This window comes from Oncorhynchus masou, chromosome 23 (genome assembly GCF_036934945.1).
Source record: "Oncorhynchus masou masou isolate Uvic2021 chromosome 23, UVic_Omas_1.1, whole genome shotgun sequence".
NCBI classification, from domain to species: Eukaryota; Metazoa; Chordata; class Actinopteri; order Salmoniformes; family Salmonidae; genus Oncorhynchus; species Oncorhynchus masou.
This window is the reverse complement of record NC_088234.1, coordinates 27764594-27893299: the sequence shown is the minus strand read 5'-3', so window position 1 is coordinate 27893299 and position 128706 is coordinate 27764594. Positions and strand designations below refer to the sequence as shown.

The window sequence follows — 128706 nt, the reverse complement described above, 5'->3', positions numbered from 1 at the left end:
CCGGAAAAGGTACTATGGCAGAATTGACATCTAAGGCACACTTACTCTTCTGCCTCCAGAGAGGATAGGGGTTAAAGTAATTTAGTAAAGTAGGAGGTTACTGAGGTAGAATAGCTACTTTTCAATTACTGCTGGAAGACTAATTGGGATTTTGCTGCCTCGGAGGAAGCTATGGCACGTCATCAGAACGCGTGCTCCGTTTGTTGTTTTGAGCGTTTTTGAAAAAGTCTTCCCTCGACAAATTGCAAGCTTACTAATTACAAGTGCTTATTTGAAAACAAATCTCAAATCATTTGATGGCTGCCAAATATTTGATGAAGAAAGAAAAACTATAAAACAGTTAGTTGAATTAGTCTAAATAAACAGTATGATCATAAGCACATCATTTGTTAGATATGAATCTTAGAATAGCCTATAGCCTAAAATGAAATACACGAGGGCCAAAGCGAAAAATGAAAAACTGTTTTTTAGAAATGTTTTGCAAATTTATAAAAAATAAAAAACAGAAATACTTTATTTACGTCAGTATTTAGACCCTTAGCTTTGAATCGAAATTGAGCTCAGGTGCATCCTGTTTCCATTGATCATCCTTGAGATGTTTCTACAACTTGATTGGAGTCCACCTATGGGAAATTCAATTGATTGGACATGATTTGAAAAGGCACACAAGTGTCTATATAAGGTCCCACAGGTGACAGTGCATGTCAGAGCAAAAACCAAGCCATGAGTTCAAAGGAACTGTCTGTAGAGCTCCAAGACAGGATTGTGTAGAGGCATAGATCTGGGGAAGGGTACCAAAACATTTCTGCAGCATTGAAGGTCCCTAAGACTGGCCTCCATCATTCTTAAATATAAGAAGTTTGAAACCACCAAGACTCTTCATAGACCTGGTCGCCAGCTCAAACTGAGGGGGAGAAAGGCCTTTGTCAGGGAGGTGACCAATGGTCACTCTAACAGAGCTCCATAGTTCCTCTGTGGAGATGGGAGAACTTTCCAGAAGGACAACCATCTCTGCAGCACTCCACCAATCAGGCCTATATGGTAGAGTGGCCAGACGGAAACCACTCCTCAGTAAAAGGCACATGACAGCCCGCTTGAAGTTTGCCAAAAGGCACTTAAAGACTCTCAGACCATGAGAAACAAGATTCTCTGGTCTGATGAAACAAATATTGAACTCTTTGTCCTGAATGTCAAGCGTTGCGTCTGGAGGAAACCTGGCACCATCCCAACGGTGAAGCATGGTGGTGGCAGCATCATGCTCTGGGGATGTTTTTCCGAGCAGGGACTGGGAGACTCGTCAGGATCGAGGCAAAGATGAACGGAGCAAAGTACAGTGAGATCCTTGATGAAAACCTGCTTCAGAGCACTCAGGACCTCAGACTGACGCGAAGGTTCATCTTCCAACAGGACAATGACCCTAAGCACACAGCCCAGACAACGCAGGAATGGCATCGGGACAAGTCTATGAATGTCCTTAAGTGGCCCAGCCAGAGCCCAGACTTGAACCCAATCGAGACCTGAAAATAGCTATGCAGGAATGCTCCCATCCAACCTGACAGAGGTTGAGAAGATCTGCAAAGAGGAATGGGAGAAACTCCCAAAAATACAGTTGTGCCAAGCTTGTAGCATCCTACCCAAGAAGACTCGAGGCCGTAATCGCTGCCAAAGGTGCTTCAACAAAGTACTGAGTAAACGGTCTGAATACTTATGTAAAGGTCATATTTCAGTTTTTGCTACAGTTGCAAAAAAAAAACATTTTTTAATACTTTCCGAATGCACTGTATGTGTAGTAACTTTGTGATTATTACAATAGCAACATTGCTGCTACATAGGACTTCTATAATTTCATAATAATGAAGTTATTACATAAGTGGAATAAGGAAGTCACTATTCAGTGGTTACAAAAGTAGTTACAAAAACTCTGCTCATTGCTAGGCAATTAAAATGAAATTGCCAACGTATTATGTACCATGTGCTAATAAAATGTTGCTCCAAAAGTAATTGCAGTTTTATTACACAGGCAAAAGAACAGTACTGTTAATGTTACTGAGAATACTAACAATAACAAATATAGCTATTTAGTGTTGAAAGGAAATTAAATATCCCAAAAGTGCCTTCTTGAATCAACGACAGCCAAGGGAAGTGGAAAATCATGTTAGTTTTGTATTCTGAGTAAACTATCCCTTTAAATACGCTATTGTGTTTGTTTGAAACAAGAACACTTACCCTCAGATGGACAAAGAGGTTTGAAGTTGTTTTAAGCACCCAACTTGCTGTTTGCAATGTCTGCAAACGGCTTTGAAATACTCTGCAGTATTTTCAGGTATCATACAATTAATTGCAGCTTTCAACCTTTTCAGTGGCACGTTGACAGGGTAATTCAGTAGTTGAGCGTCACAACTTATGTATACTTATCTGTAGAAAATATCATTCGTTAATTGGTTTGACCTGAGTATGTACACATGGGGCAATGGACATTCAGGAGAATGGACATTTACAAAATGTTCAGATAGTCATATTTGACCTGCACAATGCATTTCTGTCAGATTGATTGAAATAGTATCGGAGATTGTGTGTGCTCTATTCATTCAATTGTATTCGTCAATATGCTGTTTCAGATGCAGCCCTGCCGTTACTTGAAGGCAGTCAATCCAATAGTTTCTGAAAAGCAGTTGCTTTCTCAGATCCGTATTTACATTTTTTTTTAAAGAATAGTTGTAGTCATCTCGAAAAGTAACTATTTGTTCCCTCTGGAAAATAGTTACTTTTCACAAATCATAGTTAAAACTATAGTTACCCCAGTGCTGGTACTGAACTTTACTATACTGTTCTGTACTCTACTGAGCTCTACTGTGCTGTACTTTGATGTCCCAATATCTGAAACATAGACGTCTATGATTGGCTCAAATTCAGTCCTGTCGAACAAAATGTTGTCTTGTATGGTGGAGGAGCTCATTAAAATAATAGCCAGCGTGTTGAATAATACCCAAATATGCAGCGGAGGATATTGCATGTTACTACATTTGTGCACCTATTTAGGATATATCACCATTAAGAAAATGATATTCATATCCATAATTATGCATGTCTGTGTAGTACAGATCAGGGACCCATGATGGAATTCTGTTATCGGGTGTAAATCCACTTCCCTTACTGTGGTTCAATAACCAGAACCGTTTTTTTCAAACTCAAGGTGCCATGTCATTCCTTCTGCAGACATCTTTGAATCTTCATTCGAAGCAGATATTTTAGAGTTTTTGTAAAACGCTGTTGTAACGAGTGCACTGAGAGTCAGGAAGCAAGTTCAGGAAGTGAGTGTTTTAATAAATAAACGCAACTAAATACAAAACAAGAAACACAAACAACGCACCGACATGACACTGGAACAGAAACAATAACGCCTGAGGAAGGAACCAAAGGGAGTGACATATATAGGGAAGGTAATCAGGGAAGTGATGAAGTCCAGGTGAGTCTGAAGATGAGTGTAACGATGGTGACAGGTGTGCGCCATAACGAGCAGCCTGGTGACCTGAAGGCCGGCGAGGGAGCACACATGACAGTGAACGAAGGGAGATTTTACTGAAATGTTGTTAACAAACTTTGCATCTGTACAGTTCTTCCAGTAAATGTGTTTTTGAAAAATGTTCAGTGGAAATTGTTAAGAGTAGTCCTTGTGTACAGAGCTGTAATGGTTTGTTCAACTTTTAAAATCAGTCGTTTTTGTTTGGCATACATTTTAAGTGAAGAATCGCAGTTTCGGAGCAATTCCGTTATTGTGGAATTGCCCCACAGTGAAACAGCATGGTGACAGAGGAAGGAGCCAGTCTGTACTTAGTGAGTGTTTGGGGAGAGTGTTTTTGGTGAGTGTTTGGGGAGAGCGTGTATCAAGATAATGTATTGGGTGTGTGTGTGTGCGCATTCACATGTGTATGTACGTGCACGCCCGTGTGTACATACATGTGGGTGTGTATCTGTGTGTATAGCGGACTCACTGTTGTCGTAGATGGGCTGGGACACCACGGGCTCCAGAGGTCAGAGTTCCCCGGTAGGCAGAGTGATCGAGGCCTGGAAACACAGCCTCACTGCATTTAGGTCAAACTCCTCCCACACGTTCGCCTCAGGAACTGCAGCCAAAACACAACACAGTCAGACAAAGCCAATGGGTGTGGCATCTGAAATTGGCTATATGGCACTGGCTGTATCCTTTAAGTTACGGTCAATGGAGGACAAAACATGATAAGCAAACAGGTAAACAAAGCATGAAAATGAGATTGGAGGAGTCAATTACTTTATGTAACTGGCATAATGTTATGACAGTGGACTGCCACGTACGGAGTGTGTGTGTGCGTTTGCATGTATTCAATGTTGAAGGGGTTGTTTTTGGGTCTGCAGCCTACAGGAAACTGCCTCGTCCACATCCTTTTTCTTCACACACTGAATGCCCAGGTTCTGAAAACTGAGAGCAGACAGTAAGACAAGGGGTCAGAGTGAACGTGTGTGAAAGTGAGACACTATAGATAGACACACAAGAGGGTGCTTATTCAACCATCCTCTGCTTCTGGCCTTTACAAACCAAGACTACACGCACGTCCTCACACACATCCACGCCTTCCCACAGATGTCGTCTATGTCCTCTATCAAGATGTTGGCAGGTGCACACTGCATCAAATAAACATTTTGTTACTTTGTATGTCATCACACATCCATACACACACACACACACACACACACCTCCCCTCACATGCAGACACACACACGCGCACCCAACACCCACAGAGTGATAGACATCTCCTTACCTTGGTTCAAAAGGGGCTGTTCCCATCCATATATTTCTATGGAGACATAGAAATGTATGAATGAATCGAAAATAGGTCAGTAAGGAGGATCAACCGAAATCTTGAAAGTTTTTGCTCAACCATAAACAAATACACTAAATGGCCAAAAGTGTGTGGACATCTGCTCATCGTCAAACATCAGGTGGACTCCAATCAAGTAGAAACATCTCAAGGATGATCAATGGAAACAGGATGCACCTGAGCTCAATAACGAGTCTCATAGCAAAGAGTCTAAATACTTATGTAAATAAGGTATTTCTGTTATGTACTTTTAATACATTTGCAAAAATGCCTAAAAACCTGTTTTTGTTATGTCATTATGGGGTATTGTGTGTAGATCGATAAGTAAAAAATATAATTTAATACATTTTAGAATAAGGCTGTCACGTAGCAAAATGTGGGGAAACAGAAGGGGTCTGAATACTTTCCGAATGCACTGTATGTACATGTTGGGGGTGTTGGGTTGCGACAACTCTGGGCGGACTGTACCTCCGACTACATCGAGTCGACATTTGTAAAAGTGTACATTCTTATAACCCTTATTGTGCCTATGTTTGTCCCGTGTAGCCGAGGAAACAGTCGGTGGTTGTATTTTACAAAAGTTTAATTAAAATGTATGTATTTCAGCAAACAAAGAAAGGTACACAGCTACACGGGACAAACACAGACACAATAAGGGTTTAAGAATGTACATTTTTGCAAATGTCGACTGACAGTGACTCGATGAGGTCGGAGGTTCAGTCAACTCCATTGATGTGAGTTTAGAAAAACGTGGCTAATCTACAGTAAAACCATTGTCCTGGTTCATGGAAAAAGATTGGAAAGTTGTTTTGTTTTGATTGTTCATGGTCCCATGCCCCTCTCTTTCAAATTTGGAGTGGATCCCTTTTGTTTTAAATGGCCCATCTCTAAGGGAAAGGGATGCCTTCCATGTTTTAACACGCCCAGCTTAGGCCAAACACCAGACAGGAAACTATGCTCCTTCCTTGATAGTCTATGGTCAATTCCGCTTCAACTGTAGATCAGAGCACTTAAAGGACACCACTGGGTGAAAAAGATTCAATATGCATGGTGTTTGAGCATCGACTTGAATGTTATTACATGACATTAAATATTTTATAAAGCTTTCATGATTGAAAGTCACCTTTGATGATTGCAGTCACCTTTGTCAATGATGTTCAACACCTAATAAAAGTGTATAATAGTTACATTTTAGACTCCCATTATTTCCTGCGTAAGCCAATGTAAAGAGTGCAGGAACCAATTGGCAATACATTTACAATTAGGATATATTGACAAGAGGTTCAAATGTGAAAGTGGGTACTCATGCCAACTGTTACCAAAAAAGTCTCTTCAAAGCGAAAGCAATGTAGATTCAGCAAAATGACAATGCCACGAGCAGCACTGCAGATATTGAGATGAGTGATATGCACGCCTTTGATTTGACAGTCACACGTAGTATCTGCGCATGTGCACGGGTTTGCCTCCCTGCTGTTTGAGCCAGGGTCGGGTTTAATGCAGGAACTTACAGGGGCCCAAGCCCATACAGGGCCCAAGCCCGTACGGGACCCAAGAGGCAAAAAAACAAAAACAAGACAGGAGCCTGCAATATGTTCAAAATACATCAGAGAGGATCATTTAGCCCACATAGGATCAATAGATTCAACAACAACAAAAAACGGTGGATTGGAAAACAGTCACTGGATGGTTTGTCAATACCATTGAAACTATTTCTTTAAAGTTTTTTTTATACATTTGAATATTTGTAGCTCCTTTTTACGTTAACACCTGCAGTCAACTTGTGCAATACAGCGTTCTTCATTTCCCATTATGAAGTTTACCGGTAGTCCCCAGTTTACATGGTGTTTGTTTACAAGCACACAACAACGAGAGACAGGAACCTTGTGAGTTACTCACTGTTGTGAAGCACACGCCAGGTGATCTAGTTACAGTATGGAATTCACAGCTAAATGTTTGCCAGGTAGATAATGTGTAACTATTATGTCAACTTTCTAAAATGTGCTAAATGCTCTGAAGTTGTGCCTTCGGTTTGCTAATTTAGTAGCTAGTCAGCTCTCTAGCTAAGTGGTTAGCTTCTTCCAAAATAAAGCTTCACTTGGTAACAGCAGAGAATCCCCTCCTGGATCAAGAGCTTTGCTGTCTAATATTTGTTTTGTGCATGCAGCAAACGGTAAGTAGCATTTTTTTTATTTACTTGTATACATTTATGAGCTGGGATGTCTGTAATGTAAATAGTTTAGGCCAGATCATTAGCATTTAGATCATTAGCATTTGGTTAGCATTCTCTATGGGATTTTACATGTACTTGTTTGCAATGCTAACCTTCGGGTTACAGAGGCTCAGTGGGCCTATAATTTCTTAATCCGGCCCTGGTTACAGCGTGGTAGCCAGGGCACATCTCTGCATCTACATCACATTGCTGAGTGTACCGCTACAAACTTTTGTAGCTGAGGAGCACATTATTGTGCGACGCACCTCGCGCATGTGTGTCGCACCAATTTGGCTACAAAGTGTCCAGCTGGTCGACGGTCGACTTTCAATGATACAATTGTAACTTTTGAAGTCACACTGTTGCGTATCTGTATGTTGCGTAGCTGTACTAACATGTTATTAACCTAGGTCATAAGCAAGCACAAAACCCATGTCGTCGTAGAATGATTTTTAAATGAGTCATGACATAAATTGTAAATATTTAGGCATGGTACATACAGCTACATCTATATCAAATATGCATTGATTTGCATGACTTAAAGATGAAATATCTAACTTTTTGGGCGACCCGACCAAATTCACAGTGAAATATGAGTTATAGGTCCGAGTTATAGGTATATCATTCTCATGAAAAGCAAGTCTAAGAAGTGGTAGATCTGTTCTATGCGCACAATTTCAATGCTTCCTTTTCTTAAATTTAGTTTTTGCATATTTTACTTTCGGTTTTGTACACCAGCTTCAAACAGCTCAAAATGCAATGTATTTGGTTATGGAAAATATATTTCACAGCAGTTTATATGGTACATTGATTATGTACACTATACTAGCTTGTTTTGTCACAAAAACTGAAATTAGAATTTTTGCGAGCAGGAAATAGTGGAGCGATTTCTGCATAGTGCACTTTTAATTTGGGGGACAAGTTCTCAGCTGTTTTAGTGCCCTGGCGACCATGCTATAACCAGGGCCAGATTAAGAAACCATAGGCCCGGGGCGTTGTTTTTTTTATATAGAATATATTTGGTTGTGATTTTTGCAAAATAACTATTTTGGATGCAGCTAGAATGCTAACGCTCATTGATATAGGCTGTAGCAAAAGCTAGCCATTTTACTGGTTGGCGTTTAAGTGTTTTTTTTAAGTATAATGCAGTTGATTTGCGATGATGACACATATTAAGCAGGACATTCATACGAGTTTAAAATCCAAATGTAATGTGAAACGCGCTCATAAACATAAGAACGCCCCCTTGTTCTGCCGCCAATTTGCGCGCATCGCCCTCATGCGGCAATGTTTGCAATAACAGAAAAGGGTCGATGTTATCACGACAACAGTTTACTACTACCATCCCTCTGGTTTACTTTCGGGGTATGGGAAGTCGCCTTCAGCGACGGGAGGCTAGTTTTGCCCCTTGTGCACAAACACGTTGCTTCACATGGGACTCCAAAATGCATTACCTCTGAGGATCAGTGTAAACAAACCTACCATCCATTTCCGAAACCATCTTCGGCCACGGTGATTATTCAAATAGTCTTTTCTCTATAGGTTCTTGGACCTTGAACACAGCAAGGTTGACATATTGCTCTTTTTACGTCCCTCGCACAACTTCTGCTGCGTCTCCAATGCAATTTGACACCACCCCCTCAAATAGTGCGGAAATGCCCAAAGAACGAACAGAAATGTATTGGTTTGGTAGCAGCCAGGTATTCAAAGTTAAAACACAGTCACTGCATGGGAAAGCATCAACTGAGTTGTAAGTGCAATTTAAATGCGTCTTTGTTGCCGATATTGCGCATAAAATGTACAGGGTAGGATATCTACAGTAAGCCTATTTCTATTCAATTATAGGCCCAATCGATTATATTCTGTTGATATGCTCACACTGAGTAGATGGAGAATAGATCAAGAAAAGTAGAACTCAATGGCTTGGTAACCTACACAACTCGGCCAGTGGGCCCACAGGCATGTCGTATTATAATTATGTTCTTAAAACAATTTGCCCCATAAAAAGGGTACATTCCTTATGTAGTTTGTTGTACACGTATGCTATATATAGAACATATATTGGTACTTTTTTAAAGAGAGGTAAAGGGTAAAAGCCACCAGTGTGCACATTTCCTACAGTGTGCGCTTGGACCATCCAGCACACAAAATGGCCAGAGGGGAGCACCAAAAACCAAGTTTAGTAGCAGGAGCTGACCCTCTCAACTCCAAGATGAATAAAATGTTTCAATCCAGAATGAGTAAAAACTAGCCTCTGTAAGATGTCCAGTAATTTCAATAAATTACAATTTAAGTGCTTGTTTTATGGACAGTTGGACACATGCTATGAGTTAGGCCATTGTACACGAGTGTACTTCTGACTTGGGGTCATTCATTAATTCCCCAAAGTACACTACATGACCAAAAGTACTGCTCGTCGAACATCTCATTCCAAAATCATGGGCATTAATATGGAGTTGGTCTCACCTTTGCTGCTATAACAGCCTCTACTCTTCTGGGAAGATTTCCACTAGATGTTGAAACGTTGCTGTGGGGACTTGCTTCCATTCAGCTACAAGAGCATTAGTGAGGTCGAGCACTGCTGTTGGGCGATTAGGCCTGGCTTGCAGGCTGTGTTCCAATTCATCCCAAAGGTGTTCGATGAAGTTAAGGTCAGGGCTCTGTGCAGGCCAGTCAAGTTCTTCCACGCCAATCTCAACAAACCATTTCTGTATGGGGCCTCCAGAGTGGCGCAGTGGTCTAAGGCACTACAGTGCTTGAGACGTCACTACAGCGACTTCTGTGGAGGGCTGGGCGCGTGCACACTGACACGGTCGCCAGTTGTACGGCGTTTCCTCCGACACATTGGTGCGGCTGGGTTCTGGGTTAAGCGAGCAGTGTGTCAAGAAGCAGTGCGGCTTGGCAGGGTCGTGTTTCGGAGGACGCATGGCTCTCGACTTTCGCCTCTCCCAAGTCCATATGGGAGTTGCAGCGATGGGACAGAACTGTAACTACCAATTGGATGTCCCGAAATTGGGGAGAAAAATACATAAAAAATGTAATACTTTCTGTATTTTCTCGCTTTATGCATGGAGCATTGGGATGCTGAAACAGGAAAGGGACTTCCCCAAACTGTTGCCACAAAGTTGGGAGCACAGAATCATCTTGAATGTCATTGTATGTTGTAGCGTAGAGCTGTCCCCGACTAAAAAAAATCTTGGCCAACAGTTGTCCTGCTCTCTCGACCAATTGATTGGGCGAAATGTTTAAACATATTTTTCTATATATAGACAATCTATGTGTTTGAATTAAATCAACTACATATGCACTGAGCTTGTCTGATGATTTAGCATACTGTTTAATGAAATAATTAAGACACAAAAATTACTCAAGAAAGAGCCCAATAATCACACTGTGTTAAAGAAAATGACAGCGAAACGTTGTTTCGCTCTCCTCCCTACTGGAGCGAAAAGCGAACACAGCACAGTAAGTGTTAATTGTGCTGTTCATGCTGAAGCTTCAACATCATTTCAGCCATTTTGTTTCTTACTTGTTTGTGACTGAAAAGTTCTGTTACCGAACTCCCTAATTTGTCTCAGGAAAACATTCTCTATTACCTCAATCTTGGCTCTCTTTACGCGAAACATGTAAGCATCACATGCATGTGACCAATAGGGCCTGAACTATAGCCTATCATAATCACATCAATAAATGTGTTATAACAAACTCTGAATAGAGTAAAACATAACAGCAAAATGTATGTGGAGGACGTGAAGAAGAAACTCGAAATGGGCAAATGTTTACTGGTTGCTCAGGAGGAAAAGGGGAAGTCAGATCTGTGGCATTTGACTTAGTTGTGGACTACTTGAGATCAAGAAAACGGAGGGTATAGGAGCAAGCATTATGTGTGCCAAACAGTTGCTATTAGATTACATTATTATTATTATTATTATCTTCTGACCATTTGGAACAGTGTACATGTAAATAACACTAAATAAATAAGTGTGAAAAAAAATATATACACTACCGTTCAAAAGTTTGGGGTCACTTAGAAATGTCCTTGTTTTCTGAAATAAAAGCTATTTTTTGTCCATTAAAATAACATAAAATTTATCAGAAATACAGTGTAGACATTGTTAATGTTGTAAATTACTATTGTAGCTCGAAACGGCTTATTTTTAATGGAATAATGGCAATGCAAATAGTCTATGTAGCCATTTGATTAGCTGTTCAGGAGTCTTATGACTTGGGGGTAGAAGTTATTTAGGAATCTCTTGGACCCAGACTTGGCACTCCGGTACCGCTTGCCGTGCGGTAGCAGAGAGAACAGCCTATGACGAGCGTGGCTGGAATCTTTTGCAATTTTTAGGGCCTTCCTCTGACACCGCCTGGGATAGAGGTCCTGGATGGCAGGAAGCTTGGCTCCAGTGATGTCCTGGGCCGTACGCACTACCCTCTGTAGTGCCTTGCGGTCGGAGGCAGAGCAGTTGCCATACCAGGCAGTGATGCAACCCTTCAGGATGCTCTCGATGGTGCAGCTGTAAAACCTTTTGAGGATCTGATGACCCAAGCTAAATCTTTTCAGTCTCCTGAGGGAGATGTTTTGTCATACCCTCTTCACGACTGTCTTGGTGTGCTTGGACCATGTTGGTTTGTTGGTAATGTGAACGCCAAGGAACTTGAAGCTCTCAACCTGCTCCACTACAGCCCCGTGGATGAGAATGGGGGCGTGCTCTGTCCTCCTTTTCCTGTAGTTCACAATCATCTTCTTTGTCTTGATCACGTTGAGGGATGGGTTGCTGTCCTTGCACCACACACCTCCTCCCTATAGTCTCGTCATTGATAAGGCCTACCACTGTTGTGTCATCAGCAAACTTAATGATGGTGTTGGAGTCGTGCCTGGCTGTGCAGTCATGAGTGAACAGGGAGTATAGGAGGGGGCTGAGCATGCACCCTTGAGGGGCCCCTATGTTGAGGATCAGCGTGGAGGATATGTTGTTACCTACCCTTACCACCTGGTGGTGGCCCATCAGGAAGTCCAGGATCCAATTGCAGAGGGAGGTGATTAGTCCCAGGGTCCTTAGCTTAGTGATGAGCTTTGAGGGCACTATGGTGTTGAACACTGAGCTGTAGTCAATGAATATCATTCTGTGTTCCTTTTGTCCAGGTGTGAAAGGGCAGTGTGGAGTGCAATAGAGATTGCATCATCTGTGGATCTGTTGGGGCAGTATAGAAATTGGAGTGGGTCTAGGGTTTCTGGGATAATGGTGTTGATGTGAGCCATGACCAGCCTTTCAAAGCATTTCATGGCTACAGACATGAGTGCTACGGGTCGTTAATCATTTAGGCAGGTTAACTTAGTGTTCTTGGACACAGGGACTATGGTGGATTGCTTAGAACATGTTGGTATTACAGACTCGGACTGGGAGACGTTGAAAATGTCAGTGAAGACACTTGCCAGTTGGTCAGCGCATGCTCGCAGTACAGGTCCTGGTATTCCGTCTGGCCCTGTGGCCTTGTGAATGTTGACCTGTTTAAAGGTCTGACTCACATCGGATGCAGAGAGCGGGATCACTGTCTTCCGGAACAGCTGATGCTCTCATGCATGTTTAAGTGTTATTTGCCTCGAAGAAAGTATAGAAGTAGTTTAGCTCGTCTGGTAGGCACGTGTCACTGTGCAGCTCTCGGCTGTGCTTCCCTTTGTAGTCTGTAATGGTTTGCAAGCCCTGCCACATACGACGAGCGTCAGAGCCGGTGTAGTACAATTAAATCTCAGTCCTGTATTGACGCTTTGCCTGTTTGATGGTTCGTCAGAATACATAGCGGGATTTCTTATAAGCTTCAGGGTTAGAGTCTCGCTCCTTGAAATCGGCAACTCTAGCCTTTAGTTCTGTGCGGATGTTGCCTGTAATCCATGGCTTCTGGTTGGGGTATGTATGTATGGTCACTGTGAGGACGACATCATTGATGCACTTATTGGTGAAGCCAATGACTGATGTGGTGTACTCCTCAATGCCATCGGAGGAATCCCGGAACATATTCCAGTCTGTGCTAGCGAAACAGTCTTGTGGTTTAGCATCTGCTTCATCTGACCACTTTTTTATTGATCGAGTCACTGGTGCTTCGAGCTTTAATTTTTGCTTGTAAGCAGGAATCAGGAGGATAGAATTATGGTCAGATTTACCAAATGGAGGGCGAGGGAGAGCTTTGTATGCATCTCTGTGTGTGAAGTAAAGGTGGTCCAGAGTTTTTTCCCCTCTGGTTGGACATTTAACCTGCTGATAGAAATTTGCTAAAACTGATTTAAGTTTCCCCGCATTAAAAAGTCTCCAGCCACCAGGAGTGACACCTCTGGGTGTGCGTTTTTCTCTTTGCTTAAGGCGGAACACAGCTCATTGAATGCGGTCTTAGTGCCAGCATCAGTCTGAGGTGGTATGTAGACAGCTACAAAAAAATACAGATGAAAACTCTCTAGGTAGATAGTGTGGTCTAGAGTTTATCATGAGATAATCTACGTCAGATGAGCAAAACCTTGAGACTTCCTTAGATATCATGCACCAGATGTTATATACAAAAATACAGTCTGCCGCCCCTCGTCTTACCAGATGCCGCTGTACTATCTTGCTACGTCATCACCTTGATGATGCTTCTACACCTGCATTGCTTGCTGTTTGGGGTTTTAGTCTGAATTTCTGTACAGCACTTTGAAATATCAGCTGATGTAAGAAGGGCTTTATAAATAGTTTTGATTACCTTCCCCTTATTTAGCCCTCAGTAGCCTCCGTCATCAGGCAGTATTTGTTTGTTTTGATTCCTGTTCTGTATGCTTATGTTTATCTGCATTTATCATTATTAAAGTCACCTTCTGCACCTACATCCTGACTCCCGGCCTATATGTGAAATTGTCTTTCCTTTTTTAATGTTTGTCGTCAACATATTTTGCACTCAGTTAATTACAACAGTTGCCAAATAGCTTAAAATAAGTGTATCATCAAGGCAAACGGTGGCTACTTTGAAATCTCACTTTTTTTTATATTCTGATTTGTTTAAACAATATTTTGGTTACTACATGATTCCATATCTGTTATTTCATGCTTTTGATGTCTCCACTACTATTCTACAATGTAGAAAATAGTTTTTAAAAATAAAGTAAAACCCTGGATTGGGTAGTTGTGTCCAAACTTTTGACTGGTACTTTATACTTGTACAAAATATGACATTTTTCATTAAAGCAGCACTGAATAAGTACAAGGTTATGGTTTAAACGTGCTAATTGACCATGTAAAATAAACTGCCACTGATGTTCATATACCATACAGCAAAATGTAATAATGAAAACTGCACTGAGAATAAGCATAATTGACATAGTGATGGACAGAAATATATTGAGATACTGACTCAAAACTATTAACATGATATGGAATGAGTCTTATTTTTAACTGATATATTAACAATGAATCTAATACATTCTAGCATATTGTACATTTATAAACAGCAATATCCTTCCTGTTCCAAAGATGTATTGAACATTTTAACCTAAAATGACAAGTTATACTTGCAGATGTTGACATGATAAAGCTGTACATAACGTTAAGATATCCCGTCATCAAGGTGAGTACTATAGGTCACGTACACAGAGTATACAAAACATTAAGAACACTGGCTCTTTCCATGACATAAGACAAATCAGGTGAAAGCTATGATCCCATATTGATGCCACCTGTTAAATCCACTTCAAAAATCGGTGTAGATGAAAGGTAGGAGACAGGGTAAAGAAGGATTTTTAAGCCTTGAGACATGGATTGTGTAGGTGTGCCATTCGGAGGGTGAATGGGCAAGACAAAATGTAAGCGCCTTTGAATGTGGTATGGTGCCAGGCACACCATTTTGTCAAGAAATGCCATGCTGCAGGTTTTTCCACGCTCAACACTTTCCAGTGTGTATCAAGAATGGTCCACCACCCAAAGGCCAACTTGACACAACTGTGGGAAGCATTGGAATCAACATGGGCCAGCATCCCTGTGGAACACTTGACACCTTGTGGAGTCCATGCCCTGACGAATTGAGGCTGTTTCCGAGCGTAAAAGGGGGGGGGCAACTCAATATTAGGAAGGTGTTCCCAATGTTTTGTATACTCCGTGTATATCATCACCTAGGGCTTATGTACATTGAAATTGCAATCTTGCTTTATGGTGATATTCCACTACGTTAGTATACCCACTCAACTGTAAGTGGGGAAAATGCTAAACTCACCCTACTCCCCATAATAGAACAACGGTCACATTTTGTGATCAATTGATTGGTTGGCAGGTTCAACTCCTGGTCTGTTGGCTCAGCAATTTCTCCTCACCTCGAATATTTAGCCAATACCCACAGGGCACAAACTGGTTGAATCAAATTTCAACATATACAAACCTTGTATAAAATGTTGAAGTTAAAACAATGTCAGATCTTTAACGTATAAGTAAAAACAACAGGCTGGGCAGCACCTCCTAGAGAATTGATCCATCAACGCTACCCTTTGGTCTCCCAGCCAGGGTTTTAACCAAGCCCAGCCCTGATTAGCTATGTTTGACAATGACTATTACCAATGTGCTGTTCGTGAGAATGATTGTTGAGAGATCTCCACTTTAAAACTAAATAAATTCACTGTTGCTATACGTCATTCCAAAGAGTAGCTTTAACAGAGCAAATTAAATGTGACCATACTTTATCGCTTTTGTCATCAGTGATGCTATTTAGGCCTGTATAGCATCTGCAAAGTCATCAACAGCCATGGTTGGAATTCAACACATAATTCAACTAAAAGTAGACCGTACAAAAGGCCTAGGCTTTCAAGCTCTGGTTTGATTTCAAATGTAATGATATTTAGAGGACGAACAGGACTAAATCAAATTAAACTTTTAACGTTTGATTTCGTCCTATTCTCTAACTGAATGATTGAAGTGGACTCATTTAGAAACCCTGAAGCTCGTTTGGGACCAGAAGGAAATACCACTGCCTTTGGAGATAAGAAACAAGCCTGGGCTTATACAGAACCCAGTGGTGGTGTATCTTTAGGGGTGACAAAAAGGGACGATTCAGCTCACCCTCGGGCGTTGCAATTGCTCACATACTGGCAGATACAAACGGGCTACTTCCCTGTAGCTCTCCCTTCCCTCTGTTAATTGTGTACAGGCAGGGTTCTGCAGCTCTCCTAATAAGCATGTCCACAATCCACATAGGGAAGAGAGCAGAAAGCACCACTTTCGGACACTTCTATTTGCCAGCCTTCAAATGACTGTCCTTTGAAGCCCTTTAGAATAGCACAAAAAGTACAAAGGGAAGTTGGGTTGGAAGGGAGCTGGGCCAGTTGCATAAATCTTAAGTGTTTCCCGTAAGGGTTTTCCTTTTGGACTAATTTCCCCTTACCCAAGGGAATTGTTTAAGGGCGTTGCATAGAGCCCCTCAAATATTTCCTTAGGTTAGGGCATACTTAAGGGGTTTTAGGGTAGCTTGAAGGCACGTATAGCGGAAGGATTATCTGGTTACCATGGAGATGGCCTGTTTCACTGACTAAACATCTCCTCAAGAGATCGCTTTCATTTTGTGAGATGGCAAAATAGAACTTCTACAATCAAGACAGGATAACCAAATTGCTTCAGATAATAAACCACTTCCTTGTAGTTACTTTGTTTCTCAACTTGTTTATATTATTTTCTTGTGCGTCAAGCTAGCTTACAGAGTACAGTGGGGCAAAAAAGTATTTAGTCAGCCACCAATTGTGCAAGTTCTCCCACTTAAAAAGATGAGAGAGGCCTGTAATTTTCATCATGGGTACACTTCAACTATGACAGACAAAATGTGAGAAAAAAATCCAGGAAATCACATTGTAGGATTTTTAATGAATTGATTTGCAAATTATGGTGGAAAATAAGTATTTGGTCACCTACAAACAAGCAAGATTTCTGGCTCTCACAGACCTGTAACCTCTTCTTTAAGAGGCTCCTCTGTCCTCCACTCGTTACCTGTATTAATGGCACCTGTTTGAACTTGTTATCAGTGTAAAAGACACCTGTCCACAACTTCAAACAGGCACACTCCAAACTCCACTATGGCCAAGACCAAAGAGATGTCAAAGGACACCAGAAACACAATTGTAGACCTGCACCAGGCTAGGAAGACTGAATCTGCAATAGGTAAGCAGCTTGGTTTGAAGAAATCAACTGTGGGAGCAATTATTAGGAAATGGAAGACCACTGATAATCTCCCTCGATCTGGGGCGCCACGCAAGACTCACCCCGTGGGGTCAAAATTATCACAATTATCACAGCAAAAATCCCAGAACCACACAGGGGAAACCTCGTGAATGACCTGCAGAGAGCTGGGACCAAAGTAACAAAGCCTACCATCAGTAACACCCTACGCCGCCAGGGACTCAAATCCTGCAGTGCAGGACGTGTCCCCCTGCTTAAGCCAGTACATGTCAAGGCCCTTCTGGAGTTTGCTAGAGAGCATTTGGATGATCCAGAAGAAGATTGGGAGAATGTCACTTTTTGGTAAAAACTCAACTCGTTGTGTTTGGAGGACAAAGAATGCTGAGTTGCATCCAAACACCACCATACCTACTGTGAATCATGTGGGTGGAAACTTCATGCTTTGGGGCTGTTTTTCTGCAAAGGGACAAGGACGACTGATCTGTGTAAAGGAAAGAATGAATGGGGCCATGTATCGTGAGATTTTGAGTGAAAACCTCCTTCCATCAGCAAGGGCATTGAAGATGAAACATGGCTGGGTCTTTCAGCATGACAATGATCCCAAACACACCGCCCCGACAACAAAGGAGTGGCTTCATAAGAAGCATTTCAAGGTCCTGGAGTGGCCTGGCCAGTCTCCAGATCTCAACCCATAGAAAATCTTTGGAGGGAGTTGAAAGTCCGTGTTGCCCAGCAACAGCCCCAAAACATCACTGCTCTAGAGGAGATCTGCATGAAGGAATGGGCCAAAATACCAGCAACAGTGTGTGAAAACCTTGTGAAGACTTACAGAAAACGTTTGACCACTGTCATTGCCAACAAAGGGTATATAACAAAGTATTGAGATAAACTTTTGTTATTGACCAAATACTTATTTTTCCACCATAATTTGCAAATAAATTCATTAAAAATCTTACAATGTGATTTTCTGGATTTTTCTCTCATTTTGTCTGACATAGTTCAAGTGTACCTATGACGAAAATACAGGCCTCTCATCTTTAAGTAGGAGAACTTGCACAATTGGTTTCTGACTAAATACTTTTTTGCCCCACTGTAGCTGTAGCTAACTAGCCAGCTAGCTTTGTAGCCATGGATCGTGCACCTTCCATTGTTTAGCTAAGTAGCTAGCTGGTTGATGTTTTCCTTTTGTAGCCATGGATCGTGCACCTTCCATTGTTTAGCTAAGTAGCTAGCTGGGTGACATTTTCCTTTTGTAACCAGAGCAGATGAAAATCAACATTCACCTCTATATATGCTGTTTCCATTGACAACCATACATAATGAGGCAGTTAAGGGACCTCGTGGACACCCTTAACTTTTGTACTTAATTTAAAACAGGGAAAATTCACACATCTTGTGCAACTGACTTAAAGTTACAAGAAAATACAAGGGGGAAATTAACTTAAGTTGTTTTATGCAACCGGGCCCAGGGTCTCAAAGGCACAGATAAAAGTAGTCTACCAGGGGGATTATGTCAGTAAACATGTCAGTCAAATCACACGGTTGTCTCTTAGGTCTGATGTCCAGGCACAAAACTGTATTGGTTGCCACTGTTCAGGATGGACATGAGACGGTCTTCGTCCATGGAGCTTAAGACGTCCAGGTCGTCAAGGGCGGCCGGCTGGCTGGCGTTGCCGGGGGAACTGTCCATCATGCCCTCGTTCTGGAGCAGGCTGACAATGCTGTTGGGGTAGTTCATCCAGGTGCTGCCGCCACAGCCGGTGTGGTGGTTGGCTGGGTCTGCTTGGTTCTGGGCCGCGTTGTTGGCCACAGTGTTGGTGGAGGGTGAGTGGCAGGGTGCCTGAGGGGCTGACGCCTCACTGCTCTTTGGCCCTTCTCCAGCCAGACAACTCTGGCCCAGCATAGCCTGGAATTCTTCAATGTTTATACTATCTAGAGTCCCTGGCACTTGTGCCTCAGAAAAGCTGGGGAATTCGGGTAGCTCCTCATCCACCTTGAACTGGGAGCCTTGGACCCCAAAGGTAGAGGTGGGCTCTGGTGTAGGGGCTGCACTCACCGGCTCCTGGGGACAAGCAAAGTTGTGGAAAGCGAATCCGTTGAAGTCCAACAGGTTTACGGTGGGAAAGGCCTGGGAGGAGGCGGCTGTGGCTGCAGAGGCCGGGGGGTTGGTGGTGAAGCTGGCCACAGGGGTGGCTTTGGGCTGGGAGTCCAGAGTCAGGCTGTTGAGGAACTTCCAGGTCTCGGCTGCGGTGGAGGAGGCTTCTGCTTTGGGCTGGGTTTGAAACAACTTGCCTGGCTGGGGGCCGTTGTAGTAGGGCTGGGGCTTCACAGAGAAGGCACTAGGGGGCGCCACTGGGTTCATCACTGCAAGAGAAACAGTCAATGCCACTGTCCCTTACCCAATTCTGTATACTGCCAAATGTACAAATAAACGTAGGGTCCCTTAACAGTAGTATCTATGTTAACTTTTAATAACATATACAATGTCACATATAGAACAACACCCTTTACCGTATTAACGCACCCATTAATAATGAACAGCTAAATAAATAGTAGGGTTTACCAGGCTGGCTAGCTGCTGGCTTGGCGGTGACTGTTCTCCTGGCAATGTTGAATGGCCTCGTCTCTGCTGGCATGGTCCCTGGAATTCAAACATACACCATCACACACCAAAACCATCAAAGGACACAGCTGTCTAGTTCAGCGACATGGATCATTTTAGACACTTACCCGACATCAGGGACCCCAGCTTCAGATTCTGTAACATTCCCTCTGTCCGTTTTCTCTTCTCCATCAGTCTATATTCATCTGTACAGTGAAAGATTCTAGAGTTATCCTGGGTAAAACGTTTTGCATGACAACCACACAGGCCACAGGAGTTATGCCAAGAAAACAAAGTGGATCGCCATCGCAACGGAAAGGGAAGTGACCTGGGTCGGAGGGCAGGAACTGGAAGTCCATTGGCTCGCTGACCTCACGATCCGAGGGCCTGCGGAGCTGCATCTTCACTCGGATTGGCTCGGTCAGGTTGGTGTCGCAGTAGGGCGGGGTGCAGAACACAATGGCCACCTGCCTGTGTACGTCCGCCTGGGAGAAGGTGCCCTTCCCCTCCCACGAGCCCTGGAAGAACCGCACCTCGATGTCCTCTGTGGAGGGGAGAAAGAATGGGGTGGGAGAGGGGATGGGAAGGAGGAGGGGTGGGACAGTGAGATGTGAGAAACCGGCTTAGAATCAATTCTCCCAGCCAGTCTAACTGACTTGGTAACATTCTGTAACAACATTCTTTCATTGGCCCCCTTTTTATGTCATACAGGAAGGATATAGAACCAATGAACTAGGTTAAGTTTGACCAATTAAACAAGTGGTTACCAGTAGGCTTATTTACACAATACTTTCAAATCTGTGTCTGGCAAAGAGGAACTACAACCACAGAAAAGGCATACATGAACAAAGCCGTTGGCGTAAGGTTAAAGAAACTAAAAGGCTCAACTCATTAATACCAACAAAAATAGAAGCGTGTGCGTGTGACAGAAACCTTTTTGCACTTTGTCACAAAGTAAGAAGATCTCATCCCCCCCTATGCAGCTTCCAGAGTTTCTGTTCACTCGACAGATCTTCAGTTCTGCTGTGTTGGGTGCTCCTGTGAGACAGAAACGATAGAGATGAAGTGTGAAGGGGCTTCATAAATGAGTGAAAATGACACTGAGTCAAATGTGAAACATATGTTTTGGCACTGTTTAACTGTTGGAAGTTCTTTGGAAATATGTTGTTGAGTTCTTAGGAAAATGATGTCCCGCTCTCATGCTCTTTGGTTATAACCCAAATGTCCACATTTATTTTCAAGAAATGTAATTTGAGCAGTTTCAACAGCTGTGAAGAAGGGGGGGGAAACACTCTCAAAAGCTGGTTTGAACTTAACGTTGTACTGTGCAGGCTTTGGGTTTTAATGTACAACAACATTTGTATATTTAGTAAGATCACCTGCCAAAATTGTGTGGGGTGTATGATTGTGTGTGTGTGTGTCAGAGAGGATGTGTGTGTGTCAGAGAGGATGTGTGTGAGAGTGGGAGTAAGTGAGAGAGGGTGTGGGAGGAAGGGAAGAACACATAGGCCTATGTGTGTACAGTTACCTGAACAGTAGATGGTTAGTGTTTTCATAACATTGTCAGACAAGTTTAAAAGCTCTTTGTATCCATAAAGCCAGGTATTTTTTTCCCTATAGTCACACCCCATTTAGAATGCCTGAAGCTTTAACAGTATTTAAAAGGTGTGTGTGAGGAAAGGAAAGTGTGTGTGTGCAAGTGTTAAACAACAAGGGCATTGATGAGAGGAAGCAGGCCGCCTTAAACATTGGGAGCATCAATAGCTGAATGTTCCAGTGACTTCTTAATGGGGAAAATGTTAAAACGTTCCAATGTAGATCCTTCTGTGTTTCTGACACTTACAATCAACGCATCGTTTGCCTGCTATTTAATGCACTGATGATCAAATAGAAGAAAAAAAAAACGTATTTGGCGCCAAATTTGAGCAAATTCAAAAACTGTGATCCATCGCAATTTACTCATGCCATTAACTCACTTATTTGAAACGTTTGACAGCCCAAATGTGAATATATATGTACGCAATTTGTTTTGCGTTTACCGTGATTCTTGAATTCATTATTTTCGTTTTTCTCTCCTCTTTTTGTGTGATTTTGCTCCCTCTGGGTTACTGCTTGTACGTACACAATAAAACAGGAACACCCAGGACAGAACAGTGACAGACGAGGGAGTCAGTGTGTACTTGGTGATTGTTTGGTGTGTGTAACAGACTCACTGTTGTCATAGATGGGCTGGGACACCACGGGCTCCAGAGGGCAGAGTTCCCCGGTAGGCAGAGTGATCGAGGCCTGGAAACACAGCCTCACTGCATTTAGGTCAAACTCCTCCCACATGTTCGCCTCAGGAACTGCAGACAAAACAGCACATCAGACACAAAGCAAATTGGTGTGGCATCGGAGATAGGATAGGATACAGTCGGTATCAGATAGCCAGTAAGTCACAGTCAGAGGAAAAATAAATTCCTACTCACATGATATTATTGGAATTAACCAAGGTAAACAAACATGAAAATTAGATTGGAGGAGTGAATTATATAACTGGTATAATGTTATGACAGTGGATTGTCACGTACGGTGTGTGTGTGTTTACCTATCCTTATGGGGACCAGAAGTACTCACAAGGACAGTAAAATACGGACAATTCGGACAGGTGGGGACATTTCGCCAGTCCCCACAAGGAAAAAGGCTATTTTAAGCGTAGGGGTCAGGAGTTAGAGAAAATATCATTTTGAAAGGGAATCAATTGTTCGGTCCCCACAAGGATAGTAAAACAAATGTGTGTGTGTACACTCACTGTTGAAGGGGTTGTTTTGGGTCTGCAGCCTACAGGAAACTGCCTCAGCCACATCCTTTTTCTTCACACACTGAATGCCCAGGTTCTGAAAACTGAGAGCAGACAGTAAGACAAGGGGTCAGAGTGAACGTGTGTGAAAGTGAGACACTGTAGATATCGACACACAAGAGGGTGCTTATTCAACCATCCTCTGCTTCTGGCCTTTACAAATCAAGACTATGTGAAACAACTTATCCTGAATGGTTATATAAATCATTAACTGGTACCCTTTTGTCATCCAAGTATATGTCCTCTATCAAGATGTTGGCAGGTACACTCTGCACAAAACAAACATTATGTTTCTTTGTATTTCATCACACCCTCACCCACTAACAAATCTGCCCACACACACACACACGCCCACACAGGTACACACATATCCACACCTGTCTAGTAATTTTCACAGACCTGCCCTCACACCCACCCTCAAGCCCCGAACACACACACAGGGACCGTCCGTCTAACCTGTGTACTCGTCTCTCCTGCAGGTCTGCCTCATAGTAACCATGTTTGCAGTCTTTCCCCACCAGTTCGTGGGGGTGGGGCTTGTGAGGTGGGTTCTTGGTCACCAAGGAGACGCGGACACGCAGGGGGCCATTGTAGTTGTGCACCTGCATGGGACCAGCCAGGTTAGCAGGATGAGTATCATCACTCACCTTAGAATCTCCACCACTTCCTTATCACCTTAAAATCTCTATAAATAAAGTGTCGTAAAGCATAATGTAGTACTGATTAGACTGCTATACCATGGTTATAACTAGACAAAACGGCTTGTTTGTATAACAAATCTTACTTTGATTAATAGTTGAGCCATCGACCATCTCAGAATATATAGTGACTTAGCTACAATTATTAAAGGGATACATCGAGATTTTGGCAATGATGCCCTTCATCTACTTCCTAGAGTCAGATGAACTTGTGGATAGCATTTTTATGTCTCTGCGTACAGTTTGAAGGAAGTTGCTAGCTAGTGCTAGCACAATTGCTACCTAGCGCTAGCGCAATGACTGGAAGTCTATGGGTATCCACTACCGATAGACTTCGTCATTGCACTAACACTAGTTAGCATTGGCTCGAGAAATCGACCTCTAACTTCCTTCATACTGGATACAGAGACATACAAATGGTACCCACGAGGTAAAAGGATAGATAAAGGGGCTCATTGCCAAAATTCCGAAGTATCCCTTTAAGGTCTCGGAATGAATTCATTAAGCTACAGAGTAAACAATGGCATGGAATCATTAGAAAATGACAGGTTGATTATCTGTGTGATTAAAGGGCGCCCTCACCTTAATGGCGGGGTGTGTCTTGGTGGTGTCATTGCTCTTCTCTCCCGGGGTGCTTCCCGCAGAGCGCCCCTCACACTTGTACCTGAACCTCATGCCCCTCTGCTTGGGCTGTTCAATGATCTCAATGAAGGGATTACCTACAGAGACAGAGAGACAGAGAGAGAGACAGAGAGAGAGACAGACAGAGAGAGAGACAGACAGAGAGACAGAGAGAGAGACACAGAGAGAGAGAGACAGAGAGAGAGAGACAGAGAGAGACAGAGAGAGAGAGACAGAGAGAGACAGAGAGAGAGAGACAGAGAGAGAGAGGGGGGGAGCCCAATGTAATGAAGGTCCTAACTATCACAATGTAATGTACCTAAAGCAGTGTTGAGCTTTCACAACAGCTGTGATTCATCATGTTTGTATGTGTTTTAAAGCAAAGCTGAAGATCCAAGTCAACACATTCATGAGGGAGAAGCCAAAAAGTTGACTCACTGATTGTCACCCATCAACATGAACAGGAAACAGTTACACAGAGTGATAGAAATATCCTTACCTTGGTTCAAAGAGGGCTGTTCCCATCCATAAATTCCTAAGGAGATGGGAGGAATTGACAAACATTTACTATAAGAAAGAAATCATTAAGAAAGGATGATCAATCAAAATCCACAACCTATAATTTCCCTCAACTACTCTCTGGTAAGTAAAGGCCCACAAGAACTGGTGCCATTGAAGATCACAACAGTTCAGCACAGATCTGCGATAGAGATTAATCTCCTCCATATGCAGAATGGTGTTAACTAACAGTAGAAGTCAATAAGTTTGCATTGAAAACACTGGATGTTGATCTTAAACACATTAGCAGACAAGGCATGATCGCTCATAATGTTTGACCTGCCAGGATTGTCCTGAAAGTGTACGGTGAATGAATAAAGACACGTATTTAGACAAAGACAATAAAAGGTCTCAGATTACATTGCTCCTATTGTGTCTGTGAGCAGTCGTAGTCCAATTTAACACATCTTCACTAAAGGCACTGCCCTGGTTCATGGAAAAAGACTGTCCTGGTTCATAGAAAAAGACTGTCCTGGTACACAGAAAAAGACTGTCCTGGTACACAGAAAAAGACTGTCCTGGTACACAGAAAAAGACTGTCCTGGTACACAGAAAAAGACTGTCCTGGTACACAGAAAAAGACTGTCCTGGTACACAGAAAAAGACTGTCCTGGTACACAGAAAAAGACTGTCCTGGTACACAGAAAAAGACTGTCCTTCTTTGAAAAAGACTGTCCTGGTTCATAGAAAAAGACTGGAAACTTGATTTGTGGCGCTTGTTCATAGCCCCACCCACCACTGTTTCGTGGATGACTTTTCTTTGAAATGGCCACTCTAAGAGAAAGGGATGCCTTCCATGTTTGTTGATTGTCGACCTTCAAGTCTACAACGTAACTTTTCGTAATGTCATATTGTTGCGTGGCTTTATTAACAAGCTATTAACCTATATATGTATAAGCACACAACATTGATGACGTAGGATCATTTCATAACGTTAGATTGCAAACGTTTACCCACAGCTAGCATACGTTCATCATTTATTTTACGACGTAATCTCGGGTACAACGGCGTCCCCTGATCAATTAAGTGTCAAAATTTTATATATTTTCATAGGCCTACGAGTTAAATATTACCTTGCGGCTAAAGTAAAAAATCTTGGAGAATCACATAGGCGCTTGACTGCCGTTCTACTCTAATGTTTGGATAATAAAAATTTTTAAAGCATCCATAATGAACATAGTTCTACTAGATATGATGTGCAATTCTAGAGCTATAGCCTAATAGACGTAGGCCTACCTACTTCCTAGTACAGTGCTGGCAAGTCAGCGCCAATTATCTCCATTATTTTGTATTGACTCTACAAAACCAATAGTATGCGGGCTTCACCCTTGTGCGCAAAACAAATTGCTAAGTTTCCCACGACACTCCAACATGCATTTACCTTGCGGATCAGTTTGTAAACAAACTTACCATCCATTTCCAAAGTCGGCCACCGTGATTAATCGAATAGCCTTTTCCCTATAGGTTGTTTGTCCCTTAAACACGGTGTCACCTTCTCTTGACAGCTTGTTATTTCGCCTCTCTCTCGCCACCCCCAACTTCGAGACTCTAATGCAATTTACCACCTCCCCCTCAAATAGTGCGGAAATACCCAAATGACGTCGGGCCTATGTTAAAGGGGCAATCTGTAGTTGCTCCATCCATTTTTGGATTTCTAATTCATTTATATGTACCCATCGATTCTTGAAAATATAACTTAGAAATTGCCTCATGAGCTGAGTTCAACTCTCCAAACCCCATCGTAACCCCAAATATAAGCTTGTTTTCCTTGTAAACACAGTCAACTTAAACACTATAGCCACAAAACATGGATGAAACAAAATGTTGACGTCATGGATGGTCAGTTACATCCATCGCTCTGTCTATGAATTTGAAAATGCTCTAATTTCTTCAGCCCCATCGCCACAGCTTTCTACCGTAACAGAGGAAGGGAAGCGCTTTCATTTGTTTTACTGCTTATTGCTGCTTTAAAACTATATAGTACAATGGCAAACAAGTAGCCTACACAAATAATCATATTCTGTTTTTTTTTATTAAACATGAAATCTTGAATGAATCCAATTAATCGAAAAGTACCCAATTGTCATACTTGAGGAAAGGTAAAGATACCTTTAATATAAAATGTAAAAGTCACTCAGTAAAATACTGCTTGAGTAAAAGTCTAAAAGTATTTGATTTTAAATATACTTAAATATCAAAAGTAAATAGAATTGCTAAAATATACTTAAGTATCGAAAGTAAAAGTACAAATATTTAAAAAATCCTTATATTAAGCAAACCAGACAGCACAATTTCTTTATTTTTTAATGTATGAACAGCCAGAGGCACACTCCAACACTCAGACATAATTTATAAACAAAGCATTTGTGTTTAGTGATTCCTCCAGATCAGAGTCAGCAGGGGTGACCAGGGATGTTCTAATGATAAGTGTATGAATTGGACCATTTTCTGTCCTGCTTAGCATTTAAAATGTAACGAGTACTTTTGGGTGTCAGGGAAAATGTATGGAGTAAAAATAACATTATTTTCTTTAGAGATGTAAGTGAAGTAAAAGTTGTCAAAAAATATAAATAGTTAACAGGTGTGCCTTGTTAAAAGTTCATTTGTGGAATTTCTTTCCTTCTTAATGTGTTTGAGCCAATCGGTTGTGTTGTGACAAGGTAGGGGTGGTATACAGAAGATATACCTATTTGGTAAAATACCAAGTCCATATTATGGCAAGAACAGCTCAAATAAGCAAAAAGAAACGACAGTCCATCATTACTTTAAGACATGAAGGTCAGTCCATCCTGGAAACTATCAAGAACTTTCAAAGTTTCTTCAAGTGCAGTCTCAAAAACCATGAAGTGCTATGATTATACTGGCTCTCATGAGGACCGCCACAGGAAAGACTGAGTTACCTCTGCTGCAGATGATAAGTTCAATAGAGTTAACTGCACCTCAGAAATTGCAGCCCAAATTAATGTTTCACAGAGTTCAAGTAACAGACACATCTCAACATCAACTGTTCAGAGGAGACTGCGTGAATCAGACCTTCATGGACATCAATAAGAAGAGAAGAAGAGACTTGCTTGGGCAAACAAATACGAGCGCTGAACATTAGACTGGAGGATATCTGTCCTTTGGTCTGATGAGTCCAAATTTGAGATTTTGGGTTCTAACCGCCGCGTCTTTGTGAGACGCAGAGTAAGTGAACGGATGATCTCCGCATGTGTGGTTCCCACCGGGAAACATGGAGGAGGAGGTGTGATGGTGTGGGATGCTTTGCTGGTGACACTGTCTGTGATTTATTTAGAATTCAAGGCACACTTAACCAGCATGACTTCGACAGCATTCTGTAGCAATACGCCATCCCATCTGATTTGTGCTTAGTGGGAATATCATTTGTTTTTAAACAGGACAATGACCCAACACAGCTCCAGTCTGTGTAAGGGCTATTTGACCAAGAAGGACAGTGATGGAGTGCTGCATCAGATGACCTGGCCCCCACAATCAAACAACCTCAACCCAATTGAGATGGTTTGGGATGAGTTGGAGCGGCGAATGAAGGAAAAGCAACCATCAACTGCTCAGCATATGTGGGAACTCCTCCAAGACTGTTGGAAAAGCAGTCCAGGCGAAGCTGGTTGAGAGAATGCCAAGAGTGTGCAAAGCTGTCATCAAGGCAAAGGGTGGCTACTTTGAAGAATCTCAAGTATATTTCGATTTGTTTAACACCTTTTTTGGTTACTCTATGAATCCATATGTGTTATTTCATAGTTTGGATGTCTTCCCTATTATTCTACAATATAGAAAGTAGTAAAAATAAAGAAAAACCCTTGAAAGAGTAGGTGTGTCCAAGCTTTGGACTGGTACTGTATATGCTCCGAATCTATTTACAGAAGATATAGGCCTACTGAGAATTGATATGTACAGCAGAAGATATATAGGAGTAAGCTATGTGATGAATCCAGTGGGCCCTGTATTAATAAATACGCAGTGTGTATATACAGTGTAACTAAAAAAAATCGTATTTTGTTGCATTACAATGTTGCATTACAACCTGTAATTTAAATGGATATTTCTTTGGATTTCATGTAATGGACATACACAAAATTGTCACGTCTAATCAAGGTGGGTGGAATCAGGCGCAGAGAGCAGATAGCGATATGAAAGTTTTATTCTCCGGTGAACAAGAAACACGGTCAACCCAAAACACACAGGGTGAATAATCCAACATAGGATAAAAGACGAACCGGAGAATAAGTACACAAACACACAGGTGAAACCAATCAGACAAAACCAACAGATACACGAATAGGGAACGGTAGTGGCTAGTAGGACGGTGACGACGACCGCCGAGCACCGCCTGAACGGGCAGGAGAGCCAACCTCGGCGGAAGTCGTGACAGTACCCCCCCCCCCCCCCCGACGCGCGGCTCGCAGTGCGCGGCTCCCGCAGTGCGCCGCCAACGTCCTCGAGGACGACCCGAAGGACGAGGTGCTGGGCAATCCGGGTGGAGGCGGTGGAATTCTATCAGGAGAGAAGGGTCCAAAATGTCCCTCACCGGAACCCAGCATCTCTCCTCCGGGCCGTACTCCTCCCAGTTCACGAGGTACTGTAGGCCCCCCACCCGGCGTCTCGAATCCAGAATGCCTCGAACTGTATACGCCGGGGACCCCTCGATGTCCAGAGGGGGCGGAGGGACCTCAGGCACCTCACCTTCTTGCAGGGGACCAGCCACCACCGGCCTGAGGAGAGACACATGAAACGAGGGGTTAATACGGTAATATCTAGGAAGTTGTAACCTATAACACACCTTGTTTATTCTCCTCAGGACTTTGAACGGCCCCACACACTGCGGCCCCAGCTTCCGACAGGGCAGGCGGAGGGACAGGTTTCGGGTCGAGAGCCAGACCCTGTCCCCCGGTGCAAACACGGGGGTCTCACTGCGGTGCTGGTCAGCGCTCCTCTTCTGCCGTTCTCCCGCTAACCGTAATGAGTCCTGAACGGCTTTCCAGGTGTCCTTGGAGCGCTGTACCCATTCCTCCACCGCAGGAGCCTCGGTCTGACTCTGATGCCATGGAGCCAGGACCGGCTGGTAACCTAACACATACTCAAAAGGAGACAAGTTAGTAGAGGAGTGGCGTAAGGAGTTCTGGGCTAGTTCGGCCCATGGAACATACCTTGCCCACTCACCAGGCCGGTCCAAAAATAGGACCGCAGAAACCTGCCCACATCCTGGTTTACGCGCTCCACCTGCCCATTACTCTCGGGGTGAAAACCTGAGGTTAAGCTAACCGAGACCCCCAGTCTCTCCATCAACGCCCTCCACACTCTGGACGTGAATTGGGGACACTGATCAGAGACGATGTCCTCAGGCACCCCATAGTGCCGGAAGACATGGGTAAACAAAGCCTCAGCAGTCTGCAGGGCCGTAGGGAGACCGGGCAACGGAATGAGACGACAGGACTCATACCGATCCACAACGACCAGGATCGTAGTACTTCCCTGGGACGGGGGAAGGTCGGTAAGAAAGTCCACTGATAAGTGTGTCCACGGCCGTTGTGGAACGGGGAGGGGTTGTAATTTCCCTCTAGGCAGGTGCCGAGGAGCCTTGCTCTGAGCACACACTGAGCAGGAGGATACATAAAATCTCACGTCTTTAGCCAGTGTGGGCCACCAGTATCTCCCTCTCAGACTCTGCACTGTCCTCTTGATACCAGGATGACCCGAGGAGGGAAGGGTATGAGCCCACCGAATCAGCTTGTCCCGGACCACCCTCGGCACGTACTTGGTCCCTACTGGACAGTTAGGAGGAGCCGGCTCTGACCGTGAGGCCCTCTATCTCAGCGTCAACCTCCCATACCACCGGTGCCACGAGACATGACGGTGGAATGATGGGAGTTGGCTCAACTGACCGTTCCTCGGTATCATAGAGGCGAGACAGTGCGTCAGCTTTGGTGTTTTGGGAGCCTGGCCGATATGTGAGGGTAAACTGGAACCTGGTAAAAAACATGGCCCATCTAGCCTGACGTGGATTTAGTCTCTTAGCTGCCCGGATGTACTCAAGGTTACGATGGTCAGTCCAGATGAGAAAAGGGTATTTAGCCCCCTCAAGCCAATGTCTCCACACCTTCAGAGCCTTGACTACAGCTAACAACTCCCGGTCCCCCACATCATAGTTTCGCTCCGCTGGGCTGAGCTTGCTCGAAAAGAAAGCACACGGGCGGAGCTTGGATGGCACGCCCGAGCATTGGGACAGCACGGCTCCAACCCCAGCCTCGGACGCATCCACCTCCACTATGAACGCTAAAGAGGGGTCCGGATGCACCAACACGGGCGCATTAGTGAACAGCTCCTTCAGACGACTGAAAGCTCTGCCCGCCTCTGCTGACCAGCGCAAGCGCACCGGTCCTCCCTTCAGCAGTGAGGTGATGGGAGCAGCCACCTGACCAAAACCCTGGATAAACCTCCGGTAGTAATTGGCAAACCCTAAAAACCGCTGCACTTCTTTCACCGTGGTCGGAGTCGGCCAATTACGCATGGCTGTAACACGATCATCCTCCATCACCACCCCGGAGGTGGAAATACGATACCCCAGGAAGGAAACGGACTGTTTGAAGAACTCACATTTCTCCGCCTTGCAATACAGGTCATGCTCCAGTAGTCGCCCAAGTACCTTGCGCACCAGAGACACATGCTCCGCGCATGTGGCAGAATAGATCAAGATGTCATCAATGTACACTACCACTCCCTGCCCGAGCAGGTCTCGGAGAATCTCATCTACGAAGGATTGGAAAACGTCTGGAGCATTCTTCAATCCGTATGGCATGACGCAGTACTCATAATGACCAGAAGTAGTACTAAATGCAGTTTTCCACTCATCTCCTCCCCGGTTACGTACCAGATTATACGCGCTCCTCAGGTCCAGTTTTGTGAAGAAGCGCGCCCCGTGAAATGATTCCATTGCCGTAGCGATGAGAGGTAGTGGGTAACTAAACCCCACTGTGATGGAATTTAGACCTCTATAATCAATACACGGACGCAGACCTCATCCTTCTTCTTCACAAAAAAGAAGCTCGAGGAGACGGGTGATATGCAGGGCTGAATGTACCCCTGTCCCAGCGATTCAGAAACATATGTTTCCATCGCAACTGTCTCCTCCTGGGATAATGGATACACGTGACTCCTAGGAAGTGCAGCATTTTCCAGAAGGTTTATCGCGTAGTCCTCTCGACGATGAGGTGGTAATTGGGTTGCCCTCCCTTTACTGAAGGCGATAGCCAAATCGGCATATTCAGAGGGAATGCGCACGGTGGAAACTTGGTCTGGACTCTCCACCGTAGTCGCACCAACGGCAACTCCTATACACCTACCTGAACACTCCTCTGACCACCCCTTAAGAGCCCCCTGTCGCCAGGAAATCACCGGGTTGTGTTGAGCTAACCAGGGAACCCCCAACACCACTGGAAACGCAGGTGAATCTATAAGGAACAGGCTAATCTGCTCCTTATGATCACCCCGCGTTACCATGTCCAGCGGCACCGTAGCCTCCCTAATTACTCCTGACCCTAATGGTCGGCTATCTAAGGAGTGCACGGGGAAAGGTCGATCTAATGACACCAGGGGAATCCCTAGCCTTAACGCAAGCCCACGATCCATAAAATTCCCAGCTGCGCCTGAATCGACTAGCGTCTTATGCTGTAGAGAGGAGGAAAACCCAGGGAAAGAAATCAATACAAACACATGACCGACAGGAAGCTCTGAATGAGTTTGGTGCTTACTCACCTGGGGTGATCGAGCAGTGTTCCGCCTGTCCTCCCGACTCCTAGACGAGTTCCTCCAGCACCGGTCGGACGTGTGCCCTCGTCGACCACAACTGGTGCAGGAGGACACTCCTCCTCCGGTCCCCCTCGAAGCTGTACCTCCTAATTCCATAGGTATAGGAACAGGGGGGCTGTGGATTGGAAACGACAGGACCTGATCCGAACGCCCGCGAGCAGCCAGCAGGTTGTCGAGACGGATAGCCAGATCGATAAGTCCATCCAGTGTGAATGTGGTGTCCCAACATGCCAGCTCCCTGCGGACGTCCTCCCTGAGACTACATCTAAAATGATCAATCAAGGCCCTGTCGTTCCATCCTGCTCCTGCTGCCAAAGTCCTAAACTCAAGGGCAAAATCCTGTATGCTCCTCGTCTCCTGACGCAGGTGGAACAGCCGTTCACCCGTCGCCCGACCCTCGGGTCGGGCGGCGGGTGAACAGCTCGGAATCGGCGGGTGAACTCTGGGTAATTATCCTTAGCCGAGTCCGGACCATTCCACACTGCGTTGGCCCACTCGAGGGCTCGCCCAGTCAAGCAGGAGACGAGGGCGCACACGCTCTCCTCTCCAGAGGGAGCAGGACGCACGGTAGCCAGGTATAGTTCCAGTTGAAGGAGGAAACCCTGGCACCCAGCCGCCGATCCGTCAAACTCCCGTGGGAGTGTCAGCCGAAGAGCCCCGGAGCCAGATGTGGTCGCAGAAACAGGAGGTGATGGAGAAGGGGTTGCTAGAGATGAGGTGGGGAGGCCACTCCTCTCCCATCGATCCATTCTCTCCATCATTTGGTCCATAGCAGAACCAATCCGGTGAAGCACGCTGGTATGATGGAGGACCCTCTCTTCCATCGATGGGAGAGGAGACGCTGCTGCTCCTGCTGATTCCATGGTGGTGCGGGATTCTGTCACGTCTAATCAAGGTGGGTGGAATCAGGCGCAGAGAGCAGATAGCGATATGAAAGTTTTATTCTCCGGTGAACAAGAAACACGGTCAACCCAATACACACAGGGTGAATAATCCAACATAGGATAAAAGACGAACCGGAGAATAAGTACACAAGAAACACCGACAGACATAGATGACAAATAAACAATCCCGCACAAAACAAGGGCGGGACAACCTACATTATATACAGACACTAATTAACTAAACAACACACAGGTGAAACCAATCAGACAAAACCAACAGATACACGAAAAGGGATCGGTAGTGGCTAGTAGGACGGTGACGACGACCGCCGAGCACCGCCTGAACGGGCAGGAGAGCCAACCTCAGCGGAAGTCGTGACACAAAATAGTCCAAATTGGTGAAGTGAAATGAAAAAAAGTACTTGTTTAAAAAAATTCTAAAAAGAAAAAAACAGAAAAGTGGTGTGTGCATATGCATTCACCCCCTTCGCTATGAAGCCCCTAAATAAGATCTGGTTCAACCAATTACCTTCAGAAGTCACACAATTAGTTCAATAAAGTCCACCTGTGTGCAATCTAAGAGTCACATGATCTGTCACATGATCTCAGTATGTATACACCTGTTCTGAAAGGCCCCAGAGTCTGTAACAAAACTGAGCAAGGGGCGCCACCAAATGTTACCATGAAGACCAACGAGCTCTCCAAACAGGTCAGGGACAAAGTTGTGGAGAAGTACAGATCAGGGTTGGGTTATAATAAAATATCAGAAACTTTGAACATCCCACGGAGCACCATTAAATCCATAATAAAAAAATGGAAAGAATATGGCACCACAACAAACCTGCCAAGAGAGGGCCGCATACCAAAACCCACTGATCAGGCAAGGAGGGTATTAATCACAGAGGCAACAAAGAGACCAAAGATAACCCTGAAGGAGCTGCAAAGCTCCACAGTGGAGATTGGAGTATCTGTCCATAGGACCACTAAGCCGTACACTCCACAGGGCTGGGCTTTACAGAAGAGTGGCCAGAAATAAGAAAAGAAAAAAGCAAACCCGTTTGGTGTTCGCCAAAAGGCAGGTGGAACGAATTGCAAAAATTGCTGAAGTTGGAGACATATCTCCCTCACTAACTTTAAGCATCAGCTATCTGAGCAGCTTACCGATCGCTGCAGCTGTACATAGCCCATCTGTCAATAGTCCATCCAACTACCTACCTCATCCCCATATTGTTTTTATTTACCCCTTTCATTTTTCCACATTTTGTTACTTGACAGCCTTATTCTAAAATGTATTAAATCGTTTTCTTCCCCCCAGAGATGTTCTATCTGGTTCAAGTCCGGGCTCTGGCTCTGAATGTCCTCTGGCAAGGACATTCAGAGACTCGTCCCGAAGCCAATCTTGCGTTGTCTTGGCTGTGTGTTTAGGGTCGTTGTCCTGTTGGAAGGTGAACCTTCGCCCGAGTCTGAGGTTCTGAGCACTTCAGAGCAGGTTTTCATCAAGGATCTCTGTACTTTGCTCCGTTTATCTTTCCCTCAATCCTGACTAGTCTTCCAGTCCCTGCCACTGAAAAACATCCCCACAGCATGATGCTGCCACCACCATGTTTCACCGTAGGGATGGTGGCAGGTTTCCTCCAAACGTGATGCTTGGCATTCAGGCTAGAGAGTTCAATCTTGGTTTCATCAGACTAGAGAATCTTGTTTATCATGATCTGAGAGTCCTTTAGGTGCCTTTTGGCAAACTATAAGTGGGCTGTCATGTGCCTTTTACTGAAGAGTGGCTTCTGTTTGGCCACTGTACCATAAAGGCCTGATTGGTGGAGTGCTGCAGAGATAGTTGTCCTTCTGAAAGTTTCATCTCCACAGAGGATCTCTGGAGGTCTTTCAGAGTGACCATCGGGTTCTTGGTCACCTCCCTGACCAAGGCCCTTCTCCCCCGATTGCTCTGTTTGGGCGGGCGGCCAGCTCTAAACGTCTTCCATTTAAGAATGATGAAGGCCACTGTGTTCTTGGGGACCTTCAATGATGCAGAAATGTTTTGGTACCCTAACCCAGATCTGTGCCTCGACACAATCTTGCCTCTGGGCTCTACAGACAATTCCTTTGACCTCATGGCTTGGTTTTTGCTCTGACTGGAACTGTCAACTGTAGGACCGTATATAAACAGGTGTGAGTCTTTTCAAATCATGTCCAATCAATTGAATTTTCCACAGGTGGACTCCAATTAAGTTGTAGAAACATCTCAAGGATGATCAATGGAAACAGGATGCGCCTGAGCTCAATTTTGAGTCTCATAGCAAAGGGTCTGAATACTTATGTAAATAAGGTATTTCTGTTTTTCATGGGGTATGTTTTTCATGGGGTATGGTGTGTAGATTGATGAGTACAATTTTTTATTTAATCCATTTTAGAATAAGGCTGTAACGTAACAAAATGTGGGAAAAGGGAAGGGGTCTGAATACTTCCCGAATGCAGTCTCAAAGGTGCAGGGTAGAGTACCAAGTGGTAATCGGCTAGTGACAGTGTCTAAAGTTCAGGACAGGCCGGAGGTTAGCTGGTGATGACTGTTTGACAGTCTGACTGCCTGGAGATTGAATCTGTTTATCAGACTCCAGGTCCCAGCCTTGATGGACCTGTACCGTCTCCTTCTCCTGGATGTTAGCGGAGTGAATATGCCGTGGCTCAGGTGGCTGAAGTCCTTATTCAACAAGTTTTAGTGCAATTTACAGCCGTATTAGTTGTATGTTACATTCTATTCTATTCATAAACCCATATATTCTATTCTATTTGATTATTTTTGCCTATATTAAAGGCCTGTTAATATGTTGAAGCTGAGTAGAGACGTCAGAGACTAGGTAAGCAATGCAGAATATACTGGTTTGGTATATACAACTGGGCCAGTAGACCTACAGGCATGTGCTATCACTATACTATACAAAAAAAAGGTAAAGTCCTTATTGTACCTACATGTAGTGTGGGTCGTGCTAAAGTACAAGTACCTGTATATGTTCTTTATAGAACATACATTGGTACTGTCTTCAAGCGAGTCTAAAGGGGAAAGTCACCAGTGTGCGCATTTATCCTCGTGCGCACTTGGATCATGCGCCAAAAGGCCAAGAGAGAGCGCCAAAAGCCAAGTTAAGAAGCGCGAGCTGACCCATCACACTCTCTCCAGTCTCTACTAGCTCACTCAAAAAGTCAACTCAACTCCAGGAGGAATAAAAACCGGCCAGTCTATAAGATTGACAATATTTATATCAATGGAATTCACCATTGATTTTGAAGTGATTTACAAATCTAGGCTACCCTGTGAGATGTATTTAATTGTTACTGAATTATTTACTCATTTGTTTAGGTTTCTGCTTTAATCAAGAATAACATAAGAGTGCATTTATTATTATTATTATTTATTATGCCTTGATCAAGGGCATATCGTTACTTTTTCATTAATAGGCTACATGGAGACGCCATCAATTATTGGACATGGAAATGTTAAAAGTCATGGAGAAGTCATGACATTCCATCTGTCAAAATGTGTATGAACCCTTAACAGTGAATAATCAGAGCTCTTTATAGCGTAATGTAATTTGTGAATTTCAGTTAACACATGCTAGTCTAATGGACCGACCACTTCCATCCGTAATCAAGTACTGACACAAGCAAACCATGAATGAAGAAATCGCTTATGGCAATTTCCTACAGCCTACCTTACTGAATATTGCGCATGGGCTTTAGGCATTTCGGACTTCATTCCATACTATTATTAGGATATGACTGCATTGTTATTGATCTATAAAACATACACTAGACAAGCTATTATGATGAGCCTACGTGTTCATATTGGAACGGTGTTATTATCATGAACATGTTCTATAGTATAAGCTTATACCATACATTTGATTCCCTCCCAGTACAAATAAAAATTCGGGCGGAGAGACCCGGGAGCATGCATTCCGCGGCTGTGAGTCGGCGCCGGTGTTCAGGCGGTGCCTGCCAGGGTCTGTGGCAGCAGTTTGCAGTGGAGAGAGCCCTGTCTGTCAGCAGCACCCACTGTAGAAATGGCGGAGGGGGAGTTGGACGTCGACTCGCTGATCGCCCGGCTATTAGAGGGTGAGTTTATCAAAGCCTTTACCTTCTTTATTTTACATTTCAAATCAAGGCGCTGGCCATTGCGTTGCGGTCTGAAACCCTGTCCTTGTAGTGGTTAGTTTACAACAGGAGGCCCTGGTTCGAGGGAAGGAGAGCCCGGAGTTGAATAGGACTATCCGGCACTTATCAGAAACACAGGCACACCTATACGTTTAACACCCCCTCTTTCTGCAGTTGTGCAAAGTACTTAAGAAAAAAAAATTGAAAGTACTACTTGAGTAGTTTTGGGGGGTATCTGTACTTTACTATTTATATTTTGGACTACTTTTACTTTTCTACATTCCTCAAGAAAATATACTTTTTACTCCTTACATTTTCCTTGACACCCAAAAGCACTCCTACATTTTTTTATGCTTATCAGGACAGATAAATGGTCCAATTCACGCACTTATCAAGATAAAGTCCCTGGCCACCTGTAAATGTAAAAAATATATATGTAATAGAAAATGGGGCAGTCTGGTTTGCATAATATAAGGAATTTGAAATTATTTATACTTTTACTTTCAATACTTAAGTATATTTAGCAATTACATTTACTTTCAATACTTATGTATATTTTAAACAAAATACTTTAAAACTTTTTACTGGATGACTTTTACTTGAGTCATTTTCTATTTCACTCTTGGCATTCTCTCAACCAGCTTCACCTGGAATGCTTTTCCAACAGTCTTGAAGGAGTTCCCACTAATTCTGAGCAGTTGGCTGCTTTTCCTTCACTCTGCGGTCCAACTCATCCCAAACCATCTCAATTGGTTTGAGGTTGTTTGATTGTGGAGGCCAGGTCATCTGTTGCAGCACTCCATCACTCTCCTTCTTGGTCAAATAGCCATTACACAGCCATGGGGGGTGTGTTGGGACATTGTCCTGTTTAAAAATAAATTAAACTCCATTAAGCGCAAACCAGATGGGAAGGCGTATTGCTGCCGAATGCTGTGGTAGCCATGTAGGTTAAGTGTGCCTTGAATTCTAAATCACTGACAGTGTCACCAGCAAAGCATCATCACACCTCCTCTTCCATGCTTCATGGTGGGAACCACACATGCAGAGATCATCCGTTCACCTGCTCTGCGTCTCACAAAGACATTTGGACACATCAGACCAAAGGACATATTTCCACCGGTCTAAAGTCCATTGCTCGTGTTTCTTGGCCCAAGCAAGTCCCTTCTTCTTATTGGTATCCTTTAGTAGTGGTTTCATTGCAGCATTTCGACCATGAAAGCCTGATGCATGCAGTCTCCTCTGAACAGTTGATGTTGAGATATGTCTGTTACTTGAACTCTGTGAAGAATTTATTTGAGGTGCATTTATTTGAGGTGCAGTTAACTCTACTGAACTTATCCTCTGCAGCAGAGGGAACTCTGGATCTCCCTTTCCTGTGACAATAATCATGAGAGCCAGTTTCATCATAGCACTTGATGGTTTTTGTGACTGCACTTGAAGAAACTTTAAAAGTTCTTGAAATTTTCCGGATTTACTGACCCTCATGTCTTAAAGTAATGATGGACTGTCGTTTTCTCTTTGCTTATTTGAGCTTTTCTTCCCATAATATGGACTTGGTCTTTTACCAAATAGGCCAATCATCTGTTTACCAACCCTACCTTGTCACAACACGACTGATTGGCTCAAATACATTAAGAAGGAAAGAAATTCCACAAATGTACTTTTAACAAGGCACACCTGTTAATTGAAATCATTCCAGGTGACTACCTCATGAAGTTGGCTGAGAGAATATCAAGAGTGTGCAAAGCTGTCATCTAGGCAAAGGGTGGCTACTTTGAAGAATAAAATCTACAATATATTTGTTTAACACTTTTTTTGGTTACTACATGATTCCATATGTGTTAGTTCCTAGTTTTGATGACTTCACTATTATAGAAAATAGTATAAAATCAAGAAAAACCCTTGAATGAATAGGTGTATCCAAACTTTTGACTTGTACTGTATATGTTGAATGAAAGGATATACTCTATTTTAGGAAAACTGAGTATTGAGTCAACAATCCTATCTCTCTCTCTCTCTCTATATATATATATATATATATATATATATATATTACACAGACAGACAGAGAGAGTAGGTGGTGGAAAAAGTACCCAATTGTCATACTTAAGTAAAAGTAAAGCTACGTTTTATAGAAAATGACTCATGTAAAAGTCACCCAGTAAAATACTACTTGAGTAAAAGTATTGGGTTTTAAACATACTTAAGTATCAAAAGTATAAATCATTTTCTTTGATTTTTTTTTTTACGGATAGCCAGGTGCATGCTCCAACACAGGACGTGTTTATTGAGTCTTCCATATCAGAGGCAGCAGGGATGTTCTCTTGATAAGTGTGTGAATTGGGCAATTTTCCTGTCCGCTAAACATTCAAAATGTAACGGGTACTTTTCGGTGTCAGGGAAAACGTATTAAGTAAGAAGTACATCATTTTCTTTTGGAATGTAGTAAAGTAAAAGTTGTCAAAAATATGAATTGTAAAGTACAGATACCTCCCCCCCCAAAAATACTTAAGTAGTATTTTCAAGTATTTCTGCTTAAGTACTTTATACAACTGCTACTCACATATTGTAAGAGGTAGAACAGCAGTCAATCGATCTCGATATACAGTTGAAGTTGGACGTTTACACGCACCTTAGCCAAATACATTTAAACTCAGTTTTTCACCATTCCTGACATTTAATCCTAGTAAAAATGCCATGTCCCAGGTCAGTTAGGATCACCACTTTTTTTTAAGAATGTGAAATGGCAGAATAATAGTAGAGAGAATGATTTATTTCAGCTTTTATTTCTTTCATCACATTCCCACTGGGTCAGAAGTTTACATACACTCAATTGGTATTTGGTAGCATTGACTTTAAATTGTTTAACTTGGGTCAAACATTTTGGTTAGCCTTCCACAAGCTTTCCACAATAAGTTGGGTGAATTTTGGCCCATTCCTCCTGACAGTAACTGAGTCAGATTTGTGGGCCTCCTTGCTCACACTTTTTTTCAATTCTGCCCACAAATGTTCTATAGGATTGAGGTCAGGGCTTTGTGCTGGCCACTCCAATACCTTGACTTTGTTGTCCTTAAGCCATTTTTCTACAACTTTGGAAGTATGCTGGGTGTCATTGTCCTTTTGGAAGACCCATTTGCGACCAAGCATTAACTTCCTGACTGATGTCTTGAGATGTTGCTTCAATATATCCACATCATTTTCTTTCATCATGATGCCATCTAGTTTGAAGTGCACCAGTCCCTCCTGCAGCAAAGCACCCCCACAACATGATGCTGCCACCCCCGTGCTTCACGGTTGGGATGGTGTTCTTTGGCTTGCGAGCCTCCCCCTTTTTCCACTGAACATAACGATGGTCATTATGGCCAAACAGTTTTATTTTTGTTTCAACAGACCAGAGGACATTTCTCCAAAACGTATGATCCTTATCCCCATGTGCAGTTGCAAACCGTAGTCTGGCTTTTTTATGACAGTTTTGGAGCAGTGACTTCTTCCTTGCTGAGTGGCTTTTCAGGTTATGTTGATATAGGAATCGTTTTACTGTGGATATAGATACTTTTGTACCTCTTTCCTCCAGCATCTTCACAAGGTCCTTTGCTGTTGTTCTGGTATTGATTTGCACTTTTTGCACCAAGTATGTTCATTACTAGGAGACAGAACGCGTCTCCTTCCTGAGCGATATGACGGCTGCGTGGTCCCATGGTGTTTATACTTGCGTACTGTTGTTTGTACAGATGAACGTGGTACCTTCGGGCGTTTGGAAATTGCTCCCAAAGATGAAGCAGACTTGTGGAGGTCTACAATTTTTTTTCTGGGGTCTTAGCTGATTTCTTTTGATTTTCCCATGATGTCAAGCACTGAGTTTGAAGGTAGGCTTTGAAATATATCTTCAGGTACACCTCCAATTGACTCAAATGATGTCAATTAGCCTATCAGAAGCTTCTAAAGCCATTACATAATTTTCTGGAATTTTCCAAGCTATTTAAAGGCACAGTCAACTTAGTGTATGTACGTTTCTGACCCACTGGATTTGTGATTAAATGAAATAATCTGTCTGTAAACAATTGTTGGAAAAATTACTTGTGTCATGCACAAGGTAGATGTCCTGACCGACTTGCCAAAACTCTAGTTTGTTAACAAGAAATTTGCAGAGTGGTTCAAAACCTAAGTGTATGTAAACGTCCAACTTCAACTGTGTCCGATGCCTAGTATTATGTCACTAAGGAAGCTGGGAAATGACCTTATGTATAGTCATCATAAAGAATTTAAGGAGGGCTGTGCTCCCCTTCTTGCATGCCAATTATTTTGTACAAGCCACAGAGCAATGGACAGACTTCTCTGTTCACGAGTAGGCACTTTTCACACTGTTAGGTACACCGTAACTCGACAGAATTTAGGTCTCAGCCATTTGGAAAGTCCCTGCTTGTGCAGAAGGCTACATTTTGGCAGTTCTTTCCTAAAGTTAAGAAGCTGATCTGGTAAACATGGCAAAAGAAAATATGTTGTGTTATTAATGCAACTCAGCATTCGAGTTTTAACCTTAAATCTACTGCATCAATAAGAATACTCTTAAGTGGTCCTGACCCAGTAGGTAACCTTTTTATCTTTCAAAGAAAGCCTTTTGTACCCATAGCCAGTGTTATGAGCAGATTTAGTTGGGGATGACGCCTCACTGAAGCAAGGCCAAATAAGATATTTCCAGATAGGTGTGGCTATGTGCTCTTTGGAACGGCCGTCAAAGTTACTGTTCTTCCTGTGTGTTTTGTAAACCTGTATATGGCCCGAAGTACTGATGTACAAACGTTGAATACACACACACACAGACCAGCAGACGGACACACACACACACACACACACACACACACTTAGTGGAATGTAGTCTCTGGACAAACAGAGAGAGAGCCAGTAGTGGAGAGGATGGATGTCTTCAGAACAGAGCCAGTTGTGCCCAGAGACTGAGCCAGAGGCAGGCTGCATTTTTGGCCAAGCGCTCCGTAGCACTGTGGAAATTCAGATGGGGCATTTTGCCTGATCTGTTCCTGAAGGCTTCTAGGTGTATGTGTGTGTATGTGTCCTACCAGAGACCTAGCAGGAGGAGAATTAGGCAAGCTAGCTTCATGCACTACTGCTAGCCCACTTTTTATCCTGTTGGCAGGAAAAACACTGAATGTCAACCCTTAAAGGTGCAATCTGGAGTTAAAGTGTCAAAACCGAACACCCTACCACTGTTTTGGTAAACAGATGAAGGATGTGTCTGGAGAAATGTAACCACTCTTAAATTTATAGACAGAGCTATGGATCCAAGGACTGACCATACTGTACATCACATATGTAATTTCAACCACGGTTTTTGTTGTTGTTGTTTTTTTTGTTTGAATTTTACCACATCCCCCAATGTCGTAGCATCCAAGTGTTTAGTAGCTACTACCTTTTCATCACCACAACTCCCCCTGGGATGATCTTGATTTATCCTCCGATTAGAACCGGCTTCCACAGCGCGCATCCAACCCGGAAGCAGCAAGCCGGCAGCCCTGGCAGATCTTGGTTACCGTGCACAGGCCAACCCAATGAGATGAGACAAGGATTTCCCACCGGCCAAACCCTCCCTAACCCGGTGACGCTAGGCCAATTGAGAGTCCAGTAGGCTGGCCTTCATTTCAACCAATTTAGGCTATACAGTGTTTGTTTACAGTTCATTGTTTTCAGTTCATCTTTGGGTTATGATAGTAAAATTTTTAACATTTTCAGATATTCTTCAAGAATCAATGGGTATTTATCAAAAATGTCTTAAAATGGTACCAATAGCAGTGGACACTGAGAACCGGGGGATTTCAAACACCAATGAACACATCCCAGGGGGAGGTCGGAGTATATGTTCACGGAGGTAGCTGGAAAACCATTAAATGTGTGTCTTCTGTGTGACACAAACACACGGCAGAGAAAGTGTGGCGGTACTGTCTCTCTCTCTCACATATACACATCTGTCTCTCTCTCTCACATATACACACTTCTATCTCTCTCTCACATATACACATATATATACTCTCTCTCTCACATATACCCACTTCTATATATCTATCTCTCTCACACACATACCCACTTCTATCTCTCTCTCTTGCTCACATATACCCACTTCTCTTTCTTCTTACCCACTTCTATCACATATACACTTCTATCTCTCTCTCACATATACCCACTTCTCATATACCCACTTCTCAGAGTATAATCTCTCACATATACCCACTCTATAGACGACATTATGAAACGAAACACGCGGACAAAAACAAGAATATGGACATGGAACAAAGGCTACAAAAGGCAGAGGACTTCTATTATAAACTTCTAGGCCTCATATACCCAATCTCGACAGGCTCTGTTCACAAAACTTCTAGCCAAATCACAAGGCCAGGCTGCTGTCAATACCCAGTTTTATTTTGGCAGAAGAGATCGCTAAATCAGCCCGGCCATTTACGGAGGGGATTTCATCTATATAAAAACTGCATGATTAAAGTTTATACCCACTTCTATATATATATCTCTCTCTCTTTACCCACTTCTAAAAATCTCTCTCTCTCACATATACCCACTTCTTTTTAAATGTGAGTCTGAGCAGAAACACCATTACCCACTTCGAGAGAGTAGACCAGTTGTCCATCAATCTAAAAGAGCAGCTTGTGAAAAAGGGAAAAGATTTCATTGCTGATGGTGCCTTGAATACCGGTTTCTTTCATTTAATGTTCATGTTATACCCACTTTTTATATAAACCCACTTCTATAATTTGTCTTTTGTGTCTGTATATAAAATTAAAGATTACTCACACATAGAGCCATAAGAAAATGTCTCACATATACCCACTTCTATATCTCCATTACCCACATATACCCACTTACTCTCTTTATTTATCTGATCATATTGGAATATATTTGTTAGGTTTTCACATATACCCACTTCTATATATATAGGTTCACATATACCCACTATATCTCTCTCTCTCACATATACCCATTTAAAATATTTTTCAATGAACATTATAACATATACCCACTTCGGCCACATATACCCACTTCTTGTAGCTCACATATACCCACTTTTTTATTTCTCTCCTCCATATCCATTTGACTTTACCCACACCCCTCACTGTACATGATGTCAAAATGATCATTTCATATAACCACTCTCTTTTTTTGTTGTTGTTGTTTGTTTACCCACTTCTTTTTTAATTTTACCCCCTTTTCTCCCCAATTTCGTAGCATCCAATTGTTTACCCAGTAGCTACTACCCACTTCCTTGTCTCATATCACTACAACTCCCTTCTACTCTCACATATACCCACGGGATAGGCGTATGTTGAAATATCATATATCCTCCGATACATATACCCACCATATCTCTCTCTCACATATACCCACTATATATATATGGTTCTCACATATACCCACTTCATCTCTCTCTCACATATACCCACTTCTATATATATATCTCTCTCTCACATATACCCACCTATATATATAGCATATACCCACTTCAATGTGTCGGACTTCTATATATATACACCGTGCACCATATGGCATACCTCACATTGGTTATCCGTGCACATATGCACTTCATATCTCTCTCTCATATACCCCATACTATATATATATCTCTCTCTCTCACATATACCCACTTCTATATATATATCTCTCTCTCACATATACCCACATCTCTCTCTCACATATACCCACTTCTGGTCTCTCACATATACCCACTTCAATATATATCCCTCACATATACCCACCTATAATATCTCCTCCCATAACCCCCGGACGACGCTAGGCCACATATGAGCATCCACGGACCTCCCAGTCGTCTCTCACATATACGACAGTTTCAACCACGTTTTGAGGCTATACAGTGTTTGTTTACAGTTACATTGTTTTCATAAACCAGTTCATACTTTGGGTTATGATAGAATATAATATTTTGAACTAAGCTCACATATACCCACTTCATTTATAAGTACTATTCTTCATAGAATCAATGGGTATTTATCATTCATTTAAATGTCTTATAAATGTATGTACCAATAGCAGAATACCCCATATTTTAATAGGCGCACAATCATATATCTCTCTCTCACATATCCCACTTCATCTCTCTCTCTCAGATATACCCCTCACACATATACCCACTTCTATATCTCTCTCTCACATATACCCACTATACACATATACCCACTTCTATACACACATATACACATATACCCACTTCTATATATATATCTCTCTCTCACATATACACACACATATACCCACCTATATATAACACATCCCAGGGTTGGAGGTTACCCACCGGGTTACTCCCTCATAATCGTTGCCTCACCTCTTTAACGGTGAGCCACTTCTATATATATATCTCTCTCTCTCACATATACCCACTTCCTCTCTCTCTCACATATACCCACTTCTATATATATATCTCTCTCTCTCACATATACCCACTTCTATATATATATCTCTCCTCTCACATATACCCACTTCTATATATATATCTCTCTCTCTCACATATACCCACCATTAAATGTCATATACCCACTTCTATATATATATATCTCTCTCTCACATATACCCACTGTCACTCTTCTCTATATATTACCCATATACCCACTTCTATATATATATACATATCCTTCTGGTGACACAAACACTTCTATATATATACGGCATATACCCACTTCATACTCACACCCAGTTGTATAAATGGCTCTCTCACATATACCCACTGGTTCACATCTGTTGCTCTCTTTCTTCTTTATCTCCATGTCTCTCTCTCACATATACACACTTCTGTCTATCTGTCTCTCACATATACCCACACTTATATCTCTCTCTCTCATATACCCACATATACATATACCCACTTCTATCTCTCTCTCACATATACCCACTTCTCTCTCTCTCACATATACCCACTTCATCTCTCTCTCACATATACCCACTTCTTTCTCTCTCACATATACCCACACTTCTCACATATCTTCTATATATCTCTCTCACATATACCCACTTCTATATATCTCTCTCTCTCACATATACCCACTTCTCTCTCTCTCACATATACCCATATACCCACTTCTATATCTCTCTCTCACATATACCCACTTCTATATCTCTCTCTCACATATACCCACTTCTATATCTCTCTCTCACATATACCCACTTCTATATCACATATACCCACTTCTATCTCTCTCTCACATATACCCACTTCTATATATATATCTCTCTCACATATACCCACTTCTATATATATCTCTCTCTCACATATACCCACTTCTATATATATATCTCTCTCTCACATATACCCACTTCTATATATATCTCTCTCTCACATATACCCACCTACTTATATATCTCTCTCTCACATATCTCTCTCTCACATATACTCACTTCTATATATATACCCACATTACCCACTTCTATATATATATCTCTCTCTCTCACATATACCCACTTCTATATATATCTCTCTCTCTCACATATACCCATCTCTCTCTCACATATACCCACTTCTCACATATACCCACTTCTATATATATATCTCTCTCTCACATATACCCACTTCTATATATATATATCTCTCTCTCACATATATCTCTCTCTCTCACATATACCCACTTCTATATATATATATATCTCTCTCACATATACCCACTTCTATATATATATATATCTCTCTCACATATACCCACTTCTATATATATATATATATATCTCTCTCACATATACCCACTTCTATATATACTCTCCATCTCTCTCTCACATATACCCACTTCTATATATATATATATATATCTCTCTCACATATACCCACTTCTATATATATATATATATCTCTCTCTCACATATACCCACTTCTATATATATATATATCTCTCTCTCACATATACCCACTTCTATATATATCTCTCTCTCTCACATATACCCACTTCTATATATATATCACATATACCCACTTCTATATATATATCTCTCTCACATATACCCACTTCTATATATATATATATATATATATACCCACTTCTATATATATCTCTCTCTCACATATACCCACTTCATCTCTTCTCACATATACTTCTCACATATATATATATCTCTCATATACCCACTTCACATATACCCATCTATATATCTCTCTCACATATACCCATATATCTCTCTCTCACATATCCCACTTATATATCTCTCTCTCACATATACCCACTTCTATATATATATATATACCCACTTCTCACATATACCCACTTCTATATATATATCTCTCTCTCACATATACCCACTTCTATATATATCTCTCTCTCTCACATATACCCACTTCTATATATATATCTCTCTCTCACATATACCCACTTCTATATATATATCTCACATATACCCACTTCTATATATATCTCTCTCATATACCCACTTCACATATACCCACTTCTATATATATCTCTCTCTCACATATACCCACTTCTATATATATATATATATATATCTCTCTCTCACATATACCCACTTCTATATATATATCTCTCTCTCTCACATATACCCACTTCTATATATATATATCTCTCTCTATATCTTCTCTCTCTCACATAACCCACTTCTATATATATATCTCTCTCTCACATATACCCACTTCACTCTATATATCTCTCTCTCTCACATATACCCACTTCTCACATATACCCACTTCTATATATATTCTCTCTCTCACATATACACCTATATATATATATCTCTCTCTCTCACATATACCCACTTCTATATATCTCTGTCTCACATATACCCACTTCTATATATATCTCTCTCTCTCTCACATATACCCACTTCTATATATCTCTCTCTCTCTCTCTCACATATATACCCACATATACCCACTTCTATATATATCTCTCTCTCTCACATATACCCACTTCTATATATATCTCTCTCTCACATATACCCACTTCTATATATACTCTCTCACATATACCCACTTCTATATATATCTCTCTCTCTCACATATACCCACTTCTATATATATCTCTCTCTCTCACATATACCCACTTCTATATATATATATCTCTCTCTCACATATACCCACTTCATCTCTCTCTCTCTCTCACATATACCCCCACTCTCATCTCTATCTCTCTCTCTCACATATCTTTTTCACACACGCACACGCACACGCACACACACCCACTTCTCTCTCTTTTTTTCAATTTATTTCACCTTTATTTAACCAGGTAGGCCAGTTCTCATTTAACCCTGCGACCTGACCAAGATAAAGCAAAGCAGTGCGACACAAACAACAACACAGAGTTACACATGGAATAAAGAAACGTACAGTCAATAACACAATAGAAAAAGTATATTCACTGTGTGTGCAAATGGTGTGAGGAGGTAAGGCAATAAATAGGCCATAATAGCGAAGTAATTACAATTTAGCAAATTAACACTGGAGTGATAGATGTGCAGATGATGATGTGCAAGTAGAAATACTGGTGTGCAAAAGAGCAAAAAATTAAATCTAAACTATATGGGTACGAGGTAGGTAGATTGGATGGGCTATTTACAGATGGGCTGTGTGCAGCTGCAGCGATCGGTAAGCTGCTCAGATAGCTGATGCTTAAAGTTAGTGAGGGAGATATAAATTTCCAACTTCAGCGATTTTTGTATTTCGTTCCAGTCATTGGCAGCAGAGAACTGGAAGGAAAGGCGGCCAAAGGTGTTGGCTTTATACCTGCTGGAGCGCGTGCCACGTGTGGGTACTATGGTGACCAGTGAGCTGAGATAAGGCGGAGCTTTACCGAGAAAAGACTTATAGATGACCTGGAGCCAGTGGGTCTGGCGACAAATATGTAGCGAGGGCCAGCCAACGAGATCATACAGGTTGCTGTGGTGGGTAGAGTATGGGGCTTTGGTGACAAAACGGATGACACTGTGATAGACTTCATCTAATTTGCTGAGTAGAGTGTTGGAAGCTATTTTATAAATGACATCACCGAAGTCGAGGATTGGTAGGATGGTCAGTTTCACGAGGTTATGTTTGGCAGCGTGAGTGAAAGAGACTTTGTTGTGAAATAGGAAGCCGACTCTAGATTTAATTTTGGAGATGCTTAATGTTGAGTCTGGAATGAGAGTTTACAGTCTAGCCAGACACCTAGAATATGTGGACAACTACAAATACCTAAGTCAGAACTGTCCAGAGTAGTGATGTTAACACAGTGTCCAAAGAAGGGCCAGATGTCTACAGAATGGTGTCTTCTGCGTAGAGGTGGATCAGGGAATCACCCGCAGCAAGAGCGACATCGTTGATATCTACAGAGAAAAGAGTTGGCCCAAGAATTGAACCCTGTGGTACCCCCATAGAGACTGCCAGAGGTCCGAACAGGCCCTTCGATTTGACACACTGAACTCTATCTGAGAAGTAGTTGGTGAACCAGGCGAGGCAGTTATTTAAGACACCAAGGCTGTTGAGTCTGCCGATAAGAATGTGAGTCGAAAGCCTTGGCCAGGTCGATGAAGACGGCTGCACAGTACTGTCTTTTATCGATGGCGGTTATGATATTGTAGTACCTTGTGCGTGGCTGAGGTGCACCCGTGACCAGCTTGGAAATGGTCAGTGATCTGCTTGTTAACTTGGCTTTCGAAGACTCTCTCTCTCACACACATAGACCCACTTCTATCTATCTCTCTCTCACATGTACCCACTTCTACCTATCTCAGTGTCTCTCTCACACACAGACACCCAGACAGACAGACAGACAGACAGAGAACACGTTGTGGTTTATTGATGGTGATGTGCAATAGGCAGGAACAGGGGGAGCCTGTGTTTCTACTGCATAGCTGGCTAACAGATCTAGTGATAAGAGTATAGTCTGCCCTCCCTCCTGTTGTATGACTAGAGAAAGCCTTCTGGCCGTATCATGTGGAAGGAGTAATGTAACGATACTTTAAAATAAGCTACTGTGTGTGTGTGTGTGTGTGTGTGTGTGTGTGTGTGTGTGTGTGTGTGTGTGTGTGTGTGTGTGTGTGTGTGTGTGTGTGTGTGTGATGAACTGTTTACATCAGTCCCATGCCTGTGGTCTTTGATGTCACGGCCACACACCCAAGAACCGAGGTTGTTTGACAGTTGTTCCGTCTGCTTTACTGTCTGTCTGTCCCTAAGCCACTGGCCTCTGGCTATATAGTACGGTCTCCTGATAGGTGGACTCTCTATCTCTCAGGGGGTCTCTCTCATTCTCCATACCGTACATATACAATACGTTTTCTTGTCATACTCTATCTGTGTTATTTAGTGCCTAGCTTTTGTCATTTTAATTTGCAAATAAATTCATTAAAAATCCTACAATGTGATTTTCTGGATTTTTTTTCTCCATTTTGTCTGTCATAGTTGAAGTGTACCTATGATGAAAATTATAGGCCTTTCTCATCTTTTTAAGTGGGAGAACTTGCACAATTGGTGACTGACTAAATACTTTTTTGCCCCACTGTACTATCAGTTGTCTATACTATCAGTTGTCTATACTATCAGTTTCCTATACCAGTTGTCTATACTATCAGTTGTCTATACTATCAGTTTCCCATATCACCATTCATTTTCATCTAGTGTGTTTTTATGTTTGTTTCAGTTTTGCATCCCCCCTCCCTTCTTCTCGTTAGCTTTATTAGTATGTGTGTAATATGCAAGGGAGCCAGCACTAACTATTCCACTGCATCTCTCTCTCTCTCTCTCTCTCTCTGTATGCCCACATGCCCTAGCTTACCAACAACATCCCAACAACAGCCTCTCTGTCTCGTTGCCATCACAGGTGGCCCGTGGCCCTTTTATAGGGCACAAACAACACCATTCGGCCGTACATGAGCATGGCGACCTGCAGTTAGAGCTGGAGTCATGTTCTGTTATTCTTGTTTACGGGGCATCAGGTGGGCTTTTTGTCTTCCTATTCATGAAGTGAACTGAGTTGAGTTGATAGAGCCTTCACTGTGGGGGCGCAGTGCAGCCATGGGGGATGTGTCCAAAATGACACCCTATTCCCTAGATAGTGCAGTACTTTTGACCAGGGCCCATAGGGTGCCGTTTGAGACACAAGCCATGCTGTTTGTGTCACTCTGGACCGAAACCTACTTGAGATCTTTACTTACTTGTAATCTTGAGTTGATGTCAACGGAAGATTTTCACGAAAATGTACGCGCATAAATGATGCTCATGGACCACATATTGGGATGTGTCCAAGTCCGTTCCTGAACTGAGCACAGTACAGTATACGTTGTATAGCTATGGTATCTAAGGTGTTGTTGTTGTTGTTGATGGTTATGATGGTGCTCTCTGTGAAGGGGTAGAGGATGGATGGATGTCCAGCAATGACAGTGAGGGTGGCGCTCCACTGTTGTGGAAACAACAATGGTGGTGCCTGTGTGTGTGGCCCGGTGGCGGGCAGTGCGGAGCGTCTCCCCCTGGCACCAGCCATGGCACAGCACTGGACTCGTGGAGGCTTTTCAGCTCGAGAGCTTTTCAGATAAACTGTTCTCATTCTCTAATCTCTCGCTTTCTCTCTCTCTCTCTTCATCCATCATTCTCTCTCCATCCACCACTTGATCTTTTTCTCTCTCCCTCACTCTCTCTCTCTCTCTCTATTTTCTCTCCCTCTTTCTCCATTTCTCCCTCCCCTCCTTACTTTCTTTCGCTCCACAATGACGGCCATTCACCACGACACTTCACAAAGAACAAAAAAGCACTCTGAAGAAAAACTAAGGGGAAAAACATTTCTGAAATGCCATGGAAAGCAGTTGGGATTTCTGCTTGACATTCCCTCCTGTTCTCGGACCCAGATTCGAGCCACTGCGTGTCCACTGTGGGGTCACTGGTTTCCATCCCGTGTGTGGGAGAGGAGGACGGAGGAGGTATGGCGGGAGTGGATGGGGGGGGGCAGCTGAGCCAGCCTGGCCTGTTGCCCGATGGGAGAAAGCAAGATGCATGGCAACAACAAAGTAGAATGGAGATGGAGACTGGCGAAAGGTCACAGAGTTTATTACCGTAGTTATTGTTCACTCGTGTGAAGAGACTGCGATGTTTTTGTGGACACCTTTAAGCCTTGATTGGAGTTTGAATATTTCTAGCTGGATTGGATGTAGAAAAAGCAAATATATTTCATCTGACAATACACTGTTAAAATGTATCTGTTAAAACCACACTAAAAAGCATTCCCATTCAGTGTGGTATGTCAGTGTGACATCAGTCTGAGTCGCCCTTTCTGCCACATAGTGAATGGGCTGACGTTGTGATTGGCCGACTGCAGCTGACAGGGGATGTATTGTTATGGGCCTCAGTCGTCATGGCTGCCAGTGGTGTGACTTGTTGTTGTTCTTGTCAGATTGTTGTTAAGTGAACCAGGCTAGCTAGTGGCTACAGGGCCGTAGTTACAGTACCTATGAGGACACCGAGGTCCGGACCTCGTAATTTATTTGAAGGAAATCAAATACAATTTGGGAACTCAGTCGGGGTCTCAACTTACTGTTGCGAGTTGGAAGAGTAGAATACACAAGGTGACATTTAGAAACTTGGTTGTGTGTCAGAAGTTTTCCTCTTATGTCACTCACTGACAGTCACTCAATTAGCCCATGTCAGTAAACATTATTTTTTTTAGATAGCTGGCTAGACTAACTAGACTAATTTAGGAATCTTAACTTGTAGTAATCATGGCCAAATTACCAACCAGGCCCAGGGGCCCTGACTTACAGGGGGGCCCCATTGATTTTCTTAGTCACTCTCACTTAGATATTATATTACTGCAACTTGGCATAAGTCATGGCAAAATGTGTAGAATTGCAGGACATGAGTTGTAAGAACTGCAACAACAACAAGTGATGTAAAAGCAAATGTATTTATTTACCTTTACCTTTGTTTATAAAGTACTTGTTCTGTTAACAGTTCCCTCTGTACGTATTAAACTGTAGCTTTTAATCCCAGAGTTAATGTGTAGTGGCTAGCTGTATAGCTAACAGGCTATGACCGCTATGTGTTTGTAGATCGACGAACGTGATTGAAGCTACAGAAGCTAATGTGATAATGGCTGATGTCATTTTAGCTTCTTTTTGCTGTTCTCCAGACCTCACTAAAACCCTGACCCTGGCGACAGCCCTGAGTGGCTAGCTAGTGCACTTAGCATTAGTTGGTGGTGGCTGAAGACTTTTGAAGTGCTTTCTCTCGCTCTGTCCTCATTTGTCCTGAGAGATTACTTCCTGCTTCCTCTCCTACGAAACAGCACCCATATATGGCAATGCTGGGAGAAGCACGGTCTGAATCTGTTTCTCTCTCCTTCTATGCCAACATTAACGGAGCCTTGCTCTCTTCAATGAATGGAAAACTTCTCAACCCACCTGACTCCTAAATAAAACACAGGCAAGGAAGTGAAAAAGATGACGGCTAGGTGGGTGGGCTACCAAGAAGTTGCAAACTGAAATTACACCCCCCCCCCCCACCCCCCCACCCCACACACACACAAATGTGTATTAAGTCTTCCATGTTCCAAATGTTGTTGAATTTCATAAAACCACCCTTTTTTAAAGATACATCCCTAATGTTATATTTTACCCAAATATACAGCCTTTCATTACTTTGCTAAATGTGAAAATGTTGACCGTTGTCCAAACACTAAAAACACAAGCCAACAATAACAGGTGAAAAGTAATGAAATTTTTTTCCTCTAACTCCTTCAGCCCTGTCTCTGAATAACAGCGCTCTCAAATGAACGCAGCTCGCCTCTGTCGCTCTCTGCTCTAAACACTCTGCTTTAGTTTCCCTCTCCACACCTTCCTTTCAGGCTCATCATCTGCCAGGGATTGCTTTGTGGCACAACCTTCTCTCTCTGGTTGGGTTTGTTGCATCAGGGTGTAGTGTAGGAACGTGACTGACTCGCCCAGACAAGACAAGCTAGCCCTCGGGAGGTGTTCTGCTGTGTGATGTGTTGTGTGTCTGTGCTTTGAGGAAACTTGTAGGAAACGTTATGCTGAAGTACTGGGAAAGTTGTGGGAAGATTGTGTACAATATAAGCATAGGGCAACCACTTTCTTGCCAAGCTCTAAGAAACATGATTCTCAGAATGCTATGCACTAGCTGGGGGGGGGGGGGGGGGTGCGCACGTGCGTGCATGCGTGAAAAAGGTCATGCGGAATGTTGTGTATCTCAAGGCAGGGGCAGGGCCAGACTGTCCTGTGAAGTCACACACAGTTCACAGACAGATACATGATAGAAGGGAGGGGGTGGAAGGACCACCCAGCTAGCACATTTGGTTTCTTGGAAGTTGTGGGAATGTATGTGTTTGGTTTCTCATTGGTTCTGGGAACGAAGCCATGAGTTTCCTGACCGGTAAAACAGACTGTTCTTAGAACTGTAGTGAGAATTTTGCCTGTTCTGGAAACGTACATTTTTAGGTTGCAGGGAGATTCTGAGAATGTTTTACTATGGTTCCCTGAGTTTTCCTTGGAGTTTTTTATTAACGTTCTGAGAACAGAAATTCTAGGTTATTTGTAGGTTTTTGAGTAACTTAACTTTAACTGAATGTTTCAATACAAATTTTAATAACACTGCTGGCTTAGTTCGGGTTAACTGTTTGGAACTTCAAACACAGGACACGTGGAAATTCATTTCCTTAGACATTAATGCGAACACATGTATTTTTATTGAGGCACGGCGTCGGTGAGATTTGAATCTGTGATATTTTGTTCTCTATCCATGAATTCAGTCCACTGCACCACCAAGATGGAGCTAGCACACCATGTGTGCTTTTTTTTACTCGTACAAAGCTGTTCATTTTAGTCTATTCAAACAGACCCCATTTCAAAAGGAAACACACACTCATTAAGATCAGGTGTGGCCAATTAGTGGGCTTGGCCAACACACCTGAACACACTTAACAAAATAGAAGGTAGAGAGAGAGAGAGTTGTTGACGCTGAGAATGAAATGTTTTTAAATAACATTCTTAGAACGTTCTTTGAACGTTACTAATGTTTTCTTGTGGTTTTTATGGAACGTTTCTTAATGTTCTGAGTACATGACTTTAAATAAAACCACGAGGACGCCTGTAAGAAATATTATGAAATACTGAAATCCCCACAGATGAACGTTGTTCGTTAATGTTCTCTGAATCTCAAACCAGTTGGAAAACATTCCAAAAATGTTATTAAATGTAACCATATTTTAGCTTTTAGGAAATGTTCGGTTGAAGTAATGAAATGCCAAAATAAATACATTATTTTGTCAACTTCCTTAAATGTGCTGAGAACGTTCCAAAGCCAAACAACTATCCTGCACCATCCCCAGAAAGATGTGGGAAGGTTGTATTCAAAATAACCGTAGGACAACCATGCTCTCACCAAGCTCTAAGAAACGTATGGTTCTCAGAACGTTATGCACTAGCTGGGCAGGATTCCACAGCTTTTAGAAGAACCATAAGATGAGAGCGGGAGAAAGGGGGAAACAAGAGGAGAGGATAGAAGGAGAGGGTCTGGATGAGAGAGCTGCATAGCAGTGATCTGATCTGTCAGAGGAAAGATTGCAGGGCACTGGAAAGGACATTTTGTACTGGCTTACGAAAGGTCAGGTTCTGTACCCCTATTCTCCTCTTACCCCCCCCTTTGCAGTCTGTACATGTGCATACACACACACATACATACACACACACACACACAAACACACACACACTGTCAGAACATGGCCAAATTAGGAGTGATGAATTGGATGTTGGAGCGAGAGATTTCCTTTTCAAACAAAACCAAAGGAAAACCTAACTTGCAACCCGTACCAACCTCTCATGCAAAGCAATAGCAATCCACAACGCAACTTCAATGTCTTTTCAAGTCGAGCACATTTGTCAAAATTACAGCTTATTCTATCGGGCTCTGGCTCATTTTGACTCGGCACAAGCGAACAAGTGGTGCCGCCTATTCATAAACATCCAGGACCCAGGGTGTGCTGTTCTAGTCTGCTCGCCACGTCAGTCAGTGGCCATGACATGCCACATTAGTATTCACACCATGGGGTAGGTGGAGTGGTGGAGGCTCTGTGTCTGCCAATCAGCTCTGCCTTCAGCTAGCAACCCAACGCTCATCAACAACTTGCCTCGCAGATGACCTCCCTGGTGTGTTGCCATGGTGACTGCCTGCGGTACCGCCCCTCGCCGTCAAAACGCTGCAGTGCAGAGAAAAGGGGCAGGATCAGTGGGTTGATACCTCCCGCGAATCCGCCAGTGGTTGCAGCTGAAGTCAAGGTCACAAGACTGTGGCTGGCAGGCAGCAGTGTACGTGTCAGTGTACACGTCTTTCTCTGTGTGTTTGTGTGTGTGTGTACACCTTTATGCGTTTTTCAATGATGTGGACATGTGTGTGTGTGCGCACATCTTTGTGCACGTGTGTTTGTGTGTGGCATTTCCATTTAAATGATCCATGAGCACCAACATGTGAAGTTCATTGGAGTGTGTCAAATTAGGTGTCTAATGAAAGCAAAGAGTCTATATTTTGGGGGGAAATGAAGGCATAGATACATTTGTCAACCATTTTCCATTCTAAAATTTGGGAATAAGCAAAAGCTTTCATTTCTGGTCAACCAGATGGAAGAGTGATCTTAGACAACATCTACTGGTATTAGAAATACATCCAAACACAATCATGTTGACATAAAGACCCTTGCAAACCAATATCAACATTTATATTTAGTTTTGTATCAATTATATTCCTTCTGTAAGTTGAAGAAAGGTTGCCTTGTAATTCCATTGATTCATTATTAAGTGATTAAAACTCAGTTCTGTTACCAAATCAGTAACGAAATTACTGCAATTGAAACTGGCAACAATGGGAAATTATAGTAGTCACAAACTACAGTTGTGTCACCTGCAACTGTCCTCTCTTCCACTGGCATACTGTTATGTTCAGCTCTTGACTGTTTGTTTTTACCCTCTTTCTGTTGTTAAAGCAAGACTGCGAAAACAGTCAGGACAACTCCTCCTCACTTTCCCTCTTTCTCTCTGCGGCTCTCTCTCTCTCTCTACTATTTCTCTCCAGTTAATGTCACCTCTCCCGGCTCTTGCTGACACCTACCACCCACACTCTTAGAAAAAATGGTTCCAAAAGGATTTCTCGGATGTCCCCATTGGACAGGGGCGTCAAACTCATTCCATGGAGGGCCTAGTGTCTGCTGGTTTTTAGTTTTTCCAGACCTGGACAACCAGGTGAGGGGAGTTCCTTACTAATCAGTGACCTTAATTCATCAATCAAGTCCAAGGGAGGAGGGAAAACCCGCAGACACTCGACCCTCCGTGGAATGAGTTTGACACGTGCCATAGGATTCCAGCTAGAACTATTTTGGGTTCCAGGTAGAACCCCTTTGGGTTCCAGGTAGAACCCCTTTGGGTTCCATGTAGAACCCTCTGTGGAAGGCAGCACCTTTCTAAGAATGTACCCTCTTTCCATTTACTGTGACGAGCATCCTCACCCACTGACCACAGCGGATGTCCATGGACTCTGAAAAGTAGTCAAAATTCGGTCAGTCTGCCCTGGCCGGCCCAAATCTGAGCCAGTCATAGACATCTGTTTCTGTCGTTCTGCCCTCAACAACAGCTCCCAGATGACCAATGTGGCAGTCCTCCGCACCTCTCTGATTCAGAGGGGTTGGGTATAAACGTGGAAGTCAAATTTTGGTTGGACCTTGTGTCCAATTGACGGTACAAATTAATGTAATCCTTTTGTGGCAGACATTTTGAAAGTGAGAAATCTGAGTCAACGTGTAATTCCGTTATCGTGGAATTGCCCTGTAGCTTCGACTGCGAATGTGCATGTCTGTCATGTAGACCTTTCCATGACACGTAAGGCGATCCACTCCGGTCCAATGTTGCAGTGCGGTGGTGGCCAGGCTGTGGAGTCTGCGTTGATTCTCTCCTCTCATATATTGGGACTCCCAGTCGCTTCTCTGCAAACACCTCACCACTGGTCTGAGGTGGAGGAGGTGTGTGGAGGGTCTGAGGACAACACACACAGAGACATGCACACACCCTCTGACCCCATCCTCCTCAGGTTTCATCCTCACTGGAGTGTGTGTGTGTGTGTGTGTGTGTGTGTGTGTGTGTGTGTGTGTGTGTGTGTGTGTGTGTGTGTGTGTTGGAAGTCAGACGGTGTTGTTTATATTCCTGATTGTGACTATATTTTCTGATAGAGACCCCCGTCTAAATCACCAACTAGGAGGGCAGACTGTTCAATAGGAAGGCTAGGTCCACTTAGTTCTGCCTCCTGGCCTCATTGTATATGACTCTCTTAGGGATACTAGAAATATGATATCTTTTTAGATAACGTTCTCCTGTGGGTTTGGAGGAGAAGAGGGAATGTTTACACAGCTTGATTTAAGGTCTCAATGCAGAAATAGCATTTACATTTAAGGGTCACACAAAGTACCAGTCGACAGCGGGTCAATCCATTTGAATTTCATTTTCATTTTTGACAGCATCCCTTTTGATTTAAACAAAACGTTTCATATGTTTGCCCGTGGAAAAAGTGGTCAGAAAATGACTTTTGGACCTGAATGCCAAAACATAAAGTTGACCCATTTTGAAAACCCTAACATACTGAGACGTTTGTGTCTTTATCACTGGAAAAGATAAGCCATTGAGTTTTATATCATTTAAAAGCTTACAAAACAGGGTTGTCAAACTATTTGATAAATTATGCCTTAAAAGATTTTTTTTTTACTTCAATTATCTAAATGCGTAAACTCCGTTTTTTTGTTGTTGTAGCTTAGACCCTACTTTACCTCAGGTTTCTGTGTTGTGCCTGCTATCGGTTGAGACACAAAACGCTCTTGAATACAGGGTGGGTGTCAATTCAATCATAGAAATATAAATCACAGAATGGTTATATCCCATCAGACCAATGCAATTTCGCTGGTACACCATTAAAATTCAATTAAAATGTAAACTTCTAATTGCTACTGTAACAGTATAACTTTAGACCGTCCCCTCGTGCAGAGGGTCCCGGGCGCGAACCAGGGACCCTCTGCACACATCAACAACTGACACCCACGAAGCATCGTTACCCATCGTTACCCATCGCTCCACAAAAGCCACGGCCCTTGCAGAGCAAGGGGAACAACTACTTCAAGGTCTCAGAGCAAGTGACGTCACCGATTGAAACGCCACTAGCGCGCACCGCTAACTAGCTAGCCATTTCACATCCGTTACACTACCACAAAGATGGCCACCGGTACTTCCACCCTCAAATGTCAACTTAAATGGGCATGTCCATTCTATTATCTATATTTCTATGATTTCAATAGGTTTCCTATGGAGGATTGACAGTATAATTTAAAACAGATATTCTCTATTGTGCGGACCTCCAACCATCGAAAGTTGAAATTGTAATTTTATTCCCATTTTAGCACTTTTGTCAGCCAAAACATGACACACACAGCATTTTTTGTCTCAACCGTTGGTGGGCATAACACAGAAACCTCAGGTGATGTAAAATAGGGTCTAAGCTACACGTTTTTAGATCATTAGCATTTAAAGATGAAAAAATTACATGATTTTATTTTTAATTCAATCAATGATAAAATAGTTTGACAACCCCGTTTGTAAGCTTTTAAGCAATATCAATCTCAGCCATTTTAATGCTTTCTGTGCAGTTCAAATATGTTTGGAAGGTTCCATTCAAATCAAATGGATTTACCCCTGTGCTATGGGTCGGGTGCTAGGCAGTGGCTCAGTCACTTCTAGGAATCTCTGGTACTCTGGCTCATGCCGGAACTGTAGTCTGTCATTAAATGGGCAGCAATGAAACTGCTAAATAGTATACATGCTTAGGGATATGGCAAATAATCCATTGTGCATGACTTTGGGAATCTGCCATCTACATCTGCAATGTACTATTTTTTAACAGACTGAATATTTTGTGCTTTTTTCCCCTCCAAAATGCATGCTGTGAAACCCCTTTATCTTAGTTATAACTGAAGAAACCTAGTTTGCTCAAATCTAGGATGAATTGTGCCTAATTGTTCACAATTGACTTTTTCATTTGGAATACTTTAGGGACACCTGTGTCGACATAAATGAATGTGACCCAATTACAGGGCATTCGGAAAGTATTCAGACCCCTTGACCTTTTTTCTAAAAAAAATATATGTTTACAGCCTTATTCTAAAATTGATTAAATAAAATCTACATCATAATCAAATCTACACACAATACCCCATAATGACAAAGCAAAAACAGGTTTTTTGAAATGTTTACACATGTATTAAAACACAAATATCTTATTTACATACAGTACCAGTCAAAAGTTTGGACACACCTACTCATTCAAGGGTTTTTCTATATTTTTGCTATTTTCTACATTGTAGAATAATAGTGAAGACATTAAAACTATGAATTAACACATATTTTTAATTTTCCTTTATTTAACCAGGCAAGTCAGTTAAGAACAAATTTGTATTTTCAATGACAGCCAAGGAACAGTGGGTTAACTGCCTGTTCAGGGGCAGAACGACAGATTTGTACCTTGTCAGCTCGGGGGTTTGAACTTGCAAACTTCTGGTTACTAGTCCAACGCTCCACTAGGCTACCCTGCCGCCCCATGTAGTAACCAAAACAGTGTTAAACAAATCAAAACATTTTATATTTGAGATTCTTCAAAGTTGCCACCCTTTGCCTTGATGAGAGCTTTGCACACTCTTTGCATTCTCTCAACCAGCTTCACCTGCTTTTCCAACAGTCTTGAAGGAGTTCCCACATATGCTGAGCACTTGTTGGCTGCTTTTCCTTCACTCTGTGGTCCAACTCATCCCAAACCATCTCAATTGGGTTGAGGTCGGGTGATTGTGGAGGCCAGGTTATCTCATGCAGCACTCCAGCACTCTCCTTCTTGGTCAAATAGCCCTTACAGTCTGGAGATGTAGTTTAGGTCATTGTCCAGAGAAAAATGGGAGAAACTCCCCAAATACAGGTGTGCCAAGCTTGTAGCATCATACCCAGGAAGACTCGATGCTGTAATCGCTGCCAAATGTGCTTCAACAAAGTACTGAGTAAAGTGTCTGAATACTTATGTAAATGTGATATTTCTGGTTTTTATTTTTTTATAAATTTGCTCTAAAAACCTGTTTTTGCTTTGTCATTATGGGGTATTGTGTGTAGATTAATGGGGGGTGGGGCGATTTAATCCATTTTAGAATAAGACTGGAACGTAACAAAATGTAGAAAAAGTCAAGGGGTCTGAATATTTTCCAAATGCACTTTATGTCATGTAAAATAACAACAACAACAACCACAGCCAGTACTGTTTTACTGTTACAGTAGGAGTAGGTCTACCTGTACCTGCCATAGTGTGAGAAAGGGCACTTACTGTACACAGCCCCAGCCCTGCCCAAGTTATTCTGAATGGCTGGCGTTGTGAGGTCAAATAGACTGTCAGTCTATTTGGACCACTGTGTTGACACAACCCAAGCCCTCATATTTACCCTTTTTGGCTTTTTCATGAAAACCTCACCCTCGGGACACTGGGCCGGACTGACTCGCCATGTGTTCCTGTTGTGGTTATAAAAACACAGATTTTAAAAACGTGAAAAGTAAGTAAAAAGGAATTCGGGGTGCGTGCTCGGGGGTAGTAGGCGGTACCTGCTTAGTAGAGTGTTGTGCCTGAACTGGATTAGTCCCACCCCCCCTCCACTCCACCCCCCTTCAGTCATCACTTCAGGCAGGCCTCGGTAGTACTGCACTATCACGCTGACTACTGAGAAGCCAAAAAAGAACACCGTCACGTATAGAATGTAGGTCTGTTGCACCTGGCAGAGAGATGGAAGTGTCACTACAGACGACATGCAGTTCTTAAAGGGACATTACACTTTCAAATCAAAGTCTGTCAGACGTTTTCAGACCTCTGAAGGATTCTAATGTCAAGATTTAAACCACAACTGATGCCGTGGGATGGGGTTTAATCTTGATCCCACTCTACATTTTCAGGTCTGAAAACATCTGACTTAAAAAATAAATAAAATAAAACAAATTGGAGTGAAATGTGTCTTTTAAGTTCCAGTACCCTTTGCCATCAAATCTAACTGTCTCTGTCGGTCTCTGTGTCAGTGCGGGGATGTCGCCCTGGGAAGATCGTGCAGATGTCAGAGGCTGAGGTGAGGGGCCTCTGCATCAAGTCCAGAGAGATCTTCCTCAGCCAGCCCATCCTCCTGGAACTGGAGGCTCCCCTCAAGATCTGTGGTAGGTGATGATGATGACGATGATGATGATGATGATGATGACGAAGATGATGAATCCCCACTACATCTCCCCTCCACTTTTTAACCTCATCACGTTGAGTGTGATTATTATAGCGCCATACAATTACATTATTACCGGGTCTCTGTCGAGCGCATTGAGTAAAAGCCTCTCCAGGGATTTTGAAGATCTGTTGGTCAGCGCAGAATCTGTGCATCTCGAACACACATAGTTTCCCCTCCATGTCCAGTTCTGCACCTGTCATTCATGAATTGCCCTGACTGTGGATAGCTAGGCTAGGGTAGTTACGCTCCTCCTTTCTCTCCCCTCCTCCCGCTCTCAGGTGACATCCACGGCCAGTACACAGACCTGCTGCGGCTCTTCGAGTACGGGGGCTTCCCGCCCGAGGCCAACTACCTGTTCCTGGGAGACTACGTGGACCGAGGGAAGCAGTCCCTGGAGACCATCTGTCTACTGCTGGCCTACAAGATCAAATACCCCGAGAACTTCTTCCTCCTCAGGGGCAACCACGAGTGTGCTTCCATCAACCGCATCTACGGCTTCTACGACGAGTGTGAGTAGCACGCCTGCTTGCACACACGCTCTGCACACACATACACTTCAATACATTGCCTAGTGCAATTGTTTGGGTTTCATACAAGTAATTGAGCCAAATACCCCCACCGCGACACGCACACTAATGAATGCTTATTTGGAAAAACAAATGCAGCCATTCAACACAGGGCGGCCTCTGTCACAAAAGTAAAATTGCTGGAATTACAAGATCCCTGATGTTACAAAGTGTGTGTTTTTTTTCTTGTCTCACTGTTTCTCCAGGTAAGCGCAGATTCAACATAAAGCTGTGGAAGACATTTACCGACTGCTTCAACTGCCTTCCCATCGCTGCCATCGTGGATGAGAAGATCTTCTGTTGCCATGGAGGTACAGCACTGCTGGGGGAGCTGCCACTCAAACTCCCTGTCTATGACTTGGCTGTTAAACGGTCATCGTCTTGCTCAGCAAATTAATGTGAAAGTTGATGTAGCAAACCTTTACTCCTGTCAGTCAAATGAACACCCTATAGAACAAATCAGTCACATCATTATTTTGTGCATTACAATAATTATTACATACTACGCATGTATTCAACATGTGTACAATGGAATAACAATGCAAGCAGGACATTGGACATGAGTCATGTCTATGACGAGGTGCAAAAAAAAAATAGTTAAAGGCTCTGTGTCGAGCGGTATCCTACAACGGGCTGGTTCTGGCAGGAAAAGTGACCTTGAAAGTGTGTGGATTTTAAATGGATGTGTTTTTGATTACTGTGACTGAGTGCTATTGTCTCTGTGCTCCTCTGTCTCCTACCAGGCCTTTCTCCAGACTTGCAGTCTATGGAGCAGATCCGTCGCATCATGAGACCCACAGACGTTCCTGACACGGGTAGGTCCACACACACACACACATATATTTATATACACACACCTCTCCAACATTACAAAAACAAGTGCTATTTCCTTTAGCGGACAGTAGTGGTCAGTATTTCCTAAGCAAAATTTGATTGAATTGCCCACAGTGTGTTCCCAGATTATTGTACTGCACAATGTCGCTAATTCTTTAAAGATTTTCTGATTCTCAAAACCAATTGACTTTTGACATTACCATATGGGTTATTTAAAAGTGATTTAAAAGACTGTTCATGTGTCCAGGATAAACCTATTGTTATGTCAATACAGTAGACCTATGTATAATTATATCTAAATAAGGCTCTGATACTCACTGTATAAGTCACAGAAAACCTGACTGTCTGGTTCATTTTTAAAGAGAAGTACATTTTGACCAAGTCCAGTATTGGCTCATCACAGAACTCTCTAGAACACATCTCCTTATATGGTCACGATGTGAACCACCGAAGCCATTGTTCACGTCTCAGATCCTGCTGTGTGTGTGTGTGTGTGTGTGTGTGTGTGTGTGTGTGTTCCAGGATTGCTGTGTGACCTGCTGTGGTCGGACCCAGACAAAGACGTTCAGGGTTGGGGGGAGAACGACCGCGGGGTCTCGTTCACATTTGGGGCTGATGTGGTCAGCAAGTTCCTCAACCGTCACGATCTGGACCTCATCTGCAGAGCCCACCAGGTACAACTGAACTGACCTGTCATTCTGATAGGGAAAAAAGACACTACCCACTGGGCACAAACTGGTTGAGTCAACATCGTTTCAACAGAATCAGTCAACGCATTGTGACGCGGAATCTACGTGGAACATAAATTGTATTTGAAAAAAAGTCGTCAACGTAAACTGTTGTTTTGACGGTAACATTTCAACCACACTATTATGTCATCATGGTAACCAAATGTCAACAGAGACAAACCTTGTATAAAATATGTTGGGTTTGTACCTTTAAAACAATGTCAGATCTTCAATGTTATATCCAAAAACGAAGAACAATAGGCTGGGTCAGCACCTCCCACTAAATAATTGATATCTCTACAGTCTCCCATCCAGGGTTTTAACCAAGCCCAGCCTTGATTATCTATGATATTTGACACCGATTATTACCAATGTGCTGTTCGTGAGAATGATTGTTGAGAGATCTCCACTTTAAAACTAAATAGATTCACAGTTGCTATCGAAGTCATTTCAAAGTGTATATTTAACAGAGCAAATTAAATGTGACCATACTTTATCGCTTTTGTCATCAGTGATGCTATTTAGGCCTATATAGCCTATTTGAAAAGTCAGCAACAGCCATTGTTTCAATTAAACTAAGGATGCAACTAAAAATAGACCATACAAAAGGCCTAGGCTTTCAAGCTCTGGTTTGATTTCAAATGTAATGATATTTAGTGAAAACGCAAACCAAACATCAACATTTGAAGGCGATGTATCTTCTGCTTGGACACTTCCATCTGTGCCACTGAATTAGTCTGGCATTAATTCCAATTGGTTTTCAAATGAATCATTGATATGTTGGATTCACATCTCCATCTCAACCAAAAATGAATGTTAAAAGAATGGGATTGTCAGGTGGAAGTATCTCATCAGTAGATACATCTCCTTTAAATGTTGATATTGGGTTATATTGTCAACCAAACACAATTCAGTATTACATTGTAGTACCGTAAATAGACTAAAGTTAAGGGTCTTTTGCAAACGTTTGTAACGTTCAACCTTAAAACGAGTAACACATCTTCTTGTGTAATCAAATAAAACGTGTATGTTCAAGGTAGCATGCATAGGTTGTCGCAGGTCTGTAGAGAACTTCACAATTGCTGTAATAGTCTGCACAAAATCTTTAACAGCATTGATTACTTGTACCAGGTATAATTTACATGTTTTTGACTTTCTTTAAACCTAAATTTGGTGAGTCCCGTATGGACTCAGGAGAGGCGAAGGACGAGAGCCTCCGAAACGCGACTCTGTCAAGCCGTACGGCTCGCTTAACCCGGAAGCCAACGGCACCAATGTCAAAAGTCAGCGTGCATGTGCCCGGCCCGCCACAAGGAGTCACTACAGCGCGATGGGACAAGGACACCCCAGCCGGTCAAACCCTGCCCTAACCCGGACAACGCTGGGCTAATTGTGCTCCACCTCACGGTTCTCCCGGTCGCGACACAGCCTGGTATCAAACCTGGGTCTGTAGTGACGCCTCAAGCACTGCAGGGCAGTGCCTTAGACCGCTGCGCCACTCGGGAGGCCCTGTACCATGTACTTTTAATGTAATCTCAACTGCAATCCAGGTAATTTGGTTCTTCTATTAGATGAACCACAGTGATAACACATTCATCTGTTATCAAAAATATCTGACATTGTATTCCCATTTGAACTTTGCTGTGCTTTTAAATGGTTGAAAGCACAGCATACGTCATTCGGGTGACAACTGAACTGAACCAAACATCTGACCTAATTTTTCCATTGGAATTTGGTTGTGCTTTTAGGTGCAAATTCAACTAATATTTGGCTGTCTTTTTGAGTGGGTGAATAAAGGTTATGAACTCATTAACGTCTCAACCAAATATGACCCAATTATCCACGTATGCCCAGTGGGTAGCCTATAGTTTAGTCTAGGTTCTAGACTAAGTCTAGGTTCTAGACTAAGCAAGTTCAGAATCATAATGTACTACATGGCCAGTGACCCTTGCCCTTCCTATTCTACCTTTCCGGTGTCTTTCCAACTCTATCTTTCCCATAAAGGAAAGGGGTATACCTAGTCAGTTGTACAACTTAAATGTGTCTTCCGCATTTAACCCAACCCTTCTGAATCAGAGAGGTGCGGGGGGGGGCTGCCTTAATTGACATTCCATGTCTTCTGTGCCCGGGGAACCATGGGTTAACTGCCTTGCTCAGGGGCAGAACAACAGATTTCTACCTTGTCAGCTTGGGGATTCGATCCAGCAACCTTTTGGTTACTGGCCCAACGCTCCTACCGCCAGGCTTATAAGCCACTTCTTTAAAAAAATAAAAAAATGTTTTACTACCTTCACTCTTAGATAAAGCACTCTTACACTGACATACACACAGACAACAGCACATGAAAAGTATTATACACCTCACTTGCAATACTACAACTTAACTCTGTAAAATACATTGACTAGCTTGACCGTGATACTGCGGGTCCTCTGATATGCTGACTGTGTCTCCACCAGGTGGTGGAGGATGGATATGAGTTCTTTGCCAAGCGGCAGCTGGTGACTCTGTTCTCAGCTCCTAACTACTGTGGAGAGTTTGACAACGCCGGCGGCATGATGAGCGTTGACGAGACCCTGATGTGCTCCTTCCAGGTAAAAGCAGCGTCATTGGCACCACTGACAACCGCAGCTGGTTTCCGTCTGTATGGAGTACGATTGGTGGGGATGTAAAATCAGAGACACTGACTACGAACATTCTCATAAGTCCCTAAAATGTATCTTTCCACACAGTGAAGTTTGTACACCGTTTAAGCAATAAGCCTCTTGTCCATTCTATATTGTGACTATATCACGACTATCACTCGGATACACCCTTAGGTGTGATATAATTATACTGTTTCGTCTCTTATTGTGTCTATTAGTATTAATGATTCACCAAACATATTAAAGAAGAATTAGGTACAATTATACAGGTGGTATATGCCTTTGATTGGGATTTAGGTGTATGATCCGTGCATCTGTCCTTGTCCACTACAACTGTGCAGATCCTGAAGCCGTCTGAGAAGAAGGCCAAGTATCAGTATGGAGGGATGACCTCCGGCCGCCCCGTCACCCCGCCCCGCACAGCCGTCCCGCCAAAGAAACGGTGAACGCGGGCGCGAGAGCGAGGAAGGAGATGAGCGGACGTCGTGGATGAGCGATGGTCCCTCATCCGCTTTCCACGAGAGAAACACTTGTCAGAGAAAGTAGATAAAAACCCAAAGCAAAGTTTGATTTTATGCCCCCTCGTTTTTCATTTTAATTCCCCTCTGAACTCTTGTCGCGCACCGCTCTCCTGCCAAAGGCTTTTTTAGCAACTGTGTAACCAACCACACTTGTTTTTTTGAAGTAGTCATTCTGTTTGCAGAAGTGTTTTTTCTTCATTATTTTTTTTCTTCTTGCGTTTTTGGGCTTATGGCAGAATGACCGGCTACTAGCTCCAGTTGAGCATTTCATTCCTATCCAGTAAGAACAGGTGTTAATGACGACTGCTGGGTTTTCAATAAAAAAAAAAAAAAAAAAGGGGGAATAAACCTTATTACATGGTCTGTTTTTAAAATATTTTTATTGATGGTGCCTTCCATGCAGAAGCAAATAGAACACCTACTTCATTAATCCTTGTTTGTTTCGATGTCCACTCAAGTACTGAACAAAGACATGAACCAAAATCTAAAAACAATCCATTTAATGTCATCAGAAACTATCCCAGCAACAAGTCAAATTCCTCAACACAGAATTACTACGCAAATGCATGCATAACACACAGCCATGATTCCCTTCGCTGTGGTAGCGCACGTTAAATGTTTGTTGCCCAATCATACAGTACGATCCTGACACATCAAATCCCTGCTCACAGCCACAGCCTAACAAACTGATTGGCATGATTGTGGCGCCATAAAACAAAAGCTGAAATTGAAACACTGTACAGTAACATGTATGTAACAATGGCATTTATATTCCTGCGAAGACTCTCTTCTCATAACCGGGGTCTCAAAAACCACGTTACGGCTTAGTGCCTAAAGTACTTTTACAACAGGTATTATTTTAACTATCTACAACTAATAATTGAATCACTATTCCCTCGATCTGGTCTCGCTTCCTACAGAAGAGGATTTATTCAAAAGTATGTCGGACTCTTGGCCTTTGCTATGTTTCAGTCTTTCCTACTCAAGTAATGTGTTATTACGCAACTCTCGGCTGTCGACGGTGATACACAGTTTAAGACCTCATTGTGAAGACAATCCCATGTTAAATCATTCAGACAAGGTCAGGACCCCGAGTCCTGACTCCTGACAGAAATAAATCATAGTAAATGGTTCCGATTCTCCACCATTTTCCTGAAGTGTACACTTGCACACTCCTCACCATGGATTTAAAAACATTAGTTGGAGGGATTTTCCACTTTCCACTACTGTTAACGCCAATGCAAGAAAGTGCACACTTTGGGAGAAGGGTGGAGGGTGTATTCAAACAGGGCCATTGTCTACATAAGCCCTTCGTCCAGCCCTTTTGAAACCAAACGGCTGTTTCACTCAACAACACTTTATGCACAGGTACCTAATTTATAACTTAGTTCACTCCATTCCGAAAACTCACTCATACACCTTGATCAAATCAGAAGGAAGAGATTCTCAGGTACTTTTGTATATCTTTTAGCAAGTAGTTGTGAAAGTAGCGCTCATGAGCCAAAAGCAGTTCCCGAAAATTGCGTACTACGTCACGTGCAGATATGTGCCACCACGTCATGGCTCTCCCTCTGCTGTGTGTGCATCTTGCCAGCTGTCACTCGAATGGCGAGAGGCTGAAGCTCATTGGCTCTAACTCGAATTGCTAGGGTGGCCCAACGCGGGGGAAAATGTAGGGAAAATGAAACAGCTTCTAGAAAAGGTGGCATTCAAACTAGGGATTTTGTTGCTAATTGAGGTAAGACAGTAATTCTGCTCATAGACTACGCATGTATAAACTACACTTTGACACAGCCCAAAGTGGAAGGTAAAAAAAAAAAACACTTAGAAGAAGTCACACGTTCCAGAGCATTAAACAATAAAACTATGGAGAATAAAATAAGAGTAATGGAGAAAGTCTAGAAACCAAAAAAGAGCAAACACACAAAAAATGGATCATGCAATAGTTTGTAAGTTTCTAATGATTGAGTTCATTTCTAGAAGAAAATTGGAATGGGCAAAAATAAATACATTTATAGTCCTAAAAATCTATAGCTTGAAAGCCCAGTTTTAGAAAATAAAGTGATTTGTTGTCATTTGTGTTCATGGCACTCTTTATACTGGCAGTTTAAAAATGTAAAATCTGACTCCAAGTCAGTCATCGTGGCCATGACACATTCAAGAAATGAAAATCGGCAGAGAATTGTGTCTCGAATTGTGATTTAGTGTTATGGTAATGTCTTAAAATGTAAGGCCCTATAATGGCCTACTGTAATGCAGTTTAGCTAGTACTCCCACTGTCTGTGTGACACTCTATGAAGTATGAAGCTCACAGATTGGCAGATACAGACACCTTGCCCAGAGCCAACGCCTCAAACAAAGACAGCTAGCAGCCATTCTAGTTTGTGATCCTACTTCAAACACTATAGTTTACTCTAGTAAATGACCAACAGCAAAACAAAACTGTTACTTTAAATCCAACCAATTCACCTCATCAACACTACAGAATAGCTGCCACTTTTTTCGTGGTCATTGTCAGAAGTTAAACATTTAATTACATAGGGACAAACACACCCTGCTTACGACAAAGCACGAAGCCTGGGTCTTTCCTTTTTGAAAAAGCTGGAACAGCACGCCTTTGTACACCACATCTAAGGCAAAACTTCTATTTAAACAAAGTGACTCGGTAGGTTGGCCAAGCGGACTGGTGTTCAGGTCAGACTCAACGCTACCCTTAGAACAAGAGGACAGGAATGGGTTTGGAATATGGTTAGGCTCCCATAACCCGCCTGCCCTCTCGTAAAAATAAATCAAAACAAAAGCTGCTTGGCTAACAGGGGGCTGGAGTGGTCCTATCAAAAACATATTTTGTTTCTAAAAAAACAGTCCTACTGGGCCATTATCCTCACGTAAACAGGAAGTGAGTTTAACATAGGGCAATCGGATGACTGCGACACCTAGGTCAGGTGGTGGGAAACGATGAGTCACAGATCGAAAGGTAACATAATTGAGCAGACACGATAATCTTATAACGTGGAATGGTGAATAGTTTTTTTGTCTGTACATGACATCTGTTTCACTCTACTGAACACGCCATAGGTGCTCCTCTCCACTCCAACGGGCTAAAAGGTTAGGAATGTGCTGATGTCGACAGACTAATGTCCATGTTTTCTGTGTAACGTGGTAACTTTGTTCTGATGTGTAAATAAAACCGAAATATAAGTTTTAAATCAAATAAAATGCTTAGTTGAAAAGAATATGTAAATCAACTTCAGAGCCGTTAGCCGTATGATTTGCTCTGTCGTTTCTAGGCAATACTATAATATAATGGAACTACTTAATGTAACAATACATTAGCTCTCCAAACACTCACACTGCTACAGTACCTGGCCTCAAGTTAACGCCTTACATAAAAAGCTCTAAAGCTAAGAAAACAAATAACTTTATACAAAAACACAAAAGAAATCCTTAAAATGGTCCAACTCAAAAATAACGAAAACAACCCAAGTTTAGAGCGGTCTGGCACTGACTGTGTCCATTATTCCGAGAGGCAACCAGTGATGCGTTCTTATCACTGTAAACCACTTGTGAAGTAGGTAGCTAGCATTCATGTCGCATTATTCCCTTAAAGCCGGCTCCTAAGGCCATTCTCTCAGTTATTTCAGTGAGTATAGTGTATGTATGTGGCAGATGGAGAGGTAATACTCAAATCCCTTGTATAATATCTATTGTGGTCAGTACTGAATTCATTTTTTTGATGCAGGCTTTATATGCAGGCAGCTCTCAGCTCTCTATTCCCAGCCTAGGTTCTTCTAGGTATTAAAAATAATATGGCATTTGGTGGCAGTGGTCGCTCAATTTATGAATGGCCATGGAGGCGACCGTCGTTCGAAACAGGGACTGGTGACGGATGGTGGTGGTCCCTCTGGTGTGCCTGTCTAGACCAGTAGACGCAGCAGGAAAGAAAAGCCAGCCCCGATGGAGAGGCCCAGGCCCAGGAAGAAAGTCATCAGGGCCCCAGCCGTCTCTGCATCTTTGGACGCCACCAGCCTGGGAGGACAGAGAGAAAAAGGGTTACAGAGATGGAGAAATAGACGATGATGCATACTGACAGATATGATGATGAGCCAGGCGGCATACACATAGATACAGTGTGCAGGTGCAGTGAAATGTCTTTCTTGCCAAACAATGCAGTAATCCGTATCAGTAGTACTATTTAATAAAGTGAAGTAGAACAAAAACACAATATAAATAAGAACACAAGAAAGTAAGTAAGCTATATACAGGGTCAGTTCCAATACCATATGTACAATGGGCAGGGATACGGGAGTGATGGAGGTAGATATGTATAAGGGTAAGGTGAAGAGGCATCAGGATATACGATAAACAGAGTAGCAGCAGCGTATATGATGATTGTATGTACAGTACCAGTCCAAAGTTTGGACAACTACTCATTCAAGGGTTTTTCTTTCAAATATAATTTTTCATATTTTCTACATTGATGTCTTCACTATTATTGTACCAGCTATGAAATAACATATGGAATCATGTAGTAACCAAAAAAAAAAGTGTTAAACAATCCAAAATATATTTTATATTTGAGATAAGTAGCCACTCTTTGCCTTTGACAGCTTTGCAAACTCTTGGCATTCTCTTTTCCAACAGTCTTGAAGTAGTTCCCACGTATGCTGAGCACTTGTTGGTTGCTTTTCCTTCGCTCTGAGGTCCAACTCATCCCAAACCATCTCAATTAGGTTGAGGTCAGGTGATTGTGGAGGCCATCGCTCTCCTTATTGGTCAAATAGCCCTTACACAGCCTGGAGGGGTGTTTGGTCATTGTCCAGTTGAAAAACAAATGATAGTCCCACTAAGCGCAAACCAGATGGGATGGCGTATCGCTGCAGAATGCTGTGGTAGCCGTGCTGGTTAAGTGTGCCTTGAATTCTAAATAAATCACTGACAGTGTCACCAGCAAAGCACCTCCACGCTTCACGAGGGAACCATACATGCAGAGATCATCCGTCCGATCACCTGCTCTGCGTCTCACAAAGACATCTGGACATATCAGATCAAAGGACAGATTTCCACCGGTCCATGTCCATTGCTCGTGTTTCTTGGTCCAAGCAAGTCTCTTCTTCTTATTGGTGTCCTTTAGTACTGGTTTCTTTGCTGCAATTCAACCATAAAGGAAAGGCCTGATTTACGAAGTCCCTCCTCCTTCTTAGCTGTTCTTGCCATGATATGGACTTGGTATTTTACCAAATAGGCCTATCTTCTGAATACCACCCCTACCTTGTCACAACACAACTGATTGGCTCAAATGTATTAAGGAAAGAAATTCCACAAATTAACTTTTAAAAAGGCACATCTGTTAATTGAAATGCATTCCAGGTGACTACCTCATGAAGCTGGTTGAGAGAATGCTAAGAGTGTGCAAATCAAGGCAAACGGTGGCTACTTTGAAGAATCTCAAATATGAAATGTATTTTGATTTGTTTAACACTTTTTTGGTTACTACATGATTCCATCTGTGTTATTTCATAGTTTTGATGTCTTCACTATTATTCTACAATGTAGAAAATATGAAAAATAAAGAAAAACCCTTGAATGAGTAGGTGTCCAAACTTTTTACTGGTACTGTATGTGAGTATGTGATTTATTTGATTTGATAAATTAGATTTTGATTTGAGTGTGTAGTCAGTACATGGTTCTGGTTTTACAGGAAGTAAACACAGAAGTTGGCCTGAGATAGAAAATGTCATTTCAGAAGAAGAGTGTGTATGTGTGGGGGCTGGGTTTCTACTAAGCTAACATATGGAATTGTTTTAAGATGGTCATGGTGTCAATACAGACCCGGGTTCGACACCAGGCTGTGTCACAGCCAGCCGCGAGTGGGAGACCCATGAGGCGGCGCACAATTGGCCGAGCTTCGTCCTGGTTAGGGGAGGGTTTGGCCAGCCAGGATGTCTTTGTTTCATTGCACTGTAGCGACTCCTTGTGGTGGGACGGGCGCATATGCACTCTGACTTCGGTCGCCAGCTGAACGGTGTTGACTCCGACACATTAGTGCGGCTGGCTTCCGGGTTAAGCGAGCAGTGTGTCAAGAAGCAATGCGACTTGGCGGGCTCGTGTTTTGGAGGATGCTTGGCTCTCAACCACCACCTCTCCCGAGTCCTTACGGGAGTTGCACCGATGGGACAAGACTGTAACTTCTAAAAAGTAAAACATTTAAAAACGTCGCTGAATTAAATAAAATATTTGATAAAACATTGAATTTGGCCTTACTGCTATTAACGGTTAGAAACACATTGAATAACATTACATGGCAAAACAGATGTATCAAAAAGGAGTTTGTTTTGAAGCGTCTGTCCTATATCTGAGAGAGAGTGTATATTCCTGATCTTTCTTATATCTATATGACCAAAAGTATGTGGAAATCTGCTTGTCGAAGTTTTCATTCCAAAATCATGGACATTAATATAGAGTTGGTAGCCCCATTTCCTGCTGTAACAGCCTCCGCTCTTCTGGGAAGACTTTCCACTAGATGTTGGAACATTGCTGTTGGGACTTTCTTCCATTCAGCCACAAGAGCATTAGTGAGGTCGGTCGAGCACTGATGTTGGGCGATTAGGACTGGCTCGCAGCCTGCGTTCCAATTCATCCCAAAGGCGTTCGATGGGGTTGAGATCAGGGCTCTGTGCAGGCCAGTCTAGTTCTTCCACACCGATCTCGACAAACCATTTCTATATGGAGCTCGCTTTGTGCATATTAGTTTGTAGGCCAAACCGTTCAGACACTACAGACGTTTTCGTGAGAAGACCCATTCTCGCTATGACTCCTAGTCTGACAAACACTGCTGTAGCTCAGCCACCTTCAACCGTGGATGTGGAAGACCGACATCAGCGGATTGAGACACAGCCCACGCAAAAAAAAAAAGACTTTACTATTACGAACGGCGCACCTGGAGCAATTAGTTAAGTGCCTAGCTCAAGGGCACAACGGCATGATCTCTCGCCTAGTCTGCACGGGGATTTGAACCAGCGGCCCTAACCGCTAGGCTACCTGCCGGGTAAGCTGCCGCCGTGTGTGTGTTACTTCTACTCACTGTGGGGCGTAGGACATGGACAGGCAGACGCAGTAGCCGCTGGAGAGGGAGAAGAGTATCATGATGAAGGCGAAGGCAGCGTCGTGGGAGAAGAGGACGGGGAGGTAGGAGCGGCTCTGGACGTTACAGAGCATCAGCAGGGGAACAAACACCACCCTGGAGACCACCAGCACCGGGAACAGACGACTCTCCTTGGGAGGCTGTGGAACAAACAAAGAGAGAAATGTTACTGGTAAGACAAAGTAATAATAACAACTAAATGTAATACGAGTAATAACTGAAGCTTTCGTGCAGGGGTAGAAAGTGAGAGAATTTCAATTTGTAGAGGATTATAAAAACCCTGAGAAGCTTGGAAAAATGTTACAGAAATCTAATCCATCGTGATCCTATCAAGTGTGTAATAAAATGACAATCCACACAGATCAAATGAATCAGAAACCTACCCATTGGAACAGGGTGGTGACGGTTCTACCGATCCAGTCACACACGTTGAAGATGAGGAAGCAACACACAGAGATGAAATAGGACTCTGATGGGGAGAAAGAGGTGGTTAATAGGGGGTTTTAAGTCTCATGACATGCATACTAAACATACAGTATACAGTACAAAAAGGTGCCATATAGAACCTAAAAGGGTTCAACCTCGAACCTAAAAGGGTTCAACCTCGAACCAAAAAGGGTTCTACCTCGAACGAGAAAGGGTTCTCTTATGGAGACAGCCGAAGAACCCTTTTGAAACATATTTATCAAAGAGCGTATACATACCCCATTTCCCAGGGTATATGGTTTTGACGTCCACAGTGATGGCAGGAAACACAGCGAGAGTGACGGTGAAGACAAAAACCACACAGAATGCCATCACCCATATCTGAAGAGAGACAGGGACAAGGTCAAAAATATGGTGGAAATTTTTAGTCCATGCTTACACTACTTCTAAATGCATGTAGGGGAGTGAACAAGTGTACACTTTGGGAAAAGGGTAGGGAATTGGACCGCAACTAGACCAGAGCCATATATAAAAAATATATATAAAATAAAAAATTATATAAACTCAGCAAAAAAATAAATGTCCTCTCACTGTCAACTGCGTTAAATGTCCTCTCACAGTCAACTGAATTTATTTTCAGCAAACTTAACGTGTTCATTTGTATGAACATAAGATTCATCAACTGAGACAAACTGAACAAGTTCCACAGACATGTGACTAACAGAAATGGAATAATGTGTCCCTGAACAAAGGGGGGGGGGGGGGGTCAAAATCAAAGTAACAGTCAGTATCTGGTGTGGCCACCAGCTGCATTAAGTACTGCAGTGCATCTCCTCCTCATGGACTGCACCAGATCTGCCAGTTCTTGCTGTGAGATGTTACCCCACTCTTCCAGAAGTTCACAGACATTTCTGGCGGGAATGGCCCTAACCCTCACCCTCCAATCCAAGAGGTCCCAGACGTGCTCAATGGCCATGACAGAACTGACATTCCTGTCTTGCAGGAAATCACGCACAGAACAAGCAGTATGGCTGGTGGCATTGTCATGCTGGAGGGTCATGTCAGGATGCGCCTGCAGGAAGGATACCACATGAGGGAGGAGGATGTCTTCCTTGTAACACATAGCATTGAGATTGCCTGCAATGACAACAAGCTCAGTCCGATGATGCTGTGACACTCCGCCCCAGACCATGACGGACCCTCCACCTCCAAATCGATCCCGCTCCAGAGTACAGGCTTCGGTGTAACTCTCATTTCTTCAACGATAAACGCGAATCCGACCATCACCCCTGGTGAGACAAAACCACGACTCGTCAGTGAAGAGCACTTTTTGCCTGTCTTGTCTGGTGCAGCGACGGTGGGTTTGTGCCCATAGGCAACGTGTTTTGCCAGTGATGTCTGGTGAGGACCTGCCTTTACAACAGGCTACATGCCCTCAGTCCAGCCTCCCTCAGCCTATTGCGGACAGTCTGAGCCCTGATGGAGGTTTTGTGCGTTCTTGGTGTAACTCGGGTAGTTGTTGTTGCCATCCTGTACCTGTCCCGCAGGTGTGATGTTCGGATATACCGATCCTGTGCAGGTGTTGTTATGTGTGGTCTGCCACTGCGAGGACGATCAGCTGTCCGTCCTGTCTTCCTGTAGCGCTGTCTTAGGCGTCTCACAGTACGGACATTGCAATTTATTGCCCTGGCCACATCTGCAGTCCTCATTCCTACTTGCAGCATGCCTAAGGCACGTTCACGCAGATGAGCAGGGACCCTGGGCATCTTTCTTTTGGGTGTTTTTCCAGAGTCAGTAGAAAGGCCTCTTTAGTGTCCTAAGTTTTCATAACTGTGACCTTAATTGCATACCGTCTCTAAGCTGTCAGTGTCTTAACGACCGTTCCACAGGTGCATGTTCATTCATTTTTCATGGTTCATTGAACAAGCATGGGAAACAGTGTTTAAACCCTTTACAATAAAGATCTTTGATCTTTGAAGTTAATTTGATTTTAAGAATTATATTTGAAAGGCAGGGTTCTGAAAAGGGGACGTTTCTTTTTTGCTGAGTTTATTTATTATATATATATATATATATATAGCTGAGTAATAACAGAGGTCAGCGTTACCTTTTTAAACACCTCCATGACGGTGGACTTCCGGTCCCTGTCCTCAACCTGCTCCAGGGGAAGGAATGTATGCTTGGGACTGCCCCCCTCTACCTCCACCTCCTCGCCGCTGGCATCACCATTGGCCAATGAGCAGTTGGCCTTGCCCTTCAGCTTGCCGTTCTGCTCCGTGTCCCTCTCTGCCAGGTGATGAAGAACGGGGAAAATGCCAGGGAAAACGGTCAACTTGACCTCACATTGATAAATCAACAGGCAGAGGTAAATGTGTGAGGGAGTAATGGGCAGTGTTGGGGGGAGGGATTGAGGGATGCAGCGCCATATATGGACAATAGTTTCTGGGGCATGTGCCCACCAGACGACTACAGTTAGCGAGGGCCACAGCCCGGGGGAAGAAATTGTTAAGGTGGTGGGTAGGTTTTGGTCATGAGTGATCTGAACTGCCTGCCAGAGGGGAATTGTTGGAGGAGGGGGTGACCGGGGTGGAAGGGGTCAGCAAAGATCTTTCCTGCACACTTCCTTGTCCTGGAGTCGTGCAGGATCTCGATGGAGGGCAGGTGGCAGCCAATAACCCTCATGGACATGGGGACCTGATGCTAGATCGAAACTCCTACTCTGAAATGCTTGATACATACAGCCCCCCTGAGTTTAAAGGGGAATACTAGCAGTGACAGGCCGCACTGTACTGGATGGTCATTGAGATATATAGGAGCATAAAATGAATAGGCCTCTCAACAGCTTTCAGAAGCCTCACCTTTCAGCAGCTCGTCTGTGGTCTCCACCTCATAGCTCCTGCTCTTGTCCAAGTAGAACCGGGCAAACTCCTAGATGAGACCGGAGCAGAGGCCAAATGAGACAGACAGAACATTCGCCGAACTTGAACACGGATTCCTTCGATGAAACATAGTAATTCTGTACTGGTCAGCTACAAGCCCAACCTGCGACACAGATTCTTTAGATATGTCACTCCCACTCCCTGGTGCTGGACGTCGCCGGTCTACTAACCACAGGTCCTGGCAACTGCCATTACGCACACCTGGCAACCGTCATTACGCACACCTGCGTCTCATTATCAGTCACACCTGGATTACATTACTCCCTTGATTACTCACCCTTTATATAGCACTCTTTTGTTATCAGTCATGTTTGTGTTTCCATGTCAGACGCAGCTCTTGTTTTTTGTTATCGGTCCATTTTTGTTGTCATTTAACTCACTAACTGCACCTGTTTCCTGTCTCCCTGCGTCAACGTTACAAAATAAAACTTGGCTGTAGTCCCGAGGGATACAGGGTCTGTTCTGAGGCCCAACGTGTGATATCTATCTATTACATTCCAGTCCTGGGGCTTCGTAGGGCTGAGCCACTCACCAGGCGAGGCAGGAGGAGGTAGCTGAGGAGAGTGAGCAGTGTTCCTACACAAGGAGTGATGAAGTAACCCAACGCAGCCGTCTCAAGGTCTGTGTCACCTGTCACACACACAGGAAAGAAAAAGGAGAGGTCAATTCCAAGTGGAGTTGCAAAGGACACACCATACTCACTTGACTACTTGCCGCATTTGAATGATTTGCTAGTCAGCCACTGAGCATATCTGATGTGAGCGGTGCGTGTTTATTTCCAAGTATTTCTTTGTATATTTGATATATTGGTTTGTGTGTGTGACTCACTGGCTATGGAGACCAGCATGGCGAGAGCAGCGAAGGTGCCGGCCAGCCCCTGGCCACTCATAAACACAGCGCTGTACCTCTGAGGCAGCAAGCCCACCAGGCCAAACAGACTGCCCTGTAACACCGCTCCAAACGCTACAGGGAGAGAGAGACAGGGTTAATAATATAGCGCACATCATCAACAAACAGTTAATGATACCACCCCCTCCTGCCCACACACACACACCTTACTCATACACACTATATCAATGCCATCACACACATCTTGTGACAAATGGTTTCTCTTCCACCCCCCCCACCCCCCACCCCCCACATACACACAGACAACCACGTCCTACTCACAGTTGATGAACCAGATGGTCGCCATGGTAACAGAGAAGAAGCAGTCCTCCTCCATAGTGACCTTGACCAGGATGGCAGTGAGGATGAAGAGGACGAGGATGAAGACCAGGCTGCCCGCTATCCGCACCATCTCTGATATCCTACGCACAAATTTAAAAAAGGTTAGTTCACAATCTCACTGGATTAGACAGCAACACACCACCTTCACGCAATATTACACATTTTTACTTTTTACTTTAAACTGAGGCACCCTAAAAATCCACTCTATCACAAAGCATATTAGCTTTTTTGCACCTATTTGCAGTTGAATAAAATGGCCAACACAAAAGGGTTGCTCACACACACACACACTAGATTGTCAGCCAAGTATGCAGTAAAAAAAAGTGTTTGTTTAGCATTTGGAGGACATGTAGACCTGAGAGTAGAAGTGCTGTCTCACCGCTGATAGAAAAAGGAGTTTAGCAGAGTGCAGAGCAGCAGGGGGAGCTGGGACAGCAGAGTCATCCAGTTGTTGAAGTAGTACTCTTTCTGGGCCACCACCGTGCCGTTGCTCCATTCTGTCTTGTTGAGGCGTCTATTGAAATACTGTTGACAGAAGAGATAAAAATTGTCTTTTTGCAAACACTTTTATCCACATGTTGGTACGTTACAAGGATGCTCAACTGAGCCACACAGGACTCAAGAGATGACCCAGTTTACATCAACAATCGATATGGTTGCTAGTTGCTATCGGCTAAGTACATACAGTAATGGTACATCAGTGGTCACACGTCACTTGTTCCTATACAAATAGGTCTAGTCATTCTACAAACATGTACTGTATATATAGAATCAAAGCTAACCCTATGAGCTAACCCTATGAGCTAACCCTACAAGTTGTGGGGTTTGACATTTGAACATAGAGCGAGCTTAGCCTTAGAGGCTAGGCCACACACACAGCTCCAAAGTGGAATACTCATGTGATGTTCTATAGCTTAAGGGGGTCTCCAACCACACCATAAGGGGTTAACTTCAACATACAGATACTTAGTGGACACCAAGACTACATAACAACCGGGGGCCAGTCACATTAAATCCCTCTCGGACAAAATACTTGACTTGAACATACCAACAACTCAGCTAATCCTCTATGTACAATACACATACAGAACAAATACAAACATCTGACTTTCAGAGGCTGCTTTTTAAAAACGACTTTTGCAAGATAATTCCTTAAGAAAGCCAATGCTCTACTTTGGCATGACACAAAGTATCGCACTTGTGGAACCCGAGCCAAAGTAGATCTGCTCTTTGATCTGTAGCTTTGGGAAACTTTAATACAAACGTTTCCCAAAGCTACAGATCTAGGATCAGATCTACCTTGCCCTAGCCTTTAGGGTGGTGAATAACCATCTGACCCTGAACCTGTTGTTATGAAGACATGTGAGGTTGGGTTTACCATGGAGGCGGTCATGAAGAAATTCCATGGTAGCAGCGTCCCGAGGCCCAGAATGAAGAAGGTGATCCCCACCAACCAGCCCCTGGGAACGGGAGGAAAATATGAAAAGATCTGAAACAAGCATGTCATTCTTAAGTTTTTGGTATGTATTTAGCATGTTATTTCTTTAAAAATAGCAGGTAGTTTATGTACCGTGAAATAAAGTGCAACCAGTCAGGTTAAAATACGACAATAGTGAACTTTATTGAAGTACATCAGAAATTAAATCAAATTAAATCAAATCGATTAAAAACAGTACAAAGTTCCTTTTCAGCACCACTGCTTTGCTTGGAGCGCATTTCACTTAAACTCAAAATGTAAAAATAGGACTCTGGTTGAGAGTGAGAGCAGAAACGAGAAAGAAATAGATACTTATAGTTTGCAAGAGCAAGCGGCGCCAGCGACTCACCTATCACGCGGGGCGTCTGTCCGGTCCTTCATCCTGTGCTATGGCGTTCGGTTTAAACTAGGGCCAAAAGAAAAGGGGAACATAGTCAACATAAAGACCAAGTGTAGATTTGTCTATCCTCTCTAAGCACTTTTTTTACAGAATACAAATGCAGTACATTTTCCACATTCTAGAACATTGCGGCAAGGAGTAGGAGCCATTCCCACTACACGACAGTATGTCCAAGATAGGGTTGGGCAGGATTCAGATTTTCATATCGTGACACCGGCCTTCTCTCATCCCGGGATTTATGGTATTACAGTCTTAGTATATAAAGGGGGCTCTAAAAACGCAAAAAAGCCCATTGGGCATCTATAAACAGAATGCTAACAAAATTGTCACCAACTAATAGAGAATTTCAATAGAGGATGCTAGCTAAATATGCTAACAAGCGCAAAGTCAGGCAATCCAGCTCATAAAGTTATACTGCAGGGGGTGGCAGGTAGTCTAGTGGTTAGAGTGTTGGGCAAATAACCCAAAAGGTTGCTAGATCGAATCCCCGAGCTGACAAGGTAAAAATCTGTCGTTCTGCCCCTGAACAAGGCAGTTAACCCACTGTTTCTAGACCGTCATTGTAAATAAGACTTTGTTCTTAACTGACGTGACTAGTTAAATAAAGGTTAAATAAATAAATACAAGTATAGGTAGTAGCTGAGTTTGGACCATTACAAGTGAATGTGAACGACGTTTTGACTCATGCTTGTCTGAAGGAAGAACGGGTGTGGTTCTGGAGCAGTATGTGTATATGCTGTGTGTGTGGAATTGCTAGGGCAACAGGCCTGCCTGCTCTGCTCTAAGAATAGGGGGGAGGAGCAGACGGGCTGAGAAAGGAGGATAAAAATAAAAACACAGGAAATCAAGTTAACAGCTGTACAGATCACTCATCCAAAACGCTTTGACTTCTCAAACAAGGCAAAAAGCTAAACACACACACACACACACACATATATATTACACACACATACATACATACATATGATGCCATGTCTCCTTGTATATTCAGCCACTTACTTGCAGTGCATTCAGAAAGTACTCAGACCCCTTAACTTTTTCCACATTTTGTTATGTTACAGCCTTATTCTAAAATGGATTAATTAATGTAAATGTGATATTTCAGTTGTATTTTTTTATTTTCTTCAAATAAACAGTTTTTCCCTTTGTCATTATTGGGTATTGTGTGTCGATTAATGGGGTGGGGGGGGACAATTTAATCCATTTTAGAATAAGGCTGTAACGTAACAAAATGTGAGAAAGTCAAGCAGTCTGAATACTTAATGAATGCACAATAGCTAACTAGTTGTTATCCTATCCTAGGTATTCATCTGGAGGAGAAGGGGTCTAGAACAGAGCCCTTGAGCAGGCGTCAGGTGTCTCACGCGGAAGGATGGTGATTGACTTCCGCTGTCCTGCAGAGAGGGAGGGAGTTTGCTCCACCATTCAGGGGGAGGAGAAGGCAAGAGTTTTGACTGGGCTGAGTCTGAATGCTTGAGCAATGGTAGACATAAACCAAAGAGTTAAACCACCCGCTTTCTCCCGTTGTACTTCCGGCGCCGACAGAGATGGCCGCGACTCCGAAAAAGAGGGAAACGAGGCGGCTTCTGGTCGACTACATTTCCTAGGAAACTATGCAGTTTTTTGCCACTTTTTTTACGTGTTATTTCTTACATTAGTACCCCAGGTCATCTTAGGTTTCATTACATACAGATCGAGAAGAACTACTGTATATAAGATCAGCGGGGTCAACTCACCATCTGGATGAGTTGGGGGGTTTAATACGACCGGGAAGAATATGTTTTTGAGGCAGGGTCGACTGCGTAGAGCATGATCCTGTGTTCTGAAGGTTCTTACAAACAGGACAACGGAATGGATCGCCATGCAGCGTCATCCCACTGAAAACATGCGACTCGCCACCGAAAAAAGGGGGAAACGAAGGCGGTCTTCTGGTCAGACTACAGAGCCAAGACTTGGGTATAGCGAGAATAGGAGAGGGCCTAGAACAGAGCCCTGGGGGACACTTCCTAGACATTCTTCTTACCAATGTCCAGTCTCTTGACAACAAGGTTGATGAAATCCGAGCAAGGGTGAGCATTCCAGAGGGACATCAGAGACTGTAACGTTCTGTGCTTCATCTGGAGGAGAGGGGAGGAAACATGGCTCACTGCAAAGAGCTCTAGCTGAGGGACGCTATCCGAGAGGCAGCACAGGGCGGTGCAGCCAACGGGTTTCTCCACGCATCGCGCCGACAGAAACAAACACCTTTCTGGTAAGAAGAGGTTGGGGGTGGGGGTGTATGCCTTATGGCTAACGAGGCATGGTGCGATGAAAGAAACATACAGGAACTCAAATCCTTCTGTTCACCTGATTTAGAATTCCTCACAATCAAATGTAGACCGCATTATCTACCAAGAGAACTCTCTTCGATTATAATCACAGCCGTATATAGTGCCAGGAAGTCGAGGGACTGAGGGAGGCATAGGCTGAGATGAACTCTGCCCCCCCCCAAGCAGACACAGATGGCTCTGACCACCAGAACTTTATTTAACTCTTTGCAAACTGGAAACCATTTATCCGGAGGCTGCATTCATTGTTACTGGGGATTTTAACAAGGCTAATCTGAAAACAAGACTCCCTAAATTTTATCAGCATATCGATTGCGCAACCAGCTGGGTGGAAAAACCTTGGATCACTGTTACTCTAACTTCCCGAGCAAGGGTAGCATTCCAACGCATATAAGGCCCTACCCCGCCCCCTTTCGGAAAAGCTGACCAGGGAGTTGCAATTTATCGACTCCATTTTGCTGATACCTGCCTACAGACAAAAACTGAAAAAAAGCAAAGCTCCCACGCTGAGGTCTGTCCAACGCTGATCACTGTCCGACCGGAAAAGCTGACTCCACACTCCAAGACTGCTTCCATCACATGGACTGGGACATGTTTCGTATTGCGTCAGATAACAATATTGACGAATACGCTGATTCGGTGTGCGAGTTCATTAGAACGTGCGTTGAAGATGTCGTTCCCATAGCAACGATTAAAACATTCCCTAACCAGAAACCGTGGATTGATGGCAGCATTCGCGTGAAACTGAAAGCGCGAACCACTGCTTTCAATCAGGGCAAGGTGTCTGGTAACATGAGTGAATACAAACAGTGCAGCTATTCCCTCCGTAAGGCTATCAAACAAGCTAAGCGTCAGTACAGAGACAAAGTAGAATCTCAATTCAACGGCTCAGACACAAGAGGCATGTGGCAGGGTCTACAGTCAATCACGGACTACAGGAAGAAATCCAGCCCAGTCACGGACCAGGATGTCTTGCTCCCAGGCAGACTAAATAACTTTTTTGCCCGCTTTGAGGATAATACAGTGCCACTGACACGGCCTGCAACGGAAACATGCGGTCTCTCCTTCACTGCAGCCGAGGTGAGTAAAACATTTAAACGTGTTAACCCTCGCAAGGCTGCAGGCCCAGACGGCATCCCCAGCCGCGCCCTCAGAGCATGCGCAGACCAGCTGGCTGGTGTGTTTACGGACATATTCAATCAATCCCTATACCAGTCTGCTGTTCCCACATGCTTCAAGAGGGCCACCATTGTTCCTGTTCCCAAGAAAGCTAAGGTAACTGAGCTAAACGACTACCGCCCCGTAGCACTCACTTCCGTCATCATGAAGTGCTTTGAGAGACTAGTCAAGGACCATATCACCTCCACCCTACCTGACACCCTAGACCCACTCCAATTTGCTTACCGCCCAAATAGGTCCACAGACGATGCAATCTCAACCACACTGCACACTGCCCTAACCCATCTGGACAAGAGGAATACCTATGTGAGAATGCTGTTCATCGACTACAGCTCGGCATTCAACACCATAGTACCCTCCAAGCTCGTCATCAAGCTCGAGACCCTGGGTCTCGACCCCGCCCTGTGCAACTGGGTACTGGACTTCCTGACGGGCCGCCCCCAGGTGGTGAGGGTAGGTAACAACATCTCCTCCCCGCTGATCCTCAACACTGGGGCCCCACAAGGGTGCGTTCTGAGCCCTCTCCTGTACTCCCTGTTCACCCACGACTGCGTGGCGTTCACCCACGACTGCGTGGCCACGCACGCCTCCAACTCAATCATCAAGTTTGCGGACGACACAACAGTGATAGTCTTGATTACCAACAACGACGAGACGGCCTACAGGGAGGAGGTGAGGGCCCTCGGAGTGTGGTGTCAGGAAAATAACCTCACACTCAACGTCAACAAAACTAAGGAGATGATTGTGGACTTCAGGAAACAGCAGAGGGAACACCCCTCTATCCACATCGATGGAACAGTAGTGGAGAGAGTAGCAAGTTTTAAGTTCCTCGGCATACACATCACAGACAAACTGAATTGGTCCACTCACACAGACAGCATCGTGAAGAAGGAGGCTGAAGAAATTCGGCTTGTCACCAAAAGCACTCACAAACTTCTACAGATGCACAATCGAGAGCATCCTGGCGGGCTGTATCACCGCCTGGTACAACAACTGCTCCGCCCTCAACCGTAAGGCTCTCCAGAGGGTAGTGAGGTCTGCACAACACATCACCGGGGGCAAACTACCTGCCCTCCAGGACACCTACACCACCCAATGTTACAGGAAGGCCATAAAGATCATCAAGGACATCAACCACCCGAGCCACTGCCTGTTCACCCCGCTATCATCCAGAAGGCGAGGTCAGTACAGGTGCATCAAAGCTGGGACCGAGAGACTGAAAAACAGCTTCTATCTCAAGGCCATCAGACTGTTAAACAGCCACCACTAACATTGAGTGGCTGCTGCCAACACACTGACACTGACTCAACTCCAGCCACTTTAATAATGGGAATTGATGGGAAATGATGTAAATATATCACTAGCCACTTTAAACAATGCTACCGTATATAATGTTACTTACCCTACATTATTCATCTCATATGCATACGTATATACTGTACTCTATATCATCGACTGCATCCTTATGTAATACATGTATCACTAGCCACTTTAACTATGCCACTTTGTTTACATACTCATCTCATATGTATATACTGTACTCGATACCATCTACTGTATCTTGCCTATGCTGCTCTGTACCATCACTCATTCATATATCCTTATGTACATATTCTTTATCCCCTTACACTGTGTATAGGACAGTAGTTTAGGAATTGTTAGTTAGATTACTTGTTGGTTATTACTGCATTGTCGGAACTAGAAGCACAAGCATTTCGCTACACTCGCATTAACATCTGCTAACCATGTGTATGTTACAAATAAAATTTGATTTGATTTACTACTTACAAACACTTGACTGGCTCAACTGTTCTGGTGAACTACGGTAAGCTTCATAATGTAAAATAATGTGACACGTGAAAGAAGACCACAATCTGCTTCACCTCCTAGCGTATTACACAAGTTGACTGCAGGTGGTAACTTAAAGTAGCTACAAATATTCAAATTTATTGAAACACTTCAAAGAAACAGTTGACGGTACTGACGTTATTGAAAAAGCTTCCCATGGCTTTTTCCAAATATCCCGGTATACGGCCCAAGCCTCGTCCAAGAGCCACTTGATAGTAGCCTGTACTGTGAGGCTGTTAGCTGGATAGAGAGAGACCCGACCCCTCTCCCAGGTCAACAACTTCACACTCTATCGATTTCAATAGGAACAGTCAGTTCTATAAAGCTGTAGATTAAGCAAGAGTCCACTCCCTGTGTACACACTTGGTTCTGTACACACACAAACTGATAGGCTCCACACTACAACCCAACACAAATAGAAATTGCCCAGGTAGCACAGCTGCGTAGTTTACAAAAATCTATCCAAAAGTTGTTTGGGTCCTACAGCTTCCGCCGTACGAAGAACTTTCAAATAGAGGTACGATGTACCCCATTGACAATCCCGTCAGTTGAAACGTATCATCTGAGTCTGCCATTGAGCTCTGTTGTGGGAGCAAAACATGGCTACCCAACTTGTTTTGACTAGTCTGTGTGGAACAGTGGCAGGGTGGATGTGAGGGAGTGGGTTGGCAAGTCCCTACCCGTGCTGACTGGGAGAAACCATATCTGTGAACAGAGACATGCTTTTCAATGCAGAAATCCATAAATTGAAGTGGGGGGGGGGCTTGTTTTTTTATATATATACATATCCCAGTTGTTGAGGTAAGATGGACATTTTAAAAGGGCTGTCATTTGACAGAAAGCTCTTAGGTTTTGGGTTTCCATCCTTTACCCGGCAATGAAACGTGTGTTTGTAACCCACACCACACACGCCAAATATTGCCTGAGCTTGGTCACTAGTACACAAACGCCCTGTCTCCACAAACATACACTGCCTGCACACACACGCACACCAGAGCTGGGAAGATAAACCGACCGTACCGACCACTTATCTCAAGCATTCTGCTGATATCATTCATTACGATACTATACTAGAGAAATGTTATGTAGGAAATTAAATACGTTGGCTAATATGAGGGATTGTTACACCCATTCAACGATCACACTAGTAGTAGAAGTTTAAAGGGATCATTTCAAAACAATCTCCAGAGCACATTAATGTTATAAACTTATCGTTCAATTTATCGTTATTGCATCAATTCAGGCAATTTAACACGATAGGGATTTTTTGGCCATATCGCCCATCTCCAACATGCACACCCACCTGTGTCCTACCAGGAGAATATTAACAAAGAATTTAAGTTGGAGAGTGATATTTCAATTCAGAATGTGAGAACAAGCAAGGCACTCATGCAAACAACTCCTCCGCTCTTTGCTTTGTTACATTTCATTTCACAGAGAGCAACATTTCTGCCAGGAGGCATGCTTTCACCAAGGACCGACCACTTGCCAGCATGTTCACACCAAGGCTGAGTTAAAAGCCACGCTTTCTATTGGTGTGGTGTCTGATTCATACACTCTATTTCCTTTGAAGTGCTCACCGATGCGTGAAAGTCACAGGGGCATTATAGACGGTCACTGGTGAAGGTCTTGGAGCACCACCGCAAAAGGTCATATTTGACCAAGAACACTGCACAGCAGAGGCTAACCTTCCTCCGCTACTCTCTTCTCCGCGCGAGGCTACAATACGCTGAGTTTCCCCGGGGAAGCTGTGAAGCTCCGGGGAATCTGAAACGAGCTGTAGTCTTATAGACGTGATTGTGTTTATTAGTCTTAAATAATGTGAAACAATGTTATGGTTTACTACGTTTCGTTAAATCATGTGTGGCTATAAATATTGCATTTACACTTTTTTTTTTTAAAGAAAAGCGCATTCTTTGTCCATTAAAAGAACATAAAATTGATCAGAAGTACAGTGTAGACATTGTTAATGTTGTAAATGACTATTGTAGCTGGAAACGGCAGATTTGTTATGGAATATCTACATAGGTGTAAAGAGGCCCATTATCAGCAACCATCATTCCTGTGTTCCAATGGGATGTTGTGTTAGCTAATCCAAGTATATCATTTTAAAAGGCTAAGAAAACGATTTTGAAATTATGTTAGCACAGCTGAAAACTGTTGTGCTGATTTACAGACGCAATAAAACTGGCGTTCCTTAGATTAGTTGAGTATCTGGAGCATCAGCATTTGTGGGTTCGATTACAGGCTGAAAATTGCCAGAAACAAATAACATTCTTCTGAAACTCGTCAGTCTATTCTTGTTCTGAGAAATGAAGGCTAATGTGAGAAATTGCCAAGAAACTGAAGATTCGTACAACACTGTGTACTACTCCCTTCATAGAAAAACAGAGCAAACTGGCGCTAACCAGAATTGAAAGAGGAGTGTGAGGCCCCGGGGCACAACTGAGCAAGAGGACAAGTACATTTTATTTTACTAGGCAAGTCAGTTAAGAACAAATTCTTATTTTCAATGGCGGCCTAGGAACAGTGGGTTAACTGCCTTGTTCAGGGGCAGAACGACAGATTTTCACCTTGTCAGCTCGGGAATTAGATCTTGCAACCTTTTGGTTACTAGTCCAACACTCTAACCACTAGGCTACCCTGGCACCCATTAGTGTCTAGTTTAAGAAACAGACGCCTCACAAGTCCTCAACTGGCAGTTTCGTTAAATAGTACCTCAAAACACCAGTCTCAACGTCAACAGTGAAGATGCGACACCGGGATGCTGGCCTTCGAGGCAGAGTTACCAAGAAAAAGCCATATCTCAGACTGGCTAATAAAAAGAAAAGATGAAGATGGGCAAAAGAACACAGACACTGGACAGAGGAACTCTGCCTAGAAGGCAAGCATCCCGGAGTCGCCGCTTCACTGTTGACGTTGAGACTGGTGTTTTGCGGGTACTAGGTCGCCAGGTGTACGGTGTTTCCTCCGACACATTGGTGCGGCTGGCTTCCGGGTTAAGCGGGCATTGTGTCAAGAAGCAGTGCGGCTTGGTTGGGTTGTGTTTCGGAGGACGCACGGCTCTCGACATTCGCCTCTCCCGAGTCTGTACGGGAGTTGCAGCGATGAGACAAGCTAACTGCTATGAAGTATATACCACGAAATTGGGGAGAAAAAAGGGGTAAAACATTTTTAAAAAGAAAAAATGTCCAGATCAACTAGCCCATGTCAGCAACCGTTATTTTTTGTATGTAGGTTTTTTAGCCTATGGATATTGTTGTAATTTATTACTCGCTCAAATATCACATGAATACACATTAGACATGGCAAAGTGAATAGAAGTGCCTGACCGTTTGCTTTAAAAAACTGCAACATTATCTTTGCACCCCATAACACAATGTGTAGAACTGCAGGAAATAAGCTTTAAATCCTGCAAAATTCTCTACCAAGAAGAGGGGTGTGAACAGTTTGTCATGAAGAATAATTGTGCTCATAGAAATAGATGTGGCGCGCCCGCACGCAGGCGGGCATGGGATGTTCCCCAGTGCTGGAAGAGGGGGGTGCCTGAGTGAAAAGGTCTGGGAACCCATGGGCTATATAAATTCATTAATATGGGCCGAACATTGTATATACATTCATTCATATGGTTATATAAAAGACAAAGCTAAAAACAGACTATACTATATCTATATAGATTTTACATTGTATCTTAATTTTAAAGATTGTATTTTAATTTGATCTAGTGTTTACACCATCCATTAACACCAACCATTCACTATAAAACATGTATTTATTAACAAATAAGGATTAGCAAAATACTAAAAATGGGGCAAAAATAAGTAAACCTAAAACATTTATTTCAAATAACCAACAACAAAAAAACTGCACCATAAAAACAAGTTCACAAACAAAGAATGTGCTGTGTATTGGTGTAATAAGGCTTTGGGAGTCATTGAAAGGGTTGAAATTGATAAGTGTCACAAAGAAGTGTCCAACTAGGCTAGGTACTCATTTTCCTCAGATGGATTTTGGAGCATTTGAAAGTGTAGGCAACACTCCTCTGCCAAATGGTGGGGTGGGTAGTGCCAAGATTTGCAGAAAATCATTATACCTTTGACACACGTGTCCATAGAACACTCTTCCAAGAGTCTTGATGATCATCCAGGTGCTTTTTTGGCAAACTTGAGTCCACTTTTTGGACGACATGGGTCCCAGTATGTCTGGTGAAAACCAAACAGTGCATTCCCACAGTAAGAACCTCACACCAACGGTCAAGCATACTGGAGGCAGTGTGATGGTTTGGGGATGCTTTGCTGCCTCAGGTCCCGGATGACTTGCCTCAATAAAAGGAACTATAAATTCTGCTCTGTATCAGAGAATTCTACAGGACAATGTCAGGCCATCCGTCTGTGAGCTGAAGCTGAATCGCAGCTGGGTCATGCAGCAAGACAAGGATAAAAATAAAAATAAAAACATACAATCAAGTCTACGTGAAAATTGTTAAAAAGCAACACATTTTAAGTTTTGGAATGGCAGTCAAAGTCCAGACCTAATCCCAATTGAGATGTTGTGGCAGGACTTGAAACGAGCAGTTCATGCTTGAAAACACACAAATATTGCTGAGTTAAAGCAATTCTGCCTGGATGAGTGGGCCAAAATTCCTCCACAGTGACGTGAGAGACTGAGCAACAACTACAGGAAGCGTCTGGCTAAAGGAGGCACAACCAGTTATTGAGTGTAAGGGGGCAATTACTTTTTCACACACGGTGGCATTGGGTGTGGCATAGCTTTGTTTAGGAAATAAAGGGGGGAAAAGTATGCAATTGTTGTGTTATTTGTTCACTCAAGTTCCCTTTAACTAATATTAGGTTTTGGTTGAAGATCTGATACTTTTCAACAGCACTGTAAGGTCACTCAGTCGAGCACTCAATTTCAAACAGTTTCAACCACAAAGATCAGGGAGGTTTTCCAACGCCCGCATGAAAGGGCACCTATTGGTAGATGGGTAAAATAAAAAAAAAGCAGACATTGAATATCCCATTGAACATGGTGACGTTATCACACTTTGGATGGTGTATTAATACACCCAGTCACTACAAGGATACAGGCATCAACCAATCAAATGTATTTATAAATCCCTTCTTACATCAGCTGATGTCACAAAGTGCTGTACAGAAACCCAGCCTAAAACCCCAAACAGCAAGCAATGCAGATGTAGAAGCACCGTGGCTAGGAAAAACTCCCTAGAAAGGCCAGAACATAGGAAGAAAACTAGAGAGGAACCAGGCTATGAGGGGTGGCCAGTTCTCTTCTGGCTGTGCCGGGTGGAGATTATAACAATACCTGGCCAAGATGTTCAAATGTTAATAGATGATCCTTCCTAACTCAGTTGCCGGAGAGGAATAAAACCGCTCAGTGATTTCACCATGAGGCCAACGGTGACTTTCAAACAGTTAGAGTTTAATGGCTGGGATAGGAGAAAACTGAGGATGGAACAATATTGTAGTTACTCCACAATACTAACCTAAATGACAGTGTCACACCCTGACCATAGTTTGCTTTGTATGTTTTGTTTGGTCAGGGTGTGATCTGAGTGGGCATTCTATGTTGGATGTCTAGTTTGTCTGTTTCTGTGTTTGGGCCTGATATGGTTTTCAATCAGAGGCAGGTGTTAGTCATTGTCTCTGATTGGGAACCATATTCAGGTAGCCTGTTTTGTGTTGGGTTTTGTGGGTGGTTGTCTCCTGTGTCAGTGTTTGTACCACACAGGACTGTTTTGGGTTTTCACGTTTCTTGTTTTGTAGTTTATTCATGTATAGTTTCTTTATTAAAGAACCATGAATTATAACCACGCTGCATTTTGGTCCGCCTCTCCTTCCCAGGAGGAAAGCCGTTACAGACAGAGTGAAAAGAAGGAAGCCTGTACAGAATACAAATATTTCAAAACATGCATCTTGTTTGCAAATAAGGCACTAAAGTAATGCAAAAAAAGGTGGCAAAGAAATGTACTTTATGTCCTGAATACAAAGTGTCATGTTTGGGACAAATCCAACATCACTTGCATCGGCATGGACTATGTTTTTTTTTTTAGGACAAAAATAAACGGAATAGAGCTAAGAATAGGCTAAATCCTAGAGGAAACACTGGTTCAGTCTGCTTTCCAACAGACACTGGGTGACAAATTCACCTTTCTGCATGACAATAACCTAAAACACAAGGCCAAACATGCACTGGAGTTGCTTACCAAGACGACATTGAATGTTCCAGAATGGCCTAGCTACAGTTGACTGAAAACTTCTTGAAAATCTATGTCAATAATTGAAAATGGCTGTCTAGCAATGATCAACAACCAACTTGACAGAGCTTGAAGAATTGTAAAAATAATCATGTGCAAATATTATACAATCCAGGTGTGGAAAGCTCTTAAAGACTTACCCAGAAAGACACAGCTTTCATCATTGGCAAATAGTGATTCAAACACATATTGACTCAGGGGTGTTAATATTTATATAAATTAGATATTTCATTTTCATTAAATTAGCAAACATTTCTAAGAACATGTATTCGCTTTGGGGGGTATTGTGTGTAGGAAAAATGTATGTAATGAGTGAGGAAAAATGCGTCCATTTGGGAATCAGGCTGCAACAACAACAAAATGTGGAATAAGTGAAGGGGTATGAATACTTTCCGAAGGCACTGTATGTTGCCGAAGAATTGCGCAAAATTGGTGGAATATGATTCACAGCTGTAAAGTCTGCCAAAGGAAATCCACTAACTATTTACTCTGGGGTGTAAAAACATCTGCAATCAAGAAATGTTTTAAATGGATTTTTAATTTAGAAAATGTTCTCTAACTTTCACACACTTTGAATATGTGGAGTACGTTTTACAGATTTGTAGGGGAGGAAAAATCTAATTTACCCAATCCTTTTTTTAAATGTAATTTAAAGGCAGCAAAATTTGAAGACTGCCATGCTCCACCATTACTATTCAGTAGCACTGTCTGCAAACAAGCACACACCGGCCACGAACGATGTGTTTACGATACCGTGTTGTTAATCATTTGTTCAACCAAATGGGAAAGGTCTATGTGAGCCTTTGAAATAAGATTTTTAAAAACATTAAAAAAACATTTGCAAATATCTTCGATACAGATGTTATTAGCAACTTCTGCAGAAGCTAGCTAGCTTTAGCTTGGTACCTAGCTAGCACCAATTTAATTAAATTTTTTTATTTTACCTTTATTTTACTAGGCAAGTCAGTTAAGAACAAATTCTTATTTTCAATGACGGCCTAGGAACAGTGGGTTAACTGCCTGTTCAGGGGCAGAATGACAGATTTGTACCTTGTCAGCTCGGGGATTCGAACTTGAAAGTGACACAGAAGGTTACAAATTGGTGGAATCATGCCACATTTAGACTAGATAATGTTAAACAAGGTTGGAGTGTTGTAATGTGGAGCAATGAAATGGGGAATCAGTCTACTCGGTGACACCCACTGAACACAACTGTGAAAAGTTTATGCAAATATACTCTTATCAGGGACTTATCCTCTTATGAGGGAAATCACCTCCCCAGTCAGCCTATTGCACGTACTGACAATCATATTGCACTGTACAGCCTTACCTACGGTTGGGGGATCAATTAAATGGGGTATCAATCTACTCAGTACCCCCTCCCTGTGTCTTCCTCAGATTTCAGAGTTCTCAGACTCCAAAACATCCACGCAGTATTGTTTTCCCTCTGGAATAGTGTTCAATAGACATAGTAGGTTGACTGGTACAATAAATGTGTCTCAATTCAGTGGTCTCAGAGTCTCGCAATAACAGCTACAACGTTAATGTTCTCTGGCTGTCACGGAGTAGGCTGTTACACCATGTCATTGACCCACATTGTTATTTGACACGGAAAGACCAAAGCGGCGTTCCATATGCAAGGGGTGTGTCGACTTCCACTAGGCACTGTAGTAGTTTCAAGTTTTTAATGTCATGTGCGCAAGTACAGTGACATAAGAAGTGTTCAGTCACCGGGTTCTAACCTTGGTGACAAGCTAGGAGAGGACAATGCTGTTGAACGCTTAGCTGTAGTCAATGAATAGGACTCTTACATTGGTATTCCTCTCATCTAGGTGGATGGGTCTAGGGTGTCTGGGATGATAGAGTTGATGTGTGCCATAACCAGTCTTTCAAAGCACTTCATGATTACAGATGTGAGTACAACAGGGAGGTAGTCATTGTGGCATGAAGCCTTAGAGTTCTTAGGAACAGGAATGATGGTAGCCATTTTAAAAGACATGTGGGGATTACATGTGAAATTACAGTGAATATGCCTGCCAACTGATCTTCGCATGTTCTGAGAAAGCACCCTGGAATACCATCCGGCCCCGCAGCCCTGTGAGTGTTGACCTGATTCAAGACCTTACTCACGTCAGCCTCGGAGACCGAGATCAATCAGTCCTCTAGTGATAGACCGGAGGTAGGCCTATATCTGTCTGCTCAAAGTCATTTCAACATAACTAACTACACAACAAGCAGTCAAGCAGAACTGTTGAAACTGGGTAAAACCATGGACAACGCTACGTTGTGAAGGAGTGTGAGAGAGAGAGAGACCTGCTCAACCTCATCACCCAGAGAGAAGGGGAACTTTTGACTATCAAGAGAATAGCACGTACACAATCACTGCCCCATGACAATTTAATCAGCTGATTAAGCAGAAACTTGGGAGACTGAGGATTCTTGTGTACTTAATTTCGCAGACTAGAGGCTAAGAATTGATGGGTTGGGGAATATGTAAAAAAATAAAAATAAATTAAATCAACGTTTATTACAGACTAATATTACAATTCCTGAAAGACACTAGAAAACACATATACCGAGGGCTCTGGAAACAAAAATAGAACAGGGCAACCTAATTCTGTGGCAGGAAAGAGTATGAGTGTGATAACAGGCCTTGGGAACGTTTAATGGATTTGTCCAAAAAGAACACCAAAATGTTACTCCCACATTCACATAACTTGGCATTGGCTGCTGTCAAACAGGTTTTGGGAGGGAAATCAGCCAGCCATCTAGCTGATTTATCAGCACCCAATCACATGCCAGGTGATGTTAGGGATTATAAATGCATTATGACTTAATGCTAAGAATGTGTAAGTAAGGACGACTGGTACTTGAAGGTTAGATAACCTTGGGATATGCGTTCTATAAAAAATAAATACTGGACTTTTAGATATATGACGAGGCTTGGACAATGTTCTTCACGGCAGTTCTCCCCATCACACTTCCAAGTTCAACACTTGGAACAGTACGATAAAAGCTAATAACATAGCAAAAAATGGTCTACTAATCTTTTCACACTGTCAAAATAATACGTCTCACAAAGACAAGTAGGTTTTTAGCTGATTTTTGTCTTGAATTCCTTGCTTTTCATCTGCTTTTCCACTCCTTCTTCTGTTTCCCTTCCAATGTATAGCACTTTGCCATGAGCAAATGAGTGGTTTCTTTGTTGAAACCCACTATGTCAAATATGACATAAACCTGTGTTTTATAAAGGGTGACATAAGCACCGCTTAATAAAGGCTTTATAAATCATATTAAATTGAGGCTTCACAAAGTATATATAACCTTGTCGTGCATTGCAACGTCAGGATAGTGGGTTCTATTCCCGGGACCACCCATACGTACAAATGTATGCGCGCATGACTAAGTCGCTTTGGATCGTGTCAGCTATGTTGTATATATTATATTCCTTTAAAACATTTCTAGGATGGCCCAATCTCTTCCCTCTTGGGTGAATAGCAAATATTAGACCGGTCCTCAACTTTCCCCAAAAGTCTGTGCTGCAGGATGACACACACTCTAAAGTGCAGTCATGTACAGCAAAAAACACTGGAAGGCCTTTTAAAATCCATTTTTAACCTAATTAATTCCCCCCTTCCAAAATTCTGTTTTCTCAGTTTTGTTTTTCCAAGTTTCAGATTTCCCCCCCTCTTCTGGTTTCCCCCCAGGTCTCACACCTTTATAATAGAAAAACAACATTGGATTTCCTGTGTTCACAACCATGCTTAAACCACATCGGGATGACTTTTGAGTTCTGGGAAAAAAATCTAGTTGCCCTTTAATTCAGTGCACATGTTTGGTTAGCGGTGTTTCTGTAGCGCATTAAGCTCGCGTGATGAGCTCGCAAATCAAATACCCACTTGTGGCGTCACTGGACAGCTTCATTTAATATATTTAGAATACGGCTGTAACGTAACAAAATGTGGGGAAAAGTCAAGGAGTCTGAATAATTTCCGAAGGCACTGTATATACGTCAAACGGTATTGTGGAGATATTTCGTAGTTTTTTCATGGGTATATTACTTTCCGATTTCACTCTTATTGCAAACCTAAGCGTGACTGTTATGGAAAGAGGAGATCCTCCGATATGCCCTTACATACTTCGAAGCAACCTGGAATACATTTTTTAGATGACCAGTGCTTCTATAGTGAAACAAATCTCACATCTTTGCAGTTTGCAAGCGATGTTAGGCTACATTGTATCATTGTTTCTTCTTCAGAGCAAACTGGCGAGCAACAACATAATTTCACTTAACTTGAAGAACTCCTGGTTCTCTTGGTTTAGCAGTGTATCCACACATTTTTGAATGATGGTGAAGGGGGTGATTAAATGTACATTATAAACCGGGTGGTTTGAGCTCTGAATGCTGATTGGCTGACAGCCGTAGTATATATCAATCCACGGGTTTGACAAAACTGTTATTTTTATTATTCTAATTGCGTTCGTAACTAGCTTAAAATAGCAAGAAGGCACCCCGGGGTTTTGTGTTAGATCGCCAATATACCACGGCTAAGGGCTGTGGTCCACACTCCGCATTGCGTCTTGCACAAGACCAGCCCTTAGCTGTGGAAAATTGGCCTAATACCACACCTGCTCGGGCCTTATTGCTTCAATATATAAGAGGGGTTGGTAACTGGGTTTAGCCTTCAGCCAATTTGTTCCTGAGCTTGTCGGCGGGCCAGAACATAATTAGACTATTAGCAAATCACCTCGCTGCCCAATTCATAGCACTACACATTTAACACGTGGTTAGTGGGATAATCAATTCAATGACAATAATAATTAGATCTGATTTCAGTGGTAAAATCACCAATGTCTCTATTAATAGGTCTACCTATATTCATCTTACCAGATTTCTCCAATGCCAAACCAGTGTGTCTTGTTTGCAACAAAGCTCTCGCTGTTTGCAAGGAATTCATTCTGAGATGTAATTATATATCTAATCATGGTATTTTCAGAAGTACATTTCCCACCCCAGACATGAGGCCTGAGTCCGACGCAGAAAGGAGGAAGGTGGCCTATTTAAGGAGTGCATGGTGACAGTATTGGAGGACCTAGCTATACCGACAAATATATGGATAAACATAATTGCGTCTGTTAAACAGGTAAGCATACCTCTTATTTCTTATCGCTTCAACAAAGCCCTCGTTAGTAAAAATGTGCCTACTCAACTTTCAGCACTGGCCGCTGTCCATATTGATTTTAGACGCAGCGGTCTAAGGGGTCACTACAGACCTGGGTTCGGTCCCAGAGGAGGCGGGATGTCCTTGTCCCATTGCTCTGCCAGCATGATGCATTTTTTGCATCATATGATGATATTTTGCATCACACCAGCTGTATTTCTGTATTTGTGAATCTACACATCTTGAAAACCTGATTGCTCACATGCAAAATATTTTGGGACTATATCAACAATGGACTAATTAAACAAATACCAAAATATAGTTTATGGGATAGAGTTTTCCTTTAAGAAGCTTTTGAGAAACAGGGCCCAGAGCCACCAGAGTGGGGTTGTAAATATGCTGCTGCTCTGTGATGAGGGAAGCACAGCACTCAGGATCCTCATGAACAGGACACCCTTTGTCTCCTGAATAAGTAAGTAATGTGTTTGTAGCGGTGACTCTGGGCTGTTTCTGGGAACGCTCGGTCGCTGCCCTACACACAGCCACAGACACCAATTCAGCACCTTGCTGATCCTCTAGACTAGAAGTCACACTAGCAGACTAGTCCACACAGACAGTAGCCTAATAACGGTAGAGTGGGATAAATGACATTCATTTTAGGTTTTTAATTCCATGACTCCGAATGGGCCGTTTTGCATACAGAATAGCTGTCCATCAGATTAAAGCGGCATTTATTGGGGGACATGGGCTCGCTTGAACAGCAGGACTACAAAGAGATCCTTAGCGGTTTTCCCAAGCCATAGATGTGTCATAGCACTGTGTAATTGTGAAATTACTTTCATGGGCAACATACATGCTCTCTTGCTCTTTCTTCTCTCCATCTCACACACACACACACACACACACACACACACACACACACACACACACACACACACACACACACACACACACACACACACACACACACACACACACACACACACACACGTGTAGACCAGATTAGAAGTGGAGCAGCTCCCCGATTTATCAGTGTCTCTGAGCACCAACTGGTCAAGTTGTTACTGTCATAACCAAAACAGAAAGATTAGGATTTATCTATTCTGTCATTGTTTTCATATGTAACATGATAACAAAAGGTGGAATTTTCTCAAATCCTTTCCATTGTGATTTTTTTATTACTCAAATAAGCTAATTTGATTATTTACTTAGGCTATACAGGGAAACATTTTAAGATCCTAGATGTAGATATAGCCTATCAAATCAAATGTTTTTTGTCACATGCGCCAAATACAACAGGTGTAGGTAGACCTTACAGTGAAATGCCTACTACAAGCCTTTAAGCAACAATGCAGTTAAGAAAAACACCTTAAAAAACATATAAGAAATACAAGTAACAAATAATTAAAGAGCCCTTCTCAGTAGAACTGTTGATTTTCACTTCCAAATCATATGGCAGACACCAGTACAGAAAATAAACCCGTCTGATCGATCACCCAGAATTTCCAGAAGAGGCCGCGCAGTTTATCACTGAATCTCTTATCAGGGATTACGAGTAAATCTCGACTGCGTCAGTCTTGGCCATGTGGTGTCCAAAAAACCCATGATGAACATTGAATATTCAAAACTGCGTGTCCTTTGGTGACGATTTCCAAGCCTTGCCTGACTGAACAAGCGCTCCGTCATGGCGTATGGTGTGAAAGAGTCCCTTTGTAAAGGCTGACTGTTGAGAGCACGCCGCAATGCACCTGTCGCGCCATTCTTCCACAGATATGCAATATCAATAGAATTAAATACATCTAGTTCAATTGAAAATACGGTTTAGGATTTGACGTAGACTTCGGTGAATTACAGCATGCCTCCGTGGGCATATGCATTACGAGCAAACTTGAGTAACGTTACTTGTACTCAGCCTAAAGATGTCGGGGAATGTGATGTATATTTTCCCTTCAGCATATTAAGTACCAATAATCTAATTTCACTAAACAACCCATTTGACAGTTGTAGCAGGTGACATTATTCTAGCAACACTACAAAAAGGGGCCCCTTTATAAATCCCAGAAGCCCGGTGAACAAGAGCGGCTTTGTCTGTCGCATCACCTAACAGACAATGACGAAAACCAATTCACACGATTATACTCCCAAACAATTGATCGCTACGATTAACTGAAACAATTGTAGTAATTCATTCCCGCTTTCCGTATCAAACCGCGGAAGAGGCCAGACTCACATTGCGCCCACTCACCTTGTAGTGACGAGAAACGTGGTAGTCAGCTCAATGTTTTCACTGTCGCGACGGTAAGCAAAACTGATGTCGTGAATACCAAAGCGACGACATGAAGGTCATAATTAAAAATTGTTACACGGTAAATGTATCACTCCACGTGGCCCGAGCGCCAAATCGTTACGAACGGCTACGCTGAAGTAAGAGGCTCACGTAGAGCGTAACCTTCATTTGCCACGATCCCGGCAGAATCAAACACAGCATCGCATATTGCTGAGATGCTCCTCCCCATGACTGTAGATCGTGGACTACAATTTTTTTCGGCAATAGGAAGTGATAACGGGAGGGCTGCAATGAACTGTTGTGTTCAACTTCTCACACAGGAGGCAAGGGGAAGGGGGATACCTAGTCAGTTGTATGCATTCAACTGAAACGTGTCTTAATGTTGCGGGTCATTTTGACCCATTTCCACGTTTGAGTTGTCTAAAATACTAGTTAACCTGTTTGTTTTCTCCATTAAATTAAATTTTCCTCATTTAGGGTCATGAGCCTAACTTCAAAACGTGGACACTGGTATGTTGTGGAATGTCTGTGCATATTCTGTATACAAACATGATGTTGTGGGTCATTTTGATCCGGAGGCTTTCATGTGTATCGATATTGGCACGGGTCCAAAATAAACAAGTGTCTCTGATGTATTTTACTTTGACTGGTTCTGGTTGCACGTGTATGATTATGTTTGGGTGAAAATGAGTTTCCAAAGCATCTCCTTCTCAGTGCGAGAGCAGCAGATCTCTGACACAGACAGTCAAAAATGAGCTCCGAAAGATTTTCAGTCAATGAAGCCTTATCACAAATTCTGGACTGTGACAGTCAAATAGGAGAAGAGGTTTCAGAGATGGATGACAACACTGTTGATGATCCAGATAGTGCATTTTTCTTTGGTGAAGAGGATTCAGAGGAGGAGTCTGCCATACCATCCCCTCCATCAGATGAGGAGAGAGAGCATACAACAACCATCACCCAGAGAAGAGAGGACATGAAAGTCTAAAGATGGTGCTATAGAATGGTCACCGTCACCACAACGAAGTCAGGGTAGACTGTCAAGCACGCAGGTACATTGTGTTCAACATGCGGAGAGAAAGACTGTGAAAGGATACTTTTGAACAATAGGGTAAAATGACACCTAAGTGTTATCGTTACTGGGAAATACAAAACTAATGCCTACTTGGGGAAACAAACGCTTGTTTGTGAGATATGTTTGACAAATAGTTATTAAATATAGAGTTATGGTATTGTATTTCTTCTTCCTGAAAGGTCTAAGAAGACAAAATAAAGTTGTCTTGTTTTTACTTCTTTGACTGTCTGGAGTGTTTGAACTGTGCGGCTCAATCTGACCCATATCACAATGGGCGTAGTATTTTTTCAGCAAAGCACAAGCGCCCAATCAGAGGTGCGGGGGGCTGCCTTAATCGATATTCCACGTCTTCTGCGCCAGGGGAACAGTGGGTTAACTGCCTTGCTCCGGGGTAGAACGACAGATGTTTACCTTGGGGTTTCGATCCAGCAAACCTTCGGTTACTGGCGCAACGCTCTAACCACTAGGCTACCTGACGCCTAACTAAAGAAAGGATCATAAAAAAATTCCACATCAGCAAAAAATTACATTGGAGACCATTGGTACAAACAAAACAAGTCCCAGTTTTAATACATTGAGTAAACATTTCAATGCTAAATTACTGTATATACATTATGATCTAATGAATCAAAAATATATGGTAATTGTGTCCTCAAGAACTAGGCAGTTGAGTCTATTTGATGAGTCAGTTTAAACTATAGATATCTGGGGCGGAACGCGGCAGAGCTTCAGCCCTGATTGTCCGACCAATTGGTGGTGTTCTAAGCGCAACGTTTACTGTGTATAGGCGGGGCCCTACGCGCAGCGCGTACTCTGTGTATAGGCAGAGGCGGCACTGACTACTACCCCAAAATCGGGGACACTGTGTGCCTTTGTGCAAAGATAGAGTCGTAGACATCCCACTTTGGTTTCCTCATAAAGTTCTTCCACAGTGCTTGAATTGTTTACTTGAGAGTACCTCCATCTGATTTCTCGATGATAGTCCTCCAGTTGTGTGTTTTTCTTTGAAAGTCCATTTGGGAAAAACATTTCCTCTGCCATTACTTTGATTTCCTCGACAGATTTCTTTTTGTCAACATAGAGGTGTCTTGTACCTCCACCGTTTACTGTCCTGACTTGCTTGAACTCTTGCCCCTTTTCATTGAAGTCCATCCAGCCTAGTTCAATTATTCTCTGTTTCTTCTTGGCATTGGTATTCCCCAACAATCCAGTTTTTAATCGTGTGGTTTGTTTATCCCTAACAGACCCTAATCTGCCTTTCAAGCTCTCTGTCATGGCATCCATGTAATTTGCTTGGCTGCAAAGTGTGGATAGTCCGTCTCCATACTCTGACAAATCACTGTCCGCCATGAATGGGATGACTGAAGTATCAATCTGCAAAAACATGGAAAACAATGTGTTTATTATAAACAACGGGTTGTTTATTATAAACAATGATTTGTTTTATTATAAACAAGGTTTCAATTGTAAAATAACATTATATTTTGACTGTAAATGTTGTGCTACTAATTGACCACTTAACATCCATTTCACCAACACTAAATATGGTTACTTGCTAAACACTTACACTTTCAGTGGTTTCCACTGGTACGCCCTCCTCTTTAATCCAGTCCTCTTCAATCCAATCATCTGCATAATGGACAATTCTCCTTTTCTGTGAAAAGTCCAAATAATGATTATTTAATTAATTATTAAAATGATCAGTTGTCAAAATAATATACAGTGCCGTCGGAATGTATTCATACCCATAGACTTATTCCACATTTTTGTTGTGTCACAGCCTCATTTCAAAATGGATTAAATATATTTTCTTCTCACCCCTCTACACACAATATCCCATTACGCAGTGAAAGCATGTTTTTAGAAATTGTCACAAATTTATTGAAAATTAAATACAGAAATATCAAATTTACATAAGTATCCACACACCTGAGTCAATACTTTATGGAAGCACCTTTGGCAGCATTTACAGCTGTGAGTCTTTCTGGGAAGGTCTCTAAGAGTTTTCCACACCTGGATTGTGCAACATTTGCCCATTATTCTTTTTAAAAAATGATTCAAGCTTTCCCAAGTAACGCAGCAGTCTAAGGCACTGCATCGCAGTGCTAGAGGTGTCACTACAGATCTGGGTTCGATCACGGGCTGTCACAGCCGGCCGCGACCGGGAGACCCATGAGGCGGCGCACAATTGGCCCAGCGTCGTCCGGGTTAGGGGAGGGTTTGGCCGGCTGGGATGTCCTTGTCCCATCGCGCTCTAGTGACTCCCTGTGGTGGCCTGGGCGCCTGCAGACTGACTTCGGTCGCCAGCTGTACAGTGTTTTCTCCGACACATTGGCGTGGCTGGCTTCCGGGTTAAGCGAGCAGAGTGTCAAGAAGCAATGCGGCTTGACAGGGTCGTGTTTTGGAGGGCTCATGGCTCTCGACCTTCGCCTCTCCCGAATCCGTACGGGAGTTGCAGCAATGGGACAAGACTTTAACTATTAATTGGACATCATGTAATTGTGGTGAAAAATTTGTAAAATGTACACACAAAAAATACAAATTCTTCAAGCAGGCAATTTGGTTGTTGATCATTGCTAGACAACCATTTCCAGGTCATGCCATAGATGTTCAAGTAGATTTCAGGCAAAACTGTAACTCGGCCACTCAGAAATATTCAGTCTTCTTAGTAAGCAACTCCAGTGTAGAGATTTGGCCATTTGTTTTATGTTATTGTCCTGCTAAAAGGTGAATTAATCTCCTAATGCTGGTAGAAAGCAGAAAAAAACAAGGTTTTCCTATAAGATTTTTTGCTCCATTTTGATTATTTTTTATCCTGAAAAACTCCCCAGTCCTTAACGGATTATAAGCATACCTATAACATTATGCAGCTACCACTATGCTTTTTAATATGTGGAGTGGTACTTAGAAATGTGTTGTATTGGATTTGCCCCCAACATAACACTTTGCACTCGGGACAAAAAGTTAATTGCTTTGCCACCTTTTTTCCAGTATTACTTTAGTGCCTTGTTGCAAACAGGATGCATGTTTTGGAATATTTTTTACTCTGTATAGGCTTCCTTTTCACTGTCAATTAGGTTAGTATTGTGGAGTAATTACAATGTTGTTTATCCATTCTATTTTATCCTATTACAGCCATTAAAACAGTTTTCAAGTCACCATTGGCCTCATGGTGAAATTCCTGAGTGGTTTCCTTCCGGTTCAGTAACTGAGTTAGGAAAGATGCCTGTATCTTTGTAGTGACGAGGTGTATTGACATACCATCCAAAGTGTAATTAATAACTTCACCAGGCTCAAAGGGATATTCAATGTCTGCTTTATTATTTTATCCCATCTACTAATAGGTGCCCGTCTTTCGAGGCATTGGAAACCCTACCTTGTCTTTGTGCTAGAATCCGTGTCTGAAATTCACTGCTCAACTGAGGGACCTTACAGATAATTGTGTGTGGGGTAAAGAGATGAGGCTAGTAATTCAAAAATCAGGTTAAACACTACTATTGCACACGGAATCCATGCAGCTTATGTGATTTAAGCAAACGTTAACTACTGATTTTATTTTAGGATTGCCATAACAAAATGGGTTGAATGACAAGGATTTTTTAAATAATTTTCAAAAATATTCTAAAAACACAATTCCACTTTGACATTATAGGCTTTTGTGTTGGCCAGTGACCAACAAGCTCTATTTAAAGCTGCAATATAACATTTTAGGCGACTCAATCAAATTGAAATAGAAATGTGAGTTAAAGATCTGTCTCTCATTGAAAGCAAGTCTAAGAAGCTGTCGATATGGGTTGTGTGTTCTATTTCTATGCTTCCCATCTCCTTTTTGAGTCGTTTACTTTTCAGTTTTGTACACCAGCTTCAAACAGCTGAAAATACAATATTTTTGGTTATTGAAAATATCACAGCGGTTTAGATGGTACAATGATTCTGTACACTATATACAGTGCATTTGGAAAGTATTCAGAACCCTCAACTTTTTTTCCCCACATTTAGTTACGTGACAGCCTTATTCTAAAATGGAATGAATTAATTTTTTCCCCTCATCCATCTACACACAATACCCCATAATGACAAAGCGAAAACAGGTTTAGACATTTTTGCACATTTATTACAAATAAAAAACAGATACCTTACTTACATAAGTATTCAGACCTTTGCTATGAGACTCGAAATTGAGCTCCGGTGCATCCGGTTTCCATTGATCATCCTTGAGATGTTTCTACAACTTGGAGTCCACCGGTGGTAAATTCAATTCATTGGACCTGATTCAGAAAGGCACACCCCTGTCTACAAAAGGTCCCACAGTTGACGGCGCATGTCAGAGCAAAAACCAAGCCATGAGGTCTAAGAAATTATCCGTAGAGATCCGAGACAGGATTGTGTCGAGGCACAGATCTGGGGAAAGGTACCAAAAATGTTCTGCAGCATTAAATGTCCCCAAGAACAGTGTCCTCCATCATTCTTAAATGGAAGAAGTTTGGAACCACCAAGACACTTCCTGGAGCTGGCTGCCCAGCCAAACTGAGCAATCAGGGGAGAAGGGAGGTGACCAAGAACCCGATGGCCACTCTGACAGAGCTCCAGAGTTCCTCTTCAGAAATGGGAGAACCTTCCAGAAGGACAACCATCTCTGCAGCACACCACTCAGTAAAAGGCACGACAGCCCACTTGGAGTTTGCCAAAAGGCACCTATAGGACTCTCAGACCATGAGAAACAAGATTCTCTGGTCTGATGAAATGAAGATTGAACTCTTTGGCCTGAATGCTAAGCATCACGTCTGGAGGAAGCCTGGCAACATCCCTACAACGAAGGATGATGGTGGCAGCATCATGCTGTGGGGATGTTTTTCAGCAGCAGGGACTGGAAGACAAGTCAGGATCGAGGGAAAGGTGAACGGAGCAGAGTACTGAGAGATTCTTGATGAAAATCTGCTTCATAGTGCTCAGAACCGTAGACTGGGGAGAAAGTTCACCTTCCAACAGGACAACAACCCTAAGCATACAGCCAAGACAATGCAGGAGTGACTTTGGGACAAGTCTCAATGTCCTTGAGTGGCCCATCCAGAGCCTGGACTTGAATCCAATCGAACATCTCTGGAGAGACTTGAAAATAGCGGTGCAGTGACGCTCCCCATCCAACCTGACAGATCTTGAGAGGATCTGCATAGAAGAATGGGAGAAACTCCCCAAATACAGGTGTGCCAAGCTTGTAGTGTCATACCCAAGAAGACTCCTGGCTGTAATCGCTGCCAAAGGTGCTTCAACAAAGTACTGAGTAATGGGTCGGAATAGTTATGTAAAAACCTTTTTTCTTTGTCATTATGGGGTATTGCTTGATGAGGAAAAAATGATTTAATACATTTTAGAATAAGGCTGTAACGTAACAAAAATGTGGAAAAAGTCAAGAGGTCTGAATACTTTCTGAATACACTGTATTGCTTGTTTTGTCACAAACTGAAATAAGGCAAACTATTAGAATTTTAGCAACCAGGAAATGGTTTAAATTCAGGCTGTAACAACAACATGTGGAAAAAGTGGAAAATGTGGAAAAAGTCAAGTAGCATATTAACCGTTGTGTGGTGGTTCATGTTTTTTTGTTATTCACCCAATGTTCTTGGGTCTGATGGATCCACAACATTAATGGGTTAAAACAATACAGCCTTAATTTACATAAAAATACTTAAAATGTCAACTTATATTAATTACAAGCAATATAGACAGCATACATGGTTAGTGTTTGCCATTTACCTCTGCTAGATCACAATTATCAATAAAAGCGCTATTCGTTTAAAAATCTATTAGAAAAATCTATTATAATCAAGACATGGGTGGAATAAATCATGGTTATATTGTACAAATAAACAAAACAAGGTTTTCATCACTGTCGATGTTTAATGCTTTGAACTGAACAAATTGGAAGGACAAATTTTACATACAGTATTTTATGGAAATGATAAATGAGCCGCATTGTACACAAATTAAGGCCGGTCTACACACCACATGAGGGACAGAGTTTTACTGTGTGTGTGCTGCAAATGTATTTCTTGCACTTGACGCATGTGTACTGTGTCTTCCTGTCCTTCTTGGGTCCACACACATCGCAGCGCTTCTTCTTGTTGCTACCAGTTGCAATCTAGAATGATGAAAACAGTTCAGGAATTTTACTAAACATCACACTCACTCACATATTATAGCTACAGCAGGACAAGGTAGGAGAGTCACACACACAAACCAAGATCATCACTCAAACTTACTTCCGGTATTGGAGTAGTTGATTCCGCGGGTCAGGCGGATGCGGCACCAGCATCATCCTCCTGAATCCTCCTCACGATGGCTGCAGAAGCTGGGGTCCTTGGGATGTTGCCTCCTCTGGATCTGAGGTCTTACCAATGTCTTGCCCAGCTCCTCGAGAAAGAGCCGTCTTCTCTGGCGCTTCCCTCTGAACCCAGATTGGAACGCCATCCACATGACATAAGTGTTGTATGCTGAGATGTCCAAGACCCTCTCAGAGGCTCCATCTGGCTTCCCCATATACACTTAGAAGTTCCATGCATATGATGAAGCAGCATCACAGGCAGCCCAGATCTTGATTCCATATTTTGCGAGTTTAGACGGTATGTATTGCCTGAAGGGGCAGCGGCCCCTAAATGGCGTAACCTGCTCATCAACAGTAACGTTGAGCACAGGGTTGTAAAACAGTGGAAGGCTGTCCACCCACTTGTCCCACACTGACCTGATTTCAGCTCGCTTGTCTCTGCCGCCGAGCTGGTCTGGTGTCTCGGTTATAGAAGCGGATAATCCTGGACATAATGTGGAAGTTTTCCAGAGACATTGTTGCACAGAAAAGTTATCTGCCCGTTTCTGCCTCCCATAGGGATTCTGTGGACTCACCATTTAATCTGAAAACACCAGTAAGGATAACCCCAAAGTATGCATGTAAATGAGGTGGTCCATCTCCTTCCATCACTCTTCAAAAACACACATTCCATCCAAATTAGCGCAGTCCAGAATGATTATCTGGATGGTGTCTGGGATGAACAGTTCATTAGAAGACTTTATGTCCTGCATGTCTGGTTGCATCCTTACCACTTCTTACCACATTGGCATGCGGGGTGGCTCATTCCTTGGTCAAGAAGACCATTCAATTTGAATTTTGTCATCTATACTTCTCCTCCTGCAGACCGCTGATGAGCTGGTTGGTGACAGGCTGGTCCTAAGGCTGGCTGCGGGTCAAATCTCATCCTCCTCTTCCAACTAACTGCCAGACTCCAAATTGACAGAGACATGATCCTCATATTTGAAAAATTCTTAATCTTCCAAAGTGGAAGACACGCCTTCAAGACTAGCTTCTCTCTGAAAAAGGTATTTCTAAAAGGCCCTCTGAGCAGATTATTTTTGTCATACTGAATTATTATGGTAAGAAGCCACATACAGAAAGCTATTTATTTGTTGTGTCCCTCCCCCAATATGCACCTGGCTGGGTAAGAGTGTGGGAAAATATATCTATATTTTTTTAATTTTTTAACAACGTATAAAAATAATGTATTGTAATAACATTGTGCAGGTTCCAGGCAAGACACTGTGTACTTTCACACACCACAAAGGGTAAAGAGTGTGCGAGAAAAGCGGGTGACAGGAAGGAAGACAAATAGGTTCTTCGTGCTGTTGAAAGAGCACGCGCAGAGAGGAGGAAGACGGAGTGAAGGCACATCGCAAACTTTTTCCCCCCTCACCTACAAACACACTTTTATTACCCTCTGGTCCAGTGAACCCAAACACCACATATTTAATATAGATGTGTAGGGGAGTGCACAGTGTGCATTCAATGAAAATATGTTATTTTACAAGTTGTTCACAGAAAATGAGCCAAGGTCAATGAGTCTCAGGTTTTTCATTTTAGTAAACATTGAAAATGGGTCCCACAGACCCGAACACCACACAAGGTTAAAGCAGTCAGTAACGACATAAGAATACAAGGACGGTTTGGTCCGTTTCATCACTGGTATACAATGCATTAGTGGTTGAAATACGCCTGGCATAATGAACTTTTCATGTATTTTCCGCTAAGGTAAAATGTCTCTTTAGGTGACAATGAAAAGGGCTTTATCAAAGACTTGAATGCATGGGGCGGCAGGCTAGCCTAGTGGTTAGAGCGTTTGACTAGTAACCGAAAGGTTGCAAGTACGAATCCCCGAGCTGACAAGGTACAAATCTGTCGTTCTGCCCTTGAACAGGCAGTTAAACCCACTGTTCCTAGGCCGTCATTGAAAATAAGAATTTGTTCTTAACTGACTTGCCTAGTAAAATAAAGGTTAAATTAAATTAATACCACATGCAGGGCTGCACTGCAGACCACAGGGGATGCTTTTATTATCCATACAGTAATAACAATAATAAAAAATAAAAAAAGTTCAGTTAGAATACCAGTCCCACAATCACACCAAAAAAACACGTACAGTATAAAAAATGTTATATATAATTTGAAATAAAGTGGAGGATCTTATACATGGTACTGTATACAAGCATTAGAATAGGAGAGGTGACTTTGCTAAATTGTTTCACGAAACGGTTGGCAGCGACAGTTCCACCACCGCTTATTGGCTCCTGAAGTAATCAATTTCCATCACCACTATGTTGTAAGCCAAATCATGTTGCACTGCCACCATGTTTGCTGGTGCATTTCTGCTGGTCTCATTCGACACGAGCCACTCCTTCAGAGCCTCAGTCACCTCGTTTCTGTCCTCAAACTTTACTGGCTCCAGCACGTCCCCGGACCAGAGGCAGATGTTATGCAGCACAGTGCACATTGCAAGCACTTTCGGGATGAAGAATGGGTGGAGCTTGAGGGGCGGGAGGAAGATGTGCCAGCACTTTCTCATGATGTCGAAGGTCCTCTCGATGGGGGAAGAGAGCCTTGGCGTGGTTCTGGTTAAACTGGTCTTGCTCCGGGTTCTAATCAGACTTTGGATATGGTGTGATGAGGCACACAGGCGTCTGTAGACAGGGGTACACGCCGTTAACCAGGAGGAAGCATCTGGGGGGTGGGTACAGGGCACTTTTCTACAGGGGACTACGCCTGAGCACCTTCAAGTCGCTCATAGACCTAGGCAGCCCCGCAAAGATATTGATGAAGCGGCATGTGGTCGCAGACCCCTTGGAAGTTGATGGTAGGGAGGGGATGTTCACCTGGACATTGTTGGGGGTACGGTGCACTGGGGCTCTTGACCCCGATGTGGCACACAACTACTGTCCACCCCCCTTGAGACAGTTTTATAGGAGGTCCCGTGGGCCAACCAGTAAATAAAGACAAGGATCTTTAACGTTGCCGTCTATCTGTCATGACCAGTCAGTGACAAGGAGAACAGAATTCAGAAATTCCCTCTTAAGTCATTAGTCGGGATACGTGTCTCGTTCAGGATCACAGAAGACTTTGAAGATAGGAGTGGATGGACTCAGCTTACTGCACTGAAGTGGAACCTCCGTTCTGTAAGAAGACGACGAATTGTATGTAAATAAACACGTAAAGGGACTTGGTAGCCTGCCTGGTAGTCTGAGGCCCATGTTGATACAAAGGGCTATTTCTGTACATTCAATAAGCTTCGAGTTTATATTTTATTGTATTCCATTGTTTTTTGAGGGGATTTGAGTTTGTTGTTCATTTCCTATTACTGCAGGACCTTGGGAGACGCAAAGCATTTGAAGAGCTGGTACAAGATTCCTTCTTGAAGAACGTTTGCATTGTTTGGTTTGACTGTTGGAATGCTGTGTTTTAGTTCGCTTTCCCATCCTTCGTAATGTCTGATTCGTTTCTATTTTATGACCACAACATGGCTCAATAGAATCAAATCATGGAATGAAGCACTGTGCGAGTTCCATCTTGGTGTGTGTGTGTATAGGTCACAATCAACCTGATAATCGCAACCATGTCAACATCACGTGCGTTTGTATTACATAAGCCTTCATTCAGATAAAAAACCTCTGAGGGGGAAGGGGACTGACCTGATGCTGGGTCATTGATGGTCCTGGAGTTTCTTTCTCCTCTATTCCGTCGCTGCGGTCTCCTATTTCTTTTCCGTCTCGCCACAGGCTTTGGCTCCACTCCTTGCCATACACCATGTCCACTTTGGGACACGGCTGCTCACCTGCAAACAGAGACCGTTGCCATTACAGTAAAAAACAACTTTCTCTTCAAATGAACTTATTGTGTGTCTCGGGGAGGAAAAATAATTGCCCACTATTCTCAAACAGAGTCGTGATGTATCCATATTTCCAATACCTATGGGGCAATGATGATTTACTGTCACACTCACCGGTCATTGGACATGGTGTGTCATGTTCTGTGCCTTCATTTATTTCCTTCTTGATGCGAAGTACTTGCATTCCATCCTTCTCCATGGCAACAACTTTTAGGCCTTCCCCTTTATTGAAAGCTGTAGCCTGCATCAAAAACAATGACGTCCCACATGATTTCCACTAGGAAACAACTGCACATAACACATAGTACATGCATTGAACACCTCATCTGAATATACAGGTTAGTATATAATTATAGGCAATTCCACAATAATTGACTTGAGTTATTTCACTTTAAAATATGTCAAACTTAAAAGAAATGATTGCAGAGTTAAATAAAGCATACAACTCTGATGATAACAGAAGATGGTATTTTACCAAATAAGGCTAAGTCCATATTATGGCAAGAACAGCTCAAACAAACAAAGAGAAACGACAGTCAGTCATTACTTTTAGACATGAAGGTTAGTTAACACAGAGTTCAGAACTTTGAACGTTTCTTAAAGTGCAGTCGCAAAAACCATCAAGCGCTACGATGAAACTGGCTCGCATGACGACCTTGGCGATCTTTTTATGTCTGTAAAATTAATTATGTGAGAAATGGTGGTTGAAATGCCTTTATGCGCAAATATTGATATAACAACCATATCGAAGTAAACACTATGTATGACATGTTGTGTGGTCCTCCCACTACGACTCGGGAAAGCATGCCGTTTATGAGGCTACAGATGACACAAGTTACGATGAACTTCACAGGGTGATGAAAGTGCAGTGGTGAGCTTGATGCTGCATTCCAATAAATAGTGTCTTATTCTGGTGACATGACGGTCAATGACTGGCTGCCGTTTGATAAAAAAAATAAAACAAAAAATAAAATCGCACTTTTGTCCATAACAATCTCGCCCTGAAGTAGGCTATAAATCACATTTAATTTGTCACATGCGCTGAATACAACAGGTGTAGACCTTACAGTGAAATGCTTACTTACAAGCCCTTAAAAAACAATGCAGTTAAGAAAAGTGTTAAGTAAAAGATAGATAAGTAAAAAATAACAAATAATTAAAGAGCAGTCGGGAAATAACAGTAGCAAGGGTATATACAGGGGGTACCGGTACAGAGTCAATGTGCGGGAGCCAGGTTGGTCGAGGTGATATGTACATGTAGGTAGAGCTAAAGTGACTATGCATAGATAAACAGAGTAGCAGCAGCGTAAAAGAGGAGGGACAATGCAAATTGTCTGGGTTGCCATTTGATTCGCTATTCAGGAGCCTTATGGCTTGGGGGTAGAAGCTGTTAAGAAGCCTTTTGGACCGAGACTTGGCGCTCCGGTACCGCTTGCCGTGCGGTAGCAGAGAGAACAGTCTATGACTAGGGTGGCTGGAATCTTTTTTTTTTTTTTTTTTTTTTAAATGTAGGGCTTTCCTCTGACACCGCCTTGTATAGAGGTCCTGGTTGGCAGGAAGCTTGGCCCCAATGATGTACTAGGCCGTACGCACTACCCTCTGTACCATTCAGTATACTCTCGATGGTGTAGCTGTAGAACTTTTTGAGGATCTGAGGACCCATGCCAATTTTTTTGGGTTTCCCGAGGGGGGAAAGGCTTTGTCATGTCCTCTTCACGACTGTCTTGGTGTGTTTGGACCATGATAGTTTGTTGGTGATGTGGACACCAAGGAACTTCAAGCTCTCAACCTGCAGTGTATCTGCAAGCTGTTGGCCAGAGCGCACATACCAAGACCATAACCTTACCATTTAAAAATGTAAACTTTGATGGTATAGGGCCTTCCCAAGGAAGGTCCGTTACCATGGAACTGATCTTATACCAAAGATGTTTTATAACTAACACAAGACGGACCACAGCCTGTCATATCCAATGGGAACAAATTCATAGTTGGAAGAACAAAAAAAGGAGGGTGGGGCAGAGCCAAGTACGATCTAGCCGGATCCTATCGGCGTGTTCTAGCATTTCCGTTTGGGAACGCCTATTCTGAAGCGCATATGCAATATACATCCGGTGAAATATCTGGTTTATTGTTCCATCTGTGTTTATACAATATACTAACCTGGGATTGGCCTGCTGGCTCCAAAGATTGCAGCCTTGCACGGGTCTTCTCTGCACAAGCCTTAACATCTTCCTTTGTTTGGACAAATTGATCTATATAATTACCATAAAACAGAAACCATGACATTTTTATTTGCCCAGAAAGAAATCGCGTCACGTTAGCAAAATCAATACAATAAAAAGCTTTCAACTATCCACACACACTACCTTACCGCCACCAGCTTCGGCTACATGACAACCAAGAGAACGCTGCTCCGCAGCTAGTTTTGCTTCCAAATTTTGCATCTTATTTTTATTCGACTCGTTCTCGGCTTTCAGTGCTTCGTTCTCCCGTTTACTCTTGGACAACTCGTCGCGAAGGGCCACGGCGCTGCCCTCTACAAGTCTGACTATTTCCACGACCGCTGCCCTCATTACCGCGTTCATGAGAGAGGTTAGCTGACTTTGGAGGTGGGCAGCATTCTCCATTGTCATTTGCTAGTAAATCTTTAACTTTTTTGAGAAAACGAGAATGTTTAGACTTGATCTAAATCGACTCGTATCCTCCACGTTTACCTTTTCCCTAGCAAAACAAATGGTTGAACAATGGTTGTGCACGACTTCCTATTTGGGGCGGAGCTATTGACGAGATTTATCACGAGGTCACGCAATAAGTATGGTGTTGTGCGAATACAAAATTCATTTCGAACTGAATTCGTTTTAATTTGAGATTGATTTCAAATGTAATGACCATCAATTCAACTATACAACAAGCAACTGTGATATCACTAGTCAAAATAGTATGTTTAGTTAATGTGCTACAAATGTCTCTCAAATTATGTTTTAAATTCTATTTCTATCTCAATGTTCCTCGACTGTAACCTCAATATTCATCAACTATTTCTAATACCACTAAATTTCATGACTGAAACTTAGACGATCTTATATCGTTTGTCTGGGGCCAAATAAAAAAAAATTCCCTCCTAATCTCGCAAATCTCCGTTTTGGACAACACCGCACATTAACCTCGATATGAGTCAAACATGTATTCTCGTGTCAAAATTGACAACAAAGTGTAAATATGATCATTTCGGTCATAAAGTCATGTCCAAAACGGAGATTTGCGAGATTAGGAGAGAAAAAAAACGTCACAGAATAAAGAATACCATAAATTTCCATTGGCTTGGGTTTATTTCAAACCTGCCCACAGCATCCAAGTAAATAATAAATTCTGAGTGCTGCTGTACGCGACCCGATCACAAAATCCTTGTCCAGACGCTGAGACGCGATAGTCCGGCATCCCATGTCCCATCTGCTCTGAAACACTGTATGCCACCTCCCCACAATTCCGGTATGCGTCCTCTACTAATTTGAATGTGTTGAAAGTTAGAGAAACTGTTTGAGCTGTGCCGAGAATTTAAAAAGTATGAAAGTCAATGGTCCATAAATCTACAACACTGCAGTGCATACGCATACACCTTTTGGACGATGATAGACGCATAATGCCCATTGTCAATTTGTTGCGGCATTCGATATTCCCCAATGGGGCTTGGTTAAGAACCATCAGAAAATTACACAATTACATGCGACAATATTGTAAAATGTCAGAAGCTCTAAATTTCAATGACAACTTCAAACCAACTATACATTGTAAAAATGCATATATAAATATTGAACACATTTAAATTAGACAACTAAAAGGTGTGCAACATGAAAATATTGTCCCATTTACATTGTGTAATTTATTGACGGTACCTAACTCTGGTTAAAGCAACAAAAAAATCTCATGACTGAAACTTAGTCGATCATTGTCTGGGGCCAAGTTAACCTCCCCTTTCATACTTTAGGGAAAGAGTTTCATTTTGTGTGTTAAACTGCGAGTTTGATCAATTCCAGTCCCCTTGCTTAGATGGTACGGGGTCCTACCCGGGATCATTTTTATGTAGATGAACTGGGAAGCTCAGTTCTGATTACTTGTAAAAAAGGACATTCTACTCCATTGCCATTTTTTGGTACCCTTCCCCAGATCTGTGCCGAATCCTGTCTTGGAGGCCTATGGACAATTCCTTCGACATCCATTTATTTTGTATTTAACCATTATTTTAACTAGGCAAGTCAGTTAAGAACAAATTCCTATTAACAATGACAGCCTAGGAACAGCAAGGCTTGGTTTTTGCTCTGACACGCACTGTCAACTGTAGAAACAGCTCAAGGATGATCAATGGAAACAGGATGCACCCGAGCTCAATTTCAAGTCTCATAGCAAAGGGTTTGAATACTGATGTAAATGTGAAATTTCAGTTTGTTATAAATTTGCACAAAAAAAATAACTGTTTTGCTTTGTCATTATGGGGGTATTATGTGTAGATGGATTTTAAAAAATTCTCCATCAATTGTAGAATAAGGCAAAATGTGGAAAAAGTCAAGGGACCCAGATTCACAAAGCATTCATAAGACATTTCTTCTTAACTATCATTCTTTTCTTAACTATAGACTTAAGAAGAACATTTAGCAAAGTTGGTATTCATCAAAAAAGTTGTTGAAAAATGTATTGCACTAAGCAAAAAGTTAAGAAATTAGATTCTTGAAAATAAAGTTATTGGAAATATTCTTAATTCCAAGATAGCAAAACCCTTGTCTTAAATTTAGGGCAGTGAGAAAATAATCTCATGAAAGCAAATTAACATGTTCTTGCATTTAAAATAATCAATACTGAAACTTTGAGTACGTTTGTGGGAATTAAACATGTTTTAGCAACAAAGGCCAAAAGTGTTTTCCTGCGATTGCATATAGAACTTTTGTGCATTGACTTGTCAGAATACTTTTCCCTCTATGGCTCGAGCAACTTGAATGCATCTTGAGAGCACAGGAGGCTGCCAAGGGGAGGATGGCTCATGATAATGGCCGGAATGGCATCAAACACATGGAAACGATATGTTTGCTGTATTTGATACCATTCCACCTATTCCGCTCCAGCCATTACTACGAGCCCATCCTCCCCAATTAAAGGTGCCACCAACCTACTGTGCTCGAGTGGAATATTTATATTGCAAACAGAACACACAAGCTAACTAGGTAAACTATTCTACTATTGGGCTGTCTAATATTTAATAACATCACATGTCAAAAATAGTAGCACTGGAAAGTTACATACTGAGTGATAAAGTATAAGCTTTGAATTACCAGCTACGGTAGGCTACACACCGCTGTTTGAGTTAAGCGCTGTTTTGGTGCACATTATAGACTATTTAATTCGCTTCATCTGAACATCAGTGTCATCAACAATCATGCATGTCAGGTCAGTGCACACAGCGTAACAGAGGAAATAAAATATTAGAGAATACATTTTGTAGAACAGACATGCTTCTGTCTGTATTAGACTATGTCATCTCCAAACCAGCAGTGACTAGGAACTTTAACTCCTGCTAGCCTCACAGGTAGGCTAACCAAATAAATTCAAACCAACTGCCACGGTCGCACACCTGCCGGCTGAAGCTAATTGGCGAAATACGTTGGAAAGCTTGCTAACTAGTCTAAGCTACTTCAAGGCAACACGGTTTCACGTTATCTAGAAAGGTGAGTGACTAATGTTTTGGCAGGGTGGAAGTACAAACGCTTCCCAAAACACACACAAACAAACGCACCAAAGCACGCCTCCGAAACGCAAATCTCATTCTGTCGCATTTCCTAAATAGAATTTAAACCTAGGCTAAATCAGGAAATTCTTTAAAAGAACAGAACAACAAAATCTGACAGTCCACTTCGAACACTGTTGGGATAATTTATAGAGTATTACACATTATGGTTCCAACCTGGTTTATGAGTTTAGCGATTTGAGTTCAGCCCCTAACAGAGCTGCTATACTGGGAGCGTAGCGTTGGTGTAACGAAAGTAGACCGTCATTGTAGGCATTTAGCTGCTACAGAATGTATCCTGGAGAAAGCTTGCGCCACTTTATCAAACGCTCTCACGGTACCTTTTAACTAAAGGCGATGTGGACGAATAAACTACGGAAAGCCATTTTGAGTGGAAGAGGAGTGAAATTTGGGCAGGGAGCGTTGGGCAATGTGAGCGTGAAAAGAGCGGGACCTTAGTTGGGGAAAGATTAACTTTATGCAAAAACTCTTAGCCTGAGTATTCGAAGGCTCGAAGGCTTATTTCAAGGTTTGGTCCTGCCGTACATACCTACATATGCTACGGTCACAAGACGCAGGCCTTCTAATTGTCCTTAGAATTTTTAAGCAAATAGCTGGAGGCAGGGCTTTCTCCTATTGAGATACATTTTATGGAATGGTCTACCTATCCACGTGAGAGACAGTAGGTCCTATGATTTGAGTGTAGTCTGACCCGTTCCCTTCTCCATTAGGTTCTCTGCCTCTGACCCTATTACGGGGGCTGAGTCACTGGCTTTTTAGTGCTCTTCCCTGCCATCCCTAGGTGGGTTGAGTCACTGACGTGATCTTCCTGTCCTGTTTGTCGTCTCCTCTGGCTCGTGTGGTGGAGATCTTTGTGGGCTATACTCGACCTTGTCTCAGGATGGTAAGTTGGTGGTTGAAACCCTGACCTGTTCAACGGATTTGCTACCTTGTCCCAGACCTCCTGTTTTCAACTCTCCCTCTCTCTACCGCACCTTCTATTTCGACCTCTGAATGCCCAGCTATGAAAAGTTGTGACATTTACTCTTAATATACTGACCTGTTGCACCCTCTACAACCACTGTGATTATTATCTGACCCTGCTGGTCATCTATGAACGTTTGAACATTTTGGAGAACAATCTGGCCTTAATAATCGCCACCCGGCACAGACAAAAGAGGACTGGCCACCCCTCAGAGTCTGGTTTCTTCCTAGGTTCCTGCCTTTCTAGGGAGTTTTTCCTAGCCACCGTGCTTCTGCATTACTTGCTATCTGGGGTTTTGGGTAGGGCTTCTGTATAGCACTTTGTGACACCTGCTGATGTATAAAAAGGGCTTAATAAATACATTTGATTGATTACGCAGCACTATTGACCAATTTAATCTCACTATAGCTTCTAGACCCTAATGGATTGGCTGTTGAAGCCTAGCATGCTTGCTAGCACCCAAACGAGGGCGAAGACAGCGTGGTGAGGCAAAAATACAAGTGTTAGTTAATCCCCCCGTCAGGTGTGAGCTGCACATCAATTTTATTAAACATGCTGCTCACTCGTCCAGTGTAGCAGCTCTGTAAGTACTGCTTCTTGCCATAATGATGCTCTTGGTTTTTATCTCCCCCCTCAGGTCTACAAGGGCATCTTCCCATGTGCCTCCGCACATCTTGCCAAATGAACATACCTTTACAGTAAAGACAAGGTTCAAATCTCTTCGCGCCACTATTCGGTTTGGGTTTCCTTTTTACTTTGAGACACCCGGATCCATTATTAACGACGTTAGTGTTGTGTTGGAAATTTCCCTTGTTCCTCAGTTTCTCCAGCAACACTTTCCTCTGTCTTGAAGCTATGTCAAGACTTAAGACATAAGCAATTTCTGCATTTTCCTTCTCGTGCTGTTTCAAGTGGCGGGAGATCTTCGATTGGGGCTCTCCACATACAAAACAGTAATTTACATTGCCTTTACAGGGGCCATTTTTTCTCCCTCTCTTCTTTCTTCCGGAGTTGTTCATGTTGTCAAAGTCCATGGACTTGTCTAATTGGGTGTCCATGATAGCTGCTGCACCTGGTAGCTTCACACATTTCGGGACCATGATGTTGACTGGTGAAGTCAAGTGGTTTTCTTCAAAGTTCAAACAACTTTCTGGTTCAAAACTTCCAAATGCACAACTTTTCTCCACATCACAGGATTCAGTGGTTTTCTGGTGCTGTGGAGAAAGACCAAGAGGAACGTTTGTCACACTGTCTACACATACATTTCCATATACTGAAGTTGTACCTGATACAACGCATTTGAGCTCAACACAGCACCTTCCCATTAATTACCTTATACTAGTCTGTATTCTGTTTGTACATTGTCCATTGCTGGCAGCACCTATTCACTAAGTCATATTCCGGGTAATGTAAATGTACTTGATTCTGAGTAATCCGCCTCACTCAGGGCGTGATCGATCAGAAGCATAATTTTTCTTCTCACATTGTGAGTGCAACAAGCAGCTCCCCCCCCCTATTTTATACCACAAATAATGGAAAGAGGTTCATTTTGATGTACCTGGGTACCAGCATCTGATGAGTCCGCAGGTTCATCTTCTATGACGGACTTCTTTACACAAACACTCCGCCTTTTCTGAGCCGAAACAGTCTTGACCTGTGTGTTTGACATATTACATGTTACAGCTATCATTTGTTACTTTTTCCATGGCACATGCCGATGCTTCTCTGTAATGGGAACCCATTCGCTCACACACGCTAAGGTACTAAAGAAAAAAAACATGAGGCACTAAGGATTTTGAGGTATATATATTTATTTTCATAAACTTGATTTTAATTTAACTTTTATTTAAGCAGGGAGTCATGCTGATATCATGGTCTCTTTTGCAGCTGAGCCTTGCATGATAACATCAATTACACTATATACACACACATCAATACACATAAAAAGCAAATGAAAGCGTATGTGGTTACCTCATACAACACATAAGCCAAGTTACATAACATTGTTATAACACTAAACCCATCCATCCCCTTACAAAATTCGAAAAGCATTTATCTGAATAGTTCGCTTCAAAAAGTTTGAATATTCATAAAATGTAAATACTAAAGATATGAACTGCCAACACTAACTTCAGAGAACACAGCACAATGGCATCCGGTTACATACTGCATGCAGATTCTCCTAACCACACTGGACACCAGTCAACACGGAATGTTACACGTCTTCCTTAACTTCAACACACAAACACGAGGAATTCTCATTTAATGTAAAAACACTGTCCTAACAGTAGAGGACTCCTGCAATATCTTCACTACCTCTTTGACGTGATTCTATTTCCTGCCAACCGCCGGAGCCAACAACGGGCCCAATTTGTGCTGATTAGGATATGACCGCCATTCTCTGCCAGCATCTCTGGGTTTCTGCGCATCACAATGTCTCGTGTGGCTACCATCAGCATGGATGGGCTAACCTGACCTCCAGCTCTTTTCCTCACCATTACGAAGCGAGTAATCTCCTCATCAAACATGTCTGTTCTGAATGGCCTCAAATGGGGTAGGTCTTCCACTTTCTGGACGCCCATGCTTTCGACCGTCTGTTCGTAGCTGATCCTCATGGACCTCACAGTGTTGGGGCTGATGCGTCTTCCCAATTCCTCAGACATCATGGCTGCGGCCATCTGTGCACCCACCTCCATGCACATCCGCGCAATCTTGGCCCTTTGCTCGGGGGTGTACCGGAGGTAGGTCCCTCTCCTTTGCGGGTGCGGTTGAGTTCTTACTCTTCGGCGCCGGCGCAGATTTCGTAAGTCCACAGAGCTTGACTGCCCAGGTGTAAGCCACTGTGGAGAGAGAGCTATGTTTTTCAATCAGCGTGTTAGAGATAAATCAAATAAAAAGTGTGTGTTTGTGCGCATCAATGGTGTGTGTAGGTACCGGAGCTGAGCCATAGATCCGTGCTATCCGGGATCCCTGGGACATCCCTACCCCATTGATGTAACTTTAAAAATGGTTTGGGTTATGGTTAATGTCCACCAATCTGGTTTTAGACTTGGGCAAAGCACAGTTTCAGCTGCTACTCTTGTTTTAGATGTGTTAAATTGCTTAGATCATAAAAATCACTGTGCTGCCTTATTTATACACTGTTCGAAGGCCTTTGACAGTGTTGACCATTGCAAGAAGCCTGGTACAGGCCTATTTTAGTTGACCTTTGAATTAAATTGCAAGTGGTTTGAGAATTGTCAGATGGAACATTGTAATTTCTGATGGTGTTAAGTCTATGTTCCTGGATATTAACAAAGGTGTACTACAGGGTTCGGTACTGGGACATGTTCTCTTTACATAATTAATATTGGTCTGTTAACTTGTAATATTAATCTGTATGCAGACTATAATGTAATGTATGTTATTGCCCCAGCTGTAGACCAGGTGTTGTTAGAGCTGCAATCTGACTTTGTTGCCTCACAAAATGCCCTGGTTGGCCAAGATTAAATGTTGTTCTCTAATTCTCGCAACAACAAAAAAATCAGATGGACTCCATATAGTGTACAAAACATTAGGAACACCTTAATATTGAGTTGCACCCGCCCACCCCTTTTTCCCTAAGAACAGCCTCAATTTGTCAGGGCATGGGCTCTACAAGGTCTCGAAGGTGTTCCACAACAATGCTGGCCCATGTTGACTCAAACTTCCCACAGTTGTGAAGTTGGTTGGATGTCCTTTGGGTGGTGGACCATTCTTGATACACACGGGAAACTGTTGAACATGAAACCCAGCAGCGTTGCAATTTTTGACACACAAACGGGTGTGCCTGGCACCTACTACCATGCCCCGTTCAAAGGCACTTCAATCTTTTGTCTTGCCCATTCACCCTCAATGGCACATATACACAATCCATGTCTCAATTGTCTAAAGGCTTAAAATCGTTCTTTAACCTGCCTCCTCCCCTTCATCTACACTGATTGAAGTTGATTTAACCGGTGACATCAAATGATCATAGCTTTCACCTGGTCAGTCTATGTCATGGAACGAGCAGGTGGTCTTAATGTTTTGTACACTCAATTTATTTATTAAATGGTTCTCCTATTGATCGGGTTCCCACCTATAAAAATCTGTGCTTTTGGTTTGACTAGGATTTAAAGTTTAAAAAATATACAGATGAGCTAGTTAAAAAGCTAAGAATTAAAGTGGGCTTCTTTAAAAAAATAAAATTGAAATAGGTATTGCCTTTCCCTAAACAGCAGGAAGCAGATTGTACAGTTAACTTTTTATTAAAGAATAATAAGAAAATTAGGGTAGGGACGTCCCAAGGACCCCGGATAGCACTGCCCCTGAGCCATAGGGCAGACAGAGCATCCCACTATCAGATTAGGGGTGTGGGCAATTTATGCTTTTTGACCCCGCCCCCACTTTCTAATCTGAAATCACCATCACCCAATTTATAATTTTTACTGATAAAAAAATAGTGAGCTCATCCTGACAATGTTTATCTTTAGAAATTAGCCTGGTATTAGCCAATTAATATAACAAAGCTTTGGATTTTACGGGGTCTCAAAATCAAATGGTTATACCGTTTGGAATTTTATGCTTTGACCAATGAATGATACCATGCTCAGCTCCAGAAAATGTTGCCGTCTTAACCTGTTCCGGTAAAAATGATTGTTTAACGAAAAACTACCAATACTATTTCTTATGGCGAACCTGAGTAATCTAAATAGAATCTGACTGAAAGCCCCAATCTGCAGTTGGATGCGAGTTGTGTCCACGCCCCTAGGCTACACAACTCCAGTAAAACACAATTTTCTACAGTGCATTTGGTAACAATTAGTTTATTGACAAGCAAATTACATTGCTTGTCACTAAACTAATAAAGTCTGATTTATGACATTGTGAAAGACATTTTATAAGCATCTGAATGTTAAAGATGCCACGCAGATGTATGAATAGCCTATTGGAACAGAGATAGGCCTACCTCTCGTTGGCTCGAGCAGCTGTCTCCCGAACTGTGCGCACAGTTATCTGACAGTCATACAGTTACAAGCATAAAGGTTCATAGGCTACTGAACCGAAGGAGGGGAAGCATCAATTCAGTCACAACAGATGAGATATTTTCAGAATATAACAATGACTAAAAAAACATTAGTGAACCGGTCATTCACAATGTTCAATCGGTTTGGCTTCTCTTAAAACATTTGAACCGGGGGACCTGTACATTTAAGTGAATTATTACATCCCTAATGTTCTTGCCATCATACTCCTTCCTCCAAGTTCACTTCTGTCAACTCTGAGTTTGCGTTACATCCTTTCGTTTTCATTCCCATTCATTGTCAAAGGCTCCGAGTCTGTTGTGATTGGAATGTGAACTCAGTCAAGTGAAGTAGCCAGAGAAGGTATGAGACTTATCTACTTAAAAGGGATATTTTACTCAAAAGAACCATGTAGTATTGTTTCATTCATGTTTTTGCATGCCAGCAGTAAAGTTAATATCTAAAAGTGTTATCATATGATGCACTTGCGTCATCACATTTTGCACTGAAGACATAGAGAAACATTTTCTAATCTAATTCTGTGGCTATAGGTCTCAATCGGACACTCCCAACCGTGTCAACAGCTTCTGTATGTAAAGCTTACATGTCTTTACCAGATAAGGACCTCTGCCTTAGAAAGAGAACTGACCTGTCGATGGGTCACCGATGGTCCTGCAGAGTCCTCCTTGACAGCATCTCTGTCTCGCCACAGGCTTTGGCTCCACTCCTTGCCATACACCATGTCCACTTTGGGACACGGCTGCTCACCTGCAAACAGAGACACAAGCCTTGTAAGTGAGGTGTAGGACAGTTTGAAGTACATTATTTCAAATCATCAACAATGTTACATCAGATTGTATCAAGTCCCAACACTTTTGACATGAGGCAAATGTGAATTGTTACCTTCTGTTGAAATTCCAGCCTGTTGGTCCTTCTTCCGATGTGTGCCTTCATGCCCCGCTTCGTTCTTAATGACAACGATTTGAATCCCATCCCTCTCCATGGCTGCTGTAGTCTGAATCAAGTACAGTGGAATGAAGTCCTACATGTTTGCATACAGACCATGAAAGAATATGCACATGGGATGCAAATTATGCATCTATGTAGTCCAAGATTTTACTCCTGGGCTAGATGTAACGTTACTCTTATAAATGTGAATTTCTGGCGGCCTTCTTCCGTTACACACAGGTGTTCAGAGAACGCTAGACAGCTCATCGGCACAGGCGGTCGCTTGGTCTTTCATAAACACACGCTGTAATATGGCGATAACCATATAAACAGGTGTGTATCAATTGAACCTTTTTGTTTATTGGATATTATTTCTAGCTGGTATGAAAAATAAGGTCATTATGCTTCTAAAACCGTACAGTACCGCAAGCAATGCGTCTTAATGTTCAGATTGAGTGTCGGGGGCTCTTAAACTCTTAACAAAACTCTGCATAGTCCGATTTATGTGTAATATAACAGAATAATGATCAAGGGCTAGCATCTAACTAGCTAAATATATTAGGTGACAGACTGCTGTTGTGACATTAGCTTGGTAGCAATATAGGTTAGACAGCTAGCTACTTGTACCTCGTCCATGGTATGAGCAGATTGTTGCAGCCATGATGATGCATTGTCCTCCTCTGAAGAATGAGGACCAGCAGCATCTCTATCTCTTTTGGGGCTGACGCATCCACCTGGGCCACACACAGAAGAAACACCATTAGCAAGCGAACGTAAACTAGCTCGATGCTGTCTCTTGCTTATCCATATGCATTGTTCAGTTTGTAACGCCTCCATCATTGCAAGCGAATAAACTAACGTTAGCAAATTGCCCTACCTTTACCGCGAGCTGGAGTTCCAACACAACGATAACACATGGAACAAGGTCGATTTCCCGCTGTCCACAGTTCTGCTTCCAAACTCTGTAACTTGTTTTTGTTAGACTCGTTCTCAATTTTCAGTGCTTCGTTCTCAAATTTACTCTTGGACACCTCCAGACGAAGTTCAACGGCGCTATCCTCCACAATTCGCAGTAGTTCCACGACCGCAATTTTAACAAGCGAGTTCAAAACAGAGGTTAGCTGAGTTTGTAAATAGTCACAATTCGCCATGGTCGTCTCTTTCTTTATACAATGGCAAGTATGTGAACGTGCTAAGTAGTTTGAAGGTGATAGTGCTAGCTAGCACCTATGTGAAGCTAGCCACAATAGGGGAATTTGCTGTTCGTTTAAAAAAATAAAAGTCCTTCATTGGGGGCAACTCAATATTACAAAGGTGTTCTTAGTGTTTTGTACACTCGTTGTATATGCATCCAGTCCTGACAACCACCGGTTGTTGTTTTTACACAGGACAGGAGTTTACAGGTATTTGTTCCAGTCCTTCACTAACACCTCAATCAACTAATTGTGAACTCAATTGTAGACCATGAATAGTTGACCAAGGTGTATATACTGAACAAAAACATTAATGCAACATACAACAAGTTCAAAGATTTTACTGAGTTACAGTTTATAGAAGGAAACTAGTGGAAGCAGAGAGAACAGTCTATGACTTGAGTGGCTGGAATCTTTAATGATTTTCCGGAACTTCCTTTCACACCGCCTGAAATAGAGGTCTTGGATGGCAGGGTGCTCAGCCCCAGTGATGTACTGGGCTTTCTGCACCACCCTTTGTAGCGCTATGCGATCGAGAGCGGTGCTGTTGCCATACCAAGTGTAAGTGATTTGTACACAGAGAAACCTGAACCGCTCAACCAGCTCCACTGCAGCCCCATCAGTGTGGATGGGGGTGTGCTGGGCCCTCCGTTTCCTGTAGTCCACGATCAGCTCCTTGGTCTTACTGACATTGAGAGATTGTTGTCCTGGAACCACACTGCCAGGTCACTGACCTCCTCCCTGTAGGCTGTCCCATCGCCGCCGGTGATCAGGCTTACCATGTTGTGTTGTTAGCAAACTTAATGATGGTGTTGGAGTTGTGAGTGGTTATGCAGTTGTGGGTGAACAGGGGCTATAGGAGGGGACAAAGCACACATCCCATGTTGAGGGTCAGTGTGGCGGAGGTGATGTTGCCTACCCTCACTACCTGGAGTCAGCCGTCAGGAAGTCCAGGACCCAGTTGCAGAGGGAGGTGTTCAGTACCAGGGTCCTAAGCTTGGTTTCGAGCTTGGAGGAGACAATAGTTTTGAATGCTGTGCTGTAGTCGATGAACCGCATTCTCACATAAGAGGAATACCTATCTTAGTGGGTGAGGGCAGTGTGGAGTGCAATTGAGATTGTCCTATGGATCTGTTGGAGCAGTATGCATATTGGAGTCTAGGGTGTCTGAGATGATGGAGTCGATGTGTGCCATAACCAGCCTTTCAAAGCACTTCATGATTACAGATTTGAGTACAACAGGGAGGTTTTTGGGAACAGGAATGGTGCTGGTCAGTTTAACACATGGAGATTACAGACTGGAACAAGGAAAGTTTGAAAATAACCATGACTATCCCTGCCAGCTGTTCTGCGTGTGCTCCGAGAACGCACTCTGGAATACCTTCTGTCCTTGCGAGTGTTGACCTGATTAAAGTCCTTACTGTTGTTGGCCTTGGTGAGTGAGATGACACAGTCCTCTGGGTCGGTGGGGGCCCTTACGCGCATCAACCCATTTTTAACCTATTGTGGATGAAACCCTCTTGGGCAAACACGTGTGGACCGTGTGGGGTACACAAACAAAGATTGCATTCCTAAGGACAAATGGATTGAGAAAGTTAGGTCGACGCAATGAAAAATATACTTCATGAACCATCCTACAGCATGGACTGTCAATCATAGTATGCATGTGTTCAGATGATTTTCCAGAGTTTCATTGATCTCCATATTTCTGTAAACACAAGTATGTACTTACTATATCAGAAGTTCTATAAGGATACTTGGGAGATCTGGAAAACAAAGCACGCATGAATCATCTTTTATAGTTTGCTTTGTAGATTCAAGCCAATGTCTGAAGTGTAGGGTTGGAACCGGTTCAGGGAACAGAACCAAAAACATGAAAATAAAGAAACTATTTGAGGAGCAGCACCCAAACCGAAAAACAAAAGTGATCTATACTGTTCCAGAACAGAACCTTTATTTTAAAAGCATGGGAACCAGTTAATGACGTTAATTTACATTCAGGACATTTTTTTATGTCCCACAAAAATTAGCACAAAAAAAAGCACCTTTGCAAAAGCCCTCACTCTGTCAAAAACAACTTCAAATCAAAGTACTGCCTTTGATTTGACAGCCTACACATGCGCAGTTTACCGTTAGACCCGAGAACGTGTTTTTACGCATGATCTTAGATCGGGGATTTCAATTTATGCTTATCGTCATACTGTTCTGTCTTTGGCTGTATTCTTTCTAGTCAAAACCCTTCGCCGGGGACCGTATCCCATAACATACTGCGACACAAACATCTCTGAATTAACGATGAACAGAAGTTCACACTTGCAATAACCTTGTGAAATGTAATTATTACGTGTATTTATTCACCAAATTATGTTAAAGTTCAACAAATTACAAATTAATTTTGAATGAACATGTTGGATAACTGGTGACATTTATCAGCCCACTAGCCAAGCTAAGTTAGCTTACTTGCTAGCCAACATCTGACTTGATAGCTAGCTAGCAGGCGATCTTTAAGGTCAGCATTTTGTCAATTGAGAAGACACGAACAGTTTTATAATCCTGAATTTGTGAATTTGCTAGCCAGCTAAAGACAAATCTAGCAAATCGTTTTTTTTCAGGGACAGCTGGCAACTGATGTGTTCATTTCACTCCATGGCATCGGCTTGACAGGACATAAGTCATATCCGACTGGTTTGGAGGTACGATGTTTTAACATTTGAGTAAAACCTTAAGAAATGCAGTTGGCTGGGTTTGGTTCAATCTAGGCTTGCTAGCCAGCCAGGTTATTTAT

The 128706-nt window shown here is 42.7% G+C and overlaps 5 protein-coding genes across 12 annotated transcripts; 1 reads left to right on the top strand and 4 right to left on the bottom strand.

The window, feature by feature from the left end:
- Positions 1-14052: 14052 nt before the first annotated feature.
- LOC135510693 (transcription factor p65-like) lies at positions 14053-26117 on the bottom strand. Its single transcript, XM_064931812.1, has 11 exons — positions 25969-26117; positions 24500-24535; positions 23962-24098; positions 23138-23283; positions 22634-22725; positions 22056-22187; positions 20776-20880; positions 20171-20386; positions 19971-20048; positions 19804-19881; positions 14053-19604 (listed from the first exon to the last, which is right to left on the bottom strand). Exons 1-11 carry the CDS (start codon positions 25973-25975, stop codon positions 18790-18792), a joined length of 1842 nt encoding a protein of 613 aa, XP_064787884.1. The 5' UTR covers positions 25976-26117; the 3' UTR covers positions 14053-18789.
- Positions 26118-37230: 11113 nt separating this feature from the next.
- Positions 37231-68378, top strand: LOC135510692 (serine/threonine-protein phosphatase PP1-beta catalytic subunit-like). The gene is made up of 8 exons (XM_064931811.1): positions 37231-37376; positions 62541-62672; positions 63013-63243; positions 63507-63611; positions 64044-64115; positions 64657-64808; positions 67319-67453; positions 67846-68378. The coding sequence occupies exons 1-8, from the start codon at positions 37325-37327 to the stop codon at positions 67948-67950; spliced, it is 984 nt and encodes a 327-aa protein (XP_064787883.1). The 5' UTR covers positions 37231-37324; the 3' UTR covers positions 67951-68378.
- Positions 68379-68386: 8 nt separating this feature from the next.
- Positions 68387-100938, bottom strand: LOC135510691 (equilibrative nucleoside transporter 2-like). 4 transcript variants are annotated; one of them, XM_064931809.1, is made up of 13 exons: positions 100665-100938; positions 81591-81647; positions 81143-81224; positions 80144-80289; positions 79705-79844; positions 79363-79497; positions 79067-79164; positions 78454-78523; positions 77703-77881; positions 75874-75976; positions 75553-75638; positions 75110-75309; positions 68387-72054 (listed from the first exon to the last, which is right to left on the bottom strand). In XM_064931809.1, exons 2-13 carry the CDS (start codon positions 81620-81622, stop codon positions 71943-71945), a joined length of 1383 nt encoding a protein of 460 aa, XP_064787881.1. In that variant the 5' UTR covers positions 81623-81647; positions 100665-100938; the 3' UTR covers positions 68387-71942. The 4 variants fall into 4 exon arrangements, with proteins under 4 accessions (XP_064787881.1, XP_064787879.1, XP_064787880.1 ...); XM_064931807.1 differs by having other exon boundaries at positions 100680-100937; XM_064931808.1 differs by lacking the exon at positions 100665-100938 and adding an exon at positions 87133-87627.
- A 1401-nt stretch (positions 100939-102339) lies between these two features.
- Positions 102340-114895, bottom strand: LOC135510690 (uncharacterized). Of its 4 annotated transcripts, none has more exons than XM_064931802.1 (6): positions 114365-114895; positions 114159-114250; positions 112113-112239; positions 111802-111944; positions 103364-103450; positions 102340-103170 (listed from the first exon to the last, which is right to left on the bottom strand). In XM_064931802.1, the coding sequence occupies exons 3-6, from the start codon at positions 112195-112197 to the stop codon at positions 102592-102594; spliced, it is 894 nt and encodes a 297-aa protein (XP_064787874.1). In that variant the 5' UTR covers positions 112198-112239; positions 114159-114250; positions 114365-114895; the 3' UTR covers positions 102340-102591. The 4 variants fall into 4 exon arrangements, with proteins under 4 accessions (XP_064787874.1, XP_064787873.1, XP_064787875.1 ...); XM_064931801.1 differs by having other exon boundaries at positions 114370-114887; XM_064931803.1 differs by lacking the exons at positions 102340-103170; positions 103364-103450 and adding an exon at positions 103460-107935 and having other exon boundaries at positions 114370-114866.
- A 1914-nt stretch (positions 114896-116809) lies between these two features.
- On the bottom strand, positions 116810-125975 carry LOC135510688 (uncharacterized). Of its 2 annotated transcripts, XM_064931799.1 has the most exons (6): positions 125606-125975; positions 125356-125462; positions 124684-124795; positions 124430-124548; positions 120315-120410; positions 116810-119970 (listed from the first exon to the last, which is right to left on the bottom strand). In XM_064931799.1, the coding sequence occupies exons 1-6, from the start codon at positions 125877-125879 to the stop codon at positions 119260-119262; spliced, it is 1419 nt and encodes a 472-aa protein (XP_064787871.1). In that variant the 5' UTR covers positions 125880-125975; the 3' UTR covers positions 116810-119259. The 2 variants fall into 2 exon arrangements, with proteins under 2 accessions (XP_064787871.1, XP_064787872.1); XM_064931800.1 differs by lacking the exons at positions 116810-119970; positions 120315-120410 and adding an exon at positions 120554-121596.
- Positions 125976-128706: the final 2731 nt, after the last annotated feature.

What these genes read in the sequence shown, in the direction of transcription:
- LOC135510693 (XM_064931812.1), bottom strand. An exon ending in ACAGCCCTCTTTGAACCAAG is followed by an intron (nt 24,099 to 24,499) that starts GTAAGGATATTT and finishes CTGTCTCTGTAG; the next exon opens with GTAATCCCTTCATTGAGATC. An exon ending in TTGTGACAAAGTGCAAAAAG is followed by an intron (nt 20,387 to 20,775) that starts GTTTCTGTCACA and finishes TCCCCTCCACAG; the next exon opens with AGGACATCGAGGTGCGGTTC.
- LOC135510692 (XM_064931811.1), top strand. Translation starts at nt 37,325, where the DNA reads ATGGCGGAGGGGGAGTTGGACGTCGACTCGCTGATCGCCCGGCTATTA. An exon ending in GATCGCCCGGCTATTAGAGG is followed by an intron (nt 37,377 to 62,540) that starts GTGAGTTTATCA and finishes TCTCTGTGTCAG; the next exon opens with TGCGGGGATGTCGCCCTGGG. An exon ending in CTACGGCTTCTACGACGAGT is followed by an intron (nt 63,244 to 63,506) that starts GTGAGTAGCACG and finishes CTGTTTCTCCAG; the next exon opens with GTAAGCGCAGATTCAACATA.
- LOC135510691 (XM_064931809.1), bottom strand. Translation starts at nt 81,622, where the DNA reads ATGAAGGACCGGACAGACGCCCCGCGTGATAG. An exon ending in TCATGGAGGTGTTTAAAAAG is followed by an intron (nt 75,977 to 77,702) that starts GTAACGCTGACC and finishes GTCTCTCTTCAG; the next exon opens with ATATGGGTGATGGCATTCTG. An exon ending in CATATACCCTGGGAAATGGG is followed by an intron (nt 75,639 to 75,873) that starts GTATGTATACGC and finishes TCTCCCCATCAG; the next exon opens with AGTCCTATTTCATCTCTGTG.
- LOC135510690 (XM_064931801.1), bottom strand. Translation starts at nt 114,631, where the DNA reads ATGACAATGGAGAATGCTGCCCACCTCCAAAGTCAGCTAACCTCTCTC. An exon ending in CACACCATGTCCAATGACCG is followed by an intron (nt 111,945 to 112,112) that starts GTGAGTGTGACA and finishes CTCTGTTTGCAG; the next exon opens with GTGAGCAGCCGTGTCCCAAA. An exon ending in CAGTGGAAACCACTGAAAGT is followed by an intron (nt 103,171 to 103,363) that starts GTAAGTGTTTAG and finishes ATGTTTTTGCAG; the next exon opens with ATTGATACTTCAGTCATCCC.
- LOC135510688 (XM_064931799.1), bottom strand. Translation starts at nt 125,879, where the DNA reads ATGGCGAATTGTGACTATTTACAAACTCAGCTAACCTCTGTTTTGAAC. An exon ending in CTGCTCATACCATGGACGAG is followed by an intron (nt 124,796 to 125,355) that starts GTACAAGTAGCT and finishes TACTTGATTCAG; the next exon opens with ACTACAGCAGCCATGGAGAG. An exon ending in GGCTGGAATTTCAACAGAAG is followed by an intron (nt 124,549 to 124,683) that starts GTAACAATTCAC and finishes CTCTGTTTGCAG; the next exon opens with GTGAGCAGCCGTGTCCCAAA.